This window comes from Aedes aegypti, chromosome 2, assembly GCF_002204515.2.
Source record: "Aedes aegypti strain LVP_AGWG chromosome 2, AaegL5.0 Primary Assembly, whole genome shotgun sequence".
In the NCBI taxonomy this organism is placed as follows: Eukaryota; Metazoa; Arthropoda; class Insecta; order Diptera; family Culicidae; genus Aedes; species Aedes aegypti.
In genome coordinates, this window is record NC_035108.1 from 306,844,702 (window position 1) to 306,988,880 (window position 144,179).

The window sequence follows — 144,179 nt, forward strand, 5'->3', positions numbered from 1 at the left end:
AAATTTTTATTAAATAAGTTTTACAAAGAACAACTTTTGGCCGATTTTTTTTGTTTTTTTTTTTTTTTTTGTCAAAATAAATATGTTCTGATGATACAATAAGAATCTTGAAATTATTCTGAACCATAATGATTATATGATTAGATTCCACCCCATTACCCCCAATTCCATTTCCCCGAATGCCATTACCCTGAATTCCATTACCCCGAATGTACCACTACCCCGAATTTCATCACCCCGAATGCTATTTCCTCGAATTTACAATTTCATTGATATGATGATATTTTTGACATTTCCCCATGATATTGAAATTCGGGGTAATGCCATTCGGAGTGATGTGTCGTTTGGGGTTTTGGAATTCGGGGTAATGGTGCTCAGCGCTCACGATTCTCCATAAAGAAACAAAAGTAAATGGAAAGAAATAAGGTCTTTACTCTTGAAAACGTATTATTAAAAATTGAGGTTTTGTGTGATTTAAAATTTAAGTTTTATCTTTGATTTTTTTATGAAAATAAATACCATAATTTTTGCAGTGTATATGTTTTTTCTTGTAGTCCAAACGGTTCACTACAACTTATTCACAGGACATTTTTCTCTAAAATCAACAGTTTCGGAGTTAGAATTTTTCATTCAAATAAGTTGCATGCAAAATTTAAAGGTCAAAATTCAAAAGTTTGTCTTGATTCAAAATGATAATTTTTTGGAAAACACTTATTCTACCATACCAAAAACATGTGCAAAATTTAATCCAAATCAAAGGCTATTGACTCATTCTGGATGGAATTCGTTTATAGTTATAAAAATTACCCCCTCCACTAGAAATTTTAAGCTTCTTAAGTATGTACCTACTCTGGTTAAAGTATTTTGCTATCGAATGAGTCAAACGCCCTCTAGCTTCGAGCTCAAGTTATGGCTAACCTTCATACAAAATTTTAAGCTGACGTTTTGTTCTGATTGTTGTTCATCAGAATATTACTATATTGAGTAATCAAATACGATAATCACAACATCAAAATTAGTTTCCAATTAGTTTTTATTCTCTGCTCTAGCATTCAAAAAATCGCAATGGTAAACTATTCAAAAACTGCAAATTGAAAAATTTTAATATCATTAAATTGCATAAACAACGAACAACTTTCCCCACATAGTTGACTTCTTAGCCATAGAGCAAAGTAAAACATTCACTTCTTCAAAAAAAATGGCAACAATCAGCAATATGACCTTCAGTATCCGTCGGCACTTTGACGGCTAACCTCTGGTAGCCAGGTTCCCAAAGCAGATGCAAAACGATTGCCAATTACCTGCACCTTCTATGGGCGGGAACAAGTGCAGATAGTACTTTCTTACCCCGGTGTACTGCATACTCATGCTCACTTGTCGATTCCCATTCTCTCTTCTAAACCTTCCTTGGTGCAGTAGATGAGAACAAAAAAAAACGAAAGGTGGACTGTGAAAAAAGAGGGAGTCAACAAGATGCGCTTCGTTAAATATCGCCATCTTTTTATGCACTTGCAATCGGCCCTTACCTTACCGGTGTGTATGAGATAACGCTCCTCACCTTTTGACATCACGCTAAAGCATCTCATTCAGCAAGGCACAGTGTTGGGCAACTTTTTCGATTTTCCTAACAAAATGATCAATTTTTGTAAGCTAGTTCCAAGGAGCAATTCACAGCAGATTTTTTTCAATTCAAGTATTTGATTAAAGTAAAGTTGGTTCATCATTGATATTTTATAAAAAAATACTTTCGGCAAAATAACTTATGATACGAAACATCATCCTAACAAAAATGTGGATATTTAAATTATATGTATAGAAATGTGAAAATTTCATTCAAATCAATCAATAAATCAATTAGATCTAAATCTGACCGTTTTGAACAGAAAACCAAAAAAAAAGTTGCAAATTTTTTGTCCAACACTGTAGGTATTCGCCATTAGTTAAACCGACGATAACCTTGGGTCCGAAATCTTTCAGAATTGCAATGCGACTAGAGGTTCAAAGACCCGGTTTTAGAAGTTCGTTGGCCTCAGTCTGCCCGGCCTGCGTGCCATCCTTCGAGATGAAGTGAGGTGAATCTTCCATTCGAGAGCAGAAATGCATCTCGGAGCCGATTTAACCGACATAACGACAACGAAGAAATGATTACGCATGAGGCGGTGGCGATGTTCTCTTGTATGTTTTTTTTTTTTTTTTTTGTAGCAAATATATTTGTCATCCATTGCGTCCTTCTGCTCAACTGTGCCCAGCTTTGTTGATGTGAAGTTCAAGCACGCTGTTTTGTAAGGATAATAAAAGTAAGGACTGTTCATTTTATAAAGTGGACACTTTGGACATGCAATATCTTTTTAATTTATCAATGAAATCGAAATCGGTTTTCTGTACATCGTTCGACTAATATTGTACAATGCTGTGGTAATAAAAAAGTTACCAAAATAATATGATTTCACACTAATAAGGCACAACGTTTAGAACGGTCGATTTTTGGAGGTTATCAAAATCAAGGATTATTAAAAATCGGCAGGAAAATTCGACAATTTATATTTTTTATTTTCAAAAATTGGTTGTACTTAGAAAGCATCATCAATTAGAAGCTTGCTAAAAAATATCAAGTTATTTTTGGAGAAGCAATTTTGCAGATATCATAAAATCATTTTTTATCAATTCTTTTTAAAGAAAAATATCTTAAATTTAAATGGAACTGATATGAGTAGAATTTTAAGGTTTAAAGTACGTCCAGACGAAAGTAATAATATAGTATTTATAATAAAAATAACTTACGCCTTCATAGAGTTGCTGATTTAGTCCCCACGTCATATTTTAAGCACAATAGAAAAACAAATAATTTATTTTCAGAAGACCACTCAAAGCACAATGACAATCATCAAGATTGGGAACACTGCTTGAATTAAATCAAATTTATTTTGCATGTATTATTTTCAGAATGTGTTATTCTGAGACTACCTATCAAAATATTTTGAGAAAAACGCTTACAGTTTGCTCTAGATCGATAAACATGCGTATATAATTTTAAAAGTTTGGGATATTTCAATAAAACGACCATAAAGAGTAAATTTGGTACCCAAGAATGCGGGTAAAACTCAAGATTTTGCTTTTTTTATCCATATATAGTTTCTTTAGTAATCTAAACCAGTTTTGAACCTTAAGATCATATGTAACTATCTTGAGGATGGAATTCGCTCCAAGGTCCACGGCATGAAAGGCATAAGCATGTTATAACCACTACACCTGGCCCGTAAGCCATATTGATATATTTATTTTGAAATTCAGTTCATATTACAAAGATTTCATTTGAGAGAAAAGTCAATGGGACGATCTACTCAAGAAAGGAGAAAGTTTGTTAAGCTAAACAGTTTCTTCCTCTCCCAAGTTTTAGTATTTTATTTAATCTTTATTAAAAATATTGTTAGCTCCGGAGCAGATGGGATTTATCATGTTTTTCCCCAGAAGAGATTTAAGTTTATCAAACAAATTTTGAAAAATATTCTTGTTATCAGTTTTGCGACCAGGTATATTCCCAGATCCTGATCCAGATACTGTGAAATTTATCCTAAAAGGAGGAAGTGCGTTTGTGAAGAAGCAAAGAGTCTGACCTCTTTTCTTCTGAAATGCCTGGAACGTATTATCGATCATCACATCTGTGATGACTATTTGTCAAACATGCCGCTTCATGTGAATCAACCTGAGTACCAATCTGGAAAGCCCACAGTGAATCTTATACATAAAGTTGTATACGATATCGAGTAAGCATTCACTCCTGCTTGAGTGTTTTCGTCGATATTGAGGGTACTTTTGATGACGTGTCTTTCGATGCTGTATTGGAAGCTGCACGGAACCATGGGCTGCCTACACTGATTACCAATTGGATTTACCAAATGCTCAAAATCCAACATCTTTGCTCGACATTGAATACAGATAAATGGCTCGAAGATTCATCATCAATATGGTTTTATTTCATGGAATCATTTGTAACTTTGAAATATGTGTTGTCAGTAATACAATTCGAGTTATGGAGAAATTAAGGAAAAGGAGCATTGAATATTTCTTGACGTTTTAGTTAAGATTTTCTTCATAATTTGAAACGCAATATTTTTAAGTAAATTCGGCTGATTTCGGGTAAATTTTGTACAATCTTCATCAAACAGAGAATGTGTCTCAAATGGCTGGTAGTTAGCCGATACACTATTGTATACCTAAGTATGCATGTAGGTAAGGCAGATGAACCCCTTATGTCTGATGCTCTTTTGCCTTCATCCCAGACAAACCGTATATGCAACTGCGAAGAACGCATCACAGACTTTTGTTTTTATGCACATGTCGTTTCTTGCCACTTGCTGCTTTTGGCGTTTGCCAAACAGATAAAACCGATCGCATCTTCCACCGCGCCGCTGATGATCGCGAATTAAACCAGGGTAAAAGACCTACACGCGTGTAAAGAGTAAGATGGGGCAAATGCTTCTTCTCAAGATTTTTAACTCAATTTAGAACAAGAATGCCACGGTGGTTCGAATGCTATTCCAGTGAGAGACGTTCAATCTATATATCATAGAAATCGTTTGTGATTTGGAAAAGCTTTGAATATTTGTTATTTTTATAAGTTATCATTTATATAGAGGTATATTAGTTTTTGCATAAATGTTTGACTTTTAATTTTTACCCATAATGCGGAAAAGATTGAATCAGTGGGCATAAGCCATAAGTTGTCTCACAAGAAAATTCAAAAAAAGTCTACAACCTTTATATTTTTCAATTTATCAAAATTTTCTGGATACCGTGAAAAATGTTACCTTAGTTTTCCTATTTTCGGGAAACTACAATAATTACAATGTTAGGACCGGCGCACAACAGCGTCTGTCTCCCATCAGGCAAAAGCTAGAACAGGATGTGACAGCTCAACTAGGACTGCCCCGTTGTTTTTCAGTCGATAACCTTAACAACACAAAAGCCAGTGCTACCCTAGTATCCTTTTAAAGCAAATCTTATGAACAAATTTAAACATCAAGACTCATAATTTGGTTGTTTCTAACATGCTTTATTCATCTAATGCAATAGAAGATAATAACTATTTTGAAAATCAGGTTTATATGCAAAACCGGCGATATATTTAGAAAAACAATGGCACAATTTCCTTTTTATTGTCCTAATAGAGTATTTTACTTAAATTTAGCAATCCAGGAGAATTTACCGTAAACTTACCGTCGAATATAAATGGATTTAAAACAGAAACTTTTTTGTGAAAAATTTCCATACTTTTGGGGGTAATTCTATTTTGTGAACTAGCAACACGGCCGAGCAAGCAACAAAATGCCCTGTTGTAATCCAACTCAACGCTGTGAAAGTAGGCCTTTTCCAAAACGACCAATGGAAAGTGGTCTTTTTTGACAGGCAAATGAATTCGTTTTTGTACTTTGACCTGACAAGTCTTGTCATAGGGCAAAAGATCGTTATGGCAACTTCACCGGTGGTCCAAACAAAGGTTTTTTCAATGACAGGTTCACCGATCTAAGCAATCAGTGGGTGTGCGGTGTGGTTGGCTGCGGGGAAGGTGGAAGTGACAGCTAACGTTTCTATGGGGTTGTTAGGGAATGTTTACTACTTTTCTGCGTATGCCACATACATGGGTGTAACAGAAACATTCTAGATTTCTGTACCTACTTTGTCACGCCATGCGCCTGATATCCAAACAACCAAAACAAACTCGCCAGCTGTCACTTGGCATTTCAAAATGGCGGAATGGAATATCTATCTTCTAGATACCTTGGTCCAAATCATTGGTTTGGTCCAAATTTTTGGACCATGTTAAAAATTCTAGCTTGCACCGGTATTTGAAATGATGTTCCAGTTTTGATTTATACCAGTTTTTTGGTCTAGCAAGCTAATAGTCTATGAAGGGAAAACGAGTGATTTAAGAAAGAAGTCGGAAAAACAATCCTCGAAGAATTCATACAGATACACCTCAAGGAATCATCAAATTATTTCTCCGAGAATTCTACCGAAGTTACTCCGATGTGTCTACCAGAATTCTCACCAAGAATTCCTCCTTCGATTTCTTCCAGGAATTCGTCTGGAAATTGCATTCAGACAATCGCCCGGTGATTTGCAGAAAGATTTACGACGGGGATTTCCTCAAAGAATCCCTTCGGATATGTATTTTCTTCAGAAATTTCTCCATGGATTTGCTCGAGGAACTCCTACGAAGATTTCTTCCAGAAATCTCTCCAAGGATTTCCTCCAGGAATTTTTTTTCCCGAAAATCTTTCGGAGACTTTTTTAGAAAATTCATTCGAGAATTTCCTCCGATTTGCAGTAGGAATTTATTCGGGGATATCGTCAAGGAATTCCTCCGGGGATCTTATTATGAAACTCCTGCAGACATTTTATCCAGAAACTCCTTCGGGGATTTTTTCAGGAAATTTATTCTCTGGGAAGTGGCACCAGGAATTTCTCCAAGGAATGTCGTCCAGGAATACCTCCGGAAAGTTGCTCCGGGCATTTCTCCGAGGATTTTCTTCAACAATTCCTCCGGGGATGTTGCCAAAAAATTCCTCTGGGATTTCGTCTAGAAAAGCATTGAGAAATTTATCCGAAGATTTTCTCCAGAAATACTCCAGGGACCTTTTCAGAGGATTTATCTGGAGATTCCTTTCAGAAATCTATCTGAAGATTCGCATCAGGAATTTCTGCGAAGATTTCCTCCAGAAGTTTCTCCAGGAATTATCCGGGGATTTTCTCCAGAAATCCCTTCGCGAGTATCCTGCGGGGATTTTTTCAGAGAACTTATCCGAATATTTCCTCTAAGAATTTCACTGGGCATTTCCACCAGGAATTTCTGCGGAGTTTTCCTCCGGGGATTCTTCCGGGTTTATCCCCCAAGAACTCCTCCGAGGATTTTCTCTAGGAATTTTTCAAGGGATTTTCAATAGCAATTACTCCGGAAATTACATCCAGGCCTCAGGGAATTTCGTTCAGATATTTTTCCGGTGATTTCCTCGGGGGATTTCATTAAGAAATTTATCTGATGATTTTTTCTAAGCATTCATACGGGGATTTCCAGCAACCCAGGAATATCTCCAGGAATTTCTCTAGGGAATTTCCTTCATGGATTTCTGCAGGAATCTCGTCCAGGAATTTCTCCAAAAATTTCCACCAGAATTTCCTACGGGGATTTAAATATGAAATTCCTTTGGTCATTTACTCCATTATCTCCTTCAGAGATTTTTTCAGCAAATTCATATGGAGATTTCCTCCAGGAATTTCTAAAAAAATTTGAACCTGGAATTTCTCCGGGAATTTTCTTTTGAAATTCTTCAGAAGATATTTTCCAAGCATTCCAATGGGGATTTCCCCAAAGAATTTCCAGGGGATATCCTCCTGGAATTACAAAGAAAATTTCCAATAGAAAGTCCTCCGGGGATTTCATTAAAAAAATCCTCCGAGATTTTCTACAGGACGTTCTGGGATTTTCTCAGAAAATACATCCGGGAATTTGCACCAGTACTTTCTCCACTGAATTTTGTCCAGGAATACCTTCGGAAATTTGCTGGAATTTGTCCAAGAAATTCTTCCGCGATTTTCTCAAGGAATTGTTCCGGAGCTTTCTTCTCCAATAAACCATTTTGCTGAATAAGTGTTGAACAAATCACTCCCAAGCAAAGTTAAGCTCATTAAACTGTTAATCAGCAATTAATGATGCTCGAGACCAGAAACATCTCCGAGGATTTCCTCCAAAAAGTTCTCTTTGAATTCACTCTAGCGATTTCGTCCAAAATTCTTTCGGAGTTTAACTCTAGGGAATTTCTCCGTAAATTACACTGAAGATTTTCACGGAAATTCTTCCAGGTATTTGCTCCAGCAATTCCTCCGGGAAATTTTCACAGGAATGCCTTTTAAGATTTGCCCCAGGAATTTATCATGGGATTTCCACCTGAAATTACCCCATGGATTTCCCAGAAAACATTTTTACAGCAATTCCTGCGGAATTCCCTCTAGGAATTCCTCTGGGGATTTGTACCAGACTTTCCTATTGAGATTTTCACCAGGAATTTCACCAGAAACTCCCCCAAGGATTTTCTTCTAGAATTTTCCATGGGATTTCCACCAGGAATTCCCACAACAATTGCTTACAACCCTGCATGAATTCCTCCGGAGATTTGCTCCAAATATTCCCCCGGTTTTCCCTCATTGATTTACTCCGGGCATTTGCTAGGAAATCATCTGGAGTTTTCCTCCCGAAATTCCTCCGGTGATTTTTTCTAAAAATTGCTGCAAGGACTTCCTTCAGTGTTCCTTCGGAAGCTCCTCAATGAATTTCTTCAGAGTCTCTCCAGGCATTCCTTCTGAGTTCCTCTAGAAATTCCTTCGGAGTTCCTTTACGAATTCTTTTAGATTTTTGTCGGGAATTCCTTCTGAGCCCACTGGGATTTAGACTGCCTCCGAGAGTTTAACCGTAGTTACTATGGGAATACCTTCGGAGCTCCATCGGGATTTTATTTGGACTTCCTTCATGGATTCTCCAGGAATTCATTCAGAGTTCCTCCAGCAATTCCTCGCATTTCCGCTAGAGATTTCTCCGAGCTCCTTCAGGATTTTTTTCGGAGATCCTCCCGGATTTTCTTCAGAGTTCCAGAGTTCCATTTTTTTTTATCTTTATTAACGAGATTTTTAGCCCTGGGCTAGTTCATCTCGCTTCCGCTCCCTTCCGAAGGAAGTAGTCACTGAAGAATTTTCAGTGACTATCTCGGGGATGGGATTCGATCCCAGGTCCTCGGCGTGAGAGGCGTGTGTTCTAACCACTACACCAGGTCCGTCCCCTCCAGAGTTCCATGGTTTAATCAAGAATATCTCCGAAGTTTCTCTTAAAATTATTCCTCCGGCAATTCCTTCGAAGTCCCTGCAGGAATTTCTTTGAAAGTGCTCCAATAATTTATTCAGAGTTCCTCATAGAACTTTTTGGAGTTCCTCCGGGAAGTCTTCCAAAGTACCTCGTTTATTTCCTCCGGAGTTCCTCTATTTTTTTTCTTAAGTTTTTCTAGAAATTCTTCCTGCAATTCCTCGGAACTTCTTCTTTATTTCCACCAGGAATGTTTTCAGAGTTCTTCCAGAAATTTCTCTATAGTTCCTTTAGTGATTGCTCTGGATTTCATCCAGTAATTCTTGAAAGGTACTCCCGGAGATCCATAGGGGATTCCTTAGAATATCCTCCATAGTTTCTCCAGGAATTTCTCCGGAGTTTCTCCAGTAATGATCCCGGAGTTCTTCCAGGAACGCCTCCAGAGTTCTTCCAGGAACGCCTCCAGAGTTCTTCCAGGAACGCCTCCAGAGTTCTTTCAGGAAAGCATCCGGAGTTTCTCCAAAAATTGCTCCAGAGTTTTTTTTTAGGAAGTCCTTTGGAGTTTCTTTAGAATTTTGTACAGAATTCCTCCAGGAATTCTTTCAAAATTCCTGCGGAAATTCTTTCGGAGTTCCATTTTTCGGAGCTTCACCGTTAATTCCTCCTGATTTGTCCAGAACGGAGTTCTTCTGGTTTTTATCTGGAATTTCCTCCGAAGTTCCTCCAGAGCTCCTCCAGAAATCCCTTCGGGTTTCCTTCATAGTTACTTTTGAATTTTTTCGTAGTTCTTTCAAGAATTCCTCCTGAGTTCCACCAGAATTTTTTTCCGGATTTCCCACATGAATTGGTCGGTGTTCAGACAGACTGAACCAAGTGCTTTTTCATGCTTTCAGAAAAAAAAAACGTACGCCAATCATCCCAATCTTAAGAACGCCAAAATATCATCTAGTCCGGTCTGTCTGAACACCGACCGATTCCTCTGCAATTCCTCCAGAATTTTTTCCGGAGATCCATCAGCAATTTCACCGGAGTTTCTGCAGACATTTATACGGAGTTTATCCAGGAGTACCTTCAGAGGTTCTCCGGGAATTGCTTCGGAGTTACCTCGTGCATTCCACCAAGAATTTTTTCAGAGTTTCTCCAGCAATTCCTACGGAAATCTTCGAGACTTCCTCTGGGAAATCCTAAAGAGCTCTGCCGAGAATTCCTTCAGGATTTCATGATAGTTATTTCGGGCCTTGCTACAAGAATTTCTTCGGAATTCCTCCAGGATTTGCTTCGAAGTTTCTTCAAGAATTCCTTGGATTTTCTCCAGGAATACTTTCGGAGCTTTTCCAGGAATTCCTTCCGAGTTCCTCTTAAAGTTCCTCCAGGAATTCTTTCAAAAGTTTTTTCCGGGAATCCTTTTGGAGCCCCACCGCGAATTTCTTTGGATTTTCTCCATAGATTTTCCTGGAATTCTTTGGATTTGCTCCAGGAATCTCTTTGAATATGCTCAAGAAATTTCTGCAGAGTTCCTCCGGGATGTCCTCCATAGTTCCTTCATGAATTTCTCTGGAGTTTCTCAAAAAAAACTATTCAGCAGTTCCTCTAGCAAATCCTTTGGAATTCCCCCAGGATTTTTTTGAAGGTTGTCCAAGAATTTCTTCAGAGTTCCAGTTGGATTTTCTTTGGAGTTCCTCCGGGAATTCGGTTAGATTTTTTTTTTTTTTTTTGGAGCTCAACCGGAAATTCCTTCAAATTTCCGCCATTCTTCCTCCAGAAATTTTATTGGAGTTTCTCCAGGAATTCTTCATAGTTCACCCAGTTATTCCTTAGAAATACTTCGAAGTCTCCTAGGAATTCTTCTGGCGGTACTTTGAGAAATTTCCAAAGTTCCTCCGGGAATTTATCAAGAGTTTCTTCTGGAATCCCTCCGGAGTTCCTACAGAATTTTTTTTCTTTCCAAAATTCTCCTGGATTTCATCCAGTAATTCTTCTGAATTTTATCCAGCAACTCCTCGAGAGCTCCTCCGGAGTTTAACAGGAAATTGCTCTCATAAATTCTTCCACCTATTAGTAAATATCAGTTGAAAAGTTATAGTTGTTGGCTATAAACTTTAGGGAAACTTCACCGATGGTCCAAATCATCAGTTGGTTTCATATTTGTAGACCATGTTAAAAATTGGAGCTTGCATCGGTGTTGCAAATATTTTTCCAAGATTTCTGGTCTATTTTTTGGAACAGGTTTATTGCCTGGTCCATATTTGCTCGGATTTGGACCAAGATTTGAGCTGTTCCAAAACTGGTATGACATATGTTTGTTTACTAGTTCGGATTTTTTCGCTGGAACACCCATCGTCTATTGTTCATACTCATTTGAGGTTAGTAAAAACAGGAACAATATTCCATCGCTGCCGGTTTTTCAAACAATATTTATTCCTCTTCCAGCAATTCCTCTGACAACTCCTTCGGGGAATCTTCCAGGAATCATCCGAAGATTTTCTTCAAGTATTTCTCTGGGGATTTTTACCAGGAATTTGTCCGAAGATATACACCAGGAATGTCTCCGGAGATTTCCTCCAGAAATTCTTCCGAGAATTTTCTCCAAGAATTCCTTTGGGTATTTCCTACAGGCGTTTCTCCGAGAATTTCCTCCAGAGCCTTTCTCAGGAGATCTCCTCCAGATTCCTTCGGGGATATTCCCCTAGAATTCCTCAGTGGAAGTCCTTCGGGGATTTTTTCCAAGGATTTTCCTCCAGAAAATATTCGGGGAACTTCTTCAAGTATTCCTCCGGGGATTTCCTCCAGAAATTCTTTCGGGGATTCCCTCCAGAAATTTCTTCGGGGATTTTCAATACAAATTATTTCGAAGATGTTTTCAGGGAATTCATTCGGAATTTACCTCCAAAACATTTACACCAGGAGATTTTCTCCAGAATTTCATTCAGAGATGTCAACGATTCCTCCGGGAAAATCTTCAAACTTGGGATTTTGGCAAGAATTCTACCGGTTAAGACCTCCCCCGGGAAGAAATTCCTCCGGCGTTTCCTCCAGGAATTCCTCCGAAGATATCCCCCAAAGTACACCTCCGGGCATTATTTCCAGGAATTCCTCAGGGTAATTCCAATAGCAATACCTCCTGGGATTTCTTTCAGGACTTCCTCATGGGATTTTGTCTAGAATTGTTCCGAGGATTTCATCCAGGAAATCCTCCGGGTGTTTTATTGAGAAATTGCTCCGAGAAATTATCCCAGAAATTCCTTAGAGATTTTTTTCAGAAAGTTTCTCCGAAAATTTCCTCCAGGAATTCTTTTGTGGATTACTTCCAAGAATTCCTTCGGGAATTTAATTGAGAAATTCCTTTGGGGATTTTCTTCAAAAAATATTTCTAGGATTTTTTTAGAATGTATCGGAAGATTTCTTCAACAATTCCTCCGGGGAATTCCTCAAGCACTTCTCCCCATTTCACCATGAATACCTCAGGGGTATTCCAATAGCAATTCTTCCGGGAATCCTCATCGGAGTTCCAGTAGAAATACCTCCTGTGATTTCGTTTAGGACTCCGCTTGGAATTCCTTCGGAGCTCCGCATCAATGCCTCAAAATTCCTCCGGGAATTTCTTTGGAGTGTATACCGGAACTCCTTCAAGGTTCCTTCGGGAATTGCTTACGAGCTCCACCGGAAATCAATTAGAGGGAAATCCTCCAGGAATTCTACCGTACTTCCTTCAGGAATATTCCTGCGAGTTCCTAAAATAATCCCGCTGGCAGTTCCACCATTCTACCGGAGTTCGTCCTAGAATCCCGCCAGGTGTTCCTCCAGGAATGCTTCTTGAAATTTTCCAGGATCCCCCGGGAGTTCCACCCTAAATTCCTTAAGGAGATCCTTCAAGAATTTATGAGGATTCCGTTCCCAGAAGTTCCTCAAAAGTTCTCATCGGGACTTCCGTCAAGATTTTCTAAGTCCATCTTGTGAAGTTGCCCTCAGAATTTTGCTGATTCAATACCATTTGTTTGTGTTTGTTGATCACATTCGAAATGGATCGAAAACAAATCAACAACCGGTACATGCGCGAGTGGTTTGGTCTATTTTTACTAATCGATTTAATTTTGACAGGTTCATTTTTACACAAATTATTTGGCAAAAGTTTGTTCAGCAAGTTTGTAGTCAATTTATTGAAGGTCCATTGTGAGCTATTTGTTGCATTTCAGCAAGCGGTTTAGCTTTCCACCGCCGGAGTAAATATTTGATTGTTTTTCAGTTTTCGCGTTTTGCTGCACTTAGTGCTACGTGGAAGCCCAAGCATTCGTGTTTTTATTTTTTATCATCAGAGCGATTTGTTGTGTATTGTGGCTGCTCGGTCAAGAATGAAGGATCAATTGGTGAGCTCGTTACATGATTTTATTTCAAATTTGTAAACTATTTATGATTGCAAATTTAATCGTTACAACGGTGGGACGTAAATATGATTTTCCAACAAACTATGAATGGCTCGTCACTCTCATAAGCTCTTGTTCATAAATTATTTATGTTTTATGATGGTTCGACACTGCAAGTGTAGACTTGCAAAAGGTTGGCTTTATTTAATAAACTTTGAATGGTTCGCCACTGTAAGTGTCGGCGTTAGCGTGTTTTGTGATGGTCCAGGCAATCAGTTTTTTTTTTCTTTTCATATAAGTAAAATATAAGAACACATGCTTTCGTCCTGACAGCTGTAGGAATGTTGCATTTAGCTATTTGTTCAACAAACTTTGAATGATTCGTCATGTCAAGTGTTGACATTATTTTCCCCTATTTGAAAATTTTTCATATCAATTGAAAATATATTGTGTTTGGGACTTGCGTTACCCATCCTACATACGCCTGTGGTAGAAGTGAGGAATTTTAGGAAACACTCATTCTCTTTCAATTTATAAAAGGAGTAGCGATGATTAAGAAGGACTCAACCCAGAAATAGATCTTCCATAGTTAGTTCGGCTCAGCCCATTGGAACATGCGGTCAGGGAAGACCCATGTATCCCAGTATATATTGTATAATTGTGGAATTTATTTTAACTGTAAATATATGTGAATAAATGTAATTGAACCGTGTAGTGTTTTACGGAACTATGTGTTGTATGTGAAGTATTGGATCGACCTCCCCCTCTAAACGCCTTCCGTGGGCAAATTACCACCCATTTCGATGTTGGGGCTTAGGCGAAGGAAGCTCCCCGACATTATGGTCCTTCGAGCCGGATTGCCCCGGAAGGACGGAAAGAACTTCATTCGATACAAGAACAGAAAGGGGATGGCTATCAACCAGCAAAGAATACCTCAGTATGGAAGCCATTGCATCAATTTTCGTGCGGTTGCAAAAATTACCATGAGTGTGCACTACGGCTACTCTTGCTCATCAACTAAATTGAGAACAGCAAGTAATGGATAATGGCGTATTGAAGACGACCTGAGCTACAGGGTCTCATCACCCCGCGGTTCTGGATTTCGGTTATCAGGGGATATCCAACACCAACCCAATCAAATCACCGGATTTTGTAATGAGAATTTACGACATACACTGCATCAGTACGGACTCCAGCCTCACAGGTAAATTATTTAAGTGCAGTGTATATGTCTAGCCGAAGCTTCGCCGCTAAATACTAACCTTGAACTTTCCTATGTTACGATATGATGTCCCGAACCGGAGTCGAAGTTGAGGAAATCCACATAACTCAAGTTACCAACCGAATGACGATTGAATCAGCTTCCAATCGTGTCAGGAAACTGGAAGCTCAGTCATCAAATAGCCAAATTTCTCGAGGAACACCACGGCGATCATCCATGACAGCGTCAACCCAAAAAGGCAATTTCATCACTCCATAATCGACGGTAATTCATGAAAGGGCTGCACCATGCATCCGTTTGTCATCAACGCCGCATCACTTTCTGATTGAGGAATCAAAACTACCGGGTCTACTGTGGATAACGGATGATTAACAACACATATCTGAACGTCGGTGCTGAAGATGGGTCAACTGCACAAGATATGCATTGGTTTCAGGAAGTCTGCCCTTATGACAACTTATGGAAGGAGAACGCATTAATAGATCAACTTGACGATCTGGCTATGTGTTCATAAGGTGTATCGGCTAGGTTGCCTACTATACCACATACAACTGGAAGTTTGATCATCACGGTGATATCAACGAACTCATCGGACTTCTGCGTGTGTGTTTGAAGACAACGTTACCTGATGTGATTTGGATATGTAGAAGAGCGCCGGCTCTTTCTGTAAGGTCAGTAAAGCTAACTCAGTATATGTCCGCCGAAGCCTATACTATTACGGATCACTACAATGGCAATTTTCTTCTCCCATCTACCACTACATCACTCGATATGGAGAGCGGAAAATTGGGATATCAGTATCATGATCATCATCATCGGTAACTGGACAACACAATACTTGGACAAGCACAGATCAATGGGAGTAAACTAGAGATGTAAGCGAGCGGATCGATTTTGGAGCTGGACCTACCATATTCTCTGTTTACGAATGGGAAGTAAGAATTCGCTGCGCATCATTTCGACGGAGGATCGATGGTGCCGCGGACAGCAACGTAGACTATGAAGCCTGCAGTGTAAAAGGATAGTTACCACTACGAATGTGGACCCCAATGAACTCAAAGGGAGTTTTCGGATGCTGTTGTCACTGGGACGACAGCAAGTGCTTGCTGCAAGCAAGCCAACCCAACGGTAGCGTTTCAACGGGAACGTTAAAGGGCAGAAATGAACATTCTGCAAATGAATCTTTCGCGACAAACCGGAAGACTCTATCCAAGGCAATCGGGAATTGGTTCCCACGGTGCCAAATTTAAATTGTTTAGCTGATAACGAGCGAGATCAACAGGGTTGATTTGGCGTTCAAGTCAGTTCCCAATTTCAAGGCAGATCGAGACGATGATTGGAACATCAAGCGTCTTTATTACGGGAGCGTTTTACACGATCATTGTAGCCCAAGGATATCTGCAAATGGTCGGCGTTTTCCTAAGGAGTCCTTTTAGTCATCATGGAGGGTGGCTCAACGGTTATGACCTTTATTACACTGCAGGACAAGGATCAACGAGTGCAAACACTTTTCCAGTATTCCAAGATTTTGAGTGCCCTATGGATAAATCAAGGGATTATATTAACCCAGAACGACTGCTATCTGATGGTGGGTGAGCGAAAGGCGCTATGCGGATTATTAACGATTAGGATTAGGAATAAGGTTTTCATGTTACAATTTGACAATTTTTACATCAACTAGCCCAACGATGACATGGAAGTTATTCTACCCAAAAATATTCTTAGTATCTTCAGAAATGTAGGACATTTCAGGGTGGGTGAGTATGTTTGGGACTTGCGTTACCCATCCTACATACGCCTGTGGTAGAAGTGAGGAATTTTAGGAAACACTCATTCTCTTTCAATTTATAAAAGGAGTAGCGATGATTAAGAAGGACTCAACCCAGAAATAGATCTTCCATAGTTAGTTCGGCTCAGCCCATTGGAACATGCGGTCAGGGAAGACCCATGTATCCCAGTATATTTTGTATAATTGTGGAATTTATTTTAACTGTAAATATATGTGAATAAATGTAATTGAACCGTGTAGTGTTTTACGGAACTATGTGTTGTATGTGAAGTATTGGATCGACCTCCCCCTCTAAACGCCTTCCGTGGGCAAATTACCACCCATTTCGATGTTGGGGCTTAGGCGAAGGAAGCTCCCCGACATATTGTTTATAGGCATGTTAATTTCTCACTCCAACCGGACTCGAGGTGAACACCATTTTTGCGGGATTGATGTCCGGCATTTACCTTTAATCCAACCCGGTCTGCTTCACGTTTCAGCCTGGTTTACTGTTCAGAAACCACCTGGAACGATTGTTTGACAATGTCCACGTCGTCAGCGAAACAGATGGACTGGTTAGATTTATTAAAGATCGTGTCCCGCATATTGGACCCGCCTTCTAGCTCAATATTGGACAGGAGGCAGGAAAGATCATCGCCTTGTCGAAGTCCTTTGCGTGTTTCAAACGGGTGCGATAACGCACCCGATATCTTCACACAGCACTGCACACTATCCATCGTTGCCTTGATCAGTCTAGTCTGTTTCCCGGAAAAACCTTTTTCGTCCATAATCTTCCAATCGTGATCGATTGTATAATAAGGGCCCATTCACAAATTTCATAACGCTGAAGGGGGTGGGTGGGTGTCCTCGTGCTGTTACAGCTCATACAAAATTTGTAAAATAATCATACAAAAAGCGTTACGAGGGGGTGGGTGGGTGTCGAAAATGGCCATATTTAGCGTTATGAAATTTGTGAACAAACCATAAGCTGCTTTGAAATCGATGAATAGGTGGTGCGTAGAAACTTGATATTCGCGACACTTTTGGAGGATCTGCCGCAACATAAAGATTTGGTGTGTTGTCAATCGCCCGACCACAAAACCTTTATAGGCTGTGTTAAAAATGGTGATCGCTATAGTTCTAACTTGTCACCGTTTTTATATATTGGGTATATTACTCGCTTCTTCCACTCCTCCGGTAGCTGTTCTGCATCTAAGATCCCAGCTATCAATCGGTACAGACAAGTAGCTAACCTGTCAGGACCCATTTTAATGAATTCCGCCCCAATACCATCCTTCACAGCTGCTTTGTTCTTCTTGAGCTGTTGAATACCATCCTTAACTTCACTTATTATGGGAGTTGGCACGTCTTCCTCATCCGCCGTACCAATGAAGCCATTCCTCCTGCTGCCTTGATCTTCCTCCTCTGCCCCATTTAGGTATTCATCGTATTACTGCTTGCACCTTCCAATCACCTTACGTTCGTCCGTCAAGATACCTCCATTCTTATCCCGGCACATTTAGGCTCGCGGCACAAAGCTTCTACGGGATGCATTGAGTTTCTTGTAGAACTTACGCGTTTCTTAAGAACGATACAGCTGCTCCATCTCTTTGCACTCCAACTCTTCCGGGTGCCTTGCTGCAGGATAATCGCCCGCGCTGCATTCTTCTCGTCCAGAACCATCTGACACTCCTCGTCGAACCAACCATTCCGTCGATTTCCTTCCATGAACCCAATGGCACCTTCTGCTACGTTGTTAATGGCTGATTTGACACTACTCCAGCAGTCCTCGAGAGGGGCTTCGATGAGCTTCCCCTCATCTAGCATCGCTGCTTCGAAATCATTTGCGATTTCGATAGGTTGAGTCGTTCAAGATTCTATCCTGGCGGGCGTCGGTTCCGAATGTTGTTCACAACTGAAAGTCTTTGGTGCACTTCAATCATCACAAGGTCCGAATCAATGTTTGCGCCGCGATAGGTTCTGACGTCGATAATGTCCGAGAAGTGTCTTCCATCAATCAAAGCTTGGTCGATTTTCGATTCAGTCTGTTGGGATGATCTCCAGGTGTACCGATACGGCAGACTGTGTTGGAAGTAAGTACTACGTATGGCCATGTTTTTGGAGGCGGCGAAATCAATCAGTCTAAGGCCGTTTTCGTTCGTAAGCCAGTGAGCACTGAACTTCCCTATATTCAGTCTGAATTCCTCCTCCTGGCCATCCTGAACCTTGCGATCTCCGATATCGTTCTTGACATCATGGCTTGAGCAGCTGTCGTATTTACGTTCCAGCTGCACGTATAAAGCGTTCTTATCGTCATCGTCACTTGCTAGGTGAGGGCTGTGCACGTTGATTATGCTGATATTAAAGAATCAGTCTCCATATAGCAAAGGTTACACACTAACATTCCTTCCTCCAATCCCATCTTACCGCAAGGACATGACCGGCGCCATTATTGACCCTGTATAAATAGAGGCACTGAATTATGAACACTGAAGAAGATTATGGCCACTCCTAGCCGAACTTCTAGTTGATACTTTATGTATCTTCACTGACTTCGGAATCACGGAATAGCAACCATTGATATGTTTAGCCAGTCTAAACTAAGCTAACCTAAATATTAAATATTCTTCAAAGTTCGAACTTTTACCCCACCTTACTCTAGAGATCGTCTTTGGCGCACAGCCCCTCGTTGTCATGATTTGACTGCGCACACGCGCCCCTTTTGCTTCTCGGCATATACGTTTATAAGTGAAGGTAGACAAGATCGCAAGTGATTTTCGATGTTTACATGCGTACAAAACAACGCCGTTCTATTCCCAGACGTGTCGGATATCTAGGAATAGTAGGTATGAGCCGTAGATAGCTTCGCGGGAATAGCTAATGGCGCAAATGAGAAGAGTGCTTCGCGCCAAACGACGCAGAACGCGTTGTTGTCTGGCGCGGATTCGAACAGATATTTTTGTGTTTTTATTTTGCTCATTGGCCTTTCGTGCGGGCAATCATCCGGTAGCAGCGAAGGAAAAGGAACGGTTGCATTTTGCGTTCTAGACGGTGACCGCGATCCGGAGGGGATGAACGCCTATCTAGAACGAAAGCCAGGCCAAGCCAAATGCAATGTAATTGTCGGCTGAAAATTGCATGCTGCGGAAATGTTCGCGGACGCGTGCTAATTTGTGTTTGGCCTCGATGCGTTAGTTTTGCTCGTAGGCTTGGCTATTTATTACCGTTCTTGTTTTAATCTTTTCCTAGGCGTACGAACATGCGTGTTCGTTTGCTTGGTCGGGTGAGGTTTTTAAGATTCATGCTCAACATCAATCTTACGGTTTTTGATAAGCATAGAACAATGGCAGAAGCCCAGGATGTCGATCATTGTGGCACGCTCCGCATATAAATAAGGGTTTACGGATAACAATATTAAGATCAAGGCTCAAATATGAATAGTTAATTTTTGAATTAGCTATGTTTCATTTATACCTTATTATTATTTTGGGGTAGATGCAGTGTCGGATTTGGGCTTTGAAGGCTTAAGTCAAATCTTTTAGAGGAGGTTATCTGTTTGATGATCCTGTCCATTGTCATTGCTCGAACTAATCCTTCAATTGTTTGAGAATTTGTATTTTAATAAATTTAAGGAGCATGGCAAGTGTTCAAACAAAATAAAACACATGCGTTGTAGAACACTAACCAGAATCGACCTAGGAACAGTGTTGACCAGACTCATTTCCCCGAAATTCGAATTGTGAAGCCATGAACTGTTATAACTGTGCGTTGTATTCCTGAGATGGAGGGGTAGGTGGTTGGGCTTGAGTATTGCACATGGGATCCGACAGTTACGATCTCGGTGGGCCGCAATTCAAGTTTCGGTGAAATGATTCGCACTCACTCACTCACTCATTTCATTTCACCGAAACTTGAATTGTGGCTCTCTGGGATCAAAATTGATCGATTTTGTGTGCAGTAGCTCAAGCTTAACCATCTGCTTTTCTATCTTAGGAGGATAGGGCATGGTTGTAGTAGTTCGTGGCTTCGTAGTTCGGAAAATGTTATTTTCGGGGAAATGAGTCTGAGCAACACTGCCTAGGAAAATCCAATTTCAGTTTCCAAGAATCTGCTTTCAGCATTATTTGAATCCAAATCAAATCCAGCATCCCAATACGATACGATAACGAGAAAAACGTATTAGCAAACAAGCAACACACTACGCAGTATACCAAAGCTTACATGACCTACGCCAATCCATTTTGCATTATCCTGCGACGCAATTCGCTGCCAATTTCTCGCTCTCATCACCATATATGGTTGTCGTCGCAACCGGTAGCGCTTCTGCTGACGTAACCAAACCACGTCCCGTTTCCCGTCCCGTGCGAGACAAAGCAAACTCCCAACCGGCGAACAATTTTCCAGAATATAGTTTCCCAAACTGTGGGTCGTGAGCTAATGTCTGGGGAAACGCGAAAGAAAACCTATTTTTGATTTTTTTTTTTTTTTTGAAAGCTGTGTTTGATAAAACAAAAACTTTGGTTTCAAATGACGAAAAGTCTTGATTTTTTATACACCTATAAATGATGCTAGCAACTCCACCACATGTTTCATCTATTCGATCATTAAGATAAACAAAAAAGTTTTGATCTCTTTTGAGTTTGGATCCAGGTTTCAAATAAGTTTCAGTAATAACTACTTCTTCTTCTTTCTGGCGTTTCGTCCCCACTGGGACAGAGCCTGCTCCTCAGCTTAGTGTTCTTATGAGCACTTTCCCAGTTATTAAGTGAGAGCTTAACTATGCCAATGACCATTTTTGCATGTGTATATCGTGTGGCAGGTACGAAGATAGTCTATGCCCTGGGAAGTCGAGAAAATTTCCAACCCGATGAAAATCCTCGACCGGTGGGATTCGAACCCACGACCCTCAGCTTGGTCATGCTAAATAGCTGCGCGTTTACCGCTACGGCTATCTGGGCCCCTTAATAACTACTATATGTATGTTATTAGCTGTTTGAAAATTAAACAGCTCGTCCTCTTTACCATTCAATTCAAAATATTCTATAATTTTTTTTGGAAGTATTAGATACTTTCGGGAAGCCTGAAGAGTTGCACATCCAAAAAGATTGAGAACCAATGTTCCAGAACGTTCCAAACCTATCTACCGGCATCCGAGTCGAGTCTCGAATTTTTCCGCCACCACCACCTCTCACATTCGTCGACAGTTTCGTAGTCAGTCACGTTGTTATGGAAGCAGAGCATCCTTGCATCCACTACTAGGTGCGAGATGCACATTTTCGGGTGCTCGCTCAGTACGCATGCATCCTGGTGGCGACCGCCATCATCTTGCTCTAGTAGATGCACAAACGCTTCCTTGGGCGAGATGCTTCCGGAGAGTGTGAGCGAGCAAAAATTGAGAGCCACCAGCAGCCATATCCGTATCCGGCGGGAGGCCATTTGGCGCGCGTAACGTCATTGACCTTCCCGGTATAGAGTGGGGCTGTTTGAGAGAAAGTCGTGGCTTAGATTTTATGGCGAAAGTGAAAAAACAACGGATGCACCGGGCGTATGCAGGTATGCATCTGAATAGGGATAAGTAAGTGATTGTTATTATTTATTTGGTTTAGCATCAATTAACTTGATAAAATCTTGCAAACAATATTTCGTTGCTCTAATCAATCTTGTGAGCTTCCTGGGAAAGCTGTGCTCGTCCATGATCTTCCATAGTTCTAAACGATCAATACTGTCGTATAGCGCCTTGAAAACATAGAACAGGTTGTGACGGAGAAACACAAGGTCACCTGCACAATTGCTCCGGGTAGCGCAGGAAGGCCACAATACTGTACAGGGCGCCCCGGTACTCTACAGACAGGCTCCGTTTCCGATTATTATTTTTCATAGGTTTGCTTGAAGACAGTATCGTATGCCTTATTTTTCTCCACCTTCTTCTTCTCGGTATTACGTCCTCGTCCTGACAAAGCCTGCTTCTCAGCTTAGTGAGCCCTTCCACAGTTATTAACTGAGAGCTTTCTTTGCAAAAGTTGTTATTTTCGCATTCGTTTATCGTGTGGCAGGTACGATGATACTCTATGCCCGCCCAGGGATGTCAAAGAAATTTCCGTTACGAAAAGATCCTGGACCGATTAGGAATCGAGCCCAGACACCTTCAGCATGGCTTTGCTTTGTAGCCGCGGACTCTAACCACTCAGCTAAGGAAGGCCCCATCATATGTCTATTTGTCCATGTGTCTATTTCAACCTTATGAACCGCTGGCGATATTAGCCTTGAACGGCATCCTTGTAACATCAGCCTACTACCAATTACTAAACACGCCACTTTCAACGGAAGCGTGAAAGGTGGTGAAAGTTCTGCGAGAGAACCGAAAATCGAAGAAAAATTCCCAGAGAAGCAAATGCCGTCACATTACACCGAAGATGTCCCGGTTGCCTTCGTGGATAGCGTTGGTGGGTGCATTAGGACTCTCGCGAACTACCGGCAGATGGCTGCAGTTTAGCAGTCTGAATAGGAGGACGAATACGTGTAGTTTTTACCGTTGTAGTATGTTGGCGTCTAGAAGTTGTTCGTCAACCAACCGACGTTGTTCCGCGCTCTCATTGCGATGCAATGTATAAATAAGGGAAAATCGTGTTTTAGTGTTCCCATTCAGATAGAACAATCTGCTGCATGTCTTTTTGGGAGTGTGATTCAAGTGGTGTAATTTATCAAATTTATCTCAGATTAAGTCCAGTCTAATTGGATTACAGGTAGGATTTGAATAAACAAGTGAGCAATTACCAATTGTTGAACCTGGTCCTTTTAATCCAGAAAGTGAATGCATGCGTGATGAACAAAAGCTACTATTATGGTGAAGCCCAGCATCCTAAAAACCGAAAAAATCGATTTAAGACCATCCGTTGTAAAAGGCTTTCGTCATGTTGTGAAATTGCATTTTCCTCCCAACAAAGCGAAAATCCATTTATTGCGCATTGCACAAGTGAAAGCCAGGAAAATATTTGGTACATGCTAGACAGTAACTAACAGCACATGCATTGCTTTTGCGTTGCACACGGTGTTTGTGTTTCGGGATCGGGAGTCTGGTCTACATCATTAGTAGATGTTGAGGTAGGTCAGTGTGATAAGATAGGATTTCTGATAAGGGTAACGATACATGTTCATCGTTAATTACTGGAGCTTTATCGTGATTGTGATGTATACATCTACTTCTTTGTGACGTTACATCCCAATTGGGATAGAGCCTGCTTCTCAACTTACTGTTCTTATGAGCACTTTCACAGTTATCAACGGAGAGCTTTCTATGCCGAATGACAATTTTTGCATTTGTTTAACGGCATATCGGTCTATTTTGCTCGTGTATATCGCGTGGCAGGAACGCAGAAACGCTATGTCGTGGGATTCGAACCCACGACCCTCAGATTGGTCTTGCTGAATAGTTACGCGTTTACCGCTGCGGCTCTATGGACCCCTATGATACATACATATAAATCGGAATTATCTCATCTACTTATTTTGTTTACATTTGATACAATATAAATCATACATAAAATATTCCTCTGATAAATATTCTATTATCATACAAGCCATGTTTTGATGATATTATGAGAATGTTTCCAAAAGCTGTTTATTTCGTACTAATTTAGGTGCTTTTTATTTTAAACCTCTAACACAGAATATGCAAAAGAATACATTTGAATGTGACTTAGAACTTTGCCAAATAAAGCAAGGTGCAAAAATGTCTCTTCAGGTTTAGCGGCAAAGCTTTTAGGCACATCTGATGTATAATTCAGTGAATTTTGTATTTATTTCAAATTAAGAAAGTTAGAAGCAAAGTGTAAGTGGCGCAAATCTGCTTTTAATACAGACAACTTTGAAGCTTTTACGATATTGCTTTTAATACAAATTGTAAAGTGAAAGCAGCAAATTTTATACACATAACACCATTTCACTTGAACGAGAAAAAAATAGCAAAATGTGCTTCCAGATAACATAAAAATCCATCGAATTGTCACTTACAATCTTTGCTCTTGAGAAATCAATTTATATCCCATAATTTTCATCAGAATCCTCTCAGGATTCCCATCAGAATCTTTTACAGAATTTCATTGGGATCTCCTCAGAATTCTCCATGAAACCCGATCAGGAAAAATACCATGTCTATCACAATCACATAACAAAATGAACCATCTATTTTTGACTTGCTATAATTGATTTATAATGATAGCTATGGAGACCATATAATAATATCACAATAAAATAAACTGCCGATAAGTTATACTTTTTAGTTTTTTACGATATAATATGACCAAAGTGAAGATCACTTGGAAATTTTCAAATTATGGTTTGTTATTCACAATCACCTACTCAATAACTTACTGAGTGTTTTTGCAAGCTAGTGAGTTCGGTGTTTTACGTTGCCGGTGTGATTTTCCTTTGTTTGTTGTTTGTCGATGAAATAGCTCAGTCAAAGATGGTTGAACAATTTGGTGAGCTCGTTTCATGCTTTTGTTTTAAGCGTATAATTTAAATGAAAAACATTTTACATTGAAATGTTGCTTTTATAAATTTTTCAACAAAATGAGAATGGATCGTCACTACAAGAGTCGACAAAGCTATTGTTTAAGTTTAACTCAACAATCAAAAACACATATAGGGAGACTTACGGCTTCGGCACCATTCGACTATAATTGGCAATCAAATTTCAAACGTCAAATACACAGTATTTTTCTATCGAAACACACCAATGAAAATATTCAGATGATACTTTGCTCTGTCAGCTTCCCGCTGACGAGATTTCCGAGACGGACCAAACAATGTTACTAGAGATGTCCCCAATTTAAATGAACAAGCCTCAAAATGCGACTGATTTGGAGCTGCCGAACAGATTCGCCTGCAGCGCTTATGGGAAAGTTGCCAAAGCGTTTCCAGAGAGATTTCAACAAGTCTGTCAATGTGAATCGATAGATGATTGAGCAGCGCATGAATGTAGACAACGTGGTTGGTAAATGGCTGGGCATGGCGTACCATTGGTACCTCGCGTACCTGAAGGAATAAAATAGACCCCTCTGTGCGGTCCTTAGCCTCTTGTCCAGCAACGCCAATCCCTACCTCCTCGCGGTACTGGTCGGGGTACGAGTAACCTTAGGAAAGATCGGGTAACCAACCCCCGGTGGGAACTTTGGTCGTATGCTGACAGGGAAGGGGGGGGGGGGGTTTGCTTCTGCTTTGAGAATCAAAGGCCGGTTCTTCAACTTCAGCATAATAAACGTGCACAGCCCTCACTCCGGAAGCACTGATGATGATGAAGACGCTTTTTACGCGCAGCTTGAACGCGAGTACGACAGCTGCCCAAGCCACGACATTAAAATCATCATAGGAGACCTAAACGCTTAGGTTGGCCAGGAGGTGGAATTCAGACCGACGATTGGAAAGTTCAGCGCCCACCGGCTGACGAACGAAAACGGCCTACGACTAATTGATTTTGCCACCTCCAAGAATAGGGCCATTCGTAGCACCTACTTCCAGCACAGCCTTCCATACCGATACACCTGGAGATCACCACAGCAGACAGAATCGCAAATCGACCACGTTCTGATTAATGGTCGGCACTTCTCCGACATTATCGACGTCAGGACCTATCGTGGCGCTAACATCGACTCTGACCACTATCTGGTGATGGTCAAACTGCGCCCAAAACTCTCTGTCGTTAACAACGTACGGTACCGACGGCCGCCCTGGTATGACCTAGAGCGGCTCATGAGCAATTCTCGCTGAAACCAGGCCGCCATCGGCACCCATCGTTAGAATTCCAATTTTATGTCACTGATCGCTAGTTTTTGATAAAACTTAAGGGTGGTCCTTTCTGTTTTCTCAAATTGGTGGACCCCTCGTACGCCAGCTAGTTGAAAAGTTTGCGAAAAAGCCCATATTTTGATAAATCTTGGGTATTTCTTCACGTGGTATGTCTCATATTTCGCTTGGAACACATAGCAAACTTAGTGGCATCGTATAGAGAAGGGATATAGCTTTCATTTGAAATCGAATTAAATTTGGCGGCCATTTTGAATTTGGCCGCCATCTTGAATTTTGTTAGAAAAATCTTTTTTTCACCATTTGCGCACCGCTAGTTTTGAATTCTGAGATCACCATCAGAAAGCTGAGGAAAAATTGCGTAAGATAGGCTACAGAAACTAGGTGAGCAATGGTATTTACCCTGTCAAATGAGCGATTTTCGAAATCATGTTCTACGATTTTGACGTATATGGCGAGTGTAATCAATACAAAAATCTTTTTTTGTACTACAAAGAAACAAGTTTTCAATCTTTGGTGTTTTTTTCGATTCGAGTAAAGAATAAGAATATTATTTTAAGTGAAAAAATCTAGCGGCCAACTTGGATTTTGACGCTATCTTGATTTTAAGTAGGACAATGAATTTGTCAGCATGTCGAATTTAGTGGCTACCAATAAAAAAGGTTACGTATAATCTTCTTATTATTATTCTTCATTTTTTGACGTTACGTCCCTACTGGAACCGAGCCTGATACTCAGCATGTCGAATTTAGTGGCTACCAATAAAAAAGGTTACGTATAATCTTCTTATTATTATTCTTCATTTTTTGACGTTACGTCCCTACTGGAACCGAGCCTGATACTCAGCTTTATTAGTTAGTTATAAATCCAGATTATTAGACAGGAATTTTCTTTTATAATGCGATTTCTGACAACAGAATAATTCTACGACATATCTTTGAACTCAGTAATAATGAATAAATAAATTCAATAAATGAAAACCGGCCAAAAACATTGATTGTATTAAACAAACATTTTTTTACCATATGCATTGTTGTTCATTGAGTGAAGTTTATAGATTGAGCAACGGGACATTAGTAAGTCTTGTGGTTATATCTGTAGTTTTAACGTAAAACATTGACAAAACTGCATTGATTTAGAATGGAAATATCACATTTTGAAGCAAGAAAACATCCTTGATTTTCTGAACCATAAAGTATCATGCATGTGAAAAATAGCGAAATTGATAGATAAGAAGCAGGTTTTGTTCTAATGTGGACGTAATGCCAATACGCAAGTGAATTATTTCGAGTTTGTAAAATCTGGCGGCCATCTTGGATTTCGACGCCATCTTGGTTTTTAGCAGTTAAATGATGTTTTACCATCTCAGAGCTCATCATGTTGAACTATGAGGTCTCCGTTAAAAAATAACAATCAGATTCTATTTTTCTTATCTTATCTCAGCTGTTCAACTGATTGTTCATTTCTATCAATGGTTTAGACCAAATAAATGAAAGGAATAATGGTATTTTTCAACTCGAAGATATGCAGAGGAATCATTCAAGTAGCAAATAAACGTCTAAAATCATGTTTGATCATTTGTTTTTAAAGCTAGTTAAGCTGAGGGGTAGGCTCTGTTCCAGTAGGGACATAACGTCAGGAAAAAGAAGAACAAGAAGAATAAGTAGGATGGTAGCATTGAAATTCAACATGTTGAGTGCTAACAAGGTGAAAACTCATTCTACTACTTAAAACCAAGATGGCGTCAAAATCCAAGATGGCCGCCACATTTTTCACTTAAAATAATATTTTTATTCTTTACTCGACTCGATAAAACACCAAAGGTTGAAAACTTGTTTCTTTGTAGTACAAAAAAAATTGTTTGTATTGATTGAACTCGCCATATACGTCAAAGTCGTAGAACATGATTAAGAAAATCGTTTATTTGACAGGGTAAATACCATTGCTCAACTAGTTTCTGTAGTCTGTCTTACGCAATTTTTCCTCAGCTTTCTGATGGTGATCTCAGAATTCAAAACTAGCGGTGCGCTAATGGTGAAAAAACGATTTTTCCAACAAAATTCAAGATGGCGGCCAAATTCAAAATGGCCGCCAAAATTTTTACGATTTTAAATGAAAGCTATATCCCTTCTCTATACGATGCCACTAAGTTTGCTATGTGTTCCAAGCGAAATATGAGACAAACCACGTGAACAAATACCCAAGATTTATCAAAAATGGGCTTTTTCGCAAACTGTTCAGCTAGCTGGCGTATGAGGGGTCCACCAATTTGAGAAAACAGAAAGGACCACCCTTAAGTTTTATCAAAAACTAGCGATCAGTGACATAAAATAATTCTAACGATGGGTGCCGATGGCGGCCTGGTTTCAGCGAGAATTGCTCTCATGCAACCGGATGTCGCAGCGGCATACGCGCAGCAACTCGAGGCTGCATTACCGGAAGAGGGTCAGCTGGACGAAGCCCCACTTGAGGACTGCTGGAGAACAGTAAAAGCAGCCATCAACGATGCAGCTGAGAGCAACGTTGGGTACGTGGGATGGAGTCGACGGAACGATTGGTTCGACGAGGAGTGCCAGGAGGTTTTGGAGGAGAAGAATGCAGCGCGGGCGGTCATGCTGCAGCAAGGGACCCGGCAGAACGTGGAACGCTATAAACGGAAACGGCAACAGCAGACCCGACTCTTTCGGGAGAAAAAACGCCGCCTGGAGGAAACGGAGTGCGAGGACATGGAACAGCTGTGCCGGTCTCAAGAAACGCGTAAGTTCTATCAGAAGCTCAAAGCATCCCGCAACGGCTTCGTGCCGCGAGCCGAGATGTGCAGGGATAAGGATGGGAGCATTTTGACGGACGAGCGTGAGGTGATCGAAAGGTGGAAGCAGCACTTCGATGAGCACCTGAATGGCGCTGAGAGCACAGGCAATGAAGGACGGGACAACGGAGGAAATGCCTTCGTCAGTACTGCGGAAGATGGAAACCAACCAGCCCCCACTTTGAGGGACGTTAAGGATGCCATTCACCAGCTCAAGAACAATAAAGCTGCTGGTGAGGATGGTATTGGAGCTGAACTCATAAAGATGGGTCCGGAGAGGCTGGCCATTTGTCTGCACCGACTGATAGGCACAATCTGGGAAACAGAACAGCTACCGGAGGAGTGGAAGGAAGGGGTAATATGCCCCATCTACAAGAAAGGCGACAAGTTAGATTGTGAGAACTTTCGAGCGATCACCATTCTAAATGCGGCCTACAAAGTATTATCCCAGATCATCTTCCGTCGTCTGTCACCTGTAGTAAACGAGTTCGTGGGAAGTTATCAAGCCGGCTTCATTGACGGCCGATCTTTACTGTACGGCAAATCCTCCAAAAATGTCGTGAATATCAGGTCCCAACGCATCACCTTTTCATCGATTCCAAGGCGGCATACGACCGCGTAGAGCAATGGAAAATCATGGACGAGAACAGCTTTCCCGGGAAGCTCACGAGACTGATAAGAGCGACGATGGAAGGTGTGCAAAATTGTGTGGAGGTTTCAGGCGAACATACCAGTTCGTTTGGATCCCATCGGGGACTACGACAAGGTGATAGACTTTCGTGCCTGTTGTTCAATATTGCGCTAGAAGATGTTATGCGGATAGCTGGACTTAACAGCCGGGGTACGATTTTTACGAGATCCAGTCAATTTGTTTGCTTTGCGGATGATATGGACTTCGTCGGCCGAACATTCGAAAAGGTGGCAGACCTGTACACCCACCCGAAAACCCGGGGCAGCAAAAGTTGGACTGGTGGTGAATGCGGCCAAGAAAAGTACATGCTAGCTGGTGGGGCCGAGCGCGACAGGGCACGCCTAGATAGCAGTGTTACGATAGACGGGGATACTTTCGAGGTGGTCGACGAGTTCGTCTACCTTGGATCCTTGCTAACGGCTGACAATAACGTTAGCCGCGAAATACGGAGGCGCATCATCAGTGGAAGTCGATCCTACTATGGCCTCCAGAAGAAGCTGCGATCAAAAAAGATTCACGTCCGCAACCAAACGCTCATAAGGCCGGTAGTCCTCTACAGGAATGAAACGTGGACGATGCTCAAGGAGGACCTGCAAGCACTCGGAGTCTTCGAACGTCGGGTGCTTAGGACGATCTTCGGCGGTGTGCAGGAGAACGGTGTGTGGCGGCGAAGGATGAACCACGAGCTCGCCCAACTCTACGGCGAACCAAGTATCCAGAAGGTGGCCAAAGCTGGAAGGATACGATGGGCAGGGCATGTTCCAAGAATGCCGGACAGCAACCCTGCAAAGATGGTGTTCGCTTCGGATCCGGTTGGTACAAGAAGGCGTGGAGCGCAGTGGGCTAGGTGAGCGGATCAAGTGCGTATCGATTTGGCGAGCGTGGAGCAGAACCGAGGATGGAGAGATGCGGCCACGAACCGAGTATTGTGGCGTGAAATTGTTGATTCAGTGTTATCTGTGTAGATGTGAACTAAATAAATGAAATGAATGAATGAATTTAGACAAATAAACACGTAATTTGGCTGCTGATGTCCGAGATAATTACAAAAGAAGCGCGATATCGGCTTAGACTGCCGTGAATACGTTAGTTCCCCTAATTCCTTTTCGCTAATATGTGTCTTTAAAAAACTTTCAACGGTTCGACACCGAAAGTATCGACATTTACATGGTCATAGGTAACTTTTTGAACTGAGATTGCATGAATCCCATCTCTAACCAAGATGAACACAGATCTTGTAACTTTTGAATCCTCCCTACTAGGAAATTCCTAAGAACGTGGTCAGCGTCATTTTTGACTTTATTATGTTTGGAGTTCCCGAAACGGTATGTTGAAAATGGAAAGCTACTCCCTAGCTACATATGTTTGTTGCTAGTGCAACTTTGATTATTGTGGTCAATCGTAGACTTAATCATTTTGTAAATCGTTTTACAACTTTTTGTTATGCATTCAGTATTGAACTACTTTTGTCTGTAATTTTTAAGATATTAGAAATAGACACTTTTGGTTTTGATTTTTGATATTTTTTAGGAAAACCATACTAAGGTTTGCTGGTATTTAATTCTTAAACCATGATCTGGTGTTCGTATGCCATGTTTTTCTGCTCTCGCGAATCCACTAGGGATTCTAATCAAAAAATGTCATGCTCCAGATCAGAATTCTCATAGGATTTTCATAATCTTTTCATCAGAATTCTCTCGGGATTTTCATTAGTATACTCTAAAAATTTTCATCAGATTTCTCTCGGGATTTTTATCAATATCCTCTTGGAATTCTCATCAAAATCCTCTCATGATTATCATGAGTATACTCTAATGAGAACATCAGAAATCTCTTGAGATTCTTATAAGAATTCTCTTGTGATCATCATCAGATTTCTCTCTGGATTCTTCTTAAGCCATAATCTGGTATCCGTATGCCATGTTTTTCTACTCGGGAATCCACACAGGATTCTCATCAAAATCTTTTTAAGCTTCAAGTTTCAAAATTTTCATAATCCTTACCGGATTCTCATCAGAATGCTCCCGTAATTTTATGTAGTACACTTTTGGGACTCTCATCAGAATCCTGTCGTGATTCTCATCAGATATCTCTCGGGGTTCTTATCAATATCCTTTCGGAATTTTCATCAGATCTCATGATTCTCATTAGAATAATCTCTGGATTCTCATGAAAGTTCTCTCGGGATTCTTATTAGAATCCTCCCATGACTCTCATCAGATTTCTCTCGGGATTTTCATCAGAATCCCCTTGAGAATCTCATCAGAATCCACTCGAGATTCTGATGAGAATCCTCTAGAGCCTCCGATGAGAATCCTCTTAGGATTCTCATGAGATTTCTCTCGGGATTCTCATCAAAATTCTATCGGAATGCTCATCAGAATCCTCTCGAATTTTTTATCAGAACTCTCTCGAGAATCTCATCAGAATCCTTTCTTGATTCTCATTAGAATACTCTCGGAGTTCTCATCAGAGTTCTCTCAGGATTCTAATCATAATCCCTCCCTGACTCTCATCAGATTTATCTCGGGATTCTCATCGGAATCGTTATCTCATCATTAGAATACTTTCGGGATTCTCATCATTTTTCTCTAGGAATTCTCATATATATATCCTCTTGGAATTCTCATCAGAATCGTCTCATTATTCTCATCAAAATTCTCTCGGGATTCTTAGCAGAATCCTTTTAGGATTACCATTAAATACCTTCTAGGATTCTAATCAAAAACCTCTTAGGGTTATTATTTGATTTTTTACAGAATTCAGAACAGAATCTCTCAAGATTATCATTAGAATCCGCTTAGAACTATCATTGGGATGCTGTCAAGATTCACATCAGAATTCTACCAAAAATCTTAACAAAATCCTGTCATAATTCTCGTCAGAATTGTTTTAGGGCTTTCATCAGAATACTCTCAGGAATCTTATCAAAGTCCTTTTCTAGTTCTTTACAGAATCCTTGAAAATTGCTTGAAATAACCTCATTTTAAAAGAATTCGTAGAAGAAAAATCTAAAAAAAGCCCTGAAGAAAATTTAGGTAAAAATCACAGAAAAAAATCCTCAAGGAAACCACTGGGAAATGTTTACATTAATGTCCGGTGGGATTTTTGGAGGTTCATTAGGGGTACATTGACTATGATCTGGAAAACATCATCTTGAAATTTGATGCCCAGTGGATATACATTCGATATACAAATATTTCGCACTAGTTTATCTGACATCATTGGTGATTATATTGATTTAAAGGTGTTATAATACTGATTCATTTCAGAAAACATTTTGGAAATAAGGTACCGTGGGGTAAGTGGATACAGAAAAATCAATAGTCAACTTCATTGTTATGTACAGCTAACGTGAATAGTTTAACTCAAACTTTTTTCTGTGGATAACAATAAGGGACTATTGTACTTCAAATCGTCATTTATTTCGATTTTTCTGATTGTTATGTATTGAGAATGAGAGACTTAAAAATTTGCGCCAAATGATCCACTTGCCGCACCATGGTGGGGTAAGTGGATCACTATTGAAAAAAATCTGTTCTCGAAACAAATGTAGTATGATTATGTCTATTAAGAATGATATTACCCTCGCACTTGTTATTAGTGCTAGTAATGCACATTTCATTACTTTAAAATTAAAAAAGTATCTTTATTTAATCAAAATATAATAAAAAGTATGTATATATTAGTTCATACTAATTAGAACAAAAAAAACATTGTAATTAGAAAAAATTGGAGAAACTTCATCCATTTATACGCATAAGTTATACAGAAGTATTGTAGGATTATTCCTAACGATATTTTCGAAAAGCACTCTTGGTTTAAAAATGTTAGTTACATTTGAATAACAAACTGAAATCCTTCTGTTTTATTTATGAATATATGTGTATCATCTGTCTAGAACAATTTATATGGTCAAATCATGTACGAGACTATGCTTTCGATTGGAAAATTAGTATATTTTGCTCTTTTACAACTCAGCTTAGATAAACCATGAAAAGTTTCGTGTGAATTTTGAAATTATTATTCTTTTTATATTTTTTTTTATACCAGAAAGGTTAAAAAAACTTTTAGGTGGATTAATTCAAATTTTCTATGGTCAGTTTAACAAATTCAAGCTGGGAATGGAACAAAATAAAGGAAAACAACATTTGCGGGTATTAAAGCTTATTAAAATTCTCCCAAGCAGTCTGCCAATAAATGATAATTATTCTTGATCCACTTACCCCACCCCACCAAAAAGTAGGGGTAAGTGTACCATGTCCAATATATTTGTATTTATTCATAAAAATGACATATTTTTCATTATGATTCATTCAATTAGAACTGAAATGCTCACCATGTGTCGAAAAAAATAATAGAATTTGATTTTAGATAGAGATACAATGGATGTTTGATTGATGGAAAACAATTTTCAAATTAATTACTTTTTGAAGCTAACAAGTTTGCTTGTGTTAGTGTACGTGTAGTACCAGTTTTGCAATAGTATCAGTGTGGGCGTAAGAATATAACCTAAAACGAAGCAATGGTGCGAAAACATTCAACATATCCAAGTATTTAGGCTTAATATTGACAAATGATCCACTTACCCCACTGATACACTTCCCCCACTGTACCTTAATCAAATTGTAAACCTATTTTATTAACTCTAAAATTTGTTTCAAGCGGCATGCTCTTAGGCAGAGCCAAATACAAGCTGAAGTCTCGCACGTCTGTTTTTTTTCGAAATTAAAAATTATTGGACTTATTAAAACGAAACATAGTTTAACAAAAAGTTTTAGAAATTTCTTTGCCAATGTTCTGTATCATGTTTTACAAACCAGACCCATATGTTCAAAAAATAATTTTAGTTGCAGAACATGACTTCAATGCACATTTAATTGCATATTATTATTATTTATTTATTATTATTTTTATTACATAGTCCATCTGACAACTTAGTCTACATGAACTTTCAGAAACATTTAGATCTAATAAAAGTTGTTTGAAACTTCTCATAAGAACATCTACGGATACATCAAAACCAAATATACTGACGACACTATTGAAAACGTTACACATTGCTCTAATAGGTTTATTTTGCCCATTATCTGTACGATGATATCCCTGCCACAGAAGGACTTGGCTTCTAAGTGTCCGTGAAGGGATGTTGAAACTAATCTGCCGTAGTAGTGAGGGGGAGTTAATGGCATTTAGCATGAGTTTTCCAACAAAAGCTGCTCTCGAAATACACTGCGTCTGTTCGAAGAAGTTTCCATGCCTAGCAGACGGCAACGTTCTTTGTAGGGTGGTAAATTGTTAGAGTTCGTCCAGAGAAGAAATCTAAGGGCATATCTAATGAGCTTCAATCCGGCTACTCCATACAACAGTATAGGGGCACCAAACGATAGACGCAGACTCGAGTATTGATCGTACCAGAGTCGTGTATACTGCACGCAAACAGTAAGGATCACGGAATTCGGTAACAATTCGAAATATGAAACCAAGATTTCTTTTGGCTTTAGCAATAATCGCAGAATAGTGCTCCACAGTTTGACTCGTTCCAACTGAACGCCAGATATTTTGTAATTCCTAATTATGTTTGTTTCCCTCCTCGTGAATGATATTATAGAGCATTTAGGAATACCTGCTGTCAGCTTATTTCTCATGCACCAGTCTTTAAAGATGTCCACCATCCTTTGCAGTTCCTTACAAGCAAAAATATTTTAAGGTCATCCGCATAGAGAAGCTTGCAACCCTATGGCAGCACTAGACAAATGTCGTTAAAAAAGATCGAGAGCAGTAACGGTCCACTACCTTGAGGAACTCCAGAACAGGCATAGAAGTAGTCAGATGTCGCTTTACCGACCTTGACGAAGAGGACACGACAGCATGGGTAAGATTCCAACCATGATTTAAATCCAGCTGTTGGACCCAGACGTCTAATTTTGGCTAGTAAAATAGGTTTGTGGACAAAAGGTCGAAAGACAAAACGTCGAAAGGACAAAAGGTCGAAAATGATTTGCTTCGTGGGAGATTTTTCCTTCTTTGAAAATAGATATTCTACCTTTTGTGCTTCGACCTTTTGTCCTTTCGACCTTTTTTCTTTCAAACTTCTGTCCTGTCGACCTTTTGTCATAGATTCACAAAGTTACTCCTCTATAGTTTTGTATGTTCCGTTTGTCACCTTTTTTGAAGGCCGGTAGTTTTTTTCAACTTTCTCGGTGAATATCCTGGGATTTTTATACACACAAACACGTCGGAACCCTAGACGAACAAAACAGAGGAAGAATCATTCAAATCCGGTAACCCGTTCGTACCCATTTCGTGTCATACAAACACCATTCCCTTTTGATTTATATAGAAGATTATGCGTAAAATCCGTTTTTGAGCATAATATACTGAAAGCCATAACCTAGAACATAATCATCACAGTCGTATCCCCGAGCCACTTCAAATCGCACAAAAACAAAGGCGACAGAAAAAATGTTATTTACACATTCAGACCAACTCCGGTACCTGGTGCCCAATATGCATGGCCCTGCTTTTAACTGAAACTAGGCCAAATTTACCGTCGAATGATTCCAGATGCATCCTATTTCATCGTTTTCTCAAAAAGTTATAAACATTTGAATTTAAGCAAAAAATTACCTAACCCTGGAAAATATAGATAGGTATTCTTAACAATATCTCTTCGGGAATTGCTGGAGCAATTTTTTGGACAAAAAATTGCTAGATTCTGGTAGATTCCGAAAAAAAAAAGTGTAGAGGAGTTCTGAAAATAGTCTCTTCAAGACTAAAGGAATTTGGAAACATATTGTAAGGGTTTTTTTCAAATGAATTTTACGATATATTAGTTCCTTTTTTTCAAATTGCTAAATCGTTCCATGAAACGATTCCTGGGGAAATCACGATGGGAAATTCAATAAGGAATGTTGAATGTATTATTGAAAAAAAATTAAAAAAATATCCTCAAAAAACAACTTTAAAGGTTTTAAATAAAAATCAAGAATAAATCTCATAAATATTCCTTGATAAAACTCCTGGTGGATAATATATGAAAAATCTATTCGAATTTTTTGGACGAATTTATGGAAAAAAAAACCAAGAGCGCGAGAGGAAAATCAACGAAAATGCTTACTGGAAAGATTTTATGCAAAATTATAGCACTATCATTACTTTTCATCATTCGAGTGCTTCATTTTGTACCATAATCAACAACTCCAGTTTTTACGTATGAGGCTACCTATAATATCAATGTATTGTGAAAGCCAATGCTGTGTTGATTCCATCTAGTAAAGCCAATTTGTTCGATTTTATAAGTAAAAAACCATTAAATGTTAAAACAAAAAAAATCATCCCCTGTCAACTCCTAAATAGTGCAATTATCTTTGAGAAGCACGACCTACGACAACGAGCCGCCAGTTTCTCGATCGAAGCGTAACCCAGCCAAAGCTCCCACACTCTACGACCTTGCTCCACCTCCTCCTTCTTGCACCCACCCCCTCAGCTGTCTACAAAATCCCGGACCACGCGCGCTGGAATCACACCGAGACAAAGAGCAGACCACTACCAAATGTCTCCAAGTTGCGGCTGTGCAAAGAGAGACAGAGAGAGAGAAACTCACCGCCCTTCAACCAGACCTCTGAATGGGTGATTGAGGACACAGAGTGGCTCAAAGCTGGTCAATAGTAAAATACCTATTGGGTTTGCAAATTCTTTTACATATATTTTTTCTGGGTAACTTGGGTATTGAATAGTAATACTTCAAAATTTGAGATGGATTGATGTATATTTTGACTTTATTCCATCATGTCAACTGTGGAGGTTTCAGCTAAAATTAATCCTTTTGAAATCTTTCAAACTAAATCTAAACCAAAATTAGTTCAACCAGTCTCATTTGAAAGAATAGACAGAAATCACGGATTTGAAGATGCTTCAAAAATCATATTTTGTAATGAACAAGGATTTTTGAACAATTTGAGTAAGATTTGTACATTTGTATGGAGCGCGACCACTGTGCAATGGCACGCCAACACAAAGAGAATCTCATATCAAGAAGTGCATTCACATGCACTGTGATTGCGACGCGAGAGCAAGACCGGAAAGCTCTCGAACTGTCTGGATTCCCCGTTCCCAGTCAATGGCGGGTAGCTAGGTGTCCTTGCGCGCGCCCACATTACGGCTTTCGGTTGCCTAGAGAGGGTGGGTGGGATGAGCGAAGCTGCCACTGACTGCGCTACCCACCCACGTTTCGATGGATGGGAAAGTTTTCTCTCTCGTACTCTCGCCGGGTGTGACACAGTGGCACTTCGTAGAATATAAGTAGGTTGGAACCTAGAACGCTACTTCTAAGTAGCGGAAGGAAAACCGATTGCACATTGATCCAGAAGGCTAAATTAGTATATCTAGTATCTCAGATATGAGCACCTCAAAAAAAGTTCTCTTTCCACGACATGATTTTGCACTCCTCAATACTTTTGAGTGAGTTGGAAATTGGAATTAGATTATTCTGTTATAAGGTTTTTTAACGTTTTGAAGTTTACATGTACACGACGAAACACGTGTCAAATGTAAAAAATGAAATTGAAACTGCGAAAAGAAACCACGTGCTCCGGAGGGGATCGAACCCACGACTCCCTATTCGCTAGATGGGCGCTTCAACCTACAAGCTGCGGAGCCCCTTGAGAGACCCCGATGCAGGAAAGCGAACTGAACTCGATTACCCCAAAGCACATGGGATCATCATTTCATAGTTTAAACTACGTTCGGATATATGAGATGTATATATGACACATACGGGGGTGACCCATTTCGCATAAAGACGTTTCGCATACGGACGTTTGGCATAATGGACGTTTCGCATAAAGCAATTTCATACAAGAACATGTAGCATTTTAAAGAAGGCATATTATTATGATTATGCCAATAGTCCATTATGCCAAATGTCCGTATGCGAAACGGCCTTATGCGAAACGTCTTTATGCGAAACGTCTTTATGCGAAATGTCCCACCCCCGACACATACATCGTCGTGCACACATGTATACATCAAAACCAGCTAGAGTTATTTTATTTCCTTAGGCGGGAATTGCCTACATGATCATTAATTAACTGTGCAATTAGATTATGGTTTTAGACTTCGGTACAATTGTTTTGTGGTACCAAGGGTATATCTAATTTTAAATAAAGGGAAAAGCAAATAAACTTATTAAAACTTTAAAAGAACCATTGTAGGGAAAGTGTACCAGTTATGGCCATAGTGATTCCCTATTTGGCCATATGTGTTTTCCCAAGAACTTTAACATTTTGAATATTTATGAATGTTTTAACATCAAGATATGTTTGATTTTATGGGGTCGTGACGGACTTTGGTTTCAGGTTGGACGATTGCGCTGCAGAATCGTTACCTGTTCTGTGGCGTAGTTGGCTAACGCGCTCAGTCTAGCGTATTGGGAGTCGTGGGATCGAAGCCCACCAGAACGATTCTATTATTTTTCACAATCTTACATCTCAATTTGTCCAAATTGACTTTTGTGTCTACGACCTTCAGGTATTTTCATATATTTGATATCAAACTACTCAAACACACAGAACGATTTTAAATTTGAAGATAATCAAAGTATTGCGTATGGCGAAATAGGGAACTTATAGGGAAAACTTTTGCATATAAATGCAAATAATGGTGAAATTTTGAAGAAAATCTGATGATCCGAATAGTAAGTTGATAAATAGGCTTTGCTCTATTTTCAGAATTACTATTTCGGAACCATATAAGAACCGGTCACCGAGTATCCGGATATTGCAAAAACAACTCTTTGATTTTAGACTCTTGATCTCCAGTAATTTCCTCAGGTATAACTTTGATTTATTTCAGAGTGTTTAAAATATAAACAAACTTAAGATTCCGCTTATTCATGTGGATTCCTTCAAGAATTCATCCACGTTTCCACCCAAGAATCCAAGGGTGGATGACAAAACGTCGAAAGACAAAACGTCGAATGCCAAAATGTCGAATGTCAAAACGCCGGAAGGAAAAAAAAAAGTCGGAGGGAAAAAACATGGAAATGATAAAAATGCGAATAGCTGGCAAAACTTCGATTTGTTCGGTATTATTCGATTTGATTAAAATTAGAGTGTCCATCCCGGGACATCCCGGGACAAAAAATCCCGGGATTTGACAAATTTCGGGATTTCCCGTTTTCCGGGATTTTATTCCTGACATCCCGGGAATCCTGGGATTCCCGAAATGTAACTAGAATTTGATGAAAACCACTAAATTTCAATGAAAAACAATGACATTTTTTCTCACTATCACTTATTTGATAAAGTAGAAGAGCATAACCAAAAAGAGAATAAACGTGTAATTATTTTCATAAAAAGAGCAATTTACGAATCAACGAAACACAAATTTTTATTTATTTAGTTGCGAAGTTTTAATGCTTTTATTTTCAACATTAGCCGTTATTATCAGCCTATGCTGAGATAACAAATTTGAAAGTACACCTCAACTGCCGCAACTCGCAAGTCAGTACCATCTGTAAAAAGTAAGCATTGAGAAAATTGACTGAGAAGTTTTTAATCTCGTTTTCCATACAAATATTAAAAAAATCCAGGAGATTGGATCATGTTTCGAACTCAATGAAAATTATATAATTTGCTTTTCACTTCTTTACCTTTCCAAGAAAAATATAAAGATGGCCAAATAACGATTTATTTTTATGTTACACGATGCGAAAATCTGCAGTGGGACTGACATGCGTTTATTTTTTATTATGGGACAATTCGACTTGGTGTTTTTACCTAATTTTACTGAACAAAATGTGATTTCTCGTTAGTGCAGCTAAAACATCATTAGAAGATATAATAAAAACTGATATAACTCAATTTTCACCAAAATACAGATGGGGCTGACTCGCGATTAACGGTAGTGAACTCCAGTCAATAATTTTCAGTAAATAACTTTAAGCATGATCTACAATATCTTCAATGATCTTCAACCGTTTCTTATGTTCTAAAGATTTTATGACTTTTCAAATGAAGCAAATTGTTTTAAAATTATGACTAAAGTTTTCACCATACTTCCATTGATAAGTGTTATAGAGAATTAGAAAAAAAAAAATCCATTGCAAACCCGTTATTAGTCAAGCTAAGTTTTGATTTTTGTTGGGTTACTTCATCAAAATAAGAAAGTCTTGTCTGAAATGTGATATGCAAACCCGTTATTAGTCAAGCTAAGTTTTGATTTTTGTTGGGTTACTTCATCAAAATAAGAAAGTCTTGTCTGAAATGTGATATGCTATAATTAACATATTATTTTAAAAATTTACATTATCTGTTTATGTCATTGAAAAAATGGTAGTGTTAGATTTGTACTTCCATTTCAACCGAAATGCTAGTTTTATTGAAAATTTACTAAATCCCGGGATCCCGGGATTTCCCGGGACAAGCATAGATTTTTGTCCCGAATCCCGGGACGAGCAAAATGGCCGGGAAATATTAAACAATGTTTTAAACAGTTAAGGCATTTCCGAATTTGCAAAATTCTTATTTTTCAAGAAATCATAACTTTTAAACCGCTTGACCTTTTTTCAATTTTCTTCGACAAAAAAAAATTTTGACTTCCCAAAAAAAAAAAATGAAATATACAATTTTTTTTATGAAAAAATCTTAAATTTCCGTTTTTACGTGTTTTGAAGGCCTCGGGACAAAAGCGGCTATTGCTGTACCGTAAAACGGGGTAACTTTGATAGTTTTTTCGAAGAAAACTTGAATATTTATGCATGCTGTTTCAAAGAATTTCAATTCATATTTTTAAAACAAGTACTGGTATCCTAACTATCGATTCCAGTTGATAGTTTTCCAAAAGATTTATTCTTAATAGATATATAATTATTCATATAATCGAAAGTCGGTTATCTGTTTTGGGGTAACTTTGATAATGGAGCATCACTCGAACAAAATTGAATGAATTACAGAACATTTGTAGGGCATTGCATATCTTTAGGCGTTTAACGCTATATGGAAGTTTCTGACTTAGATTACAAAAATGGTCTCAGTTTTCGCTAAGAGATTTGAGACCGAATTCGAGTTCTACTATAACTAGGCTATCAAGCATAAGTGACGAATTCATTATGACTTCATCAAATAGTGATCGTACAACAGATTGCTTGAGAGCATTTCAAAATTGCTAAAATCTTATAAATTTTCCATATTTGTATATAAATCCTCAAATGTACTTGATTCCAACAGAAATAGCTTTAACATGAAGTGTCATACTAATACTCTTTACTTTTCATTCGTTTTGCTTAACAGATTAACAGGAACTTTGTTATTTCGTTTAGTATGTTGAGAGTCTCGCATTATCAAAGTTACCCGCATCATCAAAGTTACCCCGTTTTACGGTACTCATTTTTTCTTTAAAGTTCAGAAAATTTTACGTTTACTGTCAAATTTTCATATTATATTTTAAGTTTTCGAGATACAGTTGACTCTCCATAACTCGATATTCAAGGGACCATCGACTTATAGAATTATCGAGTTATAGAATGTACCGAGACAAAAAGTCACAAAATCGAAGGAACAAAATTCTGTATTTCTAATGCATAAATGATCACCTCTGTAAGAAAATAATTTTATTTTGTTGATTGTACTTTACAAACTATTATTTGAATTTTTTTTCGAAATGCTCGGAAAATCATATTATTTTGATTGACAATATTTTCTTTTATTTTCATGTTTTTCAACTTTTATTACAACTTGCATGTGTTTTTTCATCTCCAAACAAGAATTGGACCGCGTTTCCCCAAGTACGAAAGATTTTAAAATAGATATCGAGTTATGGAGAGAAATTTCCCTCTCACGTGACATCGACTAGTGGAGATATCGAGATATAGAAATATCGACTTATGGAGAGCACGATGTATGGAAAATTGAAGGGACCGAAAAATCCATCGAGTTATAGAGTATATCGAGTTATAGAACATCGAGTTGTGGAGAGTCAACTGTATACATTTTTTTTTTTTTTGAAAATAAATAATCAGTCATTTTTCATCGGCACACACTGTAGGTTTCAGCGCATTAGATTTTATATTTAAAAAAAAATCATAACTTTTTAACAGCTCAACTGATTTTCAATCTTTTTAATTGAATAAAAGCTTAAAATTTCAACTTTTCAAAAAAAAAATATAAAACTCTGAAAAAAATACATTGAAAAAATTAAAAAGTTCAAAAAAAAACTTCATGTAAAAAAAAACGTATATATTCAGTGTTTGAACTTTGTTCCAAATAAGCCGATCGTACCATATTGGAAGAGTGTAACAGTTCGCGAACCATATCAGTTCGTGGCACATCGCATTCGGAGAGCCGTATGAATGTAAACATTCACTCTCTCGTTTGGTACGTGGCACGAGAGCTCTCAAGAGCAGCAACTCTCACAGACTGCAACAGTATCGAGCCATTCGGGTGATTTATGTTTTGCATAAAATTGGTAATAACTTTCACATTTTCTGGTAATGCAGCCTTTAACAACCTAATTATAATCGATTGGATTATTGAACACCCCTTTGGTTGCATTCATAGCACAGAAAATAATACATTTTCGCCTCTGTTTCTTGGTCAGAATGAGAGTGGGTCATCGAATGACACACAGTGATCGGTGCCAAACAGTTGATGGTGTGTGTCTGTCTTGTTTTTGTTCATAGCTCATTATCTTCCACGAACGATAAATGTCATGCTTGTTGTATGAATGCAGGTGGATAAATTGGATGAACCTATGGCTCGTGTGTCAATGATCGTTAAATTTTCTAAAGCCTGAATAAATTATAAAACTGTTTAAATTCTCCACACAAAAAAAAAAAAACAAAATTCAGTATATCATTAGGAAACCTGCTGCAAATCCTGACTTCTAAATATGTTACCCTGAAGGTTCTGAAAAGACAATCAAGTTTCGGAAAATAATTATCTGTTTCTGAACAGATAATCGATTCAATTGTTATATGACAAAAGAACGAGTAAGTTTTAAAAAATAAAAAAATCACTTATTGACTAAAATCATGTGTAATTTATTTGTAACTAGTGGCCCCGGCAAACTTCGTCTTGCCATCAAGTAGGCTGTTGAAAAACGCTATTGATCGTCCCATACAAAATGACAGTTTCGTTGGCGCTCTTTTATCCAACATTCCCGGTGAATATTCTGGGATTTTTATACACACTAACACGTCGGAACCCTTGACGAACAAAACGGAGAAAGAATCATTCAAATCCATTCACCCGTTTGTAAGCCATTTCGTGACATACAAACACCATTCCATTTTTATTTATATAGAAGATTAGTTTACATTCAAATAAAATTGAGTTTTTGAAATTATCATGTTTATTAATATCATCTCACCTTCTACAAACTTTTAGACGTTAGTTTATAGGCCAAATAACATTAATTTCCAACACGATAGTAACAATCCCATAATATCGCATTTACGGAAATTGAAGATAGACGAAACTGATCAGTTAGTACAACAGCAAGAGATTAGTCAGTAACAATTCAATCAATAGGCAAGCAATGAAGAAGGCAAGATTCGCGCGCGTTGTTTCGCTGAAATAAAGTGGTTTAATTGGACATAATAATTGAACATTATCATCGGAAGGAAGGACTAGAGGAAGAGTTAGAAAGGAATTGTTATTGGGAATTAAAATGAACACGATTTTTCATACAAGGAGGATCTGCGGAAAGTCTTGATGAAGCTATAACTCAACCCTTGAGCCCCTATCCTCCAACACCATGGTTAACTGGTTTGATCACTTCTGCATATTCAAGAATCCGTTCTAGAAACGTTTCCTTTGCACTTCTCTGAAGACATTCCAGGAAAAATCCTTAAAATCTTTCAAGATTTAATTGAGAAAATCTCAAAAAATTACTGGAGGAAAATCTGTAGGAATGAAAAAAGGTGAAATTCCCTAGATGAAGGCTTATATAAATCTTTAAAGACAATTTTAGAGGAAATCCCTACAAATTCCTCGGGTACTTATTGATTGAATTTTAAATGATTTTTTGACCGGGAATATTGTAGGATATCCCAGGGAAATCGATGAATCGCATCACTGGATGAAATCTTGGACTTACTTAAAAAAAATCAAAAAGTTTTTGGAGAATTCAGGTGATTTCTGAAATAATCTTTGACAAATATCCATTTTTGTAGTTCTCCTTGGAAAAATCTAGGTTTAATTCCTGAGGTTTCATAAATCCATAGTGAAATTGACTAGGAAAATTCGTGGATAAATTCCTTGGCAAATAAACACTAAATGAACTCCTTAATAAATTTCCGGAGTGGGCACATTCCTGAATAAATTTCGACTGAAACTTCTAGAAAAAAAATGGGAAAACACATCCAGTAATACTTGTCGTAATGCCACGAGGAATGTCTGGTGTGATACTATGAAAAAATAAACTTATTTTCTGGGTCCTATTAGGTTTCGTTTTGTTTTCTTGGTTCCAGTTTGATTTGTTTTCGGCCGTTTTTGGCTCTTTTTATGTCCTTTTTTTCGGCAAAGGTCTTTCATTTCCCATTTTTAAGGCACTCAGTCACTAACAGCAATGTAAAGACGAAAAGCTTTCGTAGTCTTGTGGTAACGACTGGCACAAAAAAGAGGGTTAGAAGAAGGAGAGTCGAAAACCTAGTTTTAAGAAAATCTACTTTGAATTTTTGCAGCTATTTATCATTTCATACAAATTGTATGGAACAAATCAACTGTAGGTTATGTTAGAATGCTTGGAAATAGTATATTTTTCTCAACCTCACTCAACTCAAATCCGACCCAAAAGTCACTTACACCCCTTTGCATTTGAGCCCCTAAAATATAGTAACTTTCAATTTCCAGTCCAGGGTAAAAAAAATGTTAGCTTCTTCTTAGCTTCACTGTGCACAAAATATTTACCAACGGTTGTCCTGCCTACGGTTTTGAACGTGGACATGCCTCTGTTGGACACTTAACCAAATCAAAACTTGAATAGTAGCTATCAATCATCACACCATTCTTAAAAATTTGTTACTACAAGCTTGAGATATTTGAAGATAATTTTGCCATTTTATAGTGAACTTGAGACGCTCAAGGGATCCCGAAAATAACAATTAGTAGGGTCAATCAAACGCTGGCAATATGACTATCCAATTCCATTGTATTTTTCAAAAGATTCATATTGATGCGATTTTTGAAAAAGGTTTATTCGTCAACGTGTATGTATGAACATATCTTACAACTATGCTGAATACCTCGCAGGTAACATTGGTACCGTCGATGGGGGTGACAATGGTTCTGGGGGGTGAGATTGGGTCAAAATTGAAAAATATGATTTATGACATATATCAGCTAATAACGCTGATATTACTAAAAATTTATAATTTATATGTTAGGGAACATATTATTACACAAAACTTATCACAATATACATTTTTAGAAATAGTAGTTTTTGTTTAATATGTCAATAAACTTGCATGTTAAAACAAGACCAAATTTACAACATTAAATTTATCCTGTGCAAAGTATAACGCACACTCTTAAAAATAATGAAAATCACTGCGGACGTAATTCACATTATGACTGAATGACACATGATGTAAGTGATGAAATGACGTAAAAATGTGTTCTGAAAGATGTATTGAACGAAAAATGTAATTTTACATGATGAAGGACATGAAAACGATGCCACTATGATTGACATTTCCCAAATCAGACTCCATCGTATTTAAAATGTGACACAAATTTACGTCATTTGGCTCGCTTCTTTTATGTGCATTCAGAAGACGTAAAATCACATGATTTTTTCGGAGTGTGCATGTACTTCAATCTCTATTGCTATATTAGTAGAAGGTTTAAAGTCTTTTCAATACACTTCACACGTATTTTCCGGAATCTATTCGATTTTTCCACAAAAATTTCATTTTTTTCGGTACAGTTTCTAAAACATTAAAAATGGGGGTGAGATTGGGTCAAGGAAGAATGATGATGAATGAAATCACAAGTCTACTTTTTTGTCGTTCTACGGTGATATGTGTAATCTTTCTTCATTAGGATGTGTTTGTTTTATCTAAATACAGCATCGCTGAAACATCAAACATGTTTAGTTAAGGATTCCGTTCATTTAATAACAATGCAACGTATTTTGATTTCTTCTCAAATCGGCAACTGTTTTTCGTGCGCAACAACATCGTACTGTTTTATCAAATGGATTTTCTTTATTTAATGGTTTACCAGTGTTTTCATATTATAGAAACATCTCACGGAAGTACAAAAGAGTGGGATTGCTGAAATACCGGGATTATGACGTCAACATCTGCCTAAATTGTATTGATCGTGGAATGTCACACCGAAATTGAACTATTTGCGAAGGTTTAAAATAATCACTGTTTCTGTAAACCTTTGGAGAAACTGAATGAGCTTTTTGGCAATGGGGATTAGACTTTGAAGACATTTTGAGGGGGAAAATAAGAAAATTTGTGTAAACTTGACGATAAATGCTAGGTTTACATATTTTTTCTCAAAGCTCTTCAATTTTTTTATAATCGTTCTTTTAAGTGGGTTTATCATACTTGTGAAACATCTTAGATGTCTTTTCGTCTTGTTTGCATCATATTTCATCAATATTTTTCAGCTGTGAATGATTTTGCAATCATATTCTCAAAATCAAGTTATTTTAATTACAGTGACCCAATGTCACCCCCTCTATGGGGTGAGATTGGGTCATTTTTCATTCACTTATAGCGCTGCAGTAAATCAATATTTTTCCATAATATGTTGGACAATTGTTAAAGTACCATCAAAGTACATACACTCCAAATTTGAATTTTATTGGAGTTAAATTGCGAAAGTTATTCAAAAAATAAATCGTACATATGCATTTTTGACCCATTCTCACCCCCAACGACGGTAGTTGAATAACAGTTTATTCAGCTGAAAAGAGGCAAAACAACATTTTGCTGAATAAACTTTATTCAGCTATCAATGTTACTTGGGCTATGCCTAATCATAATTCGGTTCATATAAAAAAATATCGTACACGTCATTTTTGAGATTACCGCAAACTAAAAAAAAAGTTATATATAATATAACTATACTATAATATAAATATAATTATACATATAATTTTTGGAAGCGAAAGTTCTGAACGCATAAAGCAATTATGGTTTGAGGAATCAATCAATTGAAAATTTCAATTTGAAATGAAAATCTCATCTCCACCTCAATCAGCTTTCAGTAACAGTGGGGAATGATTGTCAATTTTATTCTACTGCTCCACTGTGCAGCGCCCTACTACGCCATCTCATAGTGGCGGCTGCGTATTCCAGTGTAAATGTGTTGCTGTAGTAGAAAGGCACTTTACTACCATTACGATCGACACTAATGTGCCGGCAGTCTCGACGGTTCGTCTCGTCTGGCGTCGGCGGCTGGCTGGCCTGGACTTTGTGGTTGTGGTTGGATCCGGGCAACACCCCCACCTCTCCCAAAATGCATCCCATTCCTCCTTATCTGTCTAGGTCAGACACTCAGGGTACAGTCTGTGTGAGGAAGTGTTCTTTGTCATCTTGAGAAGCAAATTCCGTGGATTGATGGCAGAAAATGAGACATTCAATGCAATAAATTATGATTAATGGAAATTGAGCTTAGCGTCATGGCGTTGTTTGCTACTTTGTGCAAATTTTTTATTGAACATAGCATGTTTCTATGGGGCCTTCCTTAGTCGAGTGATTATGTCCGAAACTACGTAGCACAGCCATGCTGAAGGTGTCTGGGTTCGATTCCCAGTCGTTCCAGGATTTTTTCGTAATGGAAATTTCCTTGACTTTCCTGGGCATAGAACATCACTGGATCTGCCACATGATATACGTCCTCACTGTTATTAACTCCTCCACTGTTATTAACTGAGAGCTTTCTTTGCCAAAGTTGCCATTTTCGCGTTCATATGTCGTGTAGCAGGTACGATGATACTCTATGCCCAGGGAAATCGCGGACTCTAACCACTCGGGTAAGGAAGGCCCCAGCGGAAAATATACCTTATCGATTGAAGTATGAGCAATAGAACGAGACGTGCTTATTTGAGAAGAGTAATTGTAAATAAAAAATAATTGTCCGTATTTCAAGCGATTGGCCATAAAAAATCCACCGTTTTAATGCTGTGCAAAATAAGGAGGCTCATATTTAGTACAACTTTATTGGTAACTGATTGCGAATGATGTTAAACATTTAATTGCGTCCTTTAATCGGAACTTCAATTGAAGAGGGTAAATTATCGCAATGCATCTCTCCATTCTTCTGTCTGCTGCTCGTGAAACTGCGGGTGCCTGCAAATGATCAAATTGTATCTAGAATTCGACATTGGATTAGCACAATATCCAGGAATCTTACCTGCAAGTACAAAGGTGTATTGAACACGTCCAATCACGTATTCAAGGTGACTTGTAATTATCAACAGCAGTACTGAATCAAAAAAAACTTTTGATCCGCCGTGATGAGCAAACTGACAAACAACACTTCGGCCATGTTTGTTTTCAACTGCTGTTGAGCGCACTAATTTTACACGATGATTGAAATTTAAGGTAATATTAATGGAAGAAACCAGTTTACATCGATTTATTTTTATGGTAAGCATTAAAAATACGTCAAATGATAATATCGTGTGGAAAAAGCCACAGTATTCGTCGTTTAAATTTAATTATTTCTTGCTGTGTGGTACCCACGGCATTTCCGGAGGATTTTCCGCACGGAAAAGATCTGATCCGTTGTCGAGGGGCCGTCGATGAAACCTGCTTGATAACTTCCCGAGATCTCGTTTGCTACTGGTGATAGACGACGGAAGATAATCTGGGATAGCACATTGTAGGCGGCGTTAAGAATTGTGATTGCACGATAATTTCCACACTCCTGTTTTTCGCCCTTTTTATAGATAGGGCATATAACGCCTTGCTTCCACTCCTCCGGTAGCTATTCCGTTTCCCAGATTCTGACTATCAGCTGATGCAGACAAGCGGCCAACCTGTCCGGGCTCATCTTGATGAGTTCGGCTCCGATACCATCCTTGCCAGCGGCCTTGTTGTTCTTGAGCTGTTGAATGGCATCCTTAACTTCCCCCATCGTGGAAGCTGGTTGGTTTCCACTGTCCGCTGTCCTGACGTAGCCATCGCCTTCGCTGTCCTGACCTTCTGTGCCTGTGTTTTCTGCGCCATTCAGATGTTCATCGTAGTGCTGCTTCCACCTTTCGATCACCTCGCGTCCCTCCGTCAAGATGCTAATCACGGCACATTTCAACTCGCGGCACGAAGCCTTTGCGGGATGTGTTGATCTTCTGATTCAACTCCTGCGTTTCTTGAGAACGGTACAGCAACTCCATCTCTTCCATACGGCGCTTTTTGTCCCGGGCGGGTTTGCTGTTTCCGCTTCAGTCTGTATCGTTCCACGTTTTGTCACGTACCATGCTGCAGCATTGCAGCTCGCGCTGCATTGTTCTCATCTAAAACCTCCTGGCATTCTTCGTCGAATCAATCGTTTCTTGAGCTCCTTTCCACATATCCGACAATGCTTTCAGCAGTGTCGTTAATGGCTGCTTTGACTGTCCTTCAGCAGTCCTCAAGAGGGGTCCTATCGAGCTCGACATAATCCGGAAACGCTGCCTCAAGATGCTGCGCGTATGCATTTGCGATATTCGGTTGTTTCAGTCCCGCTAGATTGTACCGAGGCGGGCCTCGGTGCCGTACATCGTAGATAACGGATAGTTTTGGGCGCAGTTTCACCATTACCAGGTAGTGGTAGAAGTCAAAGTTAGCACCACGATAGGTTCTGAAGTCGGTTATGTCGGAGAAGTGCCGTTCCACTTCAGAAAAGCTCATACGAACGCTTTGTATTCTTCTTTCTGAATCAAATCAGTAATATTTTACGTATGTGGTATAGTTTTCTAATCAGAATAGGAATTCCCAGAAATTGATACACATGGCAGTATAAGCTGTATTCATGTGCTTATACGCGCAAATTTCTTGAAAGCGGGTTCACTATAACACGATTAACAGTGAATGGCTTATATAGCCTTAAGGTGGTCTCAAGCTCATCGTGATACTAGTTTTGTGCAGTCACTAATCTACTCATATGCAATGCGCACATTATATTTGGGGTTTGAAGTGCCTGATTTTGAGTAAAAGGGCTGGATTACTTCGGATAAATGTGGCGACGGTAACAAATCGATCCAACGTAATCCAGCCCTTTTATTCACGACTTCGCACTTGTGGAGGGCACATTTTGCGAAATAGACAAACAATTTCAATAACCAACATGGACACATAAATTTTATTATCGTAAAACGAGGTATCTTTGAAAATGCGGGTAACTTTGATAGTGCGGGATCCGCAACATATATTATTATTATTATTATTTATTTTTAATCAAAAATTTTGAAAGAGGGAAAAACCCCTTTGAGTGATTTCTTTTTGGAAATCTTTCTCAAAGAGGCACAAAACCTCTTTATCTTTTCACAAAACGTTATAAAACACACTTAAAACTAAAGGCTCACACGGTAACGAACCATAACAGAGCCATTGTCTTGAAAGGGACGTCAATTAGGTATGGAATAAGGGCATCAATTCAGTCGAATAAAAACCAGTCGGGGAACGAACCACAACCTCATTGATATCTGAAAATAAATTGAAAAGAAAAAAGCAACAACGAAGTATCAAACAAAATATGAGATTTCATTCAAGAAATTGAACAATAATTTTAAAATTGGATAGCATTTTGCACCTAGTATGTCGCGCACAGACACAGGAACTGAGAGACCAAAATTAGTTATGCTGTTCAATAATTTGTTTCTTGGAGAAATATATTTGTCGCAATGAAATACTATATAATCAATGTCTTCATAGGATTTTCCACAGTCGCACAAATTGGAATCTGTAATGTTGATACGATACAAATGGCTGTTGCAAGTGTAATGATTTGACATTAACCTCGAAAATGAGCAAATAAAATTTCTACTAACTGACATATTATTAAACCATGGAAAGTGACTTACTTTAGGACAAATCGAATGACACCAACGCCCTTTATCACCAGAGTTCCAACAATTTTGCCAATTGGAAAGAGATATTTTTTTAAATTTTGAATAATATTCAGAAGGCGAAATATCACGATTGAAAATTACGCCACGATTCACACCTAATTTAGCTAAAGAATCAGCCTGTTCATTTCCATAAATATTACAATGAGCTGGGACCCATACGAATTTTATGACGAATCCTTGAGAGTTGAGATCAAATAGTATTTTTTTAATCATAAAAATGATATGATGAGTTTTAAAATTAAAATTGATTGTATTCAATGCATGAAGACAACTCAAACTGTCAGAACAAACAATATATATATTTGGAGTACAATCTTTGATCAAGATGCATGCAAAATATAAGGCAATCAGCTCTGCTATGAAAATAGAACAGGGAGATTGTAATTTAAAAAAATGAGCTGAAAATAAATTGTACACACCGAAGCCAGCATTATCATGAATCAAAGAACCATCTGTATAATAAAATTGTGCAGGAGTGATTCCATTAAATTTCCGCTCGAATAAAAATTTAGAAATATTAGAATGTTGAATTTTTGGAACTTGTTTCAATTCATAAAATAGAGACAAGTCAATTAATGGTTGATAAGTATGAATGCTGATATTAGAATTATAAAATGCATTCCAAGGAATTGAAACAATATTTTCAACAGAACAATGATTAAAGGAGTCTAATATTTTGCTCGTGGGATTAATTTCAAATAAAGAGCTTAAAATATTAATAATCGGATGATTGTTAGAAAAACAATTCATCATAAATTTACAGTTCAATTCTTGAAAACGAATTTTAAGTGGAATAACACCTGCCAAAACTTCAATTGATTGAGTATGAGTTGAATTCATAAGTTTTAAACAAATCCTCAAGCAACGAAATTGTATCTTTTCAAGTTTGACAAAATATGTTTGTGCAGCACTACCAAATAAACAACCATATTCCATAACTGAACGAATAGTAGTTTTGTAAAGGGTTATTAAATCAGAAGGATTTGCTCCCCACCAAGTACCAGTGATTGTTCGTAGAAAATTTATTCGTTTTGCACAAACTTTTTGAATATATTTGATGTGAGTGTTCCAGTTCAATTTAGAATCAAACCATATACCAAGATATTTGTAAATATCAACTTCTTCAATTTCAAGTCCATTAAGATATAAATTTATATTTGTGGAAGAATATTTTCGTGTAAAAACAATATATTTTGTTTTTTGAACAGAAAAAGAAAAACCGTTTTCATGTGCCCACATATCAATATTATCTAAGGCACATTGCATAAAATGTCTAATGATCTCTCTATTTTTTGCCACTAATAGAAATCACATTATCACCAGCAAATTGTAGTAAGTAACAACCATTAGGAATAATGGAAGCAATGTCACTTGTGAATAAATTGTACAAAAAAGGACTTAAACAAGACCCTTGTGGAAGGCCAAAATAACTATAACGGATAGTTTTGGAACATCCATCATGGAAAAAATTCATAATTTTGAAAGAAAATAAATTACATAAAAAATTTGAAATCAAATTTGGAATTTTTAAATTGTTCATTTTATTGAACAATAAATCAATTAAAACAGAATCATATGCTCCAGAAACATCTAAGAAGGTTGAAACAACATCCTGCTTTTTATTGAAGGAAAGTTGAATTTGTGAAGCCAAAAGTGAAACACAATCACGGGTACCACGACCTCTTCTAAAACCAAATTGAGAAGATGAAAAAATTTTGTTATCTTCAGCCCATAATTCAAGGCGGTTTAAAATCATTCGTTCAAACAGTTTACGAAAACATGACAGCAAACTAATTGGTCTTCTACTATCTGCAAATGAAGGATCTCTACCAGGCTTCACAATGCTAATAACTTTAATAGAACGCCATTCAAGAGGTACAATGTTCTGATATAAGAAAGAATTATAAATTGAAAGTAAATGAAGTTTTCCTTCATCTGGCAAATTCTTTAATACAATAAATTTAATATTATCAATTCCAGGAGCAGTATTTTTGGTAATTGATAACGCCATATTAAATTCATCCAATGAAAAAGGATTGCAAAGTTCCGGAAAATAATTCAAAGAATTTGCCTTGAAATGTATTGGAGGAGGTACAAAATCAGGACATATTTTTGAAGAAAAATCATCTATCCATTTTTCCGAATATTCCAAAACAGTGGGAAGAGACGATTTATAATTCCTTAAATTACGAGCTACCGACCATAACTTCGATAAAGAAGTATCTCTGTCAAGATTTTCAACAAAATTTTTCCAATAATTTCTCTTTTTAAATTTTGTTATTCTTGTAAACTGTGCTTCAGCTTTACAATATAATAAATAATGATTTCTGGAACCAGATCTGCGAAATAATTTGAAAGCATCTGATTTATTCTTTAAAGAAATGGAACACTCATCATCCCACCAAAAAGAAGGGAGATTTTTCTTTACAGTACCAGACACTAATTTCCTGTTCTGGTTCCTGCATTGATAAATTATTTGAACAAAGGGATAAATCAACATATGAATGATTATTGGGAGGCACAGCAACCCTAGTAATCGATCCATCATTAAGAATATATAAATTAAAATCATCAATCAAATCCATAATTAGAGAACCCCTACCATCCGTTTTTTCACTACCCCAGGCAAAATTGTGTGCGTTGAAATCGCCCAATACATAAAATGGAGGAGGAATTTCATTCAAAATACATTTTATTTGAGACAACGAAAAACTTGCATTTGGAGGAATATAAAAACAAACAATAGAAAACTCACATTTTCCTTTTCTAATAGATACAGCAACGTATTCTGTTTCTGATTGAAAAGATAAAACTAAATGTTTGAATTCAATATTTTCACGAACACCAATTAATACTCCTCCAAATGATGAATCCCTATCTTTCCTTATTAAGTTAAATTGTGGAATACGGAAAAATTTTGATGTTCCTAACCATGTTTCATTCAAGCAAAACACATCTACATTAAAATTTGTAATTAATGCTTTCAACCGATCAATTTTGGGAATAACGCTGCGGCAATTCCATTGTAAAATGTTCAAATTATTGCAATTATTTGAAGCCATTAGGAAGAAAATAATGAGGCAATGAGGGGAACAAATGAATTCAATTTATTCAAAAGAGTGGCCAAAAATGGTAAAACCATTTTGATGATTTTTTTCCAAAAATCACTTACTCCCAAAAAGTCAACAATTTCTTCAAGGATTCTCAAAATTGACTGACTTGAATTTTCGTTATTTTGCTCATTAGAATTAGTCTTGGACTGCTCATTAGGCTTGGATGAACAATCAGAATCAAATCTTTCAAAACCTTGAATATTTTTGTGAGGTGCAAATGCCTTAAGGGGAGGAAAATTCATATCAAAAGAAGTTGATGGTTGAGGTTCATCAGAAATATTTTGTTTGTTCGAAGAAATATTAACAGTTTTTCTCCTTTTACTAGGAGGTTTGTAAACAAAATTATTGAAATTATGAAATGATTCAACTCCATCATCATTGGGCAAAATTTCAAAAACATTAGCTGAAGAAATGTTATCTGAAGATTTCATTATTTCAGCATATGATAAATTGGTCTTATTTCTTATTTTTTTATTTAATTTGGATTGATGATCAATGTAAACAGCACAATCTTTCAAAGATTTGTGCTTCTGTTTACAATAAATACAAAGGTCCGAATTTTTATTACATTCAGACGAAGAATGCGCTTCGCCACACTTCGAACATTTTTGTTTATTGGAGCAAAAACTGGAAGTGTGACCAAAAAGGAGACATTTGTCACAATGCATGAGCTTTGGGTAGTAAAGCCTCACGCGAAATTTTACATTATCAATAATTACGAAGTCTGGCAGGACTGAACCAGAAAACGTAATTTTGATGCAATTCGAATGCATATATTTGGTATCATTTCCAACAAAATATTGTTTTGACAAACGAACACAATCCAGGACTCCAACAGAAGAAAGGGATTGGTTCTTAAAAATTCCTGAACCATGGTTCCTTACATCTTCGCAATCCAAAAATTCATCATAAATAATTCCGTTTATTTCGCATGCGTCACGCGATAGGAATTAGAAAACATTTTGGATTCCAAAAGAGAGTTGGCATCATCTCTTGATCCAAAAATTATTCTCAACTTATCGAGAGAAATTTTTTTAATTTCTTTTACCGATTTGTATTTTTTATGAACTTCAGATGAAATCAATAAAACGTTAATCGGATTTTCTTTCTTACGAAAATACACTACAAATGGACCGGAAAAACTGGAAGGATAAACCTTTACACGAAAAGGTTTATTCAAAGAGGTTTCAATTGATTGAACATCATCTTTTGACCCCCCTTCCCCCTCGTCAGTTTCCATAACAGAAACTCAACGAGGGAAAAGATGTGAATTTGTTTGAAAGAGTAATAACAATAGTAAAGTGAAGAAATAAAATAAAAAATACTTATACTTATGTTGGAAGTTCAACAACAAACGAAACTCCAAAATGAACTTGAATCACCAAACTTCAACGACGAACTTGAATGAAAGGCACTTGAATGCTTGAAAAAACTGCAACTCTTGAATAAAATACTTGAAGAAATAGTCCCAGCAAATCCACAGAATCGTAAGACAAAGCCTCGAAGGAATGGTCCCAGCGAAACCACGAAATCGCAAACCAAAGCCACGTAGGAATGTTCCCTGTAAATCCACTGAATCGCAATCCAAAGCCTCGTAGGAATGGTCCCAGGAAATCCACGAAATCGCAATCCAAAAACTCGGAAGTATCTGAAATGAGAGAAAAAAATTGACAAGCAGCGAAAAAAAACCGTTTTGCCTGGTCAAGGCCTACTTACCGAGTATATCCGCAACATATACTAAACAAAATAACCAAAATTATGTTATTCAGTTAAGCAAAACGAATACGAAACTAAGGAGTATCAGTGTGACACTTCACCTCCGAGCTGTTTTCGTGCCAATCAAGAGTATGTGAGGCTTTATATTCGAATATTAAAAAATGATGAGATTTTGGTACTTTCAAAACGCTCACAAAGAATCTGTTTTACTATCACTATTTCATGAAACTATAATGAATTCGGTACGTATGCTTGATGGCCTAGCTATAGTAGAACATGAATCCGGTATCAAACCTCATAGCGAAAAACAGTTTTACAATTTGGAATCATTTTTGTAATCAAAGTCACAAATTCCCATATAACATTAAAAACCTAGAGGTATGCAACGCCTCATGTACTTTACGGGATTCAGTCGATTTATACTCATTCATGTTCCAAAAACGATTGATTTGTGATGAATTCAATGTCGAAACATGATTATCGATAGATATCTATTCAGAGATATATGTTTATACCCATTATTATCAACTTATAATGGTGTTTATTATGTTTGTTTTGACTGAAAACCCTTTTAAAGATGTTTTTTGTTCAATAAATTCTGTACTTTAATTGATAAAATCTAATCCAGTTTCTCTATTAACATTCTCCAATCAAATTCAAACTGTGATGATGTCAAACAATAGTATGTTTTGGATTTTCATGTGCTTATCTACTCATTATCAATGTTACCCCATTACCAAAAACCGGTATCAAACTTCATAGCGAAAAACAGTTTTACAATTTGGAATCATTTTTGTAATCAAAGTCACAAATTCCCATCTAACATTAAAAACCTAGAGGTATGCAACGCCTCATGTACTTTACGGGATTCAGTCGATTTATACTCATTCATGTTCCAAAAACGATTGATTTATGATTAATTCAATGTCGAAACATGATTATCGATAGATATCTATTCAGAGATATATGTGAAAACCCCTTTAAAGATGTTTTTTGTTCAATAAATTCTGTACTTTAATTGATAAAATCTAATCCAGTTTCTCTATTAACATTCTCCAATCAAATTCAAACTGTGATGATGTCAAACAATAGTTTGTTTTGGATTTTCATGTGCTTATCTACTCATTATCAATGTTACCCCATTACCAAAAACTGACTTTCGATTACATGAAAAACTATAGATTCATTAAGATCGAACCGTTATGCAATCTTTCATGTACAATCGATAACTAACAAACCAGTGCTTGTTTTACAAATAAAAAAAATTTCGATTTTCTCTCAAAAACCTATCAAAGTTACCCCGTTTTATGGTATGTATTTAGTTTTAAGTATATGAAGGTAACTAAGGATATGTTAATGATGTGAGGTTTTAGCAAAAGCAACCAACCAGCGGCTGCAAGATTTCAATATAAATCGGCATGGCAACTTTTCAAATATATATTATATAATATTTTAAAAGTTACTCATACAATGAATATCTTTCAATCAAAACAAATGTGAATAACAAGATCAGCTAGAGTGAACATACCATACAAAATTGAAACAGTACATTGCCCTATATAATTGTATGGCGGTTTATTTAATGGTTGCATGTAATTATACAATTGTCTGTTATCTTAAAAAAGCTTCATGTTCAATAACGTACTCCAATAATTTCAACTATTCAGTAGAATAGGAAACATTGATTGAAACTTGATAAGTTGTAGTATGTTTATCTTAATAAATTTATGTAAAAATGCGATGTCGTTAATAAACGGCATACCACAATGGGCTGGTCACATTGTGTGAATGTAGGTAGAAATTATGCTCAATTTGAAACGTCTTGTAATCGATTCGTGATCTAGGTATATCAAATAAGTCTGCAATGCATCAAAATTAGTATAACTCTAATATTCTCCTATGAACTCATATATGGGAGAAGGGTAAAAATACAAAAATCGACTTTTTTCATTTTTTTGCCGATGAAAGATTTTTTAATATTTTGCAAGCTTTTCTTGACTATCAAGGCTAACTTTTAGTGAAAAAAGATCGGAGGTTCATGCAAGTTCGATAATATGTGTGTTCCAGCACACCGTGCGTCGGTCTGAACTCCTCCTCCTGGTCAACCTGAGCGTTCAAACAGCAGTCCATGTATTGTTCTTTAAAATGAACATAGAAAAACACAAAATAATGTGTATTGAATGTAGAATTGTAGAATGTAGAATGGAGAATTCAGACATAAGTAGTATAATAAAACAAATGTGACAAACATCCGGTTTAAGCAGCTCTTATTACAAAAATAGATAGAAATGAATAAAACCGTACCGTTCCCTAGCAAAATTGTGGCCAGAGGCATTCAATTGACATTTTTCGTCTGTACGTTCATTTGATCGCTCACGCTGTGATTGTTGAAGAGAAGCGCTGCCGAATATCATAGAAAACTTGTTGACATGATTACTTACAACACTGTAGACAACCCCCAAGTAGGATAGTTTTTGAACGAATACCTAAGAAAGCACAGTGGGTAATCCAGATTTTCAAGTATGTTGATTCACAGGATAGTGGATGTTTACCTGTACTATGAACATCTTAATTGTGATGATCGATAATGCGATCAAAACATTGATTGTCGTACTACATTCTCAAAACACAAAATGGTGTAACGCATTGATCAATTCTATAGTATTCGAAAATATGACGAAGGAAAGCTGCCATAAATTAAACTGTAGTGTAGTATTTCAGTTGAATTGCTGCTGAAATAATGTCTATAAAATAATTTTTAATAAACAACCCATTGTTTGCAATCCTTACCATAAAGTTTTCTGATCTGCAAAGGGCGAAACATTCAGTAAACAACACCTGTGGAATGTTCTTCGGAACTCCAAGCATTTTGGCGGTCATCGATCATCAACAACATTCAATGTTTCAAAACAAAACAACAACCCATCCATCGGTCCAATCTTGTACTAATTAATCAAAATATCCCGTCCGATCCTAAGGAATTTAATCATTAACCAAGCGGTATTCCTTTCTCCCGTTTCATTCCCAGAGGCAAAAGACCAGCAGAAGAAGCATTGTAGTGGCTCCAACGATTCGAGTTCCTCGTCGTATACGCGAAAATGGACTTTTATGATAAGCAATGCAAGTGAAGCCCCCCCCTTGATTCAAGGTAAGTGTCATTAAAATTCTATTATAAAAATATCCGCAAATGGCTATCGCATTTCGGCAACTTTCTGACGGCAGCGCTGGCTGGTCAGTCAGTAGGGTCATTTGTCGGTCGGCTCGTTACTCTTTTATCATATACGAGCACTGCACCGCCGCACAGTGGTACCGCTTGTAGGCTGAAAATTGAGCAATAATTCGTTTTATTTTCACTAACATATAATATTTTGAATCAATTGATACCTTAAAAATGTAAAAACTTGAATTTTATATACGTTTGTGATGGATACTTATAGTGAAGCCTTGAATGATGCAGCAAAATATCATGTTTATGAAATACAGTGAGATACCTTTTAAGCGTGCTCAGGGTTGCCATATTAAATTTTGTATTTATTTTTCCTTGAATTATCTGTATTTCCGTATCCTGGAGCAAAATAACTGTATCTTAAATCTGTATCCCGAAAAAAAAGATTATTTTTAAAGATATTCAAAGAAATACCCCAAAATAAACGCAGAATAATCACAACTCAGCTTAAAATTTAAGATTTTTAAAACCTCTTTTTATTTTGTTGCAAAAAAAAAACTGTGCAGATCTGTATAATGTTGGCGAAATTCTGTAAACAGAACCTGTTTGCTTATCTGTATTTTTTTTAAATATCTGTAATCTGTGTATACAAAATCTTGGTCACAAAATATTAGAGAAAAAAAAATATGAATTTTTGAAGTGTTACCAATGACGACAACTTCGAAGGTGTTTTTGATTGACAAAATATAATTGATTTGATAGTATTTGTTATCAAATATTGTACCTATATGATGATTTATGACCGCTTTCCAGAACAATTGGAACCATAATGAGCCGGCCGTCGCAACATGGTTCTTTATACGAACAGAGGTGTGCACAGTGCACCTCTTCTCTGCTTTCCCTGGCTGGTTGGTCGGTCTGGTGCAGCAGAAGCACGCTACCGCCCATCACCGTTTGCGTTGCCGAGACCTTTGGGTGCTGTGCGGCAATCAATGGTTTGCATCCAATTAGGGCGCCAACCTTTCGGCTTGGAGGACAATAAACGGCAGCGCAGCTCACCGCCCCGTCCAAGCACAGGTGCAGATCCGGAGTGCTGCTGGTTGCATATTGCGCCGGGAGGCATGTCATGGGAATGCGCACGTTAAATTAAAATTGACGGTTTACTGGTTGGCTTCTAGGTATGAATACAGTGATTTCTTTCTCAGATTTGTATCAGGGGTTTTCGTATAACGAAAAGTAGTAGATTTTATTTATTTTCTGGAGTCAGCATAACCCCAAAACACTTTGGAGGGCATAAACTTTTTTGTTAGTGGACTGATTAGTGCCTTTTTTAACATATTTTTTTTTATTTACGCAAGAAATATTTTAAATATTTTATATATTTTAGCATACAAGGGTATCTTACTGCCGAAGTTTAGATGATTTGGCCGACTAAAACCCTCTAAGACGATTTAAAAACAAATTAGTCGAAAATACGTAAGTACAATGAAGTAATATGAAACCATAAATGTTACTCTATGGCTAAACAACGCATGGAACGCGGCTTCCTTTCGTTGGGCCCGAGAAGTGTTTGAAAACTCTCCTTATATCTGGTCAACTTGGATTAGAGGATATCCTAGCTCATAAGGCTGTACTAAAGGTTTTGCAGAATGACCTAATTTTCAAACACAATGTCACTGAGTGATAAGCAAATTTTCCCGCGGAATAATTGGAAAGAACATTATAGAAATTTGGTCGACTCAATATAATTTTGGACAGGACTCTCGAAGAATTCTGGACATGACAGTGTTTGGATTTCGATCCGAATAAGCTGGACGAACCATATTCAGAGAAAAGACGAACCATAACAGTTCTTGACACATTGCATTTTTTGATTTCTATTTTAGTATCATTTCAAGCGTTACATTCATTTCTTATATCTTGGTGTTCAGCGTTATTACACAACACTTGCATCCTAATTTGGTAGAACAAATTTGAGATTTTGTTAACAACATATTACATTTCATTTGCCGTAGCAGTTCAGATTTTTTACAGGTGATTTGATTTTACCTGCTTATAAGAGAAAAAAATGCTTTCAATACTCGACTTTCAAGCTACTTCTAGTATGTCAATAATTGAACAATAGACAGCACTGCCATTCTCTCGTCGAGTATATCAAAAGCCAAACACAATTATGAGGATCCTATGATAGATTTCTGAGATAATAATGAAAATGCATGATTTTTGACGGAAATGCAAAATGGGGTGTTAAGGAATTTTAGTTTCGTAAACAAAACCAACCAAATTTTTTTGGGCAAGTACTTTGATGCTTTCAATCAATTTCATAAATTATGTTCAACCTTAATCAGATAATACATCAGTATGCTAAATTAAATGCTAAATCTAGTTAAATAGTTATTAATCCTAATTGTGATGACATTAATGATCGGCGCCAAACAGTGGATGGTGTGTGGCTCGTTATATTCCACAAACGATAAATGTCTTGTGTGTTGTGTGAATACAGACGGATAAATGGGTTACAATTTTGGCTCGTCTGTCAATGAATCTATGACAAAAGATCGAAAGACAAAAGGTCGAAAAGACAGAAGGTCAGTCGGGTAAATGCCAAAAAATGGAATAGAAATCAGCTGTTGCGGCATCGCCTGCTATAGTTCATATAACCCAGCTTAAGGTTTCGGCGTTTTGACCAGTTTTGAGATGGTATAGAAAAAATCGTAAATCAAAACATGTACTTACACTTACATTATCGTTAATTATACCTATTAACCATATTAGAGTTTCCAATCCCGGGAAATGAGATCCCAGGAAATGATTTTCTGTTTCCCGTGATTCCCGTATTTCCCTGGATTGCCGTATTTACCGGGTATATCTATTGAAAAAAAGGATTGACGAATAACTTGTGATCTCGCCCTAAAAGCTATTGGTAACCATGTGTGTAGCTCGTTGTTACCGTGCAATCGAGTGGATCTATACGTTACTCCATAATGCTATGCTACGATGAAGAGAAGATCCTCCACCATCTACCAGTAGTGATAGTTTTCATCCTGGTCCATTTATTTGTTTACGAACAAGGAGCTACACACTAGCTTTTAGGGCGAAATCACAAATTATGCGAGATTTTGTTTTTCTGTAATATAATAGTTGTTGATAAGACCATTTCTGAACAACTATCGGTTGGCAATATTTGCAGAAGCTATATTCCGAATGGAAGTATGCTATAAGTATTTGAATTTTTCCAAAATTTTAACATTTAACAGCACTGGTTGATAAAATATATATCGTTTAAGACGATATGTTTCTCCAAAAAAGATTATGTGCTATACGACATGTAAGATTTTTCTAAGGATCTTTTCCATAAATTGAGCTGGCTTATAGAGTTTTCATAAAAATAACAGTCACAATTTGAACATAGGACTCTTGTTGTTTTTCTATTCTAGTGCATGAAAGGATTGATTCAATGTCGGTAAACATTATTTGAACTTCATACGATCTGTCAAGCACAAGCTTCACATGGACTTTTGCTTGATGTTATAAACTTTCTTGTTTTGGAGTCTAGCGAAAATTCCATCGAATTTGTTTCATTTTCACGTTTTTGAGAATTTCCCTGGAATTCCCGTGAAGTGGCAAATTTATTTTCCGATTCTCGGGAAGTCAAATCCCGGGAAAATTTCAAACTGTAAACCATATCTTGGGCATGGTTTCAATAAAATCTTAGGTAGAATGCTGACAGAATGTAAGACTAAAGATTTCTAAACTGGTTTTCTAAATATATGGATGGTTCCTAGGATAAAATATCTGGATGATTCCTAGGAATAATGCGTGTGGAATCCTAGAAAGAATTCTTATTCAATACTGACCAGGACTTTTCTAAAACTTTAAACAGGATTCGGCACATAACTCTTACAGAATTCACAGGTTTTTAAATAATGCTAGGTGGTATTCTCAATGCAGTCAAATTTTCGATATTCGAAATAATTTTCTTAGACAAAATATTTAACAAATCCTAAAAGTAAATTGCAGTTTATACTGAAAAATACACATTTTCATTATAATCATACACAGTATTCAAGTACTTGTTAGAAACTCTTTTGTTAAAAGTTTCAATGACTCAGCTGCATACATAAGCGTACGGTAGTTTGTATGAGACTCTCCATAAACCTCTTGGTCTCTAAGTGGTAGAGTTTTCAATTTTCCCGGAATTTGACTTCACGGGAAACGGGGAATAAATTTGTCATTTCCCGTGAATTCCCGGAAAATTAAAAAAAAAACAAAACATGAGAATACAGGAAATTTTATGCATTTGTTTTAAAGTCCTCCGTATTTTATGTTTTTCCAAGAAATGTATATATTTTTATCCAAAAATGAATATCTTGGCTTCGTTTTAAACTAGTTTAGGAAAAAAGTTTAGGAACTTAAGCAAAAGTCCATGAAACAAAATTAAAAGTAAAGGTTATTATTGCCGAATCGTTTGAAGTTGAAATGATATCCCTTCATTTATTAACTTATCATGAAACTTTTTGATGTCTCAAGTGACAATGGAGTTTGTTTGAAGTAAGTGTTTGCGAATCAAATAAAACATTTTTGAATAAATTTAAAACAAAATTATCAGCAAGCAATGTCTACTGAATTTTTTATGGAACTTGAAATTAAAAAAAAAAACAATATTCTGTTATAATGGTTAAAATATATCGCGTTTTTCATCACATAAACTTAGGAATGCTCTTTTATTTTTATAAAAATCTTGCATTCAAAAGTAATAAAATTTATTTCAATAATATCAAAAATAACGTTAACATGAAATTACAATAAATGAAACAGCACATAAAAAATTAAAAAGGCCGGGTGGTACCAACTGGATGCCATTGTTTTTGTCTTCACATATCGTCAAACGGGGTAACTTCAGTGTGCGGACGAAAACTGTAAATTTATGACGGATCGCATGTAACAAAAGGTATGCATCATATATGATAGATTTTTATGTGCGATCTTAAAATTATATTGCTGCAGGTTTGGAAATGAGCTATAAATAGCTCCCAAACTAAAAGAGTAAATAAAAAGAAACAGTAGCGGACTTTGGGGCAAGTGTGCCATAGGGGCAAGTGTGCCACCCCTACTTTTTATAAAAACTACAACATATATTTTCTCTTTGAGCTTAACAATATGTTTCCTTATAGTTCACAATACAATGATAAAAATATGATGAAAATTGCTCTTTTTTTTCTCGTATTTGCATCGACTTGTGCAAAGATAACCAAATTTAAGGGGATTTTTATAAGATTTTATTGTTTCTAAATAGCATGGTAAAATGAAAATTATTAACAGATTTTTCTAACGTACTGTACATCGTCAAACTTTTCAAATGTGTAAGTTATCATGGCATTTGAACGAAGAAAGTATTTAGTTTTACATACGAAATCCATTTTGGTTGAAATGTATACTTATTACCAAGTGTGCCACCTATTTGGTAAACAAAAATTGTTGGAGTGAAATTTATAAAAATGTAAACATAATCAACAAAACCATAATAATAAACCAAAATGAGGCACCAGTAGTAGTTTCTGAAGTATAGTAGAAGAATAACTAACATTTTTGCCACCCAATTTGATTTTTTCTCAAAATATTCAATAATAACATGTTTTTCGGCTTATTAAGTACCGTTTTACTTATCTACATCAATATTTTACCGTTATTTAGTGCTGATATAGTTAAATATTATACATATTCACCGTAATATAAAGGTAATATGTATGGAGACACAAAAAAAACCATTTTAGTTATTCGAATTGAGTAATAGGATGTCGCATGTTTTGAACCTTGTTATAAAGCACCCCCTTATTACGGTAAACTTAAAATACTTTTTTTAAATTATCGATTAGCGTCTGCTTTGTAAGTAATATTAATAGGAAATAAAGAAAATTTCATTACAAGTAGAATTACATGCGATGTTCATTCGGTGGCCGTCTTGCCCCATATGGGTGGCACACTTGCCCCATAGTGTCGAAAAATGGGTTATTTTGGATGATATTTGAGAAGCTCCAAAACTAATACTTTTTGAAATTATTTCCTTTTTAAACGGCACAGTGGTTATGAAAACAAGTGAAACTAACCTCATGAAACTAAATTGGTGGATCTTATTAGCTTTAGGCAAAGTTAGAGAACAATTTACTTAAGATGGCACACTTGCCCCAAATTCTGCTATTCGGGAATCGAACTTGCGACCTTTTGAGCGTTAGCTACACGCCCGTGCTCTCTCGGCTGCCTCAACTTCTGAGCAAGTGATTGATGATAGTGGAAGACGTTCTGCTTAAAATGAGTTTATCACAGTCGCCAGGCCTTATAATTCTCCTCCACATCATCAGAGTTCGGTGACATACTCTAGAGCAGCGTGCTTCCTTTGCCTCTTTGCGAGGGAGCGAAAAAATGCTAAGCAAAGAGGCAACGAAAATTGAGCGAGGAAGATGCAGCGCAAAACACACCAGAGTAAAATTCTATCAAAAAATATTTCCTTCACAATTCCTCGAGGACTTTCTTGTTCGGGTGGTAAGCTCAAGAGTTCTTTTGTAGCGTGAGTAAAAGTGAGCATCGCAACAAGAGAAAGAGAGAGAGTACCAGAAAAAATCATCGCAATTTTTTGTACTCTCACTCCAATGGCTTGAAGATCCGTGTTGAAAATGTTGAATTCATATTTTTCTCCTCAGAAAAACGGCAAAATCGCCTCCTCTTTGCATCGCAGAGGAGTTTCTATCAAGCATGACAGTCGCTTCGACGGTTGGTGGTTTCATCGAGAAGTGATTCAAAGAACAGTCAACAATGCGGAGCATTCTGTCGGTGTCGTGATTGTTGAGCGTGGCTGGGTTTATTTTGTGGAAGATTCATGTAAATTTCTAGCGGATTAAGCTGAAATTTAGTTAGAAGGGCCATGATTGGTTGGCAGATGTTCAGAATTGCTGCTGCTGTTGGCTAATGCTTGTTATTTTCAAATACCTGCCTTAATTTTCCGTCGATTTCCAAATTCACTTAATATTCACAAATAAGTGAAACACATCGACATGAAACCGAGTTGACGTTTTCTGTAGCATTTTAGGATTTGAATTTATATTTTTTACTCTGGTTATTGACCTAAGGTATAACACACAAGGTTTTGGCAAGGATGTAAGTATTGCCTTTTGTTTGGTTGGTTTGCTGGACGCTTATCTTGTACATTTAAAATAAAAAATGGGATGGTGTTTGTATGTCATGAGTTGGCATGAGAACAACTCAACGAATTCACATAACTTTTTCACTATTGCATTCGTCTAGAGCCTTGATGTGTTCGTGCGAAGGAAACACACTGGTAACATCGGGAAATTATGAAAATTCACCATGCTAAAAAGTACGGAATAAATGAGCGTTCGATAGTAGTCTCTAGCCTGACATAGCTTGAGAGCACGTTACCTTGCAATTGACGTTTATATTTCAGGCAAAATACAAAATTTTCCGGAACAGCTAATGCGTAATATTCACACATTTTCAGAAATCAGGCTTTGGAACATTCATTAATATCGAAACAGTCTAGTTTCAGCATTATTCTCGATAAGAATCATCACACCTTTGGAGTGTTACGTATAGATATTTCACAGTTTAATAGATTTTTTGGTGACTCAGTACAATTCAGTACAGATGATTTTCTATTTCACTGATTTTCACACGTTCGGGCAAAAAAAGGTTCCGCACATGTTTTTCCACTAACACCTTATTTCTGTCTGTACTCATTCTACACAGTTTTTGGAATTATGGACCAAAAACTTAATGTTTTGCACGGTACGCATCTCCGGCACAGAAAACAAAACGGGTATATAGCATTTAATATTGCTGTGTGCGTTTGAAATGCAAATATCAAATGCGGGAACACCAAATGCGGTAAGATTTTTCCCAAGAAATGCGGTGTCAAAGATAGAATTTTCTTGCTAGGGCGGCGGTGATTTCTATAATCGTTGCTAGGTGTTCTTCGATTGATTTGTTTTACCGCATTTGGAGGACGTTTAGTCAAGATTTGCATCCCAAATGCAAACAGCAATACAAAACAGAGGATTACCAAGAAAATATTGGCCTCAAAGGAGCAGGAGGGATTTGAATTCGTGACCCTCAACATGATTTAGCTGAATCGTTGCACATATACCTTTACGGCATTTTGGGCTTTGAAGATATCTGATATTGAAAAAAAAAACGTGCAGGCAAATGGCTTTGGTGTTATATTTTTGAACATTTTACAAACAACAATTTCAAAAAAATATATCCAATGCTTTATTCCATACAACAGTTAGAAAAGCGTTGAATTCTAATTCGCTACTCGTAGACTTATACTCAACCCATTTGATTAGATTATTCCGAAAATGAAACCGCCTGTTCTAATTTAGGCAATACTTTTCATCAATGCAAGCAATACGTTCAGGAGATAGAACGTTCGTTGTTCATTTTTTCATAGCTATAGGTGTAACATGCGACTCACGATCAGCGTCAATGGTGCGTGCACCGTTGTTGTTGCATTAAGCTTGGAGAATTGCAAATGTCCACATCCTCCCCAATCGGTTCGACATGACATCACCTCTGTGGCCTCCAGTCATTGCGGTTGCACCCATCAGCTCAACGATCTCAGCCTAGTCCGTCTGGTCTGAGAAGTTTGCATTTTTATGAATGAACTTGAGCGCCTAGCGACAAAACGATCATGGCACTGAATGGTTTTGACCAGTTGGCTACTGTGTCACCGCAGACGCAAGCATTCAGACTGAACGAACCTACCGCAAAGTTATTCGTTGCCTCAAAACGCCCTCTGTGTTTATTAAGGTGATCCATTTTTATATGAGACAAATCAAACTATAAAAATCTTTAGTTACTCAAAGTCTTTCGTTTGCAATCGCTTCTAAATTGATTGGAGAATATTCAAGTACATAATGCAATCAATTCATCGACAACAACGTCATCTATATTCCAAAAATTCCGTTTTTCCAATATATCTGATAAATTTTCTTCTTACAAACCTCAAGCTCGTTTAGCCCTCTCTTAGAGTTGACGGCGTCCGGTCAACCTTGCACAGTAACATCTGAAGATCCAAATGAATTTGAGGAGTGTAACTTGAGATTTTGATAATTTGATTATTAAGGGCCACTCTAGTGTCCATCCATGTCCCATAAGATGTGTATATTTTATTCAATTAAAATTCCATCGTTCAATTCAATCGCCAAGTGTGACATTATTGATAGAACCTTGAGGAGGCCGATGTCTGCCGCTATGTGCGTCTGGCATGGTACCTACCTACTTAAATATACATCCGATTGCCACTGCCAGGCAACTAGGCTAGTCAGTCAGCCGGTTTCGTCGGCGGAGAATCCGGTTCACCGATTGCTGCTGAATTTATTAATGTGATTTTTTGTTTCGATGAATTCTGGTTATGGCTCGCAGTATCTATGTCAAACATGTTTCGATGCTATGAAAATAGCTCGATCACGGGGATCGATGTTGCGGAATAAAGTTGCATTTATTTTTTTGACAAAATTACATTTGTCTCAAATTTCAATAATATGAAATATCATCTTAACCGCTCTACAGGCAGCTTCATTTTTAACGCATGAAAACAATTCAAATCGCGATAACTTTTTAGTTTCTCGGTATTTTGGCACCATTTTTTCACAAGTTCTCAAAAAACTCTTCTAGTTTAAGAACCCGACATTGATATTGATAATTGGTGATCTGGTTTTAAAGATATTCCAATGTTCCTTGGGGGACCGACATTTTCCATACAAAATGTCTTAGGCGGCCATTTTGTTTCACGTCAACTTATCGAAAAAGTAAGATGTGGGCAAATTACAAATTGGTAAAGTATTCTTAGAGATATTTGAAAATTACGAAATGAGGTTTTTTGAAGTTCTCCAGATACTTATTTGGTCAGCGTGGTACCAGCAACATAAATGCTCATTACTCAAAGACGGCTGCACCAAATTGCTTCATTTTTTCATAAAATACTCTCATTAATGTGTTGTTCCGAACAATATCCGAATATTATAAAAAATCTGTAGCTTGAGAAATTAACGTGGGTTATGATTACGCGTCGGTCACCCAAATAACTTCGGAATATCTCTGGATCCAGATGACCAATGATCAATGTTGACACAGATTCTACAACTAGAAGTGTTTTTAGAGAACTTGTGAAAAAATAATGCAAAAATATCAAGAAACAAAAAAGTTATTGCGATTTGAATTTTTTTCTAACGGTAAAATATGAAACTGCCGATAGAGGGGTTTATAATCATATCCAAAATTGTTCCAACACTGCATGTTGCAAAATTGAAGATTAATCCTTCATTCAAAACACTGTTACACTGCTTTTTGTATGTCTAGAGATGCCAGACTGGCTGAACAGATTAGTTGTAATGAATTAAATTTGTTACACGTAAAAGTTGATAGGTGGTCGAATGTCCATGCCGGAATCCGAACTGTTCATTGGCAATAATTGAATTTTTGTTGATGTGAACCTTCCCACTTTTGTCTTTCTTGGTTGGTGAAGAGTCTTCGATAGACCACCCAACCAGGGTTGCGCTATCTTGAAATCTAGAGTAAAACGCAGCTTGAAAAACTGGAGCTTTATTACAAACGTCTTTATTGGATGACGGTTAAGATTGGAATTGGAATAAATTACATTACAGTTTATAAGTCTATGGTTGCTGTGATGTGAATACAGCAGTCAGCGAGTGTTAGATTTCTAACACCCCCTCTCAATCGATGACCCCGATCTTGCTCATGAGGGATTGGAACCGGGTGACATCTAACGCCTTCGTGAAAAGGTCTGCTTGCTGCTCGGTGGTGCTGATCGGTTCGAACTAGATGGTCCCGGCAGCCACATGGTCCTTGATAAAGTGGTGTTTGATATCCACGTGCTTGATGCGCTTCGATTCAGCATTCTTGGCCAGCCCTATGCAGCCACGGTTGTCTTCGTCTATTGGTACAGGGTCCGCCAGCTTCTTGCAGTTGAGGTCTTCTAAAATTCCGGACAACCAGATAGCTTCCGGTACGGCTGCACTCAGTGCGACGTATTCGGCCTCGCTTGACGATATGGAGACCGTTGGCTGCTTCCGACTAGCCCAGGATACCGTCGAGCCGTAGACTTTGAACAGGAAACCTGTTACCGACTTCCGATCTTCCGCATCGGATGCCCAGTCGGCGTCCACGTATCCGACGAGCGGTCTGCTGTCCTCGTTTCTCTTGTAGTGTAGTCCCAGGGTAGCCGTCCCTTTGAGGTATCTGACAACTCGCTTCAGCGCCTGCCAGTGATTGTCCGTTGGTGATTGCTGGAACCTTCCCAAGTAGCTGACCGGGTAGCACAAATCCGGGCGTACGCACAGCATTTGATACATCAGGCTGCCCAGCAACTCCCGGTATGGCTGGGAAGTGCGACATCCTTCACGATACAGCTGCAATCCTTTCTCCATCGGATTCTTGGCGGGGTTACATTCAGTCATACCAAACTTCTCCAAGATCTTCGTGGCAGCTGTTTCTTGGGTCAACTTCAGGTCACCATGCTCCGGATTATAAGCGAGCCGCATCCCCAAGAAAAACCTTGCTTCGCCGCAAGCGGTCATTTCGAACTCATCGGAAAGACGGCGCTTCAGCATCTCAATTGTTCGAATGTTCCGTCCGGCTATCAGGAGGTCGTCGACGTAAAGCACTAAGAAAACTTCATCGCCTTCAGTGTTGCACACGTAGAGACAGTAGTCACGGTGGGATCTGCTGAATCCCAGCTTCAGAAGCGCTGAGTTGAACCTTTCGTTCCAGCACGTGGTGCTTGCTTCAACCCGTACAACGACCTCTGCAGCTTGCACACGCTGCCGCGCTTCGCCTTCACGCCTTGGGGTACTTCCATGAACAAATCTTCCTTCAGCATACCGTGGAGGAACGCTGTCTTGACGTCCATCTGGTGCACCTTGAAACCATGATGAACCGCAACGGCTAACACCACTCGCACAGTAGACAGCTTAGCCACTGGTGCGAACGTGTCCTCGAAATCGATTACAGGACGTTGAAGGAAACCCTTGACCACCAGTCGCGCCTTATGCCGAATCGATCGTCCAGTCTCGTCCTCCTTGAGTCGGAATACCCATTTCGTTTTGAGTAGCTTCACGCCGGCGGGGCACGCCACCATCCTCCAGACATCGTTGGCTTTCATTGAACGGAGCTCGTCCTGCACCGCCTGGTTCCAGAGGGCACGATCCTCACGGGTACGGATTTCATCGTATGTTTCGGGAACGTCTGAAGGGGAGGGAGGACCAACAGCACTAGCTCTAAATCCAGTAAGATAATCAAGGAACTTACCCGGAAAATGGCGCTCCCGGCGCGCCTCTCGAACTGCTCGCCTCTAGGACCGGAGGACATGTCCAGATCTGATTGCGAAGGGAGTGCAGGGTTGGCTAGTTCCGTCGCAGCTTCGTCATCGGTATCATCCACGGTTAGAAGTTCGCCTTCGTGGTCGGACGGGTCGAACGGACCGACCGCCGCATCATGAGGTTGGATGGCGTCCTCATCAATGGCTTCCTTGGCATGTTCTTCCCCCTCTTGCTCGTAGATCAAGGGTACCACCAGTCTCTCTTCCACGCAATCTCTTGCATTGTTGGCCCACGGAAAGTAGTTTTCATTGAACTTGACGTCACGAGCAATCACGATTTTCCTTTCGTCCTCGTCCCACAGCCGGTAGCCATTGGGCGCGTAACCAACCATGATCAGCTGTCGACTCTTCGCGTCGAGCTTTTTTCTCCGTTGACTCGGTATCCAGGCATACGCATGACAACCAAAAACTCGCGCCTTCTCCAGACTTGGCTTCCAACCGTACCATAGTTCAGCAGGCGTAACGTTTCTTGGAACAGCCGAGGTTGGGCTCCGATTAATCAGGAACACGACTGACAGCACCGCTTCACACCAGCACGATTTTGGAGCATGTTTGTAAGCGTTGCAAAAATGGTAAAATCTGGTAAATTTTTAATATTTGCATAAAAATCCTCAAATGCACTTGATTCCAACGAAAATATCTTTGACATAAAGTGTCATACTAATACTCTTTACTTCTGCATTCGTTTTGCTTAACCGATTTACAGAAACTTCGTTATTTCGTTTAATATATTGTGGGTTTCGCACTATCAAAGTTACCCGCATTATCAAAGTTACCCCGTTTTACGGTATCTCTGATTGGGACAAACATAAAAAATATCTTTTGACGGCATTCAAAAGACAAGATAAAATTGCAAAAATACTGGTATATGCTCTTTGGCAAAGCGGTAGAACTTGAAATTTTGATCAACTTTGCCAAAAAAAGGGTTTTCTGTAGCACAAAATTTGACCAATCTTGAGCATTTTTTCCTAATCATCGCAGGGTGGTCCAACAAAAATAAGTTTTTCAACTCTAGTTTTTTTAATATTATTTTCTCGTCAAAGTCGTCTATAAACGACTTTTAGATCTTAACAAAACGCAAATTTTCATGCAAAAAGATTGTTGATATCTATTTTAGTTCAAAAGTTATTAAAGTTTTTGTGATAAAAAATATTTGACTTTCAAGACTTTTTATTAGAGTTACAAAAACAACACATCTGTAACTTTTTGATATAATATACATTTTTATTTTGTGTTTTGAACGCCGTCAAAAGATATTTTTTATGTTTGCCACAATCAGAGATATTCACAATCAAAGTAGGCATGTTTTTGAGAGAATAACAACAATAACTCCCATACGTGTTTCATAGACTACTTTGATGAGAAATTTGAATTGAAAACTCTAGAGCCAGAACACCAGTTTTGTTCGGACCACCCTATGTCACCCTATGAGTGTTGAACTAGCTTTAAGTTAAAAAAAACACTAAAATAAAGAAAGAAAAAAAAAATATGTCACTGCAGGAAAAAAGCTCTTAATCGGTCAATTTAAGAGATACAAAAAAACTTTTTTTGACAAAGTTGCTTGAAATTGAATGGTCTATAACTTTGCTGAAGCATGTATAATATAGTTTCTACAAATAAGAAAGTTAGTTACACAATTTCTATGAAAATGTGGTCCACCCTAATTTTCAATAACACCAAAAAAAGGGCTTAACTTATACAAACAACTTTGTAGAAGACCGTTTTTGTCTAATGTTTCATTCTAAAGCTCAAAAAACATCTTTCCGCGTAAAACTGATTCCTGGACCATAGTGCGTTGGAGGACTGCTAGAAAATCCTAAACTTGTTTCAAAACTGTGAGTGAATAGGTGAAAATTTTCCACATTGTCATAAAAAGATATGCTAGCCAATATGAAAATAAAATAATTAGGCCAAAAAGAACAGTTTGAAGATGAATGGAAATGGTCGTTTTTTTTAAATATATGTATCGAAAAAAAAAATCAAAAACCGGTCTGATATGAGAAATCTATGGATATTTTGTTAACCCCTACCAACAGCAAAAGTTTTTTTTTTAACACAAACATATATTCAAATCGCCGTAACTTTTTCGTTTGTTGCGCCATATTTAAACATGTTTACAAAAAATCTTCTATTTTCAGAATCTGCGTCGGTGTTCATCATTTTTGGCCGCCATTATATTTTTTTTTTCAATTTATCAAAAAACCAAAACATAGGCTATACCATGTCAGGAAATAAGAAGCTACTCTAAAAGAATCATACAAAACGGATGAATTGTCTCTAAGAATTCTAAACATTAGAATATGAAGGTTTTTTTAGTTTTCAAAATCCTTAAACGGCCAAAGTGATACTACAAAAATAAATGCGAATTCCTTAACTCTTCTTCTACCAAGGGGCTGAACACTTACGCCAACTACCAAGGGTCCTTAAAAAGTTGGAAGTGCAACTTTGAACATGCATATCTCTGACGTTTTCGTAGCGATTTTCAATTTTTTTTCAGCAATGGAACCGGACACTATTCAAGATTGATATTCATTTTTAAAATAGATGCGTCTACCAAAAGTAATTAAGCAAACGGCACTCCCTAGTTTTTTTTGAAAAACGCATTTTTTTTTCACAAAATCGACAATAAAACGAAATTTAAAGTGATGACATGTAGTTTTTTCGACATCGATTTGCTTGATTGAGTATGGTGACGTATTTCTTGAGCTTTTTTGTCTGTAAATAAAAACTCATGGCTGTACATGTAGTTTTTTCGGAATTAATTCACTTGTGGAAATTGAAATGTTTGATTACACTTAAAATTTATTTTATCCAAAATATTATGAAAACCCAATTTTCTGGACCCGTTTGCCTGTAACTCAATAATCAAAGCGATGGCATATAGTTGTTTCGACGTTAAATTGATTGTGAAAGTCGAGTCAACATGTTTAAGTGAAAAAAAATATCTCCGATAACACTCAAAATTTATTTTACCCAGAAAACCACACAAGAAACGTAGTTCTTGAGCTTTTTTGTCTGTCAATCAAAACTAAAGGCTATGACATGTAGTTTTTTCGACATGAATTTACTTGCAGTGGTGAAGTGAATATTGTAGAACAGAAAAATCAATTTTTGACTACACTTAACATTGGTTTTACCAACAAACCAATATGAACAACTTACAGTCGACTCTCCATAACTCGATATTGAAGGGACCAACGACTTATAGAATTATCGAGTTATAGAATATACTTACACAAAAAATTCCAAAAGCGAAGGATCAAATTTCTGTATTTCAAATACATATGTGATCACTTCTGTAAGGAAAAAAAAATATTTTCTTGATAGTGTTTTAAAAATTATGATTTAAAAACTTTTTGCGAAATGCTCGGAAAATCACGTTAGTTTTACCAACAATATTTGTTTTTTGTTTTTCATATTTTTCCATACATTTTATTCACAACTTGTAGGTATTCATTCACTTCCAAATAATAATTGATCCATGTGTCCCCGAATGCGAAGGATTTTAAACTAGATATCGCGTTATGGAGAAAAATTTTCCTCTCACGTAACATCGACTAATGGAGATATCGAGTTTTAGAAATATCGACTTATGAAGAGCACGGTGTAAGGAAATTTGAAGAGACTGAAAAATCCATCGAATTATAAAATACATTGAGTTATAGACTAAAGAGTTGTAGAGAGTCGACTGTGTTTCCCGAATTTGTTCGTCTGTAAATAAAAATTCAAGGCTATGACGTGTAGTTTTTTCGGCATGAATTTACTTGTAGAACATCTTTGAGAAGAAATTGAAATTTTTGTTTTAGTAAAAAAATGAATTTCCGTTACACTCAAAATTCATTTTACCCAGAAAACCACACAAAAACGTAATTCCTGAGCTTTTTTGTCTGTAAATCAAAACTGAAGACTATGATTTGTAGTTTTCTCGGCATAAATCTACTTGTAGAAGTCAAGTGAATGTGTTTGAGTAGTAAAATAAGTAGAAAACTTATGTTCACTTGACTTCTATAAGTTATGTCATGCAGAAAAAACTACATGTCAAAGCCTTGAATTTTATTTACAGACGAACAAACTCAGGAAATAAGTTGTTTATGTTGTTTGGTATGTAAAAGTAACTTTGAGTGTAGTCAAAAATTTATTTTTCTACTCTACAGTATTTTGAGATACATGCAACCGGGTAAAAAATAGGGTTTTTCGTAATGTTTTGGGTTAAAGAAATTTTGTGTGTGATCAAAAATTTTAATTTTTCCTCAAATATGTTCACTAGACTCAATCAAGCAAGTTAATGTCGAAAAACTAGATGTCATCACTTTATATTTTGCTTTATCGTTGAATTTGTGATAAAAAAAATGCGTTTTTCAAGTAACTAGGAAGAGCCTTTTGCTTAATAACTTTGGGTAGACACATCTATTTCAAAAACCCAAAGATGAACATCAATCTTGAATAGGGTCGGGTTCCATTGCTCAAAATTGTTTTAAAATCACTTCAAAAACTAGAAAGATATGCATAGTCAAAGTTGCACCTCCGACTCTCTGAGGGGGGTTGGGAGTACCGTGTGTAAGAACGGTTGCACCACATCGCTTTTTTTCACATCATACTCATATCAAAAAAGCGAATAAAATCGGTAGCCTTAGATATTTACAAAAGTTGTAGCCACGTGTCAAACTTCTAATGAATATCGAAATATCTTCGGATTCAGATGACAAAAAAAAACCAAGTGGATTTTTAAAGTATAAATAGAATTAAAATAGAAATAGAAAGTGGAAAAATGTATGCTATGTAATGTTTTCTTGTTATTAAAAAAAATAATGCTGCTAGTAGAGGGTTAACAATTGGAAACTCTTGAAAACGTTTTTAAATTACAAAAACATGGGATTTTTTTTAACAAATAATGAATTATGCATTCTCTCAATTGGATTTTTTGAGAAATACCTACGTAAAAAAAACCTACATTTTCTCACAAATGTTCAATGATTTAGTCACTAATATCCACCATGAGTCTAGTGAAGATTTTTCAAGATTTACTCACTTTTTTTTAAAATTTCCGAAAACTATGCTGAATTGCGATAATCATAGATGTTTCCACAAAAGCGATATATAGCTTTACACACTTAGTTCTACAGTAAGCTACCAGCATTCCATTAAAACTTTGTGTAGAGAGTTTTAAAGACATCTTTCTAGAAGTTATCTGATAAATGTTGATATATTACTGGAACTGCGCCTCCAAGAGTTTTTTTTCTTCTATGTTTCTCCGTTATAAACTTAAAGTTGTGTTTGATCCTTCGACCTTGACGCTTGCTCATGCGGGGGTTGGCGATGAGGGCAGGATCAAACATGTTGCGCATCGGTCGAGTAAAGTGAAAAAGTGCCAAGTTCGATTAGTCATTTTTGATCTTTCGACGTTGACGCTTGCTCCTGGGCAGTGCGTCAAGAAAGCCCGAGCAGTCGTCAGTTGTTTTCCCTCTCGGGTCGCACGCCTATTTTCTCTGAGTGCTTTTATACAGCCGAGCAAACGAGTGAAGCTGAAAGTGGATTGTTGCTGCTCAAGGATGACGGATCAATTGGCGAGCTCGTTTCATGCTACTATTTCTAATCTATAAAATATGTATGACTGCACCTTTAATCGATACAACGGTGAGACGTAAAAATGATTTTCCAACAAACTATGAAAGGTTCGTCACTGTGAGTGTTGACATAAACTCTGATTCATAAATTATTTATGTCTATTTTTTTTTTCAAAACACCTTTTTCCCTTTACCTTTATTTTTGTAATTAAATAAAAACTTTGAATGGTTCGACACTACGAGTGTAGACTTGCGAAAGGTTCACTTTATTCAACAAACTTTGAAAGGTTCGTCACGTCAAGTGTCGGCATAATTTTATTCTGCATAGGTGTTGTTCATATCAAACGAAAATATTATATTTACATATAAGCATGTTTATATCTCACCAACAATTATTTATCATGGTCTAATCGCTCATCAAAGTGAATCCTGTGACCCAACGATCCTCCCCATTAACAAACATCTCTCCCAGTAACCTTTGTGGAGATGCAGAGGCAAACACGGTCTCCAAATAGCAAAGGTTACACACTAACATTCCTTCCCCCAATCCCACCTGACTGCAACGACGTGGCCGGCGCCGTTATTGACCATGTGTAAATAGAGGCACTGAATTATACACACTGAAGAAGATTATGGTAAATCCCAGCCGATATTCTAGTTGATTCTTTGTGCATTTTCACTGACTTCGGTCAATCACGGAATAGCAACCATTGATATGTGTAGTCAGTCTAAGCTATGTTTCTCCGTTATAAACCTAATTATTTAAAAATTCGGATGTTTTTCTGAGGATTTCGGAAAATGATGATAATCGAAACCGGACAGCTGGCAAAATAAAAGAAAAACTAAAAGTATCAATTGTTATTTGTGAATACTAATGATTTCTTACAAAATATTTTGACAACATTAAGATTTCCAGGGAGAGTTGACTGTTTATCCTGAGTTAGTATTTACAGAGGATTCAATATAAAATTTTGTCGGTGATAATTTATGAAGCAATGTGCTATAATAGAGGTGAGGCGATGTTTGTGGATGATGTGGAATTTTGTTGTAAACTCCACCAGCTGAATCTGATAATTTGCGGATACAACGAAAATGCCATTCATTCATTAAATTTTGTTTAAAATGCATCAAATATATGTTCCGAATACTGTTCAATTTTGGTGAATTCAATAAACCGATATCTAATAAGATATATAAATTCATCATTTAAAAAAGACTTTCGATTATATGCAAATTTATTGTTGCATTCAAAATAAATCGTTATGCAATCTTTTAACTGCGGTCTGGTAATCTAGACACTAGTTTGAATAATAAATAAAAAAAATCTTCACAAAAGAATGCAGAAAAATGCAGATTTTCTTCTATGCGATATTAAACGGGGTAATTTTACGGTACCTAAATGAAATTATGAACTTTATCTTACTGAACACGTATTTGTCAAGTGCTGGAAGTCAAGATTACCAACATACAATTTTACAAAATACACTAATGAACTCCAGGTAAAATGTCTCAATTTTTCAAAATTCTTTGTCCAAACCCCGGTAAGTTATCATGCCTTGGCATCGTAAAATGGGGTAACATTGATCCGCGCGGTAAAATTGGACTCAGATCCGCACAGCCGAGCAGTCAGCAACGGATATTCAACTGATATGTCAGTAAAACATCGTGTTTGTTCATAGCAGCGTATTTGAGTACCGCTGACAAAAAACGTCACTTTTGCTAAGATGTCAGTAAATGAACTTAACCCGTTTGCTGAGTTCGAATCAACATTTTTAGAATATGCGTTTTCAATAAATGAATGGTGCTTCTCTTTTATGTATTCATGACCAAATATGTTTTTTTGCGGAAACTTGGTTATGTTTATGCGTAAATGTCTTCCAGCCTTCCAAAATAATGTTCCCTGTTATTATGGTTGACACTATCGAATATTTATTCTTCACATGAATTCTACAATTGATAAAAGCAATGAATATGTTATTTTTACTGAAAATGAGATCGCTGAACACAATTCCGCTGTCAAAATGTTCATATGTATGAATAACTATGAAGAATGCAAAATTGTTCAAAGAAATTGTTTACCTTTAGGTACATTCCATGTTTAAAAGTACTATTAATTTAAAAATAACTCAAAAAGCTAATAGTTTGTAAGGGTTTGGTCTCCATATTTGGCTTCAGGGGCAATGCTCAGTAAGTAATGGTATTATCAATACAATTGAATAATATTCACAAGATAGATCAATGTTACCCAAAATCAACTAAGTGAAAAATCGCATCAAACATGGTTTAATCATGCTTGATGTTTTCAGCAAACAAAATACACCAAGACAAATTTAAAAAACCACTCAATATTGCCCCAAATTACGGTAGTGCATATTACCCCAGCTACCCCTATGCACGTGCTTCTCAATCTTGTATCTACTTCCGGACTCTGCAACAAAGTAAAGTCGAGAAGAACCCTAGCTCAGAAAAAAAAAGCGCCAACCATCTGTCCGTCCGTTGCCATGTACGGGTAACCGTTGAAGGACCAATGATTCCCAAGATCAATTTCACATGCTCCATCCCATATGAGAAATCAGCGAACTCCAGATGAAGCCGGTAGTAATTTTAAGACCACATAATCATCTCGATTTGTTCGACTAATTGCTGGCTCTGTGAACTTGCAAATAATGGCTCTTTCATTTGCTACCGGGCTATCTGAACCATTATCGTTGGTTGCTGTGTAGAGTCGTTTTTTGCCTTCAGTTTTGATTGTTGCTTTCATCTATGTACCTCTATTTCAGGGTTTCTCAATTGGTGGACCATGGGGGTCCGTGAAACCGTTGTAAATAAATGTCGAGTTTGATTAGATAGGATTAAAGAATCCAATATTCTGCACTGTGTGTACCCAAACACTCGATCCTTTCAGTGAAATTTTCGAGATTTTTGTGAAATCCAGATTGAAAAACTTAATTAATGGGTTAATGTTCAACTTAATCTTAAGAATTTTTGACCTGCCAGATTTGTCGTTCAATTTTAGTAAGATCTTTTTGTAAGATTCTAATCAAGCAAAATACTTCGTAGACTCTTAGCTAGATTGATAGTTCACTTCTCCGGAGGATCATAACAATATTCTTTATGATATCTTTGGAAGTTTTTTCCTGATTTTGTTAACAGATTCCTAGCTAATTACAGTGAGAGGCAAAATAAAGTGCCCACCTTACCAGTTTTCGAATTTCTCTCATTGATTTGGTTCAAATTAAAGTTAACACACCTAAATCTTTTGTGATATTTTATTTTTGATGTTCTTTTAAAGTTGCACTTACGAAATTTTGATAAAAAAAAGAATTTTACTTAAAGAAAAAGAAAATCAGTTTGTATTGAAAAAAAAGTAGTGACAAAAATAAGTGCCCACTTCCTTCTTGGCCCCAGAAAAGATGATTTAAGAAAAATAAAAAGCAATTTAATAGTTAATGTGTCCTCCTTTGGCCTTAAGGACTTGCTGGAGGCTCTTCGGCATGCTTTTCACCAGGTTTTGTAGGTGTTGTGGATCTAGTTCTTCCCAGGCGCGCTCCAAGGCTTCAAAATAATTATTTTTGTTGGTAACACCAGTTTTTTCAACCCTGGCATCGAGAATCGCCCACAAATTCTCGATGGGGTTGAGGTCTGGGCTTTGTGGAGGCCATTCCAGCGGTTTAATCCGACAAGACCGGAAAAAAGACTTGGTCTTCTTTCCAGTATGCTTCGGGTCGTTGTTCTAGAGAAATATGAATTTCTCTTCAAGGCCCGTCTGGATCAGCGAAACCTCCAGATTTTCCAGCAAGATGTTAATGTAGGAATCTGCCATCATTATTCCGTCGATTTTCACGAGGTTTTCTACTCCACTCCATGAAAAACACCCCCAGACCATCACATTTCCTCCTCCATGCTTCACCGTTCCTTGGATGTGGTGCTCTGCATCACACACGAGCCCGCCGCTCTCGGTTAGACAGCTCGAGCTTCAGGAGCGCCACATCCAAGGAACGGTGACGCATGGAAGTGTGATGTGATGAAATGTGATGGTCTGGGGGTGTTTTTCATGGAGTGGAGTAGGAAGCGTCGTGAAAATCGACGGAATAATGACGGCAGATTCCTACATTAACATCTTGCTGGAAAATCTGGAGGTTTCGCTGATCCAGACGGGCCTTGAAGAGAAATTCATATTTCTCTAGAACAACGACCCGAAGCATACTGGAAAGAAGACCAAGTCTTTCTTCCGGTCTTGTCGGATTAAACCGCTGGAATGGCCTCCACAAAGCCCAGACCTCAACCCCATCGAGAATTTGTGGGCGATTCTCGATGCTAGGGTTGAAAAAACTGGTGTTACCAACAAAAATAATTATTTTGAAGCCTTGGAGCGCGCCTGGGAAGAACTAGATCCACAACACCTACAAAACCTGGTGAAAAGCATGCCGAAGAGCCTCCAGCAAGTCCTTAAGGCCAAAGGAGGACACATTAACTATTAAATTGCTTTTTATTTTTCTTAAATCATCTTTTCTGGGGCCAAGAAGGAAGTGGGCACTTATTTTTGTCACTACTTTTTTTTCAATACAAATTGATTTTCTTTTTCTTTAAGTAAAATTCTTTTTTTAATCAAAATTTCGTAAGTGCAACTTTAAAAGAACATCAAAAATAAAATATCACAAAAGATTTAGGTGTGTTAACTTTAATTTGAACCAAATCAATGAGAGAAATTCGAAAACTGGTAAGGTGGGCACTTTATTTTGCCTCTCACTGTATTTTCTCCATTTCCTGGCGAGATTATTTGGCAATTGTCTGACAAGTTGTACTAATTTCAATATATTCAGTTTGATTCTCTTTCTGAACAGTAATGAGCTTCGGACAAATGCTTCGTTCTCATTAACTTTGGTTCGAAGAAAATTTATTTACCTGGCCCCACGATATGTTTGTAACGCTTCAAACTGAGTCGAAGCTACAAAAGGGTTGGGAACCGTCGTTCTATCCTATATACCTGTGGGGCCCTGAACAAATCTATATGTGTGCAAATTTGGGAGCCGGCTTGTGCGAAATTTTCTGCACATTGAATTCGAAAAACTTTCCGTGATTGGAGTCCGCTTTTTTCACCGTCGAAGCCAATTGCGCAAGCGAACAAATTAGTAAAACAAACTTAGAAGAACAGCTGAGATGATTTGAACAGAAGTTCTGCACCTCAGGGCTTGAATTAGGTGCCGTGCGGACCCTTATGCCGATCTTTGTCATTTTCCAAGCTTTTTCGCAGCACGGCACTGTCCCGTATTACAGTTTTGACGGTGCTGGTGCCGAGTTGAACGAAAGCTGCTACTTCGCACGCGTCGTCGTCCAACACTTGAGCGGAGGTGAAGGTCAACGATTTCATTGTTCACATTTCCGTCCGCGAATTTCGATTCCGGAGTTCTTTGCTGCTGCAGTCCAGTTCGGATGGTGGTTGCAATGCTGCAGAGGATGGGCATTGGGAACGCAATCGGCGCGAAGGCTTGATCGTAAACCCAAAGCGAAAGGAAGCACTTTGAGTCATATGATTTTGATGTAGACACCGTCAATTCAGGTAAAATTGATCACTTTTTAGTTTTTCATGAATGTTCTATGTAATGTTTCAAATAAGCATAAGCATAAGCATTTATGACCGTACAGTTCGTAGTTGCTACTCCGTGATTGATCAGAATAATCGAAGTTACACAGAGAAACAAATTGGGAATAGCTTTCCACCTTCAATGTACACTTTCGAGAACTCCAAGCATTAAAAGTCAATAACGGCGCCAGCCACGTCCTTGCGGTCATCGGAGAAAGGAGGGAATGTTAGTATGACATCCAATGATACTAGAGACCGAGATCACCTCTGCATCTCCATGGTTGTCATGGGAAGGAGTTTCATTAGTGAGGAAGATCATGACAAAGCAACCTCAGTTCAAAAAATCACCCAACTATCAGTACCCTAAAGACAACGTGGACGATAATTCGACTCTCTTAGCAGCGAACCATTCAAAGGTTGTTTTTTATAATGATAAAGATCAGGTAAAAGCAAGTGTATAGGATTCTAAATGTTTATGTGAAAGAGTCTATGTCGACACTTACAGTGTCGAACTGTTCATATTTTGTTAAATCGATTCATTTAAGTGCCATGTTCACTGTTGCCATGTTAAAAATACGGTTAAAAATATATTGTACATCTAAATAAAAGCATGAAACGAGCTCACCAAACTGATCATCCATTCTTGATTGAGCAGCTGTAAGGTACATTTACCAGCATGCTTATTTAACAAAAGCAAAACATAATTCCGGCTACGCGAAAACCTGAACTCGATTACACTCAGAAAACCCAAAAACAAAAACGTTTTTTCTAGTGATGATGAAATGAAGCCAAAACTCAAACCCTCAAGAGCACAAATCAAGACAAGACAGCGGCTCAAACTAAAAACTTGATCGATTGGTCACCATCAGCGAATGACCAATCGATCAAGCCCCCGGCCTAATCCGCTGTCCGGTCCTCCAGACTCGTGTTCCCTAAAATCTGAGGTCTGGCCTCATTGCTGTCCAGCAGAACGCATGCAGAACTTAACGTTTGGCAAGAAATGCATAATCGAGTAATAACGGGAGTCCGGTTAGGCGTGATTATATCATAGATCGCATCACTACAGTTGCCTCTCCCATCTCAATATCGAAGGGACCATCGAGATAGGTAGAAATCGAGACAAAGAACATCAATTTAATCTAGTGCATCATTGAAAATTACTCCGTTACTAGGAAAGTAATAAACAAACAAACTTCGTTTCGAGTTTCCAAATTGTTTTGAATCACTTAAATCTGGTCTAGTAACCTTTGATAACGTTCATATCGACACATGGAGAGATAATTGGGAACAAAAAATCAACAGGAACACATCGAGATAAGGAGGATATCGAGATATGGAGAGAGAAATCGTATGCAGAATGAAGGGACCGAAGCAATCATCGACATATGGAGAGATATCGATATGTAGAACATCGAGATGTGGAGAGTCGACTGTATTATCACCACCTTTTGCCGCTAACCCCTAATGTCCTGTCCAAGACAAGTATGGATATGCAGAGGTATATTCGGTCTTTGAACAGTTTGAGAATGATTTGCTAATCCCAAGCCCCATTCATTAAATCTTTGTGCAACTTCGACTGTTCTGGTCAATCACTGAGTAGACCCGACTGCCACCACGCCACGCCACGCCACTCCGCCGCCGCCGATTCATTTTACGTCACCATATTTGGCATCGGCGGCACGCCATACACCGATCAGCACTACGCCGCCGATTTTAATTTTCACGTCGATGAATAATTCAGCTCATAAAATTCGATTCTATCACAAAAAAATGTTCTACAAAGTAATTCAATGCTGCTTAAGAATTTCCTGTAGGGATTCTTACATAAATTCATCAAAGTATTTATCCAAGAAATCCTCTATGTATCATCTAGATAAAATTTGTCTATCTCTGTAAAATCTATAAAAATCTCTATCTTGCAATCTTCAGAGATTCTTCAGGGATTCATCGTGACGGATTTCTTCTTTAACTTTAACAGTCCTGCAGGAATCCTTCAATAAACCTATTTCAGCACAAATTCCTCCTAATTTTTTTTTTCAAAGAAAGGCTTCCAAAATTCTTTTAGTAATAACTACAAACGATTTTATAGGAATTCATCAAACAATTATTGCAAGAATTGCTTCAAGAATTTTGCCAGCGTTTTTTTTTTGGAATTTTTCAAAGGATTACATGGATATATGATACCTACATTTCTTCAACGAATATATGAGTAGGTATTCCGCTGGATTACTCTTGAAATTTATTCTAAACATTTTCAATCGAATCTCCTTGAGTTTTTCCAGTATTTTTTCCATGGACCTCCTTCATCATTTTCCCCCAGAATACCACCAAAGATACTTTTTCGACTTTCGTCAATGTTCATCAAATTTTTTTGCAGGGAATATCCTTTAAGAGTTGTCCCAGAATTTATCAAAAGAATTCTTTAGAAAATTTTCCACGATTTCCCATACAGTGTTTTTAAAAATTCCTGTGGTAATTAAAACAAGGATTTTTTCAAGGAATTTCTTTAGGATTTCGAAAAAAAATTTATGGATATGGGTATCTTACTGAGCAAACCCGTATTTTTAATGATAAATTTGACTAAATTAAAATACTGAATAGTTAACCATTGCTAAAGAAAGTCATTCACCAAACACACTGCTTGTTTTTTCATTAATGAAATTTATAAATATCGTGAAACGAAAAAGTTATCGAGGTTTGAATATTTTTATTGCGGTAAAATATGAAGCTGCCGGTACACATTGGTCCAGATTTTCAAATAGCTGGCAAAAATCCCATTTCCAAACATTATTTTTAGTTGAAAAACAAAGTCAAATATTCATCTACTGTATCAGATAGTTGAGAATACGAACGAGCAGTTAAAATTAAATATGTTCATACGGTTGTATGACATTTACCAGAAAACCATTAGCCAGAAAGTCGTTTGCCACAATCAATTAGCCAGAATCGATCATTTGCCAGAAAACCATTTGCCAGAATGGACCATTCCCCAGAAAGTCATTCCCCAGAAAGACCATTTCCCAGAAAAATATATTACGTCATTACAATGCTTTGCATGACAAAACTTAGGCGTGTAAAATTCTTCGAATTATAATGATTTTCAGCGTACAATATACATTTTTTTGGAAAATAATTGTTTCGTAAGATGTTTGACTCTTTGTTTGATAAAATGTTTAAACTAATGTTATAATAGACTTAGGGGGCAGATAGCTGTAGGGTGATCTTCATATTTGGTAATCTTGTGATGATCATCTACCACAGTTTTTTGTACAAATAGGCAACTATATGTTCAACATTCTATTATTGGTTTTCCCTTCTTTGAATATTAAGCTGTTCTTTAGGACTAACTTATTCAAGGACTTACATGCTTTATAGGAGATTTACCCTTCTTTATATCATTGGCTGTTCGTCATAATTGTACTGAAAAGGTGTTTTTCTGCAGCTAACAAAACCAATGGAAGTTATATAAATGATATTGTGTCATCTCAACTTAAAAAAAATTACATTAAAAAGAAGTATTAAAGTAAATAATAGTCAATACCTGTCCCCAAAAAAGAAACCTATGTTGCAAGTGAGTTGATCATGGAGTGTTAACGCTGACATTTATCTAAATTGTAATCTTCAATGACTCGAGTGATTGCAAAAGCATTACTCTTCATAACCGACTTGTTTCGCAGAGCAAGTGATTGGATGTGCGAAAAAAAAACATGATTTAAATCATGGCCACGTGGCAGTCCTTGAAGGGATTTCTAAATATCTCCGGTACCAGATAGCTGAAACTAACAAACAATCAGGGCAATTTCAGTGTAAACTATTTTAAAACAAAATAAAAACTTGGCTCGGTTTATTTTTAAGAGTTAATGAGTTTAACGTTCTTTTCAAGGATTGAATAATGTAGGGTAGGTGTACCAGTTATGGACCTAATGGTTCCCTATTTCGCCATACGTGATAATTTGAATCCATTAAAATTTTTGATCATTCTGTGTGTTTAAAAAGTTCGATATCAAATATATCTCGATGTTAAAACAATCGAAGAGATTAAAAATGGGAAAGTTTTCGTGAAAATACATATGGCCAAATAAAGAACCACTATAGCCATAACTGGTACACTTTCCCTATATAAATATATGATTGGATGAATGTTGAGCTGAGTCCTAAGAGTTGTATTGTTAAAATAATTATTGGCGCTAAACTGATCATATTTCAAACATAAGTTTCCCTTCTTTCAATGAAAGGCTGTTCTTTTGGTTGTTTTGCGATATTTCGGAAAGATAAACTACAGTCGAAGCGCATTATAACGACATCGCAAGGGACCGTCGTAATAGAGAAAAGTCGTTATAGAGAACAGTTATAATATCGAAATGTATTTCATAGGACCAAAAAATGTCGCTATAGAGAGCTTTTGTCGTTATAAAAGTTGTCGTTATAACGAGCTTCGACTGTAATACATCCATGCGACTGTAATACATCCATTCTACTAAACAAATTCGTGCCAAACGTCTCAGCTCAGCTATATAGCAAAAAAAAAATCTTACGTCTGTTCCGCCACACATCTTTCACGTTGTTAAAATTGCATAAAATTGTATGCGAAGGATTGTATCAAAATAGACCACAGAACATAGATCGATCAATCGCGTTGTTTTATATTGCGTATTTCTTTCACTACTGGACTACAAAGTGCGGCCTCATAAGTGCAAAAGTGTGAATAGAAGAGCGGGATTACATCGAATAATGTTACTGTCTTCAGAGCACTTATTCCCTGATTGGCGAGGAATGAGTCCCTCGAAGACACCCACTCGATTTGAAGTCATTGCGCACTTCTATTAGCGTTTTTTTTGTATACTTCTGTAAAAACTTCTGCGATAGCCCAGTGGCGAAAGAACTGCGCACTTGTTATAATATTACAATTATATAAATATTATTTGGCGGAACATTAACGACACGAGTGATGTACTGCAGAAGTGACGTAAAATTTCAATTAATTTATCGCTTTAGATGTGCAGTGCTAGTAGTCATGAGTAATGTTTGATCCTTCGAACTTGACGCTTGCTCCTGCGGGGGCGTGCGGTGAGGGCAAGATCTCGGGTCGCGCGCCTATTTCCTCTGAGTGCTTTTATATAGCCGAGCAACCGAGTGAAGCTGAAAGTGGATTGTTGCTGCTCAGTCAAGGATGACGGATCAATTGGTGAGCTCGTTTCATGCTACTATTTCTAATCTATAAAATATGTATGACTGCACATTTAATCGTAAATATGATTTTCCAACAAGCTATGAATGGTTCGTCACTGTGAGTGTCGACATAAACTCTGACTCATGAATTATTATTAAAAATTTACCTAAAATTTTACCTTTATTTTTGTAATTAAAAAAAAACTTTGAATGGTTCGACACTACAATTGTGGACTTGCGAAAGGTTCACTCTATTAAACAAACTTTGGATAGTTCGTCACTGTAAGTGTCGGCATAAGAATAAGAGTGTTAGGAATGTTACATTTAGGTATTTGTTCAACAAACTTTGAATAGTTCGTCACCTCGAGTGTCGGCATAATTTTCCTCTACATAGAAATTGTTCATATCAAACGAAAATATTATATTTACATATAAGCATGTTTATATCTCACAAATAATTATTTATCATGGTCTAATCGCTTATCAAAGTGAATCCTGTGACCCAACGATCCTCTCCATTAACAAACATCCCTCCCAGTAACCTTTGTGGAGATGCAGAGGCAAACACGGTCTCCAAATAGCAAAGGTTACACACTAACATTCCTTCCCCCAATCCCACCTGACTGCAAGGACGTGGCCGGCGCCGTTATAGACCCTGTATAAATAGAGGCACTGAAGTATGCACATTGAAGAAGATTATGGTCCATATCAGCCAAACTTCTAGTTGATGGTATGTGCATTTTCACTAACTTCGGTCAATCACGGAATAGCAATCATTGATATGTGTAGTCAGTCTAAGCTAAGCTAAAGCTTAGATGTGCAGTGCTAGTAGTCCAACCCACTTGATACAAATGATCTGAAAAATGGATACACAATGTATAATGCTATATGTACAAATAATATGAGTAGATTCAAGATACCAAAACAACAAGTATCGAAAAATTCGATAACCCTAAATTTCCCAAGATTGTCGATCAATTGATATCAAGGTTGAAAATTAATTACAGAAAATGATTCTGGGGAATGGTTTTCTGGCAAACGGTCCATTTTGGGGAATGGCTTTCTGGCGAATGGTAGATTCTGGGAAATGGTTTTCTGGCAAAAATCATTCTGGCAAATGGTTTTCTGGCAAATGTCATACAATCGTTCATACGTTAAATAGCTGCCCATGCCCAAATACCTAATTTTTTGATTCAAATCACAACCAATAAATTTTCTCCAAAACCAGTGCAAATTTTGGTTTCAGGTTATTTTTTTTTTTGTTCGATAATTCATTATCATATAGATTCAACATCTGCAGCAAATTTATATGCAAGTGCTGTTAACCTTATTAAATTAATACTTATTGTCATAAGTACTTAAAATTTTCAAAGAAGAGCTTCAAATCGCTCCCCGCCACTCCCCGCTGAGATATCTTGCTTAAACACGCGTATTAGACTAAGGAATTGAATCGATTGAAAAAGATTCTTCTTTCCTAAGTTTGCCTACGATAGTTGTTTGAAAAAGTAGAGAGCCAAAAAACGTATAAAAAACAGCATTTTTGGTAGAATTTTGCCCTATGACAAACAAAAAATTGTAACTAGTCCAAAAGGCATAGTAGACCGAAGTAAGTGAGGCCGAATGGGTTATAAGGCCGAAAATTTCGAAACTTAAAAGATACCAGATGTTTCCTCCTTCCATTATAGGCTGTTCTTTCAAGTTTCGAGTGACAACACTAAGTGGTGCGCTTTGCTGCAACTCATTCCTATCGATCATCCATAATTCGACAAATTGGTAGTATGGTACATTTATTTATTTATTTATTTATTTATTTATTTCGTCAATCAATAGTAGACTACATTTCATTTATTTAGTTAACATCTACACAGATAACACTGAATCAACAATTTCACGCCACAATACTCGGTTCGTGGTCGCATCTCTCCATCCTCGGTTCTGCCCCACGCTCGCCAAATCGATACGCACTTGATCCATTCACCTAGCTCGCTGCGCTCCACGCCTTTTTGTACCAACCGGATCCGAAGCGAATACCATCTTTGCAGGTTTGCTGTCCGGCATTCTTGCAACATGTCCTGCCCATCCTATCCTTCCAGCTTTGGCCACCTTCTGGATACTGGGTTCGCCGTAGAGTTGGGCAAGCTCGTGGTTCATCCTTCGCCGCCACACACCGTTCTCCTGAACACCGCCAAATATCGATCTAAGCACCCAACGTTCGAAGACTCCAAGTGCTTGCAGGTCCTCCACGAGCATCGTCCATGTTTCATGCCCGTAGAGGACTACCGGCCTTATGAGCGTTTTGTACATGGTACATTTGGTGCGGGCGTGAATCTTTTTTGACCGCAGCTTCTTCTGGAGGCCATAGTAGGCCCGACTTCCACTAATGATGCGCCTCCGTATTTCACGGCTAACTTTATTGTCAGCCGTCAGCAAGGATCCAAGGTAGACGAACTCGTCGATCACCTCGAAAGTATCCCCATCTATCGTAACACTGCTACCTAAGCGAGCCCTGTCGCGCTCGGCCCCACCAGCTAGCATGTACTTTGTCTTGGCCGCATTCACCACCAGTCCAACTTTTGCTGCCTCGCGTTTCAGGTGGGTGTACAGGTCTGCCACCTTTTCAAATGTTCGGCCGACGATGTCCATATCATCCGCGAAGCAAACAAATTGACTGGATCTCGTGAAAATCGTACCACAGCTGTTGAGCCCGAATCTCCGCATAACACCTTCTAGCGCAATATTGAACAACAGGCACGAAAGTCCATCACCTTGTCGTAGTTCCCGGTGGGATTCAAACGAACTGGAGTGTTCGTCTGAAACCTTCACACAACTTTGCACACCTTCCATCGTCGCTCTTATCAGTCTCGTGAGCATTCCGGGAAAGCTGTTCTCGTCCAAGATTTTCCATAGCTCTACGCGGTCGATACTGTCGTATGCCGCCTTGAAATCGATGAAAAGGTGAGGCGTTGGGACCTGGTATTCAAGGTATTTTTGGAGGATTTGCCGTACAGTAAAGATCTGGTCCGTTGTCGATCGGCCGTCAACGAAGTCGGCTTGATAACTTCCCTCGAACTCGTTTACTACAGGTGACAGACGACGGAAGATGATCAGGGATAATACTTTGTAGGCCGCATTTAGAATGGTGATCGCCCGAAAGTTCTCACAATCTAACTTGTCGCCTTTCTTGTAGATGGGGCATATTACCCCATCCTTCCACTCCTTCGGTAGCTGTTTTGTTTCCAGATTGTCCCTATCAGCCGGTGCAGACAAATGGCCAGCCTCTCCGGACCCATCTTTATGAGTTCAGCTCCGATACCATCCTTACCAGCAGCTTTATTGTTCTTGAGCTGGTGAATGACATCCTTAACCTCCCTCAAAGTGGGGGCTGGTTGATTTCCATCTTCCGCAGTGCTGACGAAAGCATTTCCTTCGTTGTCCCGTCCTTCATTGCCTGTGCTCTCAGCGCCATTCAGGTGCTCGTTGAAGTGCTGCTTCCACCTTTCGATCACCTCACGCTCGTCCGTCAGAATGCTCCCATCCTTATGCCTGCATATCTCGGCTCGCGGCAAGAAGCCGTTGCGGGATGCGTTGAGAAATTTAATAAATAGAAATTACACCCCAAGTAACAATTCCACAGCAATTTGGCAATCGTGTGGATTTATCAATGTTTTATGACAGTTAAGTGAATGCTATAACAACTAGAGGCGACATTTAACGTTGCTAGAAGATGCTATTTTGTAAGTCAGCTCTTAGTTGTTTTTAAAACCTTTTGGAGACAAAATATAAAGTCAAAATGTTGTGGCTACTAAACCAGCTTTATTACAGCATATGATACCTCATTTAAACTGCTTGAAGTGGCTGAATGACACTTATTTGTTACGGCTATGATAAAAGATTGATATAATACACCTTGTTGTCATGAAAGCTGCTTTTAAACTGATTAACTTGCAGTTGAATCTGGATAACTTACCTTATCATACCGCTTAAATCAGTATTGGGGCTCCTAATATGCGATAACACCTTTAGAATTGCGAATTTATAACCCACCACATCATCTTTGACATTGCGTCATTAATCAAAAACACTTATTCTTAATATAAAAACGCCAAACTAATGCCCGTTTTCATTGTTTTTGAGTATTTTCTTCAAAACAGCACTCAAAAACTGTCAAACTTTGTTAAATGCTGCTTAGTTACCATAAAATGAGAAAAAAAGCTGAATCATCTTCGATCAGCATTTATTAAGGCCATTTTACATCCACAAATGCTGAACCATAACAGTGGGCTCTTATTCGTGTACTTATAATCACAAAACAGCATTTGTCGATGAATCAATCAATTATGGTCCCGCCATATTAATTTCACTCCGGTTGCCAGAATTTCACTTTTTTCAACTCATATTATCTCCATGAATTCGCTCATAAGACGCTATGGTTTGATGATTAAACTATCTAAATATAATTCAATGCACAATTACAGCGCAATCAAACCAACAAATGTTGAATATGTTTTATTCTTCACCTGGCGTTTTGTTTTAGCAAATGCTAAATAACTACAAATATACCGCTTTCAGAGGGGGCACTTGAAATTTCACTTCTTTTCACCACATTTCACTGTAAATCTCACTCGGCACTAAAAATGTTAGCACTATATCAAAATAAATCACTTTAATTTTTTTTACATGCACTACGAAATAAATTATCACAGACGTATTTTAAATCTTCTTTTGTTTTGTTAACGTTTGAATAAATCCGTGAAGATCGACGTTATGACAAAATCAATTTCAAGATGAAGCGACATTCACCTATAACAGGTGGCCTCAAAATAGCTACCACTAATGCTATTTTTCTTTATTTGTGTGACATTAATATGCTCTTCATAGCCTTTTTCAGAGTGGGCCAACTGCTTTTACTGTTCTCCAGCAGTCCTCAAGAGAGGCTTCGTCCAGCTCACCCTCTTCCGGTAATGCAGCCTCTAAGTGCTGCGCGTATGCCGCTGCGACATCCGGTTGCTTGAGCCGCTCTAGGTCATACCGGGGCGGCCGTCGGTACCGTACGTTGTTAACGACGGCGAGTTTTGGGCGCAGTTTGACCATCACCAGATAGTGGTCAGAGTCGATATTAGCGCCACGATAGGTCCTGACGTCGATAATGTCGGAGAAGTGCCGACCATCAATCAGAACGTGGCCGATTTGCGATTCTGTATGCTGTGGTGATCTCCAGATGTATCGATATGGAAGGCTGTGCTGGAAGTAGGTGCTACGAATGGCCATATTCTTGAAAGCGGCAAAATCAATTAGTCGTAGGCCGTTTGCGTTTGTCAGCCGGTGGGCGCTGAACTTTCCAATCGTCGGTCTGAATTCCTCCTCCTGGCCAACCTGAGCGTTTAGATCTCCTAGGATGATTTTGACGTCGTGGCTTGGGCAGCTGTCGTACTCGCGTTCGAGCTACGCGTAAAAAGCGTCTTTATCATCATCAGTGCTTCCGGAGTGAGGGCTGTGCACGTTTATTATGCTGAAGTTGAAGAACCGGCCTTTGATCCTCAACTTGCACATTCTCTCATTGATCGGCCACCACCCGATCACGCGCTTCTGCATACCACCCATCACTATAAAAGCTGTTCCAAGCTCATGAGTATTGCCGCAGCTCTGATAGATGGTATGATTACCTCTAAACGTTCGCACCATTGATCCCTTCCAACACACTTCCTGCGACGCTACGATGCCGAATCCGCGGTCCTTCAGCACATCGGCGAGTATGCGTGTGCTCCCGATGAAGTTGAGAGATTAACAGTTCCACGTACCGAGCTTCCAATCGCTAGTCTCTTTACGTCGCTGTGGTCTTCGCCGATTGTCCCGGTTCGTATTCTCTCGTTGATTATTCGTTGCTTGATTTTTTACGGCTGGCTTGCAGGGCCTGACACCAACCCCCTAGATTTCCGGAGGACCATTCCCCCTATATGTTCGGAGGACCATAGTGCACAGTTTAGCTTTGAGTCCTTTTCTGGCACTCAGACGATGAGCAGCCGCCCCTGACGCTGTTGTGAGCTGCTCCTAACATGGAGTACAGACGCTCCAGGTTTGCAGAAGCAAAAGCAAAAGCAAACCCCCCTTCCCTGTCAGCATACGACCAAAGATCCCACCGGGGGTTGGTTACCCGATCTTCCCTAAGGTTACTCGTATCCCGGCCAGTACCGCGAGGAGGTAGGGATAGGAGTTGCTGGGCAAGAGCCTAAGGACCGCACAGAGGGGTCTATTTTATTCCTTCAGGTACGCGAGGTACCAATGGTACGCCATGCCCAGCCATTTACCAACCAAATAGTAGACTACATGTTTGCTTAATTCTATGTTGTATTCTATCTTAAGGAATTAAAATATTGTCTAAGCTTTGTTCGCGACATGCACAGAATTTCTGTGCAATGCTGATTATAAAGAGACACCATTCGATTCATTGGGCCGAATTTTGCATACACTCTTAGAAAAATTCATGTAAATTTAAGTCATATGGGATGCACATAAAAGAAGCGAACCGTTTGACATAAATTTACATCCGTTCTTAAAATTACACGAATATCTCAAGCCAAAAAAAAATACACGCCATGACGTAAAAGTAAGTCATAAGATTTACTTTCACGCCATGACGTGTATTAAATTTGTATCAAGCACATTCACTGTTGGATCTGATAATATTAGAAAGCGATGATCATTGCGATAATCTTTACGCAATTGAACAAACTGATTTGAAGCTCTTTACGAAGAAAACACTTACCATCTAATAGTGGAACTGCTCATCCTCATGTCGCTTGTGTTCTGAATACTAAGGCAATTGTGTACCTTCTTGCAAAACAAACTCCAGATCTAACATAAATTCAACATTTCAGATCATATCAATTATTTATCCGGCACAATTTCACTGGCATAATAAGCATATTTCAGTAAAAATTCACTAGGAACACAGCACACGCACTTTAATCCACTTTCCGTCAACATTTTGTGCTTTTAAAATTGGCTTGGTCGACGACCGCGTATCAGCTGAGTTAGAATAAATTTTTCTGTCTTCAGAGTCCTCTCGGTAATTTGGATTGCAGGAACGGCACTTGCAAAATATTCGCGCACTTCTAGAACAAATCATCGCTCGACACAAGAAAGATCACGTACCGGTTTATTTTGTAATGAAGGAAAGTTAACGAGAGCGAATTGCATTTAATTACAAACAGTATTTTGCCAAATTTTTTCATCTGCACTCGCTTTGATTGACACGATGCACACGATTGAAAACAGACTCAAACGTTTGCCATGGCGTTGTCGTGGGCATCAAAGATCATGTAAATTTACACTTTGAAAAACTTAAAAGTAAGTTATGTGTTGAACTTTCATAGCTTAAGATATCTAAATTTAAAGTCGCCCAATAAATTTCAAATGTTATTGTAAAAATAGGTTATCGAACAACTAGATTTTATGATACATCAAAAGAAACCCAAAATTGAGTCACATTTCTGTTTGAGTCGATGATTAATTAAGTTTTACAAGGTTTACGTCACATGTAAAACTCATTATTTTTAAGAGTGTAGTTAGTTCGATTATTATTTGATGCAAACAAATTCCGATTTCTTAACTGTCTAGCGGGCGTGTGTCATTTAAGGTTTGAATATCACTAAGCATGCATCGAGCCTCGTATGATGTCAGTGGAAACGTTGTCCAGCCTAATTTGGCATCTGTACTGATTCGATTCTATCACCATGTGTTTTTATATGTGGAGACCACACAATACTACAATATTCTAGAACTGATCTTACATAAGCAATGTACAAGGTTTTAATCGTATATGGCTCCCGAAAATTGTAGCTAAAACGCTTAATAAAGCTCAACATATTGGTAGCTTTATGGATAATCGTATTATAATGATCAGTAAAGGTAAGTTTAGAATCTAATATGACACCTAAATCTCTAATCTTATCGCACTTTTGAACAATTTGATTTCCTATAGAGACAGTTATCTGTGGTGTATTCCGTTTCTGCTATATGTGATTAAATTACATTTTTTGACGTTTAATTGAAGTAAGCTTTTGCTACACCATTTATCAAATATGCTTATTTCATTCAGATAAATGTCGCTATCTTTGTTGTTATTGAATTCCATATAAAGTTTCATATCGTCGGCATAAATAAGAATTTTAAGATGTTTAAGCACATATGAAAAATCGTTAACAAATAATATCAATAACAATGGACCTAAATGCGAACCTTGGGGAACTCCTGATGTAACGTAAACACTGAACAGGTTTAGACATTTTTCCCTCAAATCTAACTATTTGTTGGCGATCTGTTAAATACGATTCAATCCAGTTGAGGAGTCTCATCGCAATTTCCATTTTATTGAGCTTGAAAATCAACATAAGAATGTCTAGTCTGTCAAATGCCTTACTAAAATCGGTGTAAAGTGCTTCGACGTGGTTTCATTTGGCTGAACACATTTTTATTTATAATTGATTCAAATAGTTTTGGAATGGATGAAATAATAGCAATTCCACGATAACTTCGAACATCAGATTTTCTACCAGACTTGTAAATGGGTATGAGATACGATCATTTCCATTCTTTTGGAAATCTGCTCATTTCAAGTGACTTGTTGAATAGCCAAAATTCATTAGCTATGTTTTTCAGCGAGACAGGTGGGATTATTTTTGTGTTGTACCCTTCAAGTGCAGCGGATATGACTTAATTAAGTTGATTGACAATATACAAATAATTTTCTAAACTTTCTCGAGAATTTTGTTGCCTGTAAATTTTATGAGCCTTTTGCTTACGATTTTTTAAAATAGGTATTTGCTTATTAATCGCAACAGGGTTTTTCGACCCATTTCTACGACGTCTCCGCAATAGTGGAACTTCCATCTGAATAAGAAACAAGAAAGTTATCGCGATTTGAAAATATTTTTTTTTTTGACGGTAAAAAATGAAGCTGCCGGTAGAGGGGTTAAAAAAATTGCATTATGACAACCGCACTTTGTTGCTAACGACCTGCTTTAAAATTAATGTTATGACAATTGTACTTTATGGCCATTATCCGCATAGCTAAAATTCGTATGGATAATGTTTTTAAGCCTAGTGGAGTGTCTTCAATCAATTTCACTCGAATCTACGGTAGTGCTTCTGTGTTCTGAAGACCCAACAAAACGAAAAGATGAATGACTTATCACAGCAGCAGCAACACTTAGGTATAGCCCAGCAAGATCGGTGGGTGGTTTCCGGGTGCCTTTTTGCGAATGGACATGCAGACGGGTTCATTACTCGAATGCTGCTTTTGGAAATTCGTCATGTCGTGCCTATCGCTCCATGCCATCCTACGATGATCGGTTCGCGAAATGTGAATAATGGCACGATTTCCGCTGTTGGGTCCTATGGCGCTTCAACGGTAATTAAATTTGAATTTACATCCGGTCACCGGCTGGGCGATAGATGACTAAGCGTTTCCTGTTGGATACAATTGCATACTGCCACTGGATCCAGTCAAATTTGGTGTCATTAAAATTGGTAGTTGGAACAAGGTCTTCACTGCTGAATCACGGATATTGCTCTCATTTGAGATTTGAAGAAGTTATATGGAAAATGGAACTTTTTTTTCTTGTGTTACTTCTTAACTGGAACATAACCTACTTTTCAGCTTATTTCCTTATCTTTTTCTTCTTGGCATTACGTCCTCACTGGGGCAGAACATGCTTCCCAGCTTAGTGTTCAATGAGCACTTGCACAGTTATTAACTGAGTGCTTCTATTGCCAAAGTTGCCATTTTCGCATTCGTATATCATGTGGCAGGTACTCCAAAGGATAGAAATTTCTGTTGCCAATCAGTATTAAAGTTTTATTCTCTTGGAAGAATCGCCTTTTTCTTGTTTACCCTTTATATTTCCGCTGATAAATACCAGCAGTACACCAACTAGCTAACAAAGTGGTTGGTCAAATGTTCATACCAGTTCTCCCTCTCGGGTGGGGCTTCCAGCGGCAACGATGATTTATGCAACTGATGCAGCTAACGTTGAGTCCCACCAGAGCGAAGAAGCATCGATTCGATACCCATCCCACTTAGCAACAGCCAAGTCAAACATCCCATGGCCCTCAGTAAGTACCGCCCCAGAGCGAATCTTCTTCTGCCCAGCTGAGCAGGGTGCTTCTATGGAAAAAAAGGCAAAAAATATAAATTAACCGATAATTTGCGCTGCATTTTTGCATAATGTTAATTAATTTTAATTTAATTTGAGTTTAATTTGTGTTTGTTGCTGCTCATTTGGACGTCTGATGGTTCTTCTTCTTCCAGTAGTTAAGGCCGAGCATTGTTAAGGCTCATCCCAAAAAGCACACACTCAGACTCGGAAATGGCCACAAATTCCCCGCAACAGTGACCATACCGCATTGCAACAGGAACAGCGGGGTGGCGACCATAAATGCGATGCGCTTCAGCTTGCCTTGCTCATCTTGCTCGATGACTCTGACCCCGGCGCACAGTGGCGGAAAGACGGACGAAATAAAAACATATTTCTTGTATTTCAAATACTTTGACTATGTATGAGTCAAATTTTCAACTCAATTAAAATAAAATTCAGTCTTCCGGAATATTTCACAGTTAGGAGATGTATGTCAGTTGATCAACATTTATTAACATTATATAGAAAGGTAAGTTTAATTATCTATTGCAAAGGTCAGTAAGGATTTATGAATCTTTAAATATTGTGATTGTTTTTTTTTTTTTGTTAACCATAGCCTTGCTATTAGATCACATATAAAAAATGGTAAAACAATCAAATTTGGTTCACCTTCAACCAAGAATTGAAATTTTCACAATCATAATCTTAGTTTGAATTCACCATAAACGCTGTATGCAACAGACTAGTATTTGAGGTAGTGTTTTCATCAATTTTACCATTGAAGCCAACCAACTTTTCTTTGAAATAACCTAAGATTTGGTTGTTCAATTTGACATTTGTAAAAACAATATATATTTGTTATTATAAACTAAGAAGAAGAGTTTGAAACAACCTAAACAAGTTTACATCAGAACTGGTGATGTTTTCAGCCTTTTTAGACCATTTTTATGGTTTTGTCCGCCTTTTATATGGAGGGCTGCCACTGTGTCCCGCGTGGCATCGCCCATTCGGACCTGGTTTTGTTTCTTAATTTAATTTGGTCGTTTTGCAAAATGAGCGGTTGCATTATACCTCACTATGGCGCGTTTATTCGCCGTATGTTATTAAGGTTTTCGCCCTCGAAGACACACACGACGATCTCCGGGCTGCGATAAAGCGTTGCGCGATGACACTAATGATGATGGAGGAATTTTTCGTCTTCAGTTTTCGGAACAAAGGCTCGGCGCTCAAGGTTTAGGGTCAAAGTAATATGGCCATTTGCGAAAAAAATGCGATTTTTATCTAGAGGATCGCGGAGGAAACGAGGTGTTCGCTCATTACTGCACGCAAATTAATTTGGCAAGATTTAAAACGGCGACCGCTGGGAGAGTTCCTTGTTGCAACATTGTTGAAACTATTGCCGGTTCTGGAAACATGAAAAGACCAATGGCTTTGTAGACTCTGGTTAAACTGCTTTCAAACAGACGGAATTGGTGGTATAATTGCTACCGCTTCTGCTATGTAAACAGAAGATCACGGACTTAATACCAAGCAATTCCATTTCCTCATAGTTTGTATTGTTATCTATTTATCATTTTTTCTATCTGATTATGGTTATTCATAGCAATAGCTAGAACCAGAAACGGATAACAAACCGTTTTTATTACTATCAAAACAAGTTATCTGTCTAAAAACTGAGCCAATTCGATAAATTTTTAGAGGTGTACAAATCGATTTTGTAGTTTTTTGGACCTTTCCACCGAATTGCGTTCCTGAAACCCACAATATAATTGAAATAAATTCGAAAATACCACTAGCCTTTTGCTAAGATAATAGTCTATCACTTGAATTAGTCGAAGTCAGTTGGGTGTACAAGATCCAACGTCTTCGCTTTGTATGAAATGGACCAATGGAGTTGAGCGAGTGGAAGAGGACTTCCAGAAAATTCAGCTGAATATTTCTGGATTAAGTACGGATAGGCAGTTTACTATACGGAGTAGACAAAACAGTTGTAAAACTTAACGGGGCATATATTCCTTAGGGTAAGAAAAATGGTCTCTCCAAATTTCAATTCAAATGGTTACGCCACCAGCTGGTGCATTCAATTCGAAGTTTGTACGGAATATTCGTTTCGAATATATTGAAAATTGACCCTTTTTCACTCTTTCGATCTGTATACTAATTGATCGTGTTCTATTGAGCCCAGAATGGCAAAAACAATAGTTGATACCCTTATGAACATAATGGATCATTAAAATAACCAAAACGCTATGGAAAACATAGATAACGCCACCGTAGCCTTGTGTGTAAATAAAAATCGTGCTCGATAGTCTTCGTTTTGGATTAAATTTTGCACATGTTTTTGGTATGGTAGAATAAGTGTTTTCCATACAAAAATGATCATTTTGACTCAAGTGTAACTTTTGAAAATGGCGTATAAATTTTTGCATGCAACTTGTTTGAAAAATTATAACTCCGAAACTGTTGCTTTCAGAGAAATATGTTCTATGGAGAAGTTGTAGTGAACCGTTTGGGCTATAAGAAAAAAATATACACTGAAAAAATATTTTATTTATTTTCAAAGAAAAATCAAAAATAAAACTTGAATTTTAAATTACACAAAAACCCCATTTTAAATATTTTTTAAATTTCCACCATAGAATCTTGAAATTATACAGATGTTTGTGACAAAGTTTCATGATGGAGAAATTTTAAATAAAAAAGTTTTTCTAAGAACAACTTTTGGTCGATTTTCCAAATTTTGATTTTTTGTCAAAATAAATACGTTCTGATGATACAGTAAGCATCTTGAAATGATTTATGAATCATTATGAATCGAAGATGGTCGAATTCTGTGATTGACCGATTTGACTTGGAATCCGTCAGTGGCGTCTTTGTTTTGATGCGGTGAGCACTTGCAAAAACTACATTCAATGATCCATTGCAGAAGGTTGTATCTAGATCTAAGCTCATTTTCATTAACATTCATCAGCACTCCCGTACAACCACATACCTAAATGCATGCGCCTTACGTAGCAGCTCACCCAGCGTCATAGGTGGCTATGATGCGCCTATTGATAACCATCATACTATGTTGACGAAATACAGAGCAGTATTTCAGATTTATTTCAGTTAGTTAAAACACCAACTTTATCAATTTTAATCATGATACAACCTTCTACAATATTGTTCGTGATATCAAGTAGTGTTTTTGACATTCTGGGTTCAATAAAACGCGATCAATATTTTTTCCGAACCAAACAGAAGATGATGTGCTGTTTCCCATATGTTTGAACTGTAAATCCCATATTAACTTCAATTCAAATGTGTCAGCTCATTTCACGACCAATTGTGCTGAATTTTTCAAAAAGTCTTCCTCCAACCCTAAGGAACAATTCTAGGGGGGGGGGGGTCGTGAAACTATACAACTTTATTTTTCTCCCATACTGGGCTGGGCCAGTCTAATACGGCGAGTACAACCCATCGAAGGGCTAGAGCTTCCGTGACACTCTGTGAATTCCGAGGAGTTTAGGAGCAAATATCCGCAACTGGGGGGTCTACCAGTGCAAAACTACAACGACGTAGTTCCAGGTATCCTGATAGGATTGGATAACATAGGATAGGATTGAAGACTACGTTAAAATTGCGGGAGCGCCGATAACACGAGCCGGTTGTAGGCGAAATTAGACTGGGCTGGATTCTTAACAATGCTCGAAGAGGACCTGCAAGCGCTAGGAGTTTTTGAACGACGTGTGCTTGGGACGATCTTCGGTGGAGTATGTGAGAACGGCGTATGGAGGAGAAGAATGAAGCACGAGCTTGCGCAACTCTACGGTGAACCCAGTATCACGAAAGTCGCCAAAGCTGGAAGGGTACGATGGGCGGGACACGTTGTGAGAATGCCGGACAACAATCCCGCAAAAATGGTGTTCAACTCAAATCCGGCCGGTACAAGACGAAGGGAAGCGCAACGAGCTAGGTGGTTTGACCAAGTGGAGCAGGATCTTGGAAGTGTGGGGCGATCGAGGAATTGGAGGTTAGCAGCCATGGACCGAGTTAGTTGGCGTAACATTGAGGCGCAGGTCATGTCTTGAAGGTCGTAGAGCCAGCAAAAGTAAGTGGATTCTTAACGGCCAATCTGGAAACGATGTCGGATGCTCGTCTCAGCAGGTTCTGCATATTTGCCCCAAATCGTGCGATGACGAATTTCACGGGCTGCAGTCTTGTAAAAGAGTTATGAACTTTTTATCAGAATGTACACAAAATTGTATGAAAAAAATCGTCAAAAAATATTTTTAATCATAACTTTTTACTAAGATTTTTTACATTCTTCATATTTTTACAAAGTTGTTAAATATGTGGATTTGTTTTATTTCCGTACAAAGTGGGCCGAAGGGTATCAGATTTTCATGAAACTTTTTCCACAGGCAGAGCTCATCAATATATGAATACAAAAAATTGAGAAAAAAATCAGGGTCGCTTATTTTCCGGGAAAACTCAGTTAGAATTTTTTTGTTTTCCCCTGACACTAATTACTTTGAAAAATCATAACTCAAGAACGAAGCATCGTAGAAACAAAGTTTTTTTTTTATGAAAATAAATGCAAATTTTCTCAGGTATAAAACAAAATATAAACTGGAAAAAGTTTTCCACAAAATTTTCCACTGTTGAGAAAATTCGTAAAGAAAAGCCGGAAAATCTATGTTCCAATTAGAGGAAAATTTTCAAAAATATATTTTTGAGAAGATAATTTCACTGAACAATAGAATAAATAAAATTAATAAAAATAATCTTATTTGTTCCATGGAAAAAAAGAATCCCTTTTCAGTGTAATGAAAAATTGAGGCAGAAACAGTTTTTTTCAGTTTTTCTTAGCGGTGTAATTTTTCATGAAAAATATCATCATCTCTTTTTTTTCAAATGTTTTAGAAAATTTGCAATTGCTTTGATAAAAAAATCTTTGTTTTTCCGATGCTTCGATTGAAATATGGGTTTTCAAAGAAAAGGCTCATATGATCATTTTCCACAAAATTGGCCATAACTCAAAAACGAAAAAAGTACATTTCAAAAATTTCAGCGATTAAAGCTTATGAAATTATCTTCTCAAAAATATTTTTTTGAAAATTTTCCACGAGTTGGAGCATAGTTTTTCCGGCTTTTCTTTACGAATTTTCTCAACGGTGGAAATTTTGTTGAAATTTTTTTCTAGTTAATTTTTTTTTAATCCTGAGAAAATTTGCTTTCATTTTCATAAAAAAACTTTGTTTCTACGATGCTTCGTTCTTGAGTTATGATTTTTCAAAGTAAGTAATGTCAGAGGAAAACAAAAAAAAATCCAACTGAGTTTTCCGGGAAAATAAGCGACTCTGAATTTTTTCTCATTTATTTTTATTCATATATTGATGAGCCCTGCCTGTGGAAAAAGTTTCATGAAAATCTGAGACCCTTCGGCCCACTTTGTACGGAAATAAAAAAAATCCCCAAATGTGAAACACAAAACTTAGAACTTATAATACATTTTACTACATATTAATTAATACAAAATTATTCAAGTAGTAGCAATATTGTACTTTTATTCTATCAATAATTTTCCAAACCAGAAATTTTTTTGATAACCTTGGCTTCTTCAATAATGTTAGATTATTCCACCATTTCCACAGTTCTGTACTCCTTCCATCTAGCAGACACCGCCGTTTTATCGGTCAGAAAATTCCCTTCTAGATCATTGAACATGGCGGGCACTGGTACGGTATTGTGCCACGCACCATTGACAGTTGCATAGAATCTCCGCGTATCATTCCGGTTCATGCTTTCTTGAGCTTCAGCTACCACTATTGCTTCGTGCAGCCTTTTGTTTCTGCGGTGGATTCGCTTTTCTTCAGCTCTCGCTGCCCTGCGCCGCTCTCTGTTCTGTCGGGTACCGGCCACAAGCATACGACTTCTGGCGATATTCTTCATGTCTGTCACTCTCTGGCACTCTTCATCGAACCAGTCGTTTCGTCTTCGACGTTGACTAGTGCAAATTACTTCCCATGCCGTTGTTATCACAGCTTCGAGGATAGGGTCCCACATCTAGTTGCTGACTTCACTGAAGGTCATATTTTATAACTTCAAAATTCATTGTCAATTCAAACAGAACCAATTTAAGGCTCAAGACTCCATCATTCAATCATCAACAATCATCAAAAATGAAAAACCAGTTTTTTTGTTCAAATTTTAAAAAATTCTTGTAAAAATCTATCATTGCATTACTCATAGTATGTTCAATGCAATGATAAATTTTCTTGAACATTGCTTCAATTTTGAGCAAAAAAACTGGTTTTGAAAATTTGTAAAACGATGATGGTTATTTTCCTCTTAATATGAAATAAGGCACCTCGTGTCATCCGTGGATGCAAAAAGAATCTGACTTAAATCTATAGAATTATTTGAATGTAAAATAAGTCAATTAAATCAGAGACGAATTATTGGATGATGATTGTACTCTCTTGCTATGTGTACTCAAAAGCAGGTAATATGTATTCTATTTCACTGAGCATCTGAACTGCTACGGCACCAAAATGTTGAAAGCCTAATTAAGTTTTGTCAAATAATGATAACAGATTGAGTTGCTTAACGCAGAACATCTAGATGTAAGAAATTATTATAATTTTAAAAAGGAAGCGAAGGTTGAAGAACTCTACATTTAAATTTAGGCGAAACACGAGAAGTATGATTACAAGTGGAATAGAAACTTCGTGTGGAATGGCCCAATATGATAAGAGCAGCAATTTTGAACCTTCGCGGTTTTGGGTTTCTATTTATTTTCGTCCAAAAACTGACACTGAGTTCTTGTAGGTCGAAAATGTACCGTTGGATTATAAGGCTAAAGTCTTTTGTTTCTTGTCTACGTGCAGAGCGTCAACTGATCTTCTGGCCACATTTGTATGCTATCCAGATCACGGAAATAGGCAATGTCAAGCACCAAATTGATTTACCACCATTCAATTTTCTCACACTTCCCATCCAATCCAGGATCGTGACATTAAGAGGTTCCCTTTGCAATCACATCGGGAGCCGGGAGTTCCCTGTTGCCACGAATGAGAAATAATCGAAATAAGCTCTATTATCGAGTATTTACATTCAACGATCCTTCAAACCGTGAGTATTTATTTGCCAAACATCATCTTGAGGCCGAGACCGTGTGGTAATCAATCCTCGGGGCGCTTGGCGAAGATGATTCCACTCGATGCGTGTGGAATAATCAAGTGGAGTAGCGATCGTCATCATCATCGCCATCATCGTCTTCTTCCCATATACCGTAAATTCGGGTACAAGTGATCGCTTTTTAAACTTTTTCACGACTTTTTTCATTAAAGTTAATTTACGAGAATACCACGTAAAACACCTGAATGTAGACAACTCCTCGAGGATTTTCTTAATATTTAACAGAAATTTGATAATTTCAACAAAATGAGCGAACTGGTATGAATTTCAAGAATGAATTTGCTGTAGATGATAAATTGCAAGCATCCTTATAATCTTTCAGATTGTCACCATGTTTAAAACATTTTTTATAATCAGAGGTTTTTGAGTTTATAGCATAGATTGTTTACCTAAAAATTGTATGATACCAAAAATGGTAGGCACAGATAAGTGCGAGTAATTGGTCCATCCTAGGATTGAAACCAATGAAATCGTGTGCAACGGTAATCAATTTCACCCGAATTTACGGTACTTCCAACATATCCAAGTGGCATCATATCGCGAATATGTCCCACACTTTTGTATGGAATCTATCCACGGAAAGCACAAAGGCCTGAGGCGCTTATATTCACCTCCCCTCCGAAGAGGATTTGTTTATAGTGGCTATTAATAGCCCGACCATAGCACATAAATAGGTTTGGATTTTTTTTTGTCTGCTGAACTGCAAATTCGCGTTATTTTTTGCATGCTAAGCAGAAGTTAGCCCGTCGTATTCGAATGCTTCTCCATATGCACAAGACCCCTAAATTATGCTAGAAGGGTTACAAGAGATAACAATCTCCACGAGCTATGTTCAAGAGTACTATTTTTAGAATTGAAACGTTCGTTACGGCTCAAATAGAATACGTTAGTCATCTTCATAGGAAAAAAAATCAACTCGCCCACTAATCATTCATGACTGACAGCTTGCCTGCCAAAAGACCATCTCTCAGCGAATGGAAGAACGTGGGAAGTCATTCACCCCGCCGCCGGTATTAAAATCCACCACCACCAGCGCAACCATTTTTGTATGTGGGGTACACCATTATTGAGTGTGATTTCAAACATACAAATTCGTCGACATATAGAGCAGGGGAAAGGGGGCGGAAATCGCGATCTACGACTTTGATATGAACGAATTTTTGCGCGCGAACAGGTTCCCCTCGTCAGTGTTGGTTAGGCTTCCCCAACGAAAACTACGACGACAACGCGTTCCTACGAGAGCGCTTCCCAGTGTGGTATGCGAAGTGCGGAGCCCCGGTAAGTGAAATAATTAGCCATTTTATACATGTTTTGTGAGTGGGCACTTGATCTAGGACTAGGAGCCAGTAATGCGAGATGTTGTCCAATATCTCACGTACCCGTTAATGTGTTCACGATTTGACCACTGGCATGAACAAAACGGCACAACGGTTACCATTGACGGTCGTCAAGTGGCGTTGGAAATATTTAAAATAAAATACTTTTTTTATATTGAAACCATTCACTTTTCTTAGATTATTTGGAAAGACCTTGGTTTTTCAAAATTTTACTATATTTGTCAGGATAGTCTTGCTGTTGCTGTTCTGAAATAGTTGTAATAGTAGTTTTATCGAACAAATAATTGAATGCAATGTTGTTAAATTTAACTATTGGTAATATATTTCTTATGTATAGTGGAAAATGTCATCGGAAAATGTCTGTTTTATTGAATAATTTTTAATAACTGTCGATTGGCCATTCACTTTTTTTTTCAAAATTTTAACACTAGACAGCCATCAGGGCAGCAAAGTTGATCAGAGGAATAACTGTTTCGCTCAGGTTCACACTTGATCAGCAATTATTAAAATGTTTCATTTTGTATGGGAAAATAAATCTTATTTTGACTTTCTGCACATTGGAAACTTTAAACAAAATTTTTTGATAGGCGTGATAGCCATCATCATTGTTGCAAGCATTTATTTTTTGAGAATACTGTACATTTCGAGAAATAAATCATTTAATACGACATGAAAACATTTTTCGATTCCAATGTTTAGAATAAGGTGGGCAAAAGCTCGACCTTAGTTGTAATTTTCATTAAAACGATATCAGTTGAAAGAAATAAAAATCATACGGTGAACCTTCAATATATTCACTATAATTTGCTGAATAAACTTGTATCAAAATATTGACCCATTTTTAGTTATAACAATTTCAAAATTGATTGTCCTAAGCGATCTTCTGCTCCATCGGGCAAGAGAAAATAAATCTCAATCAATCCTTATGGTATTTGTAGCGAATGTCTCTTACTTGAATAGCATTCGAACATCCATGGCATAAACATTTTTGTTTTGAATTGAGCTAGACATCTCAAAAACGAACTCTTGCCCCACTTTACTCTACACACTTAAATTACTTCACTGCCCTCAGAATAACTGTTCACTGAGAATCCAACAGCTACCTATTTTACTGAGATCTCGGCAAACCCATTTTTTCCACCGAGGTTTCGTGAAACATCTCAGCTAAGATCGATTTTGCGAATTTAGGGAAATGGACACGTTGAGCAAATATTCTCTTTAGGACCATAATATGGCTATGTTTTTAATTGACCCTCGGCTAGTTTTCATTCATAGTAATAGAAATCATTTCACACTGTTCGACAAAAAAAGTGGATCTGAATGCACAGAGACCGGACACCCCGGGCTTGAAAGTATAAAAATAAACAAAAATAATAGCATTTTCAGAATTTTCGTGTCTGCCCCAGGTCATCTTTAAAATATACTTGAACATTTTGCATTTTTTATTTAAAAATCTAATCTAATCAATAACTCGACACAGTGTTTTATTTTCAGGACAGCAGAATTCATGTCCCATTCATTGGCGTAGGAACGGGGGGGGGGGTCAGGTGGGCCAGGCCCCCTCCAGAATCATTCAGGCCCCCCTCCCCCAGAAATTTTTGATGATAAAATACAAAATATGAAAATTGAAGAAATAATAATTTACGTGATTCAAACGTGAAGAAAGATTTTCTGAATGAATTGACAAATATTCTTGATGAATTGACAAATATTCTTCAGTAGTTACGTTCTTTTGTTTTGTACAACAATCTTGGGAAAACCTCGCTTGTCGTACACAGCATCAGTGTGACGGTTCTAACTTTGGTGAGTCGTGCGACATCCGTAAGACTAATCGTGCGGCTGTCGCTCAATTGGTTTTCCGCAAGAACCAGCTTGTTGTTGTGTGCGATAAGCGCAATTTTTCGACATTTCTTTTGCAAAAAAACACCGTGATACTAAAACGCGGAAATTTGGTTCCATAAATTTGTATTTTCTGAATAATGCAAACAATACTATTTCAAATGTTTTAGCATCGAGCACCATTTTCACTGCCATATGATATCCCAAGTTTGTGCCTTGCTCGAGGTATCCGGTGATGATGATTACCCGTATAAGCGCTCTCTTAATAAATCCATTACATTATTTATGATACGTATAATGTCCGACTAAATTCAATAAAAAATAGGCAAAATAACTGAAGGAACCTTTTTGAAAAGAGATGGCTGAAATTTTTGGCGAAAATAAGGCTAAATTCATAACAGATTTTTTTCAGAGATTTCAGCGTGGGTTAGGCTTCTAAGACAAGTCCAACAAAATTGATCATAGTTCTTCTTATTCCGGCACTAATTTCTTTCTTTGATTTCGCTTCAATTTTTTCAAACAATTTTGCATGAATGCAACTTTTCCATGAAAAATTATTATATTCTCAAAAATTTTTGTATAATCAAACTTCACTAGAAGAGAGTGGCTTAATACCTTCTGCTACAAATTTCATTAAAAACATTCAAATAATATAACAACTCTAGTTAGGGCGCGAGATCAGGGAGTCGTGAGTTCGATTCTCACTGAGAAGACGTGTAACTTTTTCGCAAAACTTCACATCAATTTATCCATTTAATCCAATTGCAAAATATATGTAATGTTTAGCTTTCGGTAGTTATTAAACTTCCACTCGGCTGGTTAGCCGTAAACCACGATTCATAATTAAAAACAAGTATTCAAATAATATAGTTAGATTAGTTCATACTTTCAACGTGAATTCTTCTTGGAGGACAACCATTCCTCATATGGTTACGTTTTATCCACAAAAATGTTCACGGATTCAACTAAAAAATCTCAACCTTTCAAAAGTCCAAACTTTTCCTTCGCAATTCCTCCAAAAAGTCATCGATTCTGTCAAATTATTTTATATAGTTTTCTCAAAAGAATATTACAAATTTGTTCGCCAAGTTCATCAAAAGTTCATCGGAAATATTTTCAAAATACGTCACAAATTCTCCTATGTTTTGATCTGAAAATTCTACTTCATATTCCCGGATTATACAAGAATTATCAACGAACAGTATGTTTGGAATGTGTCTTCGAATCTTAAGAAAAAATTGTCGAAAACCCTTTTGCTTCCAAAATTAGCATAACGGTAGAAGAATTAGTACAAAAACATTTGTAATGATCTTCCTTAAAACAATACTTTCGAAATAGTTTCATCAGTTCTGCCAATAATCCATATTCTGGAATTGAATTCATGTGCAATTCCTAGACAGAAATCATAGTGCTTTCTGTCAGAATTCTGGGGAATCCAGAAATCAAAAAAGGAATTTTAATAGATTTCAAGAACAATTTTCAAAAAAGATTCCGATGGAGCTTCTTAAGAAATATGTGTTTTTTTTAATTCATTAGAGAGGTTTCAATTATCCTGTAGCGATTCTCCTCTTGGGAAAACATGATATATCATCACTTATCTTTATTTGTTCCGTTGTCCATCTGTTATTTGTTGCAACATTTTATTGTTTCTCTTTCCATCATATGTCGCTTTCTTGACCAATTTCGTACAAAGAATCTTTTTATACTCCAGAAAACAACATTAAAAAGAATATAAAGGAAAAAAACAATTCTAAGAGTTTTGAAAAATTACAAGTTTCTTTAGGTATAATATCTGATAGTACATCAGAAATTCCACAATTTTTTTTAATGCAATGCAAAAATTTCCTCCAAGATTGAAATACGGTAATATCTTTCATAATTTTTTTTTAATAATGCCAATATCTTCACGTAAAACTTCTGCAGTTCTACCATAATTGTTAAATATTGCTCGTCACAATTTTTTTTGAATTTCTGCAAGTACGAAGAAATGGGTTTTTACTTCAATCTGTTCCTCATAGTATCACGAAACTTCGAAGCCCATGCAAAACATTTTCTAATATGTTAGATACAAAAACCTGCAGTAAAAATTCAATTCCCATCAACGTAAATCATTGCTCAAGGACGAGTCAAAAAAAAACAAGAATTTTTGTTTTAAATCCTACAAAACCACATAAGCTTTTCTGTGAGGTACACCGTTAGGAATTTTGTCAAAAAATTTCAGACGGTTTCTACGTGGAATTCTTGAATTTTTTTGACAAGAATTTAGTAAATTTTTACAAATTCAATATAAACTGAAATTACCTAAACAAATTTTTAGATGTTCTTCCAAAACTCTATAAATTTGAAATAAATCGGATACGGATATTGAGTGATCCGTAGAGTAATTTGTGAAGAAATCTTTAACAAAACTATAGAGGTATTCTTGGAGTAGGTTGTGAACCAAATATAAAGAGTGTATAGATTCCTAGATTTTTTTTGTGGAAGAATCCCTAAATAAACATTCGGAAAAAATATGGAGGAATTTTTAGAATCTTTGATGAAATTTTTGGAGAACCTTTTTTTTCAAAAAAAATAGAAAAAATGTAAAAATCCTTTAGTAACTCTGTTGGAAAATTTGTCTTAAAATATCCACAGAAGAATCGCTTAAAGCAAAAAAAAAATACTTTGGAAAATGCTTGGATGGATTTCTGATTAATTTATCGGTAGAATTCAAGGACGAAACCCAGGGGAAACAATAATATTATTCTCCGAAGGAATCCATTAACAAATTTTCGGGAAACTTTTGAGTATTTTTGCGGAAGAGTTTATAAAAGAACACTGAACGTCGTATTCCACTTAAAACTTTAAAGGAATGTTTGAACTTTAAAAAATTTTCTCAGGGAGGCATTTTTTCATAAGAAATTCTAAACATTATTTTCGTTATAGCATTTTGAGGAAATGCGGGAAGCAATACCTAATTGATTTTTAGATTGAAAACAATTTTAGAATTTTCTTTAAAAAAAAAATGCATGTGTATCTGTGGAGAACTTCTTTGAGCAATCGACCTTTTTCCAATAGAATTTTGTTTAATTGTTTATAAAAATGTTGTGGAATATTAGAAGGAATGCTTAGAGTAACCTTGAAGAATCATTTAATATGTTTTGCAAGAAGTCTAGAATAATTTATGCTGTTTTTTTTTTGTTTTTTATTCTGAAAGTTCAAGAAAAACTCCAAAGGCTAAGTTAGAAAAACTGTTGAGACAATCTTTGATGAATTTGTAGGAAGAATCCTTACTTGGTGATTTTGAAGACGATTTTGGTGATTATTATATTATTAAGGAATTACTGGATAATATTTCAAGCTAACAACAAGAATTTGTATGTAATAAGTACTTATAGGACCTTCATGGAGAAATGTGAAGAAATGTTTAAAATTCGAAATTCTTCAAGAGATATTTTTAAGCAATTTGATACAGATTCTTCGAGAGAATTTCTATTAAGATCAGAAAGCCTAAAGAAATTTTAGGGAACAAACTGTAGAATAATAACTACTAATCCTTAGAATGACTTACATGGGAATCACAGGAGGAACTCAGTGAAAACTAATAAATTATTTTTTGGAGAATGTCCTAGAAAAGTATGGAGATAACTGGATTGGACTGGATTTTTCACTGGATTGGACAAAGAATTTATAATTTTAGTAGTGAAAATTGAAATTTATAAGTATTACTGCTTTGAGACAATATCACAAACAAATAAAATTAATACAATCTATGCAAACTACGAAATTTGTACAAATCTATGCAAATTACGAAATTTCCGAAGGTTGTGACCGACATTTCGTGGATAAACCAAGAATTTTTCAGGCCCCCTTTAGGCCCCCTCCAGGAGAAAATCCTAGCTACGTCAATGGTCCCATTCATTCATTTATTTAGTTAACATCTACACAGATAACACTGAATCAACAATTTCGCGCCACAATACTCGGTTCGTGGTCGCATCTCTCCATCCTCGGTTCTGCCCCACGCTCGTCAAATCGATATGCACTTGATCCGCCCACCTAGCTCGCTGCGCTCCACGCCTTCTTGTACCAACCGGATCCGAAGCGAACACCATCTTTGCGGGGTTGCTGTCCGGCATTCTTGCAACATGCCCTGCCCATCGTATCCTTCCAGCTTTGGCCACCTTCTGGATACTGGGTTCGCCGTAGAGTTGGGCGAGCTCGTGGTTCATCCTTCGCCGCCACACACCGTTCTCCTGCACACCGCCGAAGATCGTCCTAAGCACCCGACGTTCGAAGACTCCAAGTGCTTGCAGGTCCTCCTCTAGCATCGTCCACGTTTCATGCCCGTAGAGGACTACCGGCCTTATGAGCGTTTTGTACATGCTACATTGGTGCGGGCGTGAATCTTTTTTGACCACAGCTTCTTCTGGAAGCCATAGTAGGCCCGACATCCACTGATGATGCGCCTCCGTATTTCACGGCTAACGTTATTGTCAGCCGTCAGCAAGGATCCAAGGGAGACGAACTTGTCGACCACCTCGAAAGTATCCCCGTCTATCGTAAAACTGCTACCCAGGCGAGCCTTGTCGCGCAATATTGAACAACAGGCACGAAAGCCCATCACCTTGTCGTAGTCCCCGGTGGGATCCAAACGAACTGGAGTGTTCGCCTGAAACCTTCATACAATTTTGCACACCTACCATCGTCGCTCTTATCAGTCTCGTGAGCTTCCCGGGAAAGCTGTTCTCGTCCATAATTTTCCATAGCTCTACGCGGTCGATACTGTCGTATGCCGCCTTGAAATCGATGAAAAGGTGATGCGTTGGGACCTGGTATTCACGACATTCATGTGCCATTTTATGTTTTAAACTTGAAATTCAATATGAAGAGTTGTATTAAGATTTGCATTGACTCCCGCATCCCCCTTTTTGTACCCTCCCCATTTTTAAAGTATTGCAAATGATGGAATATTTGATATAAATGATTAAAATAAGCGATTTTAGTGATTCTACCATCCACCAGCTATCTCTCCAGAAATATCGTGGTTTATGAACAACCCCTCTACTATACTATGGAACCACCTATAAATTGCGTGTTCATTTTAGAGGGGGTGTCTTTTCAAAAGTTTCGGTTCATGTAAATAAAAATAAAAATTTGAAGAGTTGACCACAAGGGGAAGGGGGCTGAAAACTACCAAAAATATAACCACGTGGTTCATGGAGGACCCCTTGCAGGTTATTTTGTTTCTTGTTTACAATATCGAATTCTAGATCAAAGGGCTCTCCATAAACCACGTGACTTTTCTAAATTTGTATATGGACAAAAGGCCACGACGGGGGAGAGGGATCTTGATTTCCAAAAAAAGTTCATGTGGTTTATGAATGTTCCCTTACAGATCAACGGACTATGATCTAATTTTTAAGTAATGCTATGCTTGTATGATAACTATACTATTCTTATGAATATCCTATCGATATGGTGCCCGTAAACTGCTTTGTTCTTCTTCTTCTTTCTGGCGTTACGTCCCCACTGGGACAGAGCCTGCTTCTCAGCTTAGCGTTCTTATGAGCACTTCCACAGTTATTAACTGAGAGCTTACTTTGCCAATGACCATTTTTGCATGCGTATATCGTGTGGCAGGTACGATGATACTTTATGCCCTGGGAAGTCGAGAAAATTTCCAACCCGAAAAGATCCTCGACCAGTGGGATTCGAACCCACGACCCTCAGCTTGGTCTTGCTGAATAGCTGCGCGTTTACCGCTACAGCTATCTGGGCCCCATTAACTGCTTTGTTCTGGGTGATGAATATTGAAGGATGAACAATGCTGAAATTGGAGCTATTGGAAATCGGTACATTTCACATTGATTAATTATAAAACAAACAATACTTATGCCCCCTGACCAACGATTTACAGGTAAGATCAATTTATAAAAACAGGCTTCTGGTACCACAATACTACCCCATGGGAAAAAAACGAGCCACCATCTTCGATTCCCACTGGGAAGTGGTTCCTCAAGAAAATTCAATGTTAGTAAACAAATAGTCGTTTCAGGAAAAATAATCTAGAGTGGCGAAAAAAGATGTAGCAGACACACAGTTGCAAACGCTTGAAATTCAATACAGAGCCAGAATTAGGGCGAATGTGAAAACTTATACATTCTCAGTAAAAATCGGTTTGAAGTTAAGCGGATATAATTTCAATTCTTTATGTTGTATCTGATCGATTTAACCACATGATACATTTTTGTATGATCCATTACAATATTACTTGTGTAGTTAACCATTTGTTTTATTTTCATATTATGAATAACATGTTAAAATAAATCAAAATGCATCATACGCCATTCATCAAAATTTAGAATGGTTACGCCCCTCGGTTTTTCGTCTCCTTCAGTTTAACAGCAGCGATTGCGCCTCTAGACCTCGTCTTTCTGGTTTGACTATCATCAGCTTCGCCGTTTTGCTACGCTTTTTCACACGAACCGTCATCACTATCGCCCTTCTGCACTCTCAGTTTCAAATGCGCCCTGTTACCACACTCAATGTCAAATGCGCCTGGGGAGAAGATGGGCGAAATTGACATCAGAGTTCGTATGGAAAGAGAAAATGAAATGCACCTTTCTGTTTTTCTCATCTATTTCGTATAAATCGTTATTTTTAAGAAACAGATGTGCATTAAATGATTGTAATTTATGAAATAAACTGTTAGGTGAATAATAGCAGTGGGCTGATGAAAAAACGGTTGATTTTTGTAATTGTCAAACTTGCTTTTTTCGAGTGGGTAGCTAAAAATCATCTTTCAAACATCACCACACATTCGGCCGTGATATGTTTCTTCATTCAAGTGAAAAAAAAAAGTGAAATATCAATACAAGGTGAAAATGGATAACTCAAAATGTGATTGGTTAGAAGTATTTTGTGTAACATTTTTGGTTTTAACATTCCAAGACACAAGCAAATAATCTTCACTCCACTGGTAATTGACAAGTACAAACAGTAGTTTAGAAGGGATCCACATATCAAATATTTGTCTTAAATTAATAAATGTGTTTGCGACTCTACCCCATTATCCTGAATGCTAAAATTCTAAAGTGACGGAGCATCTGAAGGATCTTTTCCCAAAATTAAGTCACATGAAAGTTGAGATGGGCCTAAAATTCGAAATACATTCAAAAGTACTGATTTTGATAACATATTAACAATTGACAAAAAATCTGCTTACCAAAATTTCAAACTTGTTTGTGCTGGTTTTCTGGGGAACCATAGAAATAACAACTACAAAGAACTTATAAATAACATTTCGTTTTGAAAATGTATATTTTTGATATTTGTGAAAATGCTTAAAAGTCCAATTGTTATTGGATTGTTAAGGCATTTTTTTGTGACCAAATGAAGTATTATCAGCAATCATAGTAAACCAAACACAAAATAATCTGCAAGGAGTCCTCCATGAACCACGTGGTTATATTTTTGGTAGTTTTCATCACCCTTCCCCCTGTTGGTCAACTCTTCAAATTTGTATTTTTATTTACATGTACCGTAACCATTGAACAGCCCCCCCCCCCTCTAAAACGAACACGCAATTTATAGACGGTTCCATAGTATAGTAAAGGGGTTGTTCATAAGCCACGATATTTCTGGAGAGATAGCTGGTGGATGGTAGAATCACTAAAATCGCTTATTTCAACCATTTATATCAACTATCCCATCATTTGCAATATTTTAAAAATGGGGAGGGTTCAAAAAGGGGGGTGGGGGAGTCAATGCAAATCTTAATACAACTCTTCATATTGAATTTCAAGTTTAAAACGTAATATGGCACATGAATTCTGCTGTCCTGAAACTAAAACACTGTGTCGGGTTATTGAATCCGTTCATGCCAGTCCTTCGTGTTACAAAAAAAAATCTTTGACGAAGACACCAAATGCCGGAAATGCTTCGTTACTGAATTATTAATTTTGTCCCGCCAGATTCGTTCCTGGCCCACAGAGCACTCATAGAAATAGATCTTTTCTTAACCTTCCTTAGTCCCTAACAAAAAGTAACAAATTGTGACTTAGGGTCGTTTTCGACCCGAAAATTAAAACAACTCGAAAAAATCATTTGGTTTTGGGACATAATTCCGTTGCCATTTTCGCATTCGTACATCGTGTGGCAGGTACGATGATACTCTATGTCCAGGGAAGTCAAGGAAATTTCCTTTACGAAAAGATCCTGGACCGACCGCGAACCGAACCCAGACACCTTCAGCATGGCTTTGCTTTGTAGCCGCGGACTCTAACCATTCGGCTAAGGAAGGCCCCTAGTTACGAAGCTACAAGTTGTTAAAGTAAGAGTCTTTTAAGTAGAGTTACGTATTTCTCAGGAGCACATAAATGTACTGAAGAGACTCCAACCAAAACGTCTCTCAGCTCATCGGAATCCTAGTGTGCTGCGCTAGCCGGAGGCTCACGAAAATTCTGAATGCGCCCGGGGAGACTCGTATCATGCGCTGCTCGGCGCTACAGCTCGCCATCGGTATCCAAGTTGTGAAACAACTGCTTAGTAACGAAGAGCTACAGCTACAGCTATTTTCGGCTCATTATGCAGGTGTCTAGATGGTCTACATAATATGGTCGAAGTCTCGTGATCCGAGAGATACAATTTCGATCCAAGTTGACAAATTTTGTCATCACGGGACGTCATTATAATCACCCTATCCATTTGAAGAATCAAATCTCAAGTACTACTCCATATATTGAAATAAATATCACTATATTCTATGTGTGTAGTGTATAACCCATTGAATTTTCAGCTTCATTGGTTCACTAAAAATAACATTTAGAGGTGGCGCAAGCGTCTTGAAGGTGGATTTTCAGGTTATAAAAAATGACCTTCAGTGATATAAACATAACTTTGTTATTTATCAACCGATTTTAAAACTTTTAGCATCAATACCTTCAATATTAAATTTATGAAAACTTTGTAGAACACCAAATTTGTCTAAAATCAAAACAAGTTTTAATTAAAAGTAATTTATTCCAAATTCTTCATCATTTTACTAAAACATTCAACTTTGTTTAACCATAACTTCATAATTACTCAATCAATTTCAAATATTTTTACATGTTTTTGAAGCTTTTTTAATTGTTTTTATAACCTTTCATATACTACATTCCACTGAAAAAATGTCTTGGCTAAGTTATTCAGCAAAAACTTCACCAAAACATGATTTTTTAACGAACAATGCCAGTTTTGTTTTAAATTTTTGGCAATCAAATATTATCTCTAAAGCTGAAATTGGTTTTTCTCATTTGTCAAACCTTTGAGAAGGACTTTGCAACAATTTTTAAATAGTTTTGAAACAAACATATGTTTGCATAGCATAGCATAGCATAGCATAGACAGACTGTACATGTCAATGGTTGCTACTCCGTGATTGATCGGAACTGGTAAGAATTGCACTACGATCCAAATGAATAAGGGATGGGAGTTTTCGCTTACTCTCGAAGTGCAATTTTAGCAGATCTAATATTATTGATCAATAACGGCGCCGGCCAAGTCCTTACAGTCAGTTGGGATGGGGAAGGAATGTTAGGGTGTAATGATTGTTGCTTCTAGAGACCGAGAATACCTCTGCATCTCCACAATCACCACGGGAAGGGTGTTTATTAGTGAGGGAGGAAAAGATCTGGGAGTCATCTCTGGTCGATGATGCGATCCATGGACAAGGGGGAAATATACGACTTATATTTAAAGCTAGTTTTGTATTTTTGTCTCGAGAAGTTTTTGGAAAAAATACGTCAACATCTATAATGTCGAACAATTCAAAAGACTTTTTTATTAACGACGAAAACTGAAAATTACATGTATATATGTTAACTTATATTAAACAGGAATAATGCCGACACTTGTAGTGACGAACCACACATAGTATGTTTGAAAATTACATATGAGTATTACTGTGCATTTTGTCTCGATATGGTAGAAGTTTTAGAAAATACGTCAACATTCACAATGTCGAACAATTCAAAAGATAATTTTTAGTAATGTCAAAAAGAGAAAAATATATGTATATTGAAATTGTAGAAGAAAAAAGCATAATGCCGACACTTATAGTGACGAACCATACAATGTTTGTTTTAATATTACATAAAAATGTGTTATCATAAGCATGAAACGAACTCACCAGTTGGTAATCCATTCTCGACTGAACACAAAACTGACACTGACAGCAAAACTTCTTGGCGTCCCGAAAACAAACCGTCTTGCTTGGGCCTTCCCAAATACCTACCCAGGAAGACGCTCCAAAACAGAGGGAAAAAAATCTCCGGCGACGAAAACACGCGCGAAACCGTGAGCAAAATCAATCGGACGACGCAAAACCGAACTGTTGTGGCGTGTGTACTTTCGGAGAAGGCACTAGTCTCAACGGTGTCTGATGTAAGAATCTGTCGTATATTTCATTTCAAATGGTTTTTATAAAGTTACATAGTTTAGTTTGCTTCACCTATACCTAGAAGTTTGCTTATATCTAGAATTTGTCAGAGAAGTTTGGAGCTTCCATGGAACGAAGGAAAAGGTTTTGAAAACATGTACTAGGCGATGTTTTAACAACTCGCCGCTTCGGATTTCAATTGGTCATAAACATTAAACGTTGCGTCGTCTGTTACGCACATGGTGCGGAAGAGACATAGACGTAATGGTAATGTTTGTAAATTGAGTAAGGGTGAAAAGACACATTCAGCATTGTTCTACTTTTACCAGATGTGGGTCGAAGCAGAAGAATGTCAAGTGTGTTCTGTAATTTATTGTTTTGCTAGAAAGTAGGTTTCGTATTCTTGGCAAAGCAAAGAGTGCTTGCCCTGGAGGATTCATGTGTTGATATATTGATAGCAGAATGGGTGAATGAAGATGCAGAGATGCCACACTGTCCTGCTTGGGCTTCACGAAGCACTCTGAAACAAACATATGTTTGCATATGTTAAAAAATATAGGCACTATTCAATTCGTTATTAAGACAAAATGCTTTATACATTTATTATTTTTTTTTTAATGCAATTTCTGGCAAAAAAAACTTAAATAATCCAAAGAAATTTGATTTTTTCACTGAAAAATCATGTTTTTGGGTAGTTTATGTTGAACAATAAAGTCAAAACCATTTTCTAGAAAAATGTTCTGTATGCATAACTGTTCGATGTTTTGAATTTACTTCAAAAACATATTAAAAGATTCGGAATCGATTGAGTATTTATGAAGTTATGGTCAAACAAAAATGATTTTTTTAGTAAAATGAGGATAAATTTGGACAAAAGAACTTTTAACTAAGGCTAGTTTTGATTTTAGACAAATTTTATGTTCTACAAAGTTTTCATAAATTTATTTTGAAGATAATAGTGCTAAAAGTTTCAAAATTGATTGACAAATAACAAAGTTATGTTTACTTCACTGAAGGTCATTCTTTAAAACTTTAAAATTCACCTTCAAAACGCTTGCGCCACCTCTAAATGTTATTAATTTTTTTGTTAAGATTTTGTGGTTTCTTTTTTAATGTGATTTGAATTCAGTGGAGCACACGATTTTTTGGTTTTGAGAACTTTTGAAAAATAAGGGTGCTGCTTATAACACAGGGTGCTGCACAATAACTCTAATCTAGAAGGATTTTTTTTTTTCAGATGTAGCAGGTCCCCGATGGCGACCAAATCCGGATCTCCGGGAGGGTTTCTGCAACTAGCCATGTGTGCTTTTCATTTAAGCTCAACAGAACTGATTTTTAAGAGTTATTTCAATTTTCGGATCGAAAACGACCCTAAGTCACAATTTGTATTTTTTTTATGGTAGCTCCCCTAAGGGTCATTCAAAACTTTTGTTTCCGCAAAAATAAAATTTCCCACAAAAAAAAAGTCAGAAAGTTTTAAATCGCTAGGTTATTCAAGTCACAAGTTATATTGTTTTGAATTTTTAATTGGGTTCCAAAAAAACCCTAGGTCCTTACTAAGGTTAATAATTTGATCATTTGATTATAAATTTTGACATTTCGTAAAATGGACAATGGAAAACTATTAACAATAAAAACAATAAAAAAGAAATAAAAGAAAAATATTATATAAAAATGCTTACTTCGATCGTATGTAAGAACTGACGCATGCGAGAATTTTCTTCGAGTATCGTTCCCCATTCCCGAATTCCGGTTCCTCGAACCTCACTCAAAATTTTCATTACTTTTTACATCTCACGATAGTTAAAGGCTACCACTTCAAAAGCAGAAGATCATGAGTTTGATCCTAGACCCGTCCCTTACCTCATACTTTATATTTGTATCTAACACTTGCTTCTGTCTTCCACTCTTTCATTCTTATTCTATCATACTGCTAACCAAAAGCAAGCCTGTCTGCCATAAAATTGCCTTACGTATATACTTTCCCGCATGAACTGGCATAGATGCAGGGGTCAATCAAGTCTATTGTGTACTAGTTTTAAATGCAACTTCAATTGCTACCCCCTCCTCTCATTAGTCTGCATACTGACGAGGCAAACGCCATTTTTGCCTAAAAATAGAAGATCATCAACGCTGAAGGTGTCTGTTAGTCAAAAGCAGTCACGTGCAGCTGATTTGACGATACTGAAGTAGCAACCACGGGCGGCCACTCTTCTTAATTTGACTACTACTCGGTACTTTTAGCAATATGTGTTTAGTCTAGTTTACCACCCCGAATTCTGGGAATATCGTTGTGAAGTTTAACTTTCTGGAAAACGTTCTACACACGGTGTCTCTGGTAGAACAACATTAATATAAAAAAAATCAGTATCGCTAAAACATCCACCAAATGAAAGCTTAGGCTTTCCCCTTTCATTTGAGACCTGTTTGGAAATGTTCTATCGGGGGGTCCTGAACATTTTTTTTAAAAACAGTACAATGTCGTTTTTTAGTACTAATTTCTAAATTATGGTTCACACAGTCATTTTCTTTCATACTTATCTAGGTAGCCATGAGAAATTTTATTACGAATAGTTAACTAATTAATAGAAAGGATTTAGCATTATACCATTCTATTTAAACCAATTACAAACACGACATATCAATAGAGTAAATACGGTTAATACGGCTTACAAATGCTCACTATTGTACATTACTACAGCTCAAAGAAGCTGTCGATCATATGCTTCTCCGGGACCTTAACATGATTCCAAGCAACTTGAAAATCGAAATGTACGGTTTCACTGGCTTATTTCCCGTATTTGCTCAAACCACTTCCTGTGATTTTACAAAACTCCGGGATATGATAGCGCAAATATGGAACTTCGAGCTATTGGGTAAGCAATCCATGTTTTTGAAAAGTTCTCAACCTTTTCTGCAAAATCATCATCCAGACTCCTTTGAAAACAACTTTTAACTATGTACCTGATCAAAATGATCAAGCACCTGAAATACATTTTTTCATTGAAAAGAGATAATTTACAGAACAGCACGATAAATTACAATTGATAGCAAACTTAGATTTCATATCCAAAACATGACGATTTTCCAAAAGCTTCTGACAGTTTCAGCTGGTGAATCCACATTTGCTGTGGCGTTGGCAACTGATGATCCTCACCTGTGATAAAAGAATTAATTTTAAGGTAATCTTTATGAATCACACAATCAAGCTGCTGATACTTACCCATTTCTCGACGTTATTTGGATCAATGTATTATACTTTTTTGTCAATTAGATTTACAACACCTAGTGTTATATGCAGGGAAGGTAGTGGGCAATTTGTTCTTCGGGTGATCCATCGAGCAGTGGATAGTAAATACAATTGAAGTACTGCTCCGCCAGTTTATGGTCCGAGCCGAGACTTTTCCATTTCGCGGACGCGTATGTGACCAAGTATTCGTGGATGACCAGCTACATTGGATAGATCTTTTTTTGTGTGGTACAGTATGGGCAAGGAAGTGTTGAACTATCTCTCATTATTACGCAAAACGGATTGACGATTTTCAAATCAAATGTGTTACCTCTAAAAACCCTTGAACTGATTGGTTAAGTCTGCTAATTTTGAAAGCGATTGTTGGGGCGATTGCAACATCCAAACCCCTTAGACAGCTGCTCAACTGCAACGTTCATCTGGTGCTCAAATCACAATTTTTTTAATAAAAAACGAGTCATCAGCGAACAAATGGTTTTTTTAGGTTGCACAGATGTTGAATTAGATTAGGTGGTAATCCGTGTAGATTCGACAACCAAAAAATTTAATTAGCACTTACTTTTTGCATTACTGTGTTAACCACGTTTCCCCTTTAGTTTTGGTGAAATTGTTGTTCTCAATTCATTACATGCGTATAGTGGTAGGTTTTAAATTGTATTTATATTTATACAGTGCTATATTCAAATGTTCAAATTGTTAACTAAACTAAAAAAAAACATATATTTGTAGGACAATACCAGACTTTAATTCTGATGTCGTGAAGAATGTGCTGTTCAATAATATCAAACACTATTGCTGATAACGGTTGCAGATACATATTTTTTAAATACAATACGCAAATCTTCGAACGATTGTCTTCGTGGCTTTTCGGTTTCATGTTTCAGGTCTCCTGATAGAAGGTAGTGTAAATATATGTTTATTAATAGGTGTGAAATTGGGATATATTTATTGTAATTATAAACAGGCAAACCTTTAATCAGCAAACCAAAATGTTGATCCAAAACAATGAATTTATAAACATATCACGCGACACAAGCACAAATCTTTCGCTATACCACCTTAGAACGCGACAACTTAAGCAATGCAGCGTTATAACACAGCGCCGATTTCCCTACCATTGATGCCAATTTAGTTGTTTGTGGAATCTGTGGAACCATTTGTAATGTAATGATCCATAAATAAATGTTTTCTCAAACGCTTTGTTTATTACTAATCGTAAATAGCAATATCTTATGAAAATATATTTGAATTTTAAGATGGTAGCATATAACTGAATCTGAAAAAGGGTTATTTATTGAAAATCTTTAAAATCTCTAAACTTTTGTTTTATTTAAAATTTTAAATACTATTTACAACCATTTTAATTTGTATAAATTAATAAATTTTGATAAAAAAAGTAAACAATTTTGCTATTTACTGAATGCATAATCAACTGAACAGCAACACTGCCAAAACAAAAACAAGCTTGTTTTATGGAATTCTGGACAAACATTTAAAAAGGGCGCATCGACATTGGTAAACAAAGGCTTTGTAAGACGCTGTTGAGCCCAATTTAACTCGACCACGCTCACCAATACTACTATCAGGAAGAGCTAACACTAATCTTTCTGATAGTGGTGTTAGCTTGCATGGGCGAGCTAAAAAGGGCACAACGTTTCTGAAAAAAGGCTCAAGACCTCTCCATCCCTTTTCAAATGTTTGTCCAGAAATATTTGTCATGGCCTTCTACGATTCGATTGAGTTGTCATCATAAGGTACAAGCGGAAGAAGATCACCTATGGTACGCATCTCTTACTAAAATAAAAAAAATGTTCAGGACCCCCCGATAGAACATTTTCAAACCGGTCTCAAATGAAAGGGGAAAGCCTAAGCTTTCATTTGGTGGGTGTTTCAGCGATACTGATTTTTTTATTTTAATGTTTTCTACCAGAGACACCGTGTACAACTCGAATATGGGCTGCATATTTTCGTATACAACTAAACAAGTAAAAATCTTTTTGAGGACAATGTCTTTAAAGCAAAGGTGATTGTCGAGATGTGAATGCAAGATCACGCTTAAAAGCTCATTTTTTTCTCAGAGTTACATTGAAATGCCAGGAAGCAATAACGAAGAAAAACATATAAACACTTACAAAGCACAGGATCATGGATTCCACGGAAACGATTAATTTTATATTAGTTCATCATCTTTCTCATCAAACTAATTAGTCAGCCCACAAGGCAACACACATTCCCGAAGAACACATTAAAGCCAACTTAGCGAAGACATGCATATTGCATTCCCAGATAAGGTCAGAAATGCGAAATCACATCATTCATCTCTGGAATGTATGTAAAACTGACCAATAAAAATCTCGGCTGTTGCATTTGCTGGATGTTTCACTCGCGTAGATACAGAGAGAGAGGTACATGTACGACAAGGTTATGTAGGAAACATCAATACAAGAAGTGCAGCGATAAGAAAAAAAAGTGTGCAAGAAGGAAAACCAGAGCGACAAATATGCCATCACACACCTCTCCTCCTCGGAATCAGTCAGTAAGCAATTGCAGAAACTGGACCGACTGCATTCCTCAGGCTCCGGGGCTGCTGACCGGATGACTTTGCGCCTTATCCCCTCGTAGGCTCACTAACAGCTACATTTCTGCAGCTTTGTCACTCACTCGCCCACTGGCTTCACTGTAGCCACGGCGCTCCCCAGAGCGTTATTATCAGGGAAAAAAATTCAATTGGATCTGTGCTCACCACTCAGCTGATTCGAAATTTTCAATTTTCAATCAATTGTCAATTGACAATTGTCTATTGTCAATAGTCCATTGTCAATTGTCAATTTTCAACTGTCAATTATCAATTGTCAATTTTCAATTATCAATTAACAAATGTTAATTTTCAATTGTCAATTTTCAATTGTCAATTGTAATTGTCAATTGTAATTGTCAATTGTAATTGTCAATTGTAATTGTCAATTGTAATTGTCAATTGTAATTGTCAATTGTAATTGTCAATTGTAATTGTCAATTGTAATTGTCAATTGTAATTGTCAATTGTAATTGTCAATTGTAATTGTCAATTGTAATTGTCAATTGTAATTGTCAATTGTAATTGTCAATTGTAATTGTCAATTGTAATTGTCAATTGTAATTGTCAATTGTAATTGTCAATTGTAATTGTCAATTGTAATTGTCAATTGTAATTGTCAATTGTAATTGTCAATTGTAATTGTCAATTGTAATTGTCAATTGTAATTGTCAATTGTAATTGTCAATTGTAATTGTCAATTGTAATTGTCAATTGTCAATTGTAATTGTCAATTGTAATTGTCAATTGTAATTGTCAATTGTAATTGTCAATTGTAATTGTCAATTGTAATTGTCAATTGTAATTGTCAATTGTCAATTGTAATTGTCAATTGTAATTGTCAATTGTAATTGTCAATTGTAATTGTCAATTGTAATTGTCAATTGTAATTGTCAATTGTAATTGTCAATTCTAATTCTCAATTGTAATTGTCAATTGTAATTGTCAATTGTAATTGACATTTGTCAATTGTCAATTGTCAATTGTCAATTGTAAATTTTCCATTACCATCAATTCACTTTGTTTGAAATTTTGTCCGGAGATGCAATTTAGGCATCGAAATCAACTGATGATCACAGATATTAAGCACATTTTCTCTGAAAACAACGATCTGGGGAGCACGTAGTCGAGGGATAAAACTGTCCGGCAGCCAGCCGTTGTGGACAATCGTGTTGAGCTGGAGAGGATCGCACTTATAGCCGCAGTACAAGTCATTTCTTCTCATCGCGCATACATTAGCCGAGATCTTCGGAAAGGAATGCAATGCACCTACCCCCCATACAAGTTCCGATGGCCTCGCATGTGCTACTTTTACCATCAATCACTTAACAAGTACCGGTGAATCAGCCGAGGCTTCTTCTGCTCGAGGAGGCAGGCTTAATGCAGCAGGTTGGAAAGGTTTGCATATTTCCACGAAGCCATTGCTGCTTAGACGTTCGAGTTGTTTAGGCCATTTCTGTAATCAATCTGGTATGGTCGAGAAAAGGGGTTTTTCTGTTACTTTGTTTCAACGAGCTGAGAGGTTGTTGAAGTTGAGAGAATAAGCGTTGATCAATTATTTACAGAGAAATGGAAAATCAATCAAACTAAAGGTAGATTGAAATGCTATCAGTTGAAAGTGGCAGCGCTATACAAAGTTGTTACCATCCGAATGAGCTTGGTGAATTGGATCACAAAAATCTATTAAGAAAATTTCGATATGTTGGAAGACATAATTCATGCGAACTAGGGCGAAAGGCTTGCATGATATAATAAATTCCATTATCGCAAACCAAAGTAAGCACACTAATTCACACACCTCGAACAACAGTCTGTGAAGTAGAGTGCTTACTTTAGTTTATAGATAGTGTTATGACTAGTTTTCAATCACTTTTCACCATTCCTTCAACACTTTGATTCAATTTAAAATCTTTTGTTTGAAATTTAATTATTTAATTAATTCACCGGCTGTTTGGATTTATGCGAAATTGACCATCAACGTCAATCTCTTTTGACTGTCAGCTGAGCCGCCGTGAAGTATTGGTAGAAAGGCATGGAAACTGACCATTGCCATCCAATACCAGAAAGCAACACCAACCTGACGCATCCAGAGGGTCAACCGACGATAGAAACCAGCGACGATGACAGTAAAGATAAACTCAAAGACCCTGATGCCAATTCAGATCTGATAAAGGACGGAACCAAGATAGTCGTAGCGGTAAACGAACAGCTATTTAGCAAGACCAAGCTGAGTTCTTGAGCTCGCTTCCTTCCGGTCAAGGATCTTTTCGTGAAGGACACTGTTTTGACTTCTTGGGGCGTACAGTATCTTCGTGCCTGCCACATGATGTACGAATGCAAAAATGGGAAATTTGGACGGGACGTAACGCCAGAATACAGAAAACAGAAAAAAAATAGAAGGACGAAAACAAGCACAAGCACTATAAAATTCACGATGGCACAAAAAACTTAAGGCACTGCTATGGGCTAATGTAGGCTTACTCAAGGCTATCCAAGATTTTTATAGTCTTGGCATCATGATATTGTATCTTGACACCATGATCAACGTTAAACTTCACTGAGACAAATGAACTATCCAAATACATAGGACATATGAAAATTCGCCTTATGAAACTAGAATTTAAAAACAAAAAATGTATCTACTCTATGCCCAGGGAAGTCAAGAAATTTCCATAACGAAAAGATCCTGGACCGACCGGGAATCGAACCAAGACACCATCAGCATGGCTTTGATTTATAGCCGCGGACTCTAACCATTTAACTAAGCAAGGTCCCGGGGTATACAAGCTCATTACTGATGAAATTAGGCCACACCTCAAATATTGCCAAAAAAATATTCGCACAACATATGAGAAACACATTTTAAACTGTTGCTAGAACATGTTTTCGTTGTTAAATGGTACCTAATTTGTAACTCAACTATATTGCAACTAGATTAAAAAAAAAACAACTTCTAGTTGTCAAACACGTAGTTTACTGCAACATTCGCGCAACTGGGATGAATCTTCTTGAGTAGTTAGCATTGAAACGGAACTTGAATGCAATGTTGTGGATGCTTTAATTGAAGGTAATTTGAAACATATAATTAAAATCTTCATTTTGGAAGAAGTTGCAAGAGTTTGTTTGAAAAGTTACTCAATACATCTTGATACACTTGACTTTATTGCTGTTTGCAGAGAACATTTGCATCAAATCTCGTTGTTTCGATAAGGTTATTTAAAAATAAAACATGGGGTGAAATGCAAGATCATTGGAGCGATAATGAAACTATATGAACTTTCGATATTAATATGCAACGGAACTAGGTAAGTTACAGATGCTTTTGTTGATACATCTTTGAAATCATTTCTATAAAGCATCTCTTCGAAAGATATTTCGCGTGTTACTTGGGTACTATTATCGATTTGATAATCGGGGTGAAAACATTTATTGATTATATCACATATATGAAAATGGTTGAATAAAATTGTTGATTTCCGTTGAGTATGGCAAAGTATCACTACAAAATTCAAATAATGAACTCCATAATGTAGCAGTTAGGCCCAACAAAGCCGAAATTATCGGTTTTTCTTCCAAACAACTCTTTGGAGATAATCTCCAACTTACTCGCTGGCAACTTCTTACCATTTTCTCATATCAGATTTGGTGAATTTGTTCCAATTAAAGTACTTATTTTCAATGAAACTAGGGCTATATCAAAGGGTAAGATCAGTTTGTTTTCTCGTTTCAGAGAGCGAGCAATGGCGCCTAAACCAAAGCTCTTTAGCTAGGACATAAGGTGGAAATACTTGGGCCTAATCCCTGGAAGACACGCGCATGGAATGGTATTGAATTTCTTAGCAAGGTCACCACCAATTATACCACTACCTTCCATATTATCCAACTCCTTGCCATCTGTATCTGTATGTAGGGCCGATTTTTTCAGTGACATTCTATGAAAAGTTCTACAAAAGATCCTTATCAAAATTTTGTTATTTTTTTGGCATTTTTTACGATACTTGTGCATAAATTCGAAGCAAAATTCATAAGAGATTCTTGTATGAACTATTGAGACAGAATTTTAACAATATTCTTTCAGTTATGCTTGTTCTACAGAAATTGAATAAGTTCAATTTATTAAAAAAGACAATTTACATCGTCTTCAGCCAAAGGCTGCACAGACTGAACGATCACTAACATTAGGCAACGGACAACACGGAACACCCAGTAGCCCAGTGATGAATTTTTCGTTTGATGAAAAGTTTCCACCAACCGGAGCGGGAATCGATCCCACACCCCGTGACACAATACGCCTAAACGGCTGATGCCGCTAACCGCAAGGCCACGAAGCCCAGAAAAATAGAATGAATCAACGTATGTTTAACTTTTGGGCTCCTGACCTATATCAACCAAATTTTCATGATCTAATTTCCATAATTTTCCGTTTTCAATAAAATTTCAATCCGATGATTGCAAACCATATCATACTGCACATCAATCTTCAACTTGTTCATTGGGAGTATGATAAGATGCAAATTGAGTAATTAAGTATAAAACATTGCATACACAATAATTCATTGCAATATAGGATCAATCACAAATACTTCCGGGATGTTCTGGAGCCAATTCCGGGACCCTTGAGAAGGACAACAATTTTATGTTTGCAAACGATGCATACTGGATAATTCATTATAACATAGGGTTACTTACAAGTACTTCCTCGGTGTTCTGGAGCCGATTCCGGGACCCTGGAGAAGGACATCAATCCCATAATTGCAATCCATATCATACGACTCGTCAATCTTCAAGATTTTTCACGGGGAGTATAATATTATGCAAATAGGTCATTGAAGGTCACTTATTCGGTACTCACCGCATTAAAACATCGGCACCACCATATATGAGATTTAACATTTTGACAGTATTATTGATCTGCGTCGATCACACAAGACAACGGTGGCGCTATCTACGCGTTTCAGCTCAGCTGAAAATAATGGAAATTAAGCCAGAAGATCCTGTAAATTTGATTGTAAAAATAAGTCAAGGATTTGCGTTTACAGTTCTGTTATAATTGCTAGTAATACTAATCTCCTGGCATGCGTTGAAAACTCGTGATGGGCTTTCATATAAAAGTGAAATTTTACAATAATAGTTCAATACCTCAAGCAGACCTCAATAGCTGTCGAATACATTAATGAAATATTTTTTAATTTAAATTTTTTACACAGTTTTGGCAATACCAAATTATTGCGAGTTATTCCTTTCTCCTCGGGTAAGGAGGCTAGCGGATGAAGAGCACGTATAGGGTTATGTTCTTGAGTGTATCAAGCGCGTGCCAACGGTTTTCAAAAAGGTACATGGGCATGGTCAGGATTTCCATCAGGTGAGGGGGGGGCGTTCAAGCGACCTTAAAAGTTCGTTCACGAATTCCACGCTAAACGATCATTATATACAATCTTGGCACCCTTTTTCAATGAAACTTTAAACTATGAAGGGCATACACTTTCCTTTTCATTTAACAGTGAGCAAAGTGGAGTCCGAAACACATCATGGTTCATTTTGTTGGCTGTGAAGTTGTTATAAAGAGTCCACTTCTTCAAGGAATTCCCTAAGATAGATTCCACTAGCATTTCTTCCAGAAATAAATCCCGAATTTCTTCAGGCATCTCGCAAGTATTTCTCCAACGAACCCGACGAAAAAAAACCCTGGAAAATAATTTAAGAGATTAGAGATTCCTGTAGATATTTTTTCTGATTTTTAGTTTTTGTAAGTTCCTGTTTGATTATGATTCGTGGCTTACGGCTAACCAGCCGAGTGGAAGTTTAACAACTAGCGAATAATTAAACATTACATATAATTTGCAATTGAATTAAATGGACAAATTGATGTAAAATTTGCGAAAAAGGTACACTTCTTCTCGGTGAGAATCGATCTCATGACTCCCTGTTCACTAGATAGGGCGCGTTACCCCTACACCACGAGAGGACTCATGTACAGAGTTGCTTAATATCAATCATATCAGATGATGGCTGATGGTCTTCAACTATCAATATCACTTGCGAGCTATCAATATCACTTTGATTTGACAACCAACAGCAGTGATGCGACATCGCACTCTAGATCAAAATCACTGCAAAATGAGTGATCACGTGGTCATTATCCATGCTATGAACCGATGCACGAGTTCACTATCTGACGTTTGAGCGGTGCCGTGTTATTTATGTGACCATGGCAACAAGTGAATTTGGCACCGCTCAAACGTCAAATTCGTAAATTCGTGCATAGGTCCATTAATGTTTTTCAGTGACCAACATATAGTTTCAATCTATCTGCAACACTTTCAAAAATATTTTACTGATGAATTGCCATTTTATCTGCTTAATTTGAAGCTAAACTTAACCTATCAGTGATATTCATAGTCTATCGCCATCAATGCACTGGTGATGGAATAGACAGCATGATGTTGATGTGATATGGAATGATCCGATTTGTATCGCAGTCGACCTGTACAAATCAGCAAATTTTAAACATTGATAGTGACATCGAGCAACTCTGCTCATGTACGCCGAAGTTGACCTGAATTCGATTTCAACTCAACGTGGTCCTCTTTCGCAGAGCGTTGTGAAAGAGCAGAAGTGTTTGGATATAAAGAATATTTTTGGGTAGGAAGTGTTGTGTTTGGATATATCCCCTTGAATTTCTTCAGGAATTACACCCGAAATCGTTCTAAGGATTGAGTTAGAGATGCAGTTAGTGTGTTGCCAACAATCAATTCAGGATTTTTTCAATGTGTTGTTTAAAATTTCATCAAACAAATAGTTTCTTGAGATATCCTCTAGACAAAAAAAAATCTTTCTAGAAATACTCGCCAAAGTTTTAAAAGCTTTTTTTTTCTAGCATCTCTTGCAGAAGTTTGTGAAATCTAAAAAGCTATATGTTCAAAAATTTACTAGGAATTATGCAGATGATTTTTCGGTATGAAGGTATTCATAGATAAATGATAGTAAACCCTGAAGTAAGTATAAGATGTAGTTCTGAAACAACCTCTGAAATTATTCCAAATGTATCTTTGGGAAACTAATAAAAAAAGTCCAGTGACTTATCTCAGGATTTGGACGAATCCTGAGAAAAATCAATAGAAAATCATAGAATTAATTTCCGAACAAATCAATGTGATACGAAATCATTTTATATTACCTTGTCGTGGTTTAATCCTTGAGTAATGTTTTCCAAAGGAAGTATTGAAAGATTCCGAATTCTTTATAATAAAATTCAAGAGAATTCCAGAAAGAATTCTTCCAAGATTAAACAATTGAAAAAATCTCTGATGGATTCCTTAGAATTGAATAAGTTTCTGAAGGAATGAGCAAAAGATCGTTTCATGTAATATCTGGAGTTTTTCCTACTATAATCCGGAAATGAATGCAAACAAATATCAACCACATACTGCGAACTTGTTTGTAGAAGTCCAAGAGATATTTGTGAAGAAATTTTTAAATAGTATTCAGAAACTGTTTAAGGCAAATAATTTTGAAAAATCCTTGGAGTAAATACCTCTTAATATCTCCAGAAAACTCTTGGAGATGTTTTAAATTAAGTTGCTGATCGTATCCTTAAATATTTTCTGTAGGATTCCTTCGATAGTTTTTTTTTTTTCAGCGGGATTGTTCAAATAGAATAATAGCGAATTGGTGTAAATTCTGTAGACATTTCAGAAGGACCATAAATGAAATTTCTGTAACGCTGTATCTCTAAACGAGTTCTTGGAGATGCTCTTATGACGCCTTGAATTACATAATTCCTAAAGCGTAATTCCAGGTGTGATTCTCAACGGAGTTCGAGAAGGAATGCATGAAAATTTATCGAAGAAAAGATGCAGAAAAGTTGCCGAAGACGCCATCATAGACTTCTCATTGATTTTCATAGTAAGTTCTTTACTAGAACTCTTGAAACAATTGATTAAGCAATTCTTTATATTTTTGAGAAATATATTAATATCAGAACAAATTTTGAAAATATCAAATGCTATAATCACTTTTGTAGCAATACTTGTTGGATTTAAATTTTTCTTTCGTCGGCCAGAGAGAGGCACAGGTCCCTCTCTGCCCCCCCTCTGGCAGTGCCTAGTGCATCATTGCCGGCATGACACCCATCGAACTTTTCGTCAAGAAAAATGTCGAATACTTCTAAAAAAAGGGGTGTAAAAGAAGTCGACAGAGCTTAGAGGTTGACAGCAAGAATGGGCTAACTCCACTAAAACTAGATGAATCCATAGGCTAATACCAAATGTGGCAGATTGGTATAGAAGAAACCATGGGAAGTGTACTTCCACCTGACGTAGTTTCTTTCATCTGGATGCTATAGGTAGTACCTACCTGCAACATTTTCGGTACGTAAGAGTTAATCGTTTGCACGAACTTAACGTATGATTTTTTATATATACTTTCATATTTGGAAGAACATTTCTGATCAATATACGATACTTGTTAGAAAATCACTCAGGACGTATGGAGAGCCAATATCAATTCCACCACAGAAAGCAAGTGCAGCACGCAGAAAGCGTGGTTGCTGAAGCACGAGGTAGCAAGAAGCGGAACGATATGCAGAGATTTCATGCAAGGGTCAACAAAGCAGGGCACAATACTATACACTCAGGAAAATGGACTATCGAAATACATAGGAACCTCTTATGAAAATTCGCTACTAGAAATCGGGTTGAAATTTATAGATTTGAATTCATAGATTTTATAAAACCAAAATCTGAAAACAAAAAATGTTTACGCGGCAACCTGGAATCGGAACAAGAATGTTGCGATCGACAGGCCCGTGAGTACACCTTGCGCCTATCGATGCCGTGATGTGGGATAACGTTAAAACGATACATAAAGCGTTCGTACTGTTATACTCGTCCCATCGTCCAGATCGCTGCGTGTACCAATGTTCACCATGTGCATAATCGAGAGGGTAATATGTTGACCAATTAAACATGCGGTGGTTGACAGGTAAGAGGAGCTGTAGAACGGTGAAAATGGAAACGTAGCAGAATAAACATTAATGATGATGGCCAAGCTGTGAACCAACCGACCATATCAGAGGTTAAAAAAAGCTATCAATGAGCTTAAGGATTGTAAGGCTGCTGGGAAAGACAAGGTACCGATATAGCTTATAAATCTACAAGAAAGGCCACAGACTGGAGTAGGCCCCTAACAGAGGGATTACCCACCTGAATTCGGCGTACAAAATACTGTCGCTCATCCTGTTCACTAGATTGAGACCACTCAAGCTGGATTTTGTTGAGGGTCGCTGGACAACGAACCAGAAGTTTACCTTGCGAATGATCTCAGATAAATTCTAAGTATAACTTGCAGAATCATCATCTGCAATCACATCTCCCGAACCGGGATTTGCTTTCCCACTTTGTAACCAAAGTCGCGAACAAGCACTTAACTTTTCGGACTTGTAAGAAAGACTCGGTTTAGAGTTTTGGGAATTTGCGCGCACGGTTGTATACAGTGATACCTTCATGAGTCGATGTTCCATAACTCGATATCGACTCAAGGAACCATACTAGAAACCAAATTTTATGGTTACTATGATGGTCCCTTAAAACAGCTTTTCATAGAAAGGCTGTTCCATGACTCGATATTTCCATGAGTCGATGGTCCCTTCAATATCGACTCATGGAGGTTTCACTGTATTATCAACCTATCGGGCTGAGCGGTTGGATTGAACCGTAACGCGGGTAGATCCCCTTTTCGAGGTGCGAAGATCTACCATATTGTACTCTTGTTGTATCTGTTCTTGTTAATAATTATAAGGTACGGTCGGAAGAGTATAAGACAGTAACAAGCCACTAAGACCCACCTATTTGTCCTAGATGATGAGAAGGTCGAAAAATGGCTCAATCAGCATCTGAGGTTGGTTTCAACTCATGAGACAAGTTCTTTCCGAGTTCAAGAGTTTATCTTTTGATATCCAGGAGGGAAACGATTCCGAATCAGTGGAGTAGCAGACCTCCTAACTTCTGCAATAAACTTCTTGTTGCAAGGAATCTAAATGTCTCATGCGATGAAACCCGTTCAGTTTCAAAAAACGACTTTGAACCTTATAAGTAGAAGCAATAATTTGATACGCTAGAGAACCGTTCCATGGTCAAAATGAGTATCATTCAACAAGCATAGTGGCCGAACCTGATTAAGGGGCGAGCTTTTGAGAGTTTAATGGTGACAAACTGTTTTGTCCGAAAGGTATAAATAGCGGTATCTTTTTCTATGCAAAATGGTAAAGATTGATATTTGTAAAAAAACGACTACTTCATTATTTCTCAATAGTAATGGAGTAGAACGACATGCACTAAACAAAGGACACGGGTATACCACAAAAGATCAAAGAAAACTGGTCGCAGTGGTTCATCCCGAACAGAAACAGAGAACAGAGGCCAATTGAGGAGGCCTTCGTGCCTTTGAAGGGGGAGACAGCGAGGATAGGCCTGACTACTAATTCTACCAAAACGAAGTACATAATTGCAAGTAGAGATAGAGGTAGGCCTAGTGGTGTTGATGTGTTTGAAGTTCCCGTAAAGTGAAAAGACGAATTGCGGCTGTAAATAGAGCCTTCTACGGAATACGTATCCAGCTCTGTCCAGCAACTTGCAAATGGAAACAAAATTCGCTCGGTATAAAACATCGATACTTCCGGTGGCTCTCTACGGGCACAAAGCCTAGATAAGAAAGCCATGGAAAGCTACGAATACACTATCTTCACGCAATCGCAGAGGATCTAGCGACCCTAAACGTTCGGTAACTCTAGAGTAATATCGCCCAAGACAGATCTTATTTTCAATTACAATATAAAGAGTTTTGCTTGCATTGTTTTTAACCTGATTAAGATTAGATCCAAAATCAAGATTATTGATGCATAAAAAAATGTTTGAATACAGTTATTGAATTATTGGCCAGAACATTTATTTAGATAAACACAACTCAGTAGATGAACCGCATATAGGATCGACCTGAAAAGTTGTGCTGGTTATGGAGCTGCGCCTCTTCGAGAAGTCACCATCGTCGTCGTCGTCGTCCGTTGTCGGTTGATGCGCTCGAACTCGATCACCCGAGGCAGGCAGCGTATACAATCTATAGATACCTACTACTTACAGGCGTGCTAAATGTTTCCCGTCGCATTTTATGCTGATTTGAAAAAGGCCAGACAGCCAGACAGTCACTGCCCTTGAATTTCGAGCGAGCCGCAAAATGGTATGCATAAATAAATTTAATTTATTATCACACACATTTTCGCACGACACACAACGGCGCTCTGCTCTAGGGTAGGTGAACCAAATTGTGGAATGCAATAAGTCACAGTATGATTAGATATTTAATTTAAGCCTTGTTTCTAAAACATAAGCATAACTTGATGATGTTGGTTTATAACATTTTCCAGAACATTTTCAAATGATCGAAATTTAAGTCAAACTATCTTAAAGGGTTGATTGAAAGAAATAAGTTTTCAAAAATGAGTCTAACGTTGTGCAAATTCAAGATATGGTACAAATCAGCATAGATGATTGTAAATTGGCTTTCCGGTTTGTTATTTTTGGGGAGAAATAAAAAAAGAGTATCGCTAAAATTATCTCCTATATCATAGACTCAGCCTCTTGCGTACGTTTTCGAATGTATGATTGAAGTATTGCCATAATTGAATTCTCACCTGACAATAAATTTGATTGCTTACCAGCTAAATTTGTTCATTTAATCTAACTAGACAACAATGATTCATCGGTTGAAGTTTGTTTTATCGGGCGAAGAGGTGGTACAGGTGTCCTTTAGAAAACTGCAAAGAAGGTAACATATGTGTGATGCAATGTTACAAAATCTTTGTTTTTTGAACTGTATTGCATGCAAGTTTTTATTAACAAAAGGTTTAATCAATTCTGTGAATATTAGTCGTTATATTCTAGTGAAACAATCTCTTTTTGTTCCCACTTCTACTTCTTCTTCTTCTTCTTGGCATTACATCCTCACTGGGACAAATCCTGCTTCTCAGCCAAGTGTTCAATGAACACTTCCACAGTTATTAACTGAGAGCTTTCTTTGCCAATGTTACCATTTTCGCATTTGTATATCGTGTGGCAGGTATGATGGTACTCTATGCCCAGGGAAGTCAAGGAAATTTCCATTACGAAAAGATTCTGAACTGACCTGGAATCGAACCCTTCACCTTCAGCATGGTTTTACTTTGTAACCGTGGAATCTAACCACTAGGCCAAGGAAGACCCCGTTCCCACTATTCTAATAATTGATAATAAGCTATAATTGGTACATCTTCCCTACTCGAAAGTCGGTGACCAAATCGGCCGGTGGTGCACTGCATGGTGAGTGAGGCCGCCAAATAGCAAAACAGTCACCCATATTGCCCATCATCATCGGTTTTCGCCTCGCCGCCGCGCGGTTTGTGTGAGTCCTCTCGATGATGACAGTCAGTCGCGAGGCCGTAAATTGAGGAGTAAACGAATGAGTGGTGGTTTTATTTTACACACAATTATTTTCGTGCAGTTTAGTTGAAATGTCATCCTGAAGATTAAGAGCGGATCTGCGGGAGGAAATTCCGACCATAGGTAAGTGAAATGTGGCTGCATGGGTTTGTCTTTCCGCATGGTGCACGTTAAGTGCACTTTAACAGAGGGGAAAATTATATGTCTAGACCCCGGCTCAATGTTGAGAGGTCGGATTAACTTTTAAGAAAGAATAAATTTTAATAAGAATATCTCTAGTTTGGTGCATATATCATTGACTGAGCAGAAAAATGAAAAATTTGAAACAAGCAACCCGAGCGGTTATAATTCCTTTATTTAAAGGCATTGAGCAAGAAGATGAGCGATAGCGTGGGACACGGTTATATGAAAAATTTAGATTCTCGCTCCAGTCCACTTTTTGGATTGCATTTAGGTCCCATAACAACAGTGAAAAATTTCAGCTCGATCGGAGAAACTATATTTACGCGCCAGACGTTCAAATTTTGTATGGGATAACTTACTTTTACAAAGAAAAATCGCCAGTGTTTGCCCATACATCTCTATAAAAATTATGAATACAGATCTCAATAGATATTTTTACGATGAACATCATTGCTGAAGACCGCAAAGCAATTTGATGTTTGAGAAATTTTGTGGGATAGAACAAATTCCTCGTTTTTCTATTAGAAACATGATGATTTCCTTAAGGTGTTCATTTTACCACCCCTTCCCCTACTTGATCCCTCGTTCAAAAGTTTGAACTGGAACGCAAACTAAACGCGTTCAAATGCAACACTACCGTAGAGTATCCATCCCGAGACATCCCGGGATGAAAAATACCGGGATTTGACGAATTTCGGGATTTCGCGTTTCCCGGGAGTTTTGTTCTGATATCCCGGGAATCCCGGGATTCCAAAAATGCACGTAGAATTTGATAAAAACCACTAAATTTCGATGAAAAATCCTCACAATCAAGCCTTATTGGATAAAATAGGAAATCAGAATAAACGAGAAATTATTTTCATGAAAAGACCAATTCAGTAAGAAATACATTTCTCTAGTTGAAAAATTGTAATGCTTTCCTTTTCAACATTAGCCGTTTATATAAGCTTGAGATACACCCCAACCTCTTTTTACGACCGTTATCAGGGGGTCGTAAAAAAAATCGGTCGTAAAAAAAATCAGGGTTATAATTATGTTGTTGAAAAATGCAACGTCTAGATGCGGAAATACTGATTCGAGATCTTCGGCAAAGTTGAAGCATGGGTTGAGAACTTTCCAAAATGGCCGTTCAAGTTTTCATATTTTGGTAAAAGATGGCAACACTGCTCGATTGTTATCAAAAGAGCCAATTTTATGGGGGTGTGATTTGCAAATACCAAAAAAATTTAAAGATAACGATACCGAATGTTCACCAAAGTCGAAGGAAGTGTTGCGTGCCATACAATCGGCCGAATCACAAATGTTCATGTGGCTGGCAACACTGTTTAAGAAGAATGAAGTAAAATTCATAACCATCACACTTGAGCGGTACAGAAAAATACAATGCTTAGCAACATAGCAATACTCTTCAACTGTAATCCAGTTTTTCATGAAGGGTTCAAATTTTTTTTCGTTGCTGACAACACTGCTTAAGTGAAATTGCGCCACCAGGCAGTACGAATGTGCATGCAACTATTGATTTGCGGATATCTCAGGATCCTGACCACTTAGAAAGATGGCGTCTTCGGCAAAGTTGTTCAGTAGCTCAAGGACTATCATTATAAACTCTATGAGATTCAAAATTTTGCCACCAGGCGGCGCTAGTGAGCATGAAACTTTTGTTTTGGAGATATCTCAGGATCCTGGCCACTTAGAAAGCTGGCGTCTTCGGCAAAGTTGTTCAGTAGCTTAAGGACTATAATTATAAACGCTATGAGGTTCAAAATTTTGCCACCAAGCGGCGCTAGTGAGCATGAAACTTTTGCTTTGCGGATATCTCCGAATCCTGGCCATTTAGAAAGATGGCGTCTTCGGCAAAGTTGCGCAGTAGCTCAAGGACTATCATTATAAACGCTATGAGGTTCAAAATTTTGCCACCAGGCGGCGCTAGTGAGCATAAAACATTTGTTTTGCGGATAGCTCAGGATCCTGGCCATTTAGAAAGATGGCGTTTTCGGCAAAGTTGTTCAGTAGCTCAAGGACTATCATTATTCTAGCCAAGAGATTCGAGATTTTGCCACCAGGCGGCGCTAGTGAGCATGAAACATTTGTTTTGCGGATAGCTCAGGATCCTGGCCATTTAGAAAGATGGCGTTTTCGGCAAAGTTGTTCAGTAGCTCAAGGACTATCATAATTCTAGCCAAGAGATTCGAGATTTTGCCACCAGGCGGCTCTAGTGAGCATAGAATTTTTGTTTTGCGGATATCTCAGGATCCTGGCCACTTAGAAAGATGGTGTCTTCGGCAAAGTTGTTCAATAGCTCAAGGACTATCATTATTCTAGCCAAGAGATTCAAAATTTTGCCACCAAGCGGCACTTGTGAGCATGAAACATTTGTTTTGCGGATATCTTAGGATCCTGGCCACTTAGAAAGATGGCGCCTTCGGCAGAGTTGCTCAGTAGCTCAAGCGTTATGATTATAAAAGTTATGAGATTCTAAATTTTGCCACCAGGTGGCGCTAGTGAGCATAGAACTTTTATGTTGCGGATAGCTCAGGATCCTGACCATTTAGAATGATGGCGCCTTCGGCAAAGTTATTCATTAGCTCAAGGACTATCATTATAAATGCTATGAGGTTCAAAATGTTGCCACCAGGCGGCACTAGTGAGCATGAAACTTTTGTTTTGCGGATATCTCAGCATCCTGGCCACTCAAAAAGATGGCGCCTTCGGCAAAGTTGTTCAGTAGCTCAAGCGCTACACTGAAAACAATCCACACGTTTGATCCTAATTATTTTCAACGTGGATCTGTCGTGTCGAATTGCAAGGTGAAATGACGTGTAAAACTTGTTATTCTGTGAAGGATTGACTTTGGTTCGATAGCAAAGTCTTTTACACATGATTTGAACGTTTTTTACAATAGCGATATCCATCACTAGTAGAACTAGTTTTCCTATCATGACAAGGACTCACATTTGCCGTTCACGCGTGACAGGACATGTTATTTTTGGAGAAACCGGGTGCCCGTAATGGGTGCCTGGAATCAGAAAATCAAGCAATACAATTTTGAAAATGGTTCCTCCCTGGTATAGTACCAATGAGTTACATAGAAGATCCAATGTTGAAACATTTGAACAAATGGCAAATAAAATAATTAATAATTTCAGGCAAAAATCGTTACAATCTTCTATTTCCACGATTAATGCTTTATATGTTTAGGTTAAGTTAGATTAACTATATTCAAAGCGTTTTTTTTTCTCTTATAAGCAGGTGGAATCAACTCACCTGTAAAAAATCTGAACTGCTACGGCATATGAAATGTAATATGTTAACAAAATGTTAATAAAATCTTAAATTTGTTTCACCAAATTAGGATGATAGTGTTGTCTAATAACACAGAACACCTAGATATAAGAAATCAATGTAATGTTTGGAATGATACTAATAAAACAAATTATAAAAAAAATCAAGCAATCGCTTATAAATCCTACTGCAAAGTTTACGATACATTGTAAATTTACGTGTTTTAAATTTGAATTTGGAGCCGATAGCGACTGGTTTTACACCATCGTTTGATGAATTTAACAATTAGTGAAAATTCACATGAAAAACACATTGATCCAGCTTGTAGAATGTTTTCAGTGTCTCATTATAAAAGTTGAGATTTAAAATTACTAGCGCCGCCTAGTGGCAAAATTTTGAACCTCATAGCGTTTATAATGATAGTCCTTGAGCTACTGAACAACTTTGTCGAAGACGCCAGCTCTCTAAGCGGTCAGGATCCTGAGCTATCCACAAAACAAAAGTTCTATGCTCACTAGCGCCGCCTGGTGGCGGAATTTTGAATCTCATGGCTTTTATAGTTATAGCGCTTGAGCTACTGAACAACTTTGCCGAAGACGCCATCTCTCTAAGCGGTCAGGATCCTGAGCTATTCGCAAAACAAAAATTCTATGCTCACTAGCGCCGCCTGATTGCAAAATTTTTAACCTCATAGCGTTTATGATGGTAGTCCTTGAGTTACTGAACAACTTTGCCGAAGGCGCCATCTTTCTAAGTGGCCAGGATCCTGAGATATCCGCAAAACAAAAATTATATGCTCACTAGCGCCGCCTGGTGGCAAAATTTTGAACCTCATAGCGTTTATATTGATAGTCCTTGAGCTACTGAACAACTTTGCCGAAGACGCCATCTCTCTAAGTAGCCAGGATCCTGAGATATCCGCAAAACAAATGTTTCATGCTCACTAGCGCCGCCTGGAGGCAAAATTTTGAACCTCATAGCGTTTATAATGATAGTCCTTGAGCTACTGAACAAGTTTGCTGAAGACGCCATCTTTCTATGTGGCCAGGATCCTGAGATATCCGCAAAACAAAAATTCTATGCTCACTAGCGCCGCCTGGTGGCAAAATTTTGAATCTCATAGCGTTTATAATGATAGTCCTTGAGCTACTGAACAACTTTACCGAAGACGCCATCTCTCTAAGTGGCCAGGATCCTGAGATATCCGCAAAACAAATGTTTCATGCTCACTAGCGCCGCCTGGTGGCAAAATTTTGAACCTCATAGCGTTTATAATGATAGTCCTGGAGCTACTGAACAAGTTTGCCGAAGACGCCATCTTTCTATGTGGCCAGGATCCTGAGATATCCGCAAAACAAAAGTTTCATGCTCACTAGCGCCGCCTGGTGGCAAAATTTTGAACCTCATAGCGTTCATAATGATAGTCCTTGAGCTACTGAACAACTTTGCCGAAGACGCCATCTTTCTAAATGACCAAGATCGTGAGATATCCGCAAAACAAATGTTTTATGCTCACTAGCGCCGCCTGGTGGCAAAATTTTGAATCTCATAGCGTTTATAATGATAGTCCTTGAGCTACTGAACAACTTTGCCGAAGACGCCATCTTTCTAAGTAGCCAGGATCCTGAGATATCCGCAAAACAAAAGTTTCATGCTCACTAGCGCCGCCTAGTGGCAGAATTCCGCAATTCAATGACCACCATATGTTAGCCCTTGAACTACTGAACAATTTTGCTGAACATTATGATCCTCTATTTTGAATAGTTTTTAAGATAATGATCATTTATAAAAACGGTCGTTAATCTGAATTTCGGTCGTAAAAAAGTGGTCGGAAAAAGAACCGTCGGTAAAAAAACGGTCGTAAAAAGAGGTTGGAGTGTACCAAATTTGAAAGTACACCTAAACTTCAGTGAATAATTTTCAGTAGTAAACTTTTAGCATGATCAACAATACCTTCAATGATGTTTAATCATATCTTTTGTTCTTAAGTTGTTATGACTTTTCAAATATTTGAAGCAAATTGCTTTAAAATTATAATTTGGGTTTTCATCATATTTCCATTCATAAGTGTTCTAACAAATTTGAATAAATCCATAACAAACCCGTAGTTAGTCAAACCAAGATTTGATTTTTGTTAGGTTACTTCATCAGGACAAGAAAGTCTTATCTGAAATGTGATTTGTTATAATTAACATATTATCTTGGAAAGTATCATTGTCTGTTTATTTCATTAAAAAAATACATTGTATTGTTAAATTTGTACTTCCGTTTCAACCAAAACTGTAGTATTATTTCCCGTTTCAACCAAAACTGTAGTATTATTCCTTGATTTCCCGGGACAAGCTTACATTTTTGTCCCTAATCCCGGGATGAGCAAAATGGTCGGGAAATGGACACTCTACAACTCCGTGATTGCCCAGAACAATCGAAGTTGCACAGAGATTTAATGAATGGGGCTTAGGATTAGCTTACCATTCTTCAATGTGCACAGATCGAGAGTTCAAATTTTAAAGGTCAATAACGGCGCCGGCCACGTCCTTACGGTCATCGGGGAAGGGAAGGAATGCTAGTTAGACAACCGTTGTTACTAGAGACCGAGTATACCTCTACATCTCCACGATTGTCATGGAAAGGATATTGGGTTAGTTGAATAAAGAATAGATTTGGGAATCACTAATTTTTGGTGATGCGCTTCATGATATAATTACGCCTAACCGGATTCGCGAAATAATTCGATAATCGCATTGTACGCCGAGCAAATAGTTCATAGCTCGCCCACGCAAGAGCAAGCGACATGATCAATAGATCAAACACTACTAACGCAGCACTTTTTCACTACGAAGTGCGACATGTTTGATCATGCTCTCGTCGCCCGCCCCCACAGAAGCAAGCATTAAGGTCGAAGGACCAAACAGTACTCTCTAATTCCTTTATTTAAAGGCAATGTATAAAAAATACCCTAAAGAACATGTGAAGAACTGTCTGGAGGTCATGAACATCTAAGAGATTATTCTTAATCCACGTGGTCTTTTAAGGAGGGATGAAGGGAGTGACCCTTTTTGCATAATGATATTTCGTATAAGGACGTCTCGCATAAAGATGTTTGGCATAATGGACGATTCGCATAAACCAGTTTGATATAAGAACAGGTAGCATTTAAACGAAGGCATATAATTGTCTTTATGTCAAACGTCCATTATGCGAAACGTCCACCTA

The 144,179-nt window shown here is 37.5% G+C and overlaps 1 long non-coding RNA gene across 2 annotated transcripts; it reads left to right on the forward strand.

Annotated features, from left to right (window-relative positions):
- The first annotated feature begins 22,658 nt into the window (after window positions 1-22,658).
- LOC110676709 lies at window positions 22,659-98,931 on the forward strand. 2 transcript variants are annotated; one of them, XR_002500642.1, is made up of 4 exons: window positions 22,659-22,945; window positions 59,438-59,557; window positions 98,299-98,417; window positions 98,614-98,931. It is a non-coding gene; the product is annotated as an uncharacterized LOC110676709 (long non-coding RNA). The 2 variants fall into 2 exon arrangements; XR_002500643.1 differs by having other exon boundaries at window positions 98,617-98,931.
- Window positions 98,932-144,179: the final 45,248 nt, after the last annotated feature.